At 37.9% G+C, this 144,179-nt stretch overlaps 2 protein-coding genes and 3 long non-coding RNA genes across 5 annotated transcripts; 2 read left to right on the top strand and 3 right to left on the bottom strand.

Moving 5' to 3' along the window:
• Positions 1-40,006: 40,006 nt before the first annotated feature.
• On the bottom strand, positions 40,007-54,101 carry LOC145800325 (uncharacterized). The gene is made up of 4 exons (XM_082889982.1): positions 54,081-54,101; positions 53,686-53,956; positions 49,642-49,839; positions 40,007-40,430 (listed from the first exon to the last, which is right to left on the bottom strand). Exons 1-4 carry the CDS (start codon positions 54,099-54,101, stop codon positions 40,237-40,239), a joined length of 684 nt encoding a protein of 227 aa, XP_082746108.1. The 3' UTR covers positions 40,007-40,236.
• A 529-nt stretch (positions 54,102-54,630) lies between these two features.
• LOC114296461 (uncharacterized) lies at positions 54,631-58,957 on the top strand. Its single transcript, XR_014341964.1, has 6 exons — positions 54,631-54,788; positions 54,913-55,000; positions 56,275-56,367; positions 56,995-57,070; positions 57,622-57,742; positions 58,714-58,957. It is a non-coding gene; the product is annotated as an uncharacterized LOC114296461 (long non-coding RNA).
• Positions 58,958-72,325: 13,368 nt separating this feature from the next.
• LOC145801610 (uncharacterized) lies at positions 72,326-86,729 on the bottom strand. The gene is made up of 3 exons (XR_014343236.1): positions 86,633-86,729; positions 74,273-74,338; positions 72,326-72,512 (listed from the first exon to the last, which is right to left on the bottom strand). It is a non-coding gene; the product is annotated as an uncharacterized LOC145801610 (long non-coding RNA).
• A 22,807-nt stretch (positions 86,730-109,536) lies between these two features.
• Positions 109,537-110,722, bottom strand: LOC145801609 (uncharacterized). The gene is made up of 3 exons (XR_014343235.1): positions 110,517-110,722; positions 110,103-110,169; positions 109,537-109,701 (listed from the first exon to the last, which is right to left on the bottom strand). It is a non-coding gene; the product is annotated as an uncharacterized LOC145801609 (long non-coding RNA).
• A 22,960-nt stretch (positions 110,723-133,682) lies between these two features.
• On the top strand, positions 133,683-134,986 carry LOC145800324 (uncharacterized). Its single transcript, XM_082889981.1, has 6 exons — positions 133,683-133,731; positions 133,827-133,955; positions 134,042-134,296; positions 134,385-134,581; positions 134,684-134,857; positions 134,941-134,986. Exons 2-6 carry the CDS (start codon positions 133,899-133,901, stop codon positions 134,984-134,986), a joined length of 729 nt encoding a protein of 242 aa, XP_082746107.1. The 5' UTR covers positions 133,683-133,731; positions 133,827-133,898.
• Positions 134,987-144,179: the final 9,193 nt, after the last annotated feature.

The following is a 144,179-nucleotide window of genomic DNA, read 5'->3' as shown; positions in this document are numbered from 1 at the left end:
AGGAGTTTTTTTAGGGGGAGTATTAATCATGTTTTGTGCAGGTGCACTTTGAAATTATATGTGTTTTATTTTGTGAGCATGTTCCAACAAGTTTTCATATAGGGGAGTATTTTGTGTTTTGTCATGAAATTGTCAAAAGGAGAGATTATTAGGATTTTCAATTCAAATTTCATGTATTGTTGTAGACACCCCATTTTTGACCGACCTTAAGACTCAGAGATCACCGATTGAGCGCTCGGTGATGTTGCATATCGTGCTCGTTCAGAAGTCTCAGAGTCGCGGCCGTAAGCCCTGCCTCCGGATTTCCGAACCCTCTTCTGTGCCTTATCTCGGTTTGCGAACCAGACTCGGTTTTCTCTGTTTCTTTTCCCGAGGGGAGGGAGAGGTCCCGTAGACCATCTCTCAGTGGCCATGGGCTACATTTTGTGGCCGCAGGCCATTTTGCCCATTTTGGAGTCCGGTTTTCGATTTTTCGGGACCGTTGGTCGTGTGCCTCGGTTCGGGACCGCTTAACCATCTCCATTTGCTCTGATTTTTGGAATACATCTTATTTTCTCCCTTTTGAGGGATACTGGGGTCTGAGAAACCCACTTCATGGCCGAACGCCACTTTCGGTGCTTAACAGCCCATTTTCGGGACCCCGAACTTCGTGTTTTGGCCCCCGAGCATTCGTTTTGCATTGGTTTTTGTTCATTTTTGGCAGGTACCTCTGTTTTATCACCGGGAAGGCCGTAGAAGGGTGGGAGGCCAGTAATTATCTTGGCAACCAATTATGTTCCATTTTCGCCCTCCGACACCCGTTTTTCGCACTTCCGGGCCAATGTTGAACACCTTGGAGCCATTTTTTTCAAACCCAAACCACATATTTGTGATGTACACACATGGGAGGACCCTAAAATTTTATGGACGGCCATTAATTTCATTTGAACCTTTTGAACCCCTCCTCAAAATGGCTTGTTCTCTCTCCTGTTTTAGAGTTTCCAAATTCGAACCACAGGGTTGTGAAGAGGAGACCTGGGAGGCCACCAATATGTGGTGGCCGGCCACTAAAGCCACTTGGCCTTTTTGACCCTTGGCCGGCCGGCTAGGGGGGTGGCCGGCCGGCCACATCCAAGTCCAATAATGGGCCGTCCATGTTCCTCTCTCTGCACACTTTACAGCTGTATAGCTGTTTCCCCCAGAAAATATCTCAATCCGGGGGATATTTGGTGGGGGAAAGCCTTGGTCCTTTTCCCCCACCCTTTCCTTCCATGCTCCCTCTCCTTTTGGTCCTTATAACCAGCTGCAAGCATCATATTTAGAGGTTGGAAAAATTGCTTCAAGCATAAGCATCCATATCTCCATCCATCTCTCTTATTTTCCTTGAAAAACTCCTAAGTTCCACCTCATTCCTTCATCACCACCAAACACCACCACCACCACTCCATTCCAGCAGCAAGGGGAGGAATTCCAGCAGCTTAGAATCATCAAAGTTGGTCCAAGAAGCAACAAAAGCATTGGTCTTCAAGGGTGAGTAGCATTTCCCCCTTTTTGGTTCATTTCTTGCACCATTTATAAGCCATACATGCTTATTGATTTGGGCTCCGACCAAAACTGAAAAGGTCATTTTTTTTGAGCTCATTTTCTTGTTTCATTAAGGGCTCAACCCAGTTTGAGCCCCCCATATTGCACTTGCTACAATATCCTCCTTGAATGCTATTTTCTTGCATGCTTTGGCAGCCTATCATGCTTCTGTTTTTGGTCTTTTCACAGGCCTATAAATAGTCTTATTTTGACCTTCTTAACATGTTTCATCAAGGGTCTTTGGCTGTTTGATGAATATTTTGTATACCTCATGTTATAGCCTCTTTTGAGCTTCATTTTGCATTGCATTTCTAGCATGTTTGTATACTGTTTTGGAGTTTTTATAGTTCTGTAAATATGCTTATTTTTGGTCCCTCTTCAATGTTGTAGAAGGGAATTTTTCAGTTTGGGCTTTTCATATACCACTTGCCTCTTTGGCCACCTTTTGGCCCTTTTTCTTGCATAAGAGCTTAGCCATATCTATGTTTGTTTTTAGGGTTTTTACAGTTCTGTAAAGTGGCTTATTTTTGGCTCCTCTTCAATGTTGTTGAAGGGCCCTAACCTATTTGGAGTTAGCAGCTGTGAGTTGCTTCATAATCTTATGTTTAGGGCCATTTTTGCATGCCATTGTTGCCCTATCTATGCTTGCTGTTTGGCCATGATTTGTACTGGTAAAATGCTTATTTTGGGGCTGCCTTGCTTCTATCTTTTCATTCCATGTACCAATTATGTATGCTTTGTATAGCTGTAGTTCATTCTATGTGCCTAATTTTGCATTTCGGGAGAGATTCCATGCATCGGGTGTGTTTTCGCCTCATTTCGGGGCTGTTTTTCCCCCACATTTCATTGCTGAAAATCCATTAACATGTTTGCATATCATTTTCCATGCATTTGCATTGCATATGCCATTGCCTCGGTTTGCGTGCCCGTGTGCACGCATTTCGAGGCACTTCATTTTCATCTATCGGCCTCTTATGTGAGTGTGGCTGAGGCTCTCTCATGTTAGTGTAAGTCCATGTTGCATTCTATATGCCATTTTAGCCATATTGCATTGCGTATGCCATTGCCTCGGTTTACGTGCCCGTGTGCACGCATTTCGAGGCACTTCATTTTCATCCATCGGCCTCTTATGTGAGTGTGGCTGAGGCTCTCTCATGTTGGTATAAGCCCATGTCATATTTCCATGTCATATTGCATTGCATATGCCATTGCCTCGGTTTGCGTGCTCGTGTGCACGTATTTCGAGGCGTCTCATTTTCATAGCATTGTGCATGCTAGGTTGTATCTTAGTTGCATTCATGCATGTCATGCATATTGCATCGTGTTCGGGATAGGAGTTAGCCTGGACACGGGAAACGAGGTGCATTTCGTACTCCGAGTGACGGAATGTGTCTCAATTCCCTAGTCACCGACACTCCGGATCAGCCATGATGGAGTTACGTTCTTGTTGTGTTTATACGTGCATTCATTCTATATTGAGTTGTGCAATTCGACTCCTCGGCCATCATGCCTCGGTATGCGTGATTGGTGGCACGAGGATCGAGGCATGCATATATTTGTGAAAATACATTGCTATGCCCCTTTCCTGCTCTCTGTTGCAGCAAAACAAAGAATCAGCAACTTTTCGGGACTTGGCACGCGTTTCAAGAAAAACTGCTAAACAGAGGCTAATTGGGGCATCCCGGTGGATTTCTGCGCAAGACAACCCGGACATGCATCATCCATCAGAAGCAAGGCAGTCCCTGGCTTGCATGCCAGTTTTATTTATTTTCTTAGTTGATTTGTTAATTAAATAGGAGTTTGTATATTATTTGGACTGTAATATTCATTTATTCGGGACTGTATATTTATTCGGACCCTCTGCGCGAGGGCACAACTGTAATAAGTGTGCGTGTGTGTGTTGTATGTCTTCCAACCCCACGTCTTTCTTCCCTTTTATTTACCTGCTTATGATGGTTAGATTAGGGCATACTTCAATTAGCATACAGTATGACAGCATGTTTGCATCATTCATCTGTATTGCATGCACCGGGCTCGGCGCACCATACTAACTGCATTGTATTTCAATTCTAAAGTTGAATACTTGTTAGCTGTAGCATTCCATATGCCATGTTTAGAATAGCCGAGCCTGCTATAGTTTGCATTTTTGCGTGTGTTGCATTAGGCATTTCTGTATACTTAGGAGTCATGCATGATTTCTAATACAGTTTTTGTTTTGGCTTAGAGTACTCGGTAAGATTTATGCTTTAGCATCCTTGCATGCGTGTGAGTGACTGCCATGAATAGCATGCTTACCATGAGGCTATATGCTTACGTGATATAACTGCCTGAATGCCTGTGGGTGAAGGTTGGGTTACTTAAATTGGAATAAATCATCAAATGTTTTAAGCCTACCTGCGGGTAGCAAACCATTTTCAAAAAGCGAACATGAAATGCTTTGTTCCAATTCTGGCGACCCAGTCTATACTTGTATGCTGTGCGCATCACATAGTAACCTAGGCTAATAACCGGAATAAGAACACACAATGTTTTCAAAAATAGATATCATGGTTAGTAGAGGCCGATCTTTGATCGGGCGAGCGGGGGTGCTCACGAAGTGACCTTCCCCAATCGTACCCAAGTTCCCGAGCCGAGGCAACTTTGGTGATGACGGACACGTGGCCTTTGGCACCGAGTCAGGGTTTTCTAAATTTCCCAAAATAAAATATTTAGGTGGCGACTCTGTATCTGGCAAAGCAGTCCATGTTTGGCACTTCTTTCAAAAATCTGTTTTCTCAAAACGATTTGCTGGATTTGGACTCTTTGGTTCAGATTTAGAACCGTGACAGAGCGAGTCCGAGCTGTAGCGAGGTCCCCCACGGGCTGGTTACAGTTTCTGGCGACTCTGCTGGGGAGTGAGAGAACTTGACTCGAACTCATGATATCTGTTTTTGACTACACTTGTGTGTTTCTTTGCATTGCATTTGCATTGGTGCGCCTAGGACACCGTGTTTGCCATCTGCTATTCCTGAACGGTTTGCCGGAGGCTTGTCTTGTCAAGGCATGACCATAAGGCTGACCGGTTGTGGGCTCTGCCAGTATGGGAACACAAACCCCGGTTTTACCGAGGTACCCTTTTTGACCATTCGGCCTAGTGCATATTCGGATCTATAGTGACCATTCCAAACTAGGACAGGTTGCTTACCCGTTTATAGGTTGTTTGAAACCGCTGCGTGCGTAGTGAAACCCTAGCTCCTGACAAAATAGGACAGGGAAACCCTACCCCAACATAGGGGTGTTTTGGCTCTCACTTGTCTGCTATGTGCTTTTAGAGTGCGTCTCTACAGGAATGCATGTATCAGTTTGCAAGTTTGGGCATCAGGCCTGCAGGCATTACTATCAGTATTTGGGAGTCAGCTTTACCTGTGGGTATCAGACTCAGATTTTTAGGGCAGAATTCAGTAGAGAGCACACTCATTCAACTATTCTCATATCTGTTCAGGGTGAAATCAGGCTGAGATGCTGTCTGTTTTCTCTTTTGCTAGGGTAGTCTGGGAACCATAGCTTCAGAAGGCTCCGATATCCCCCGAGGTTCATCGAACTTGTGCTGATAGACTTTGTCAGGTCAGAGATTCAGCTCAAGGGCAATCAGTGTTCCTCCGCCAGAGGCAGGGTAAAGAGGGCCAGTCGGGCACAAATCACCGGTTCAGAAGTTACCAGATCAGTGGCCCTTATCTACCCCACCAGTGAACAGTCAGGCTGAGGTCTCAGTTTCTACTGCAGGGATAGATACCAATCAGTCAGATGGAACAGCAGAACACGTCAGGGATGGAGGCCATGATGCGCCAGATGCAAGAAAGTATGAAACTCATGCAGCAGGATGCTGCCCGTCAGGAGGAATTTGCCAAACAGCAGGCTGCGATCATGGCTCAGCAGGCCGAGCTCATCATCAAGCTGCAACAGCAAAGCGGCGCGTCCGCTTCACAACAAGTCCCTCCCCCGGCAGGAGGTCCAGCACCTGGGGAGACGCCAAATGTCCAGGATTATACGGACGTTCCAAGCGGGCCGGCTCCGCCCCCAATTTTACCTCAACTATCCAAAACACCTACCAATCTACCGGATTCCCCCTCCGAGTTCGAGGTCGACCCCACAGCGTTGAAGTTGAGCAAGCTGGAAAAGTTGTTCAAGAAATCCCAGGGGGTAAAGTCCATCCCGGGCATTGAGGACGGGTACACCGACGCAGCTGTAACTCTGCCGGACAGGTTCAAGATGCCTCACATCGACCGTTTTGATGGGTCAGGAGATCCCATGGTCCACCTGAGTTTGTTTTCAGATGTTTTGCGCCCGATGGGCTTGATGAGATTACAGAAGATCTCCCTTTTTAGTAGGACCCTGTCGGGCATTGCAGTCACCTGGTACGCCAAATTGGAGGATTCAGTGAAACGAAGCTGGGAGGAGATGGCCGAGGCCTTCGTCGCACAATATTCATACAATACCCAAATCGAGATTACGACCCGTGATCTTGAGACGATGAGGCAGGAGCCGAAGGAGAGCTTCTCAGAATTTGTGACCCGCTGGAGGACCAAGGCCTCAATGATGACCCTTAGGCCCACTGACAAAGATCAAATTCGGATGATTGTGCGCAATCTCCAGCCCAAGCTCATGCAGAAAATGATCGTTCTCCCCTTCCCCACCTTTCCAGACTTGCATGAGATGGGAGTGCAGATCGAGGATGCTATGAAGCAGGGCCTCTTTGACCAGGAGAAGGAACAGCCCAGGAGGGCGTTTACCCGCAGTTCGAATGCGACCACCAGCGGTGACGCAGCTGCAACATCTTCCGAAGTGGGCATGGCCACCGCCACCGCACCAAAAACAACCACCCCATTCACCGGTGCATTCGGGAGTAGCTTGCAAGCGGCCAAATATCCACCCCAAGCCAAGAAGGTTTTCACCCCACTTTATACGCCTTTGTCAAAGGCTCTAGGGGTTTTGATCAAGAAAGGGCATCTGAAGCCCCTGGAGCCGCAGCCATTACCAAAGAACCTCCCTCTCTCGCACAACCCAGCCGACTATTGTGCCTTCCATCAGCGAGCCGGCCATGACACTGACATGTGCTTTCGTCCCCGCCACGAAATACAAGATCTGATCGACAACGGGGTCATCCCCGCACCAGGTCCTGCGAAGTCTTTCGGCACTTGATCAGGGAACTTGGGGGATAATGTGATGTGATCGAGGGATGAACCACCTGCGGGCGGCACTCAGTTTACTCCAGATGTGGTGTATGGCACGCATTATTTTGAGCATTTGTGAATGCTGTTTATTCTGCTTTTTGACTTGGGTATTGAGTCTGTCTTGTTGTATCGAGTCAGTCTTGTTGTGTAGGAGTCGGGTGATTCCGGGGGGTGTTACCTCGGGCATCACCATTTTGTTTTGTGCTTGTCTTTTCATTTTGTTTTGAGTCTGTTTCTGCCAGGGAACCAGTTGTGCCAACAGATTTGAATAAAACAGCAGTGATCTTCATGCTCTCGCATTTGCTTCTGCCTTGTGCCAGTTATGCCGGAAGTTTTGAATGAGACGGCAGTATTTGACTAAAGAACTCTGTCTTTTCTGTGCCTTGAAATCATTGTATTGACCTAAGTTTTTCAAAACTTTTTGAGCACTGCGGTGAAAACAAAGAGGGATGAATTCCTCGGGATTTGCAAAACTTTGATCAAATTGAGAGAAAGAGAGGCGTGCTAAGCCCTTAATGAATGAAATCATGCTTGTTAGCATGAGTACTGAGAAGGACCCTAGCTTGATCCAGACTGGTTTCACACTACCTTCAGCGCGAGCGATTTGTCACTTTCTTAAAAATTTTTCAAAAAAAAACAAAATGTTTTACGCGGCCATACGAAGACCTGTGTGGAATCACTCATGAGATTGTGCAGCCTAGGATCGCTCTCAGCCTCGAGACTCAACCCCCTCGCTTCCAAACCTTGAAATTGAATTCAGAAGGTTCAACGATCAACTACGATGTGAGGCCTGCGTGGCCAGATTCAAAGCAGCCCTCGAACAAGAGGCAAGAAAGTAAGACCAGGAAGATCAGATATCATCAAAAGAAGCTTGCAAAACTAGAACAGAAGTACCCTTTGAACTAAGGGCAAAGATGTCAGATGTGCTCAAAAAGCCGAAGATAAATTCTCTTGCAAAACAACAGCCACTCTCCTGGATACGGATGCCTTTGAGATCCTAAAACCATTTGGCATGGACAAAGCTAAACTTTTACCCTTGAGAGGCTCGCTGGGCCGAAAACCCGGAAGGGCGACCCAGGCAAAAGTTAGAGCAAGAGAAAAATACAAAGAAAAGAACAAAAAAAAAAGAAAAATGCAAAGAAAAGAACAAAAAAAAAAAGGAAAAGAAATGAAAAGAATTGAAAAGAAAGAAGAACAAAGCTCGCAAGGTCGAAAACCCGCAACGGGCGCCTAGTTAGAGCCTAAAAAGGAGAGGTTAATACCCGAGTGTACCTTAACCCCGAACTATGTGAGGCTTGATTCTCATATTTGGGATACGTAGGCAACTTCATTCTGAAGTCCAGCCGTAAAACACTTCCAAATCGACTATGTCCATGCGATGGTTCTGGTCATCTTTGTCTTCTCTGTATCTGAGAGTCTGGTTGTGTTCGTCACTCTGAGGACTGCCTACAATGCGCTGCGGTGCCATCCAAACAAGGGGCAACTCTCCGTTGCCATTCAATGCGCTGCGGTGCCATCCAAACAAGGGGCAACTCTCCGTTGCCATTCAATGCGCTGCGGTGCCATCCAAACAAGGGGCAACTCTCCGTTGCCATGCAGTGTCCTTCAGACAAGGGGCAATTTTTCATTGCTATGGATCCGAGGTTGTGCATCTCAAGAGTAGGTTCCGTGCTCGTTGAGCAGTGATCGTTTGCAAAAATAGTTTTTGAGAATTTTTACTAGGGTTGACTAAATCTTCTCGAAAAGTATCCCATTTTCAAAACTGGACCATTTCTTGGACCCAAAAGAGGAAAATTTTCAGTGCTCACAGCCTAACTTGCATGATTTTAAATCAGAAAATTGAACAAGCATGTTAATCTAACTCTCATTTTGGTCAAAATTTTTTAGGAGAAAACTAAAACAAAAAATGGTCGAAATGATGAACTAGGGGCACAGTTGAGTCAGGCTTCCTGTCTTTCCCATTGTCAACATACTTGCCAAGAAGGGCACTCTATCTGCCAGAAAAGGGCACAACAAAGGGCAGAAAGCTCTCACATCCTCCAAGCAACGAGGTATCAAGCAAAGTGCGAAGCACGAACTAGAATGGGGCAAGATATTCCACTCCATCATCTGGACAGATCTTACCACGTCCAAACTCCCCAACAAAGCATCATCAACTGATGTTAGCTGCAGATTTGCTACACACCCAGTTGTAGCGCAACCTTTCCATGGGAGGAATTCACTAGTTGTGAGTGGAAGAAAGAGAATCTAGCAGAATGCTAGGGACACGAGCCCACAATTTGCTGTTCATCCATCAACCACCCAGGGGAGGGATAAAAAATGAGAAATTAAAGAATAGAGAGACGTGCGCTGAGAGAAAAAGTGAGGAAAAGGGCTTTTTCAGCAAAAACAGAGCCTGAGGGCTGAGTGATGTGAGAATCACAAATGAGAAAGGGTGGGAAACACTACCCGGTGAAACAGGCTCCCTGTGCACGTCTGAGTGTCGTGTCTTTTTGTTTTATCTCGATTCTTGTTTTGAGTCGTTTCGAGTGTTACTCGATGTGTCTAGGTTGTGTGCCTTTTATTTCCTTGTTGAGTCGTTTTTGCTGTGTTCAGTCATAGGCTCAATACCCGGTCGAGAGCTCATTTATCAATTCCAAAATAAAATCGTTTTGTGCTCAGAGTGCTGTGCCATTCTTCATGATTGTGCAAAACAAGATTCGTTCTTTCGTGAAACCGCACGGTTCAACCCAGGTCACGTCAGAACAGTAGAACTAGGACCTATCTAAAGCTATATATGGTTCCGGACTGCAAAGCAAAAGCAAAAGAGGAAAATGTCGGGTATCTGAGTTTGTTTCAACTTCAGTAAGTTCCGAGACTACATTCTACGTGTACCTCTTCAAAGTCTTGCCAAAGCTCCGAAGTATGAGTGTGCCTCTACCTCAAGCTCAAGATCAAGTCTGCTTCAAGCCAAAATGGCAATCGAAGTGCTCCCTCAGAAAACCAACCCCTGCCAGATGCATCTTGGCTGTGTTTGCAATGAGTTCCTAGGAGACCAACTGCGACGGTGAGAACTAGAGTTCGGACGGCTATTGCCTAGAACGCAAAGGTTCGGAATTTCCGAGACTAAAGTCTGGTTTAAATACCCAGGGGTCTATCCTCAGCTTGAAATCTGTATGGCAGCCCCATAGATTGAGATAGCATGTGAATGCGCCTCGATTCTGGATACTGAATCAACCTAGTCTGTCACCCCGTTGGAGAATAGGGAAAGTTGTGAACATGGCCAGGAAGGAAAGGTAGTAACTGCGGTTTGGAAGTACAATCAAGAAAGTGGAAGGAGAACCCACTCTTTTCAGCTCAAAATGTTTCTGCGGAATTTTCAACTCATGTCTTCGATGTGTAGCTCATCGTCAGTCGGCATGCACGAGGTGTATCCTTTTTGGAATGTATGGTGACCCCTTCGAGAGGTAAATCGGAGGTTGCATTTGGAATTTGGTCTACTTAAGGCTTGCATGCCCTTATTCGGTATTTTTGTTTCAAACGGGTGTTGTCACGCGCGTTCCACTAGCATTGTTATGCTCATTACTTGCATTGTTATGTACACTTCACCTGCATCGTTATGCACCTTTTCATTTGCAATTGTCGTCTTTTCTCCTCTCGCATGCGATACGTTAGGGCATCTTTGGTTTCGAACATTCGGATGAGTTCCGGTGTTCATCCACCCCTTTTCTCTCTTGCATGTGATATGCTGAGAGATTTTCTCTTGCGTGTGATACGCTGAGAAATTTCCCCTTTCTCTCTTGCGTGTGATACGCTGAGAAATTTATCTTTTCTCTCTTGCATGTGATATGCTGAGAGGTTTTCTCTTGCGTGTGATACGCTGAGAAATTTATCTTTTCTCTCTTGCATGTGATATGCTGAGAGGTTTTCTCTTGCGTGTGATACGCTGAGAAATTTATCTCTTCTCTCTTGCATGTGATATGCTGAGAGGTTTTCTCTTGCGTGTGATACGCTGAGAAATTTCCCCTTTCTCTCTTGCGTGTGATATGCTGAGAAATTTATCTTTTCTCTCTTGCATGTGATATGCTGAGAGGTTTTCTCTTGCGTGTGATACGCTGAGAAATTTATCTTTTCTCTCTTGCATGTGATATGCTGATAGGTTTTCTCTTGCGTGTGATACGCTGAGAAATTTCCCCTTTCTCTCTTGCGTGTGATACGCTGAGAAATTTATCTTTTCTCTCTTGCATGTGATATGCTGAGAGGTTTTCTCTTGCGTGTGATACGCTGAGAAATTTATCTTTTCTCTCTTGCATGTGATATGCTGAGAGGTTTTCTCTTGCGTGTGATACGCTGAGAAATTTCCCTTTTCTCTCTTGCGTGTCGCTGAGAAATTTATCTTTTCTCTCTTGCATGTGATATGCTGAGAGGTTTTCTCTTGCGTGTGATACGCTGAGAAATTTCCCTTTTCTCTCTTGCATGTGATATGCTGAGAGGTTTTCTCTTGCATGTGATACGCTGAGAAATTTGCCTTTCCTCTTTTGCGTGTGATACGTTGAGAGGTTTACCTTCTTCCTCTCCTATGTGTGACACGCAGAGAGATGTTGTTTGTGAGACTCCGGGTAGTCTCAGTAGTCGCTTTTAGCCTTCTCCGCGTGAGACGCAGTGAGAATTGCATAATTTTCTTACATCCTTTCTGCATGAAATGTAGTTAGATTTGTATTCACTTGCTTAAAACTGTTGCATGGTATGCTTCATTACAGCTTTTTTTGTATGATCATAAGTTATGTTCAGCTTCTTACATTCACTTCGCATTCTGCCCCCTCGCCTGCGGGCATGCCTGCGGGCACATATCTGTTTATCTTGTACGTTTGTCTAAGTCTTCGGCCTTGTCAAAAATGGGTCGTCTCTGGGCTTTGACATTCACTCTCGTCACTTGTGACTTCCGAGTTCTGTCAAAGAGGGGCAACTGTAGACACCCCATTTTTGACCGACCTTAAGACTCAGACATCACCGATTGAGTGCTCGGTGACGTTGCATATTGTGCTCGTTCAGAAGTCTCAGAGTCGCGGCCGTAAGCCCTGCCTCCGGATTTCCGAACCCTCTTCTGTGCCTTGTCTCGGTTTGCGAACCAGACTCGGTTTTCTCTATTTCTTTTCCCGAGGGGAGGGAGAGGTCCTGTAGACCATCTCTCAGTGGCCGTGGGCTACATTTTGTGGCCGCAGGCCATTTTGCCCATTTCGGAGTCCGGTTTCCGATTTTTCGGGACCGTTGGCCGTGTGCCTCGGTTCGGGACCGCTTAACCATCTCCATTTGTTCTGATTTTTGGCATACATCTTATTTTCTCCCTTTTGAGGGATACTGGGGTCTGAGAAACCCACTTCGTGGCCAAACGCCACTTTCGGTGCTTAACAGCCCATTTTCGGGACCCCGAACTGCGTGTTTTGGCCCCCGAGCATTCGTTTTGCATTGGTTTTTGTTCTTTTTTGGCAAGTACCTCTGTTTTATCACCGGGAAGGCCGTAGAAGGGTGGGAGGCCAGTAATTATCTTGGCAACCAGTTATGTTCCATTTTCGCCCTCCGACACCCGTTTTTCGCACTTCCGAGCCAATGTTGAACACCTTGGAGCCATTTTCTTCAAACCCAAACCACATATTTGTGATGTACACACATGGGAGGACCCTAAAAGTTTATGGCCGGCCATTAATTCCATTTGAACCTTTTGAACCCCTCCTCAAAATGGCTTGTTCTCTCTCCTGTTTTAGAGTTTCCAAATTCGAACCACAGGGTTGTGAAGAGGAGACCTGGGAGGCCACCAATATGTGGTGGCCGGCCACTAAAGCCACTTGGCCTTTCTGACCCTTGGCCGGCCGGCTAGGGGGGGTCTCCGGCCGGCCACATCCAAGTCCAATAATGGGCCGACCATGTTCCTCTCTCTGCACACTTTACAGCTGTATAGCTGTTTCCCCCAGAAAATATCTCAATCCGGGGGATATTTGGTGGGGGAAAGCCTTGGTCCTTTTCCCCCACCCTTTCCTTCCATGCTCCCTCTCCTTTTGGTCCTTATAACCAGCTGCAAGCATCATATTTAGAGGTTGGAAAAATTGCTTCAAGCATAAGCATCCATATCTCCATCCATCTCTCTTATTTTCCTTGAAAAACTCCTAAGTTCCACCTCATTCCTTCATCACCACCAAGCACCACCACCACCACTCCATTCCAGCAGCAAGGGGAGGAATTCCAGCAGCTTAGAATCATCAAAGTTGGTCCAAGAAGCAACAAAAGCATTGGTCTTCAAGGGTGAGTAGCATTTCTCCCTTTTTGGTTCATTTCTTGCACCATTTATAAGCCATACATGCTTATTGATTTGGGCTCCGACCAAAACTGAAAAGGTCATTTTTTTTGAGCTCATTTTCTTGTTTCATTAAGGGCTCAACCCGGTTTGAGCCCCCCATATTGCACTTGCTTCAATATCCTCCTTGAATGCCATTTTCTTGCATGCTTTGGCAGCCTATCATGCTTCTGTTTTTGGTCTTTTTACAGGCCTATAAATAGTCTTATTTTGACCTTCTTAACATGTTTCATCAAGGGTCTTTGGCTGTTTGATGAATATTTTGTATACCTCATGTTATAGCCTCTTTTGAGCTTCATTTTGCATTGCATTTCTAGCATGTTTGTATACTGTTTTGGAGTTTTTACAGTTCTGTAAATATGCTTATTTTTGGTTCCTCTTCAATGTTGTAGAAGGGAATTTTTCAGTTTGGGCTTTTCATATACCACTTGCCTCTTTGGCCACCTTTTGGCCCTTTTTCTTGCATAAGAGCGTAGCCATATCTATGTTTGTTTTTAGGGTTTTTACAGTTCTGTAAAGTGGCTTATTTTTTGCCCCTCTTCAATTTTTTTGAAGGGCCCTAACCTATTTGGAGTTAGCAGCTGTGAGTTGCTTCATAATCTCATGTTTAGGGCCATTTTTGCATGCCATTGTTGCCCTATCTTTGCTTGCTGTTTGGCCATGATTTGTACTGGTAAAATGCTTATTTTGGGGCTGTCTTGCTTCTGTCTTTTCATTCCATGTACCAATTATGTATGCTTTGTATAGCTGTAGTTCATTCTATGTGCCTAATTTTGCATTTCGGGAGAGATTCCATGCATCGGGTGTGTTTTTGCCTCATTTCGGGGCTGTTTTCCCCCACATTTCATTGCTGAAAATCCATTAACATGTTTGCATATCATTTTCCATGCATTTGCATTGCATATGCCATTGCCTCGGTTTGCGTGCCCGTGTGCACGCATTTCGAGGCACTTCATTTTCATCTATCGGCCTCTTATGTGAGTGTGGATGAGGCTCTCTCATGTTAGTGTAAGTCCATGTTGCATTCTATATGCCATTTTAGCCATGTTGAATTGCATATGCCATTGCCTCGGTTTACGTGCCCGTGTGCACGCATTTCGAGGCACTTCATTTTCATCCATCGGCCTCTTATGTGAGTGTGGCTGAGGCTCTCTCATGTTGGTATAAGCCCATGTCATATTTCCATGTCATATTGCATTGCATATGCCATTGCCTCGGTTTGCGTGTCCGTGTGCACGTATTTCGAGGCGTCTCATTTTCATAGCATTGTGCATGCTAGGTTGTATCTTAGTTGCATTCATGCATGTCATGCATATTGCATCGTGTTCGGGATAGGAGTTAGCCCAGACACGGGAAACGAGGTGCATTTTGTACTCCGAGTGACGGAATGTGTCTCAATTCCCTAGTCACCGACACTCCGGATCATCCATGATGGAGTTAGGTTCTTGTTGTGTTTATACGTGCATTCATTCTATATTGAGTTGTGCAATTCGACTCCTCGGCCATCATGCCTCGGTATGCGTGATTGGTGGCACGAGGATCGAGGCATGCATATATTTGTGAAAATACATTGCTATGCCCCTTTCCTGCTCCCTGTTGCAGCAAAATGAAGAATCAGCAACTTTTCGGGACTTGGCACGCGTTTCAAGAATAACTGCTAAACAGAGGCTAATTGGGGCATCCTGGTGGATTTCTGCGCAAGACAACCCGGACATGCATCATCCATCAGAAGCAAGGCAGTCCTTGGCTTGCATGCCAGTTTTATTTATTTTCTTAGTTGATTTGTTAATTAAATAGGAATTTGTATATTATTTGGACTGTAATATTCTTTTATTCGGGACTGTATATTTATTCGGACCCTCTGCGCGAGGGCACAACTGTAATAAGTGTGCGTGTGTGTGTTGTATGTCTTCCAACCCCACGTCTTTCTTCCCTTTTATTTACCTGCTTATGATGGTTAGATTAGGGCATACTTCAATTAGCATACAGTATGACAGCATGTTTGCATCATTCATCTGTATTGCATGCACCGGGCTCGGCGCACCATACTAACTGCATTGTATTTCAATTCTAAAGTTGAATACTTGTTAGCTGTAGCATTCCATATGCCATGTTTAGAATAGCCGAGCCTGCTATAGTTTGCATTTTTGCGTGTGTTGCATTAGGCATTTCTGTATACTTAGGAGTCATGCATGATTTCTAATACAGTTTTTGTTTTGGCTTGGAGTACTCGGTAAGCTTTATGCTTTAGCATCCTTGCATGCGTGTGAGTGACTGCCATGAATAGCATGCTTACCATGAGGCTATATGCTTACGTGATATAACTGCCTGAATGCCTGTGGGTGAAGGTTGGGTTACTTAAATTGGAATAAATCATCAAATGTTTTAAGCCTACCTGCGGGTAGCAAACCATTTTCAAAAAGCGAACATGAAATGTTTTGTTCCAATTCAGGCGACCCAGTCTATACTTGTATGCTGTGCGCATCACATAGTAACCTAGGCTAATAACCGGAATAAGAACACACAATGTTTTCAAAAATAGATATCATGGTTAGTAGAGGCCGATCTTTGATCGGGCGAGCGGGGGTGCTCACGAAGTGACCTTCCCCAATCGTACCCAAGTTCCCGAGCCGAGGCAACTTTGGTGATGACGGACACGTGGCCTTTGGCACCGAGTCAGGGTTTTCTAAATTTCCCAAAATAAAATATTTAGGTGGCGACTCTGTATCTGGCAAAGCAGTCCATGTTTGGCACTTCTTTCAAAAATCTGTTTTCTCAAAACGATTTGCCGGATTTGGACTCTTTGGTTCAGATTTAGAACCGTGACAAATCGAGTCCGAGCTGTAGCGAGGTCCCCCGCAAGCTGGTTACAATTGTAATGCGAGTTGACAATCTCGTTCCAAAGACAAAATTATAATTTTCGGTTCAATCATTTTTATCTTTGTTCATTCGTTCTTGAATCAAACGATCATGTGCAAGAATCGATTAAGAAATTTGTGTCCAGATATTATCAAAATGGAAGATTGTTAGGATTTTTATCCTAAGAAATTAAAGAGCTGTGTTTTGGCTATACTTCTTTTAACAAAATTTATTTTTGATTATTGATTCAATTTTATTATTTTATTATCTTCTCTTTTTCCTAATTTTCTAAACAATCTTTGTGGGTGTTTGGGAAGTGGGTTTTTTCATAGGTTTTTTTAGTTGTAGGATATTATTGGAGAAATTTTTTTCTGTGTTTAGGAAGATAGTTGAGTTTTTTTGTGGTTGGATGTGATGTTTGTGAGAGAAAAAGTGAAATGATTATGGGGTTTGATGTGATATTCTGTTTGTATTTGTTTTTTTTTGGTGTTGTAAAACATTTGTCTTGTAGTGTAAAAAAAAAAAAAAACCCCAAAACCCAAGTTCCCAAAGAAGGCTTTATTGATGGAACAAAGATACAAAATCATTACATCAATAAAGCAAGAGGAAAGTTACAAGCATCGTAGCTAAACTAGGCGATCCCAACTAGATTGACACCACAAAGCTAGTATAGTCATACGCTAGCAAAATCCCAAGTTGATACGAAACCAACTAGAATGACAAAGAAGAAAACAAAGGTAACAACACCAATAACACCTCATGGTCAAAGATACCAAGACCCTGTTAGCACACATGGCCTATTGATATGGAATGATGGCCAATGTTCTTCACCAAACTCAAGCTCTAATCCGATCAAGATTGGTGACTATATCCTGCACTGAATACTGCATCCCTTTTATATTAGGTTTACTCTACAGTGCTACCCTCACTTTCACCAATTTAGATAATTCATTCCAATCAACTAGCTTTCCTTTAAACTAGCATTCCAAACAGACCACATAACTGCTGAGGGTATTACTTTCGACATTATGAGGACCACCTTTTTGAACTTGAAACCTATCCACCAATGCAGTAAATGCTCTATTGATCCTGGAAAAACCCATACGAAATCCCACCACTTCATCATATCAATCCAAACTTTCCAAACCAAAGGACAAAACAGTAAAACATGGTTGATTGACAACTCCTCTGCTTTGCAAAATAAGCATAATGAATATGCTTTCACATTCAACACACCAATCCTCTTCATAAAAGTTGTAGTTCTAAGTCTACCTCTCCAAGCTAACCACCCACAAAATTTTACCTTGGATGGTGCTATATTATTCCACAGTTCATCAGTTACTCTGACAATAGGACCTTTTGAAGGCTTCCACCAATTCCATGCTACTGTTACTGTGAAGGTACTTGATGGATTGGCCAACCATTTGCATGAATCCTCAAACTCCATAGTAAGTGTAGGTGCTTCCCTTAGTACTTCATGAAGACTTAGGACCTCCTTACCCTCCTCCCAAGCTAACAGAGCTCTTCTAAAGCATATTCCAATCATTTGAGGGGCTCCTCCTTTGATAGACCTGCAGAATAATACTTTTTTTCTCTTTTGATAAGCTATATAATTTGGGAAATTCCTCCTTCAGGCATAGATTGTTGATCCATTTATCCTCCCAGAACTGGATTCTTTCTGTGATGACCCCGCCATGTATAATGATTAGCACATAATTAATTAAGCAGATTGAATATTAATTGCCAATTATTCTAATTTAGTCTGGGAATTATGAGAATTATGGAGACTAATTCGTATATGATCCTATTGAGGATTTATTTAGGCTTAGAAATTGAAAGCCTAAATGGCTCAAAAGATTATAATTGATGAATTGAATTATTTTAATTTCGAGTATCGGACCATATGAGAGTTTAATTAAATATTCGATTCAGATTTATAAAATTGAGATTTGATTAATTGGGTCCGAATCGGAGTTAATTAAGTTATACGAATTAGGAATTAAGATTATTATGAATTAAACTTATTTGTGAGGTGTTCAATTGAATATGGAATTTAGATGGAGATTTTAGGTCTGATCTGAAATTGAAGGCCGTAATGATGTGAGAAATCAAAATTGAGGATAAAATAAGTTTAATTTAATATTTGAAGCCTTGTGGGAGTTTGATTAAAAAAATTTGATTCAGATTGATAAATTTAATATGATTAATTAGGCTTTAATGGAAGTCAAATTAGACTAATTAAATTATGTAGGATTTGTGATTAGGTATGATTAATTTAATTATGTGTTAATCAAGATTTATTTAGATTAAGTGTTGCCTAATCATGTTAATTTCAATCATAAATTGAATGGTCTAAAGTTTGGAGGGTGCATACGGGTGTGGGTGTGCAGAGAAGTCTAAGTGTGTGTGTGTGTGTATAAGTGTTGTGCTGGAGGCTTAAGGTTTGTGCACGTGTGCTTGTGCCATGTCAAGGAGTGAACATGTGTGTGTGATATTGAGGCAACAAATGATATATATGTATCAATATATGTGAGCTGGAAGCAGAGAGTAGGAACTTGTGGGAGCCAGAAAAAAATATATATCAGCTTATTGGGACTAACCCAAACAAGGCCCACAATGGGTCTAACCCAAACAAATATCAGCCTCCCCTCCCCCATCTATATAAAGAGGGGGGCATCCCAAAGAAGAGGTAGATGATCTCTCTGCCCCACACAGCACACAAACGCTTTATTTCCTTCATCTTCTTTCTTTAATTCTAGTGGCTAACTTTATCATCGGAGTGTCTCTGGCCGACAACCTTGGTTGGGTGGCATCGACTACGTTCATCTTTGCAGATATACAGGGGCAAGCTCATCTCTTCGTTGGATATCTCCAATCCATGTGAGAGGATTTTCTTGGTCTCACAATTGGCGCCGTCTATGGGAAATCATCTGAGAGATCAATGAAGAAGATGATAAATACACATTGTTTGCTTTTGCTCTCATCTACTGCAAGTTTATTTATATTTTAATGTGATTTGCATTAGTATAATTACAGCTTTGCTTTTCCTTATTTTTCCATGTCAAGCTTGCTTTCCATTTCAAGCACTCTATGTGCTATGGATTTTATAACCAGATACAGAGAAAGAAATTCAAGGGGCCATTTCGTTGTTTTCTCTCTCTCTCTCTCTCTCTCTCTCTCTCTCTCTCTCTCACAGTTGACTCATTTTTGTAGTCTTTGCATATAAAATTATTTATCAACCTGATCCATGTGGCAACCTTTTGTCTTAGATGCTCATTTTAGTTTGTCAAGAAATATTGCAGCAACCATTTCGGCAACTCGGTGTAGACGTCCCCCGAACGCCCCGTGGGGGTGCGAGTCCCCCCATTCCATTCGATATTGGGCTCACTACAGTTCAGGACTCTTAATTTGTCACGGTTCTAAGTCTGAACCAAAGAGTCCAAATCCGGCAAATCGTTTTGAGAAACAGATTTTTGAAAAGAAGTGCCAGACATGGACTGCTTTGCCAGATACAAAGTCGCCACCTAAATATTTTATTTTGGGAAATTTAGGAAACCTTGACTCGTTGCCTAAGGCCACGTGTCCGTCATCACCAAAGTTGCCTCGGCTCGGGAACTTGGGTACGATTGGGGAAGGTCACTTCGTGAGCACCCCCGCTCGCCCGATCAAAGATCGGCCTCTACTAACCATGATATCTATTTTTGAAAACATTATGCATTCTCATTCCGGTTATTAGCCTAGATTTACTATGTGATGCGCACAGCATACAAGTATAGACTGGGTCGCTTGAATTGGAACGAAACATTTCATGTTTGTTTTTTGAAAGATGGTTTGCTACTCGCAAGTAGGCTTAAAAATGAAGATTTTGCCACCCTCGGGCGGGCTTAGAAAAGATGGTTTTGCCACTATCTAGTGGGCTTAAAACTCACAATCAATGATTTGTTCCAATCCAAACAACCCAACCTTCACCCACAGGCATTCAAGCAGTTATATCACATAAGCATATAGCCTCATTGTAAGCATGCTATCATGGCAGTCACTCATACGCATGCAAGGATGCTAAAGCATAAAAACTTACTGAGTACTCCAAGCCAAAACAGAAGCTAATTAGAAATCCATGCATGATCCTAATTATACAGAAATGCCTAATGCAACACATGCAAGAATGCAACTATAGTAGGCTCGGCTATTCTAAACATGGCATATGAAATGCTATAACTAACATGTATTCAACTTGGAATTGAAAATAAAATGCAGTTAGTATGACGCGCCGAGCCTGGTGCATGCAAAACAGATGAATGAATGCAAACATGCTATCATACTGTATGCTAATTGAAACATGCCCTAATCTAACCATCATAAGCAGGTAAATAAAAGGGAGAAAGACGTGGGGTTGGAAGACATACATCACACTCACGCACACTTATTACAATTATGCCCTCGCACAGAGGGTCCGAAAGAATAATATACAGTTTCAAATAATTACAGTCCAAATAAATAATACAGTCCAAATATGTACAAAGATCCTAATTAATTACCAAATTAACTAAGAAAACGATAAACTGGCATGCAAGCCAGAGACTGCCTTGACTCCGCTCCGGATGATGAATGATGCATGCTCGGGTTGACTTGCGCGGAAATCCACAACGATGCCTCGATTAGCCTCTATTTGCAATTTATTCTTGGAATACGTGCCAAGCTTCGGAAGGCTGCTGATTCTTGATTTGCTGCAACAGAGAGCAAGAAAGGGGCATGGCAATGTATTTTTACACATATGTGCATGCCTCGATCCTCGTGTCACCAATCACGCATCTTGATGCATGATGGCCGAGGAGTCGAATTGTGCAACTCAATATAGAATGAATGCATATGAAAACACAACAAGACCTAACTCCATCATGGGCAATCCGGAGTGTCGGTGACAGGGAATTGAGACACGTTCAGTCACTCGGAGTACGGAACGTTCCTCGTTTCCCGTGCTCGGGCTAACCCCTATCCCAAGCACAATGCAATATGCATGACATGCATGAATGCAACTAATATACAACCTAGCATGCACAATGCTATGAAATGGCATACACGATGCACGAGGTAACATGGCATACAAATGCGCTAACATACAACCTAACATACGCAATGCTATGAAATGAAATGGCATACACAATGCATAATGGACTTACACCAACATGAGTGGACCTCAGCCACACTCACATAAGAGGCCATGAGATAAAAAATGAGACACTCGAAATGTGTGCACACATGTACGCAAACCGAGGACCGACCCTAAGGCACCAAATGCCACTCTAACAAGACATGGCAAGGCATGGAACATGGCATTCAAGCATGAAAATTTCAGTACCGAAATACGATGCAAAACAGCACCGAAACATGGCAATATGGTACCCGATGCACTGAATGAACCTGAAACACAAAACTAGGCATATGCATTGGCCTATAGCTATACAAAACATGCATTATTTGAACATGAAATGTGAAGACAGATTCAAGGCAGCCCCAAAAAAAGCATATTTACAGTTTTAAGCAAGGCCAAACAATGAACACAAATAGGACTAAACTAGCATGCAAAAATGGCCCTGCAAGAGAGGTAATGATGCAAGTGGCATCTTATGGCCCTAAATGGCTAAGAGCCCTTCAACAAAGTTGAAGAGGGGTGCAAAATAAAGCACTTTACATTTTACAACCGAGCCCAAAACAATGTACAAGCAAGCTTAAAATACTAAGCAAAATAAGGCCTAAAAAGAGGTTTAAACACAAAGTGTAAAAAGAGAGCCTCAAAAATAAAAAGACCCTTGATCAAACATGAAGAGGGGGTCAAAATAAGGCCATTTAAAGTTCGTACCAGAGCCCAAAAATATAAGCATAAGGGGCTAACAAATCATGCAAAAATAAGGCCAAAAGAGGGATATAAAGGCAAGTGGAAAATGGAACCCTCAAACAGTGATGATCCCTTCAACAATGTTGAAGAAGGGCTCAAAATAATCCACTTTAAAGTTTATGATAGAGCTCAAAACAGTTTACACATAGGCCAAAAATACTACACAAGAAATAGGCATACAAGGGAGGTAAAGAAGCAACTGCAAAAAGGAAGCCTCAAACAGTGAGAGGCCCTAAAACAAACATGAAAAAGAGCTCAAAAAAATGCTATTTTCAGTTAGGGTCGAAGCCCAAAAGTGTAAGCAAGAATGGTTAAGAAAGCATGCAAAAATAAACTCAAAAGAGGGGGAAAATGACTCACCCTTGTAAACCAATCTTTGACAATCTCTTGGCACAAGAAATGGTGCTCCTCAGCTCTGGAAAGCAGCTCCAACTGGCTGGAATGGATGTGGTGGTGTGGTGCTAGGTGGTGGTGTAGAAATGGTATAGGAACTTGAGAGATTTTGGTGCTTGGAAGAGGAGGAGAGGGAGGATCAATGCAAGAGGCTTGGGGAAATTTTTGGTAACCCTCAAGACAAAGCTGGAGTTGCTTTTATATAGACAAAAAGGGGAGAGAAAGAGGGGGGGAAAATGGGGGGGAAAGAATTCAAGTTTCCCCCCAAAATGCAGCCCCCCGGATACAAAATCTGGGGGGAAACAGAATGCACATCTGTAATGTACCTGGAGAGAGGGTCATGGCCGGCTGGTTATTGAGGTTGCAGGTGGCCGGCCGGCTCTCCCCATGGCCGGCCGGCCAAGGGTCAAAAGGGTCAAGAAGGATTACTGGCCGGCCACCCCCAAAAAGGTGGCCTCCCATATGTGCACAACACAACCCTGTGGTCAAAAATTGGAGAAAGTGAACCAGGAGAGAGAAAAGCCCACTTTTAGGAGGGGGTCAAAAGGGTCAAGCACAATTACTGGCCGGCCATGTGATATTGGTGGCCTCCCAGGTGTGTACAACACAAATATGTGGTTTGATGCAAGAAAAAGTGGCCTTAGGGTGGTCAACATTGGCTTTCAAGTGGGAAAAATGGGCGACGGAGGGCGATGGAGGAATAAAACTGGTTGTCAGAACAATTACTGGCCTCCCACCCTTCTACGTCCTTCCTAATAATGAAACAGAGGTCCCTGCCAAATATGAGCCCAAACCGATGCAAAATGAAGGTTCGGGGGCCGAAACGCGCGGCCCGAGGCCCTGAAAACTGACTGTTAGGCACCGGAAGTGGTGTTCGACTACGAAGTTGGTTTTTCGAGCCACAGTGTCCCTCAAAAGGGATCAAATAGGATGCATGCCAAAAACTAGAGCAAACGGAAGTGGTTAAGCGGTCCCAAACCGAGGCACACGGCCGTCAGCTCTGAAAAATCGAAAACCGGGCTCCAAACGGGCAAAGTGGCCTACGACCACGAAACGTAGCCTACGGCCACTGAGAGATAATCTACGAGACCTCTCCCTCCCTTCGGGAAGAGAAAACAAAGAAAACAGAGCCTGGTTCGCAAACCGAGGCAAAGCATGAAAGAGCCCGGAAGTCCGGAGGCAAGGCTCGCAGCCGAGACTCTGAAACCTCTGAACGAGAACGATATGGAACATCACCAAGCGCTCAGTCGGTGTCGGCAATAAACTTCGGCAACCAAAGAAGTCAGCGAGCCAATTGCCTACTTGCCAATTGGCAACGAAAGAAGCCAGCGAGCCAATTGCCGACTTGTCGATCAAGATGCCGATTAGTACTAAGTATAACCGCCAATCCGTATTAGAAGTATAATATTATTATCATGGAGTCTGTTCTACCAAACATTGCATCTTTAGCAATAGTGACATGCAAAAACCATAATTGCTTGTGGGGCCAAACAACATAATAGTAGCGCTGCATGTCCCTTCTCAACACCTAGCATCAATAAAGTGTTAGTCGGCTCCTTATTGAGTTGCCGATCAATTTCTTCACAACCATATCTCTTGAAAATAAATGAATAATACAAATAGTTTGCCGACCTAAAAATTAATCACTATATTTGTATGCATTTATATGTTTGTCACATACAAGTCTTTATGACTTGTTTGGCTTAAGAACTAGATATTATAGTGAGCCCCCGGCTGGGTCTCCACTTTTTTGTCTTGGTATATCTTGATTAGATTAAACTTTATTATTTGGCACCACAGTAAAGGACGACTTCAAGAGTTACATTGTTTTATCTAATTTCAGCTTGCTGTTTATCACAATTATTACTTGAATATGTTTTCCTCAACATCAACAGAAATTATTCTTAGAACTTGGGCAATTATTAATGTAGTATAATTTAAAAGATCTCCTAGCACTCGGGCATTTCTCTCATCTAACAGGTGCACTCGGCCAAGCCAAAAGTTACCAAGCATTACCACCCAAACTCTCAGCAAAGACAAAACAACAAGAACAAGCCAACCAAATGCTCCAGCAAGAACGAGCCAAAATAAATCGCCAACCATTGCCAGCCAAGTTCTTAGCAAATCCAAATTCGAAGGGGGACCGACACACCGTGAAGCTAAGAAAAATCGCCAACCAAAAGATTAACACAATCACCGACCCAAGTGTCGCTAACCAACTTCTCGGGAAAGTCGCATTATATATGAAACGGACACCGATGTTTTGACACTAGTTACTCGGCAAACCACTCAAGTCGATTTTCCATAGACACAGTTGGGTTCACTCACATGTTTTTCTGCAAAGGTTGTTCGGCAATCCACCAAGGCTGTACGGCAACCCAACATGGCTGATTTGGGAGCTTTACATTTATATCCGACGTTCAAGGCAACTCATAGCAAATTGCTCGACACAACTACAGAATTATTCGGCCGAACTATGATCCCGAGCTCCATTCTTTGGCAACGAAAAATAGCCTCGATTATGTGTTGCTGAGTGCATAGCCAACAACGTGGACCACCAAGCTCTTTTACCGCATACATTCCCCCATCTAGCACATTCTTCCACCGACTACATTTGTGCCGAGCACAAAGCTCAAGTGTGTTTACCATTATTAATTCGTCAACATTATTAGGCTTCGACAATTTATTTGGCAACACATTATATCGCAACATTGCTCAACTCTGCAATTCGGCTTTTCATTCCATATATTATCAACTCTGCTTCGGCGATATTATTTGGCTTCGGCAACTTTATTCAACGCGTATATTATATCCACTACATACACAATCTTGCTCGGCACTAATATCTCGGTATAATACTAGCATCTTGGCTTACCGAAATCCACATTTGAAAATACTAGCAAATTCATGTCAATTCAAGGAGTTCAAACCCACTAACCCGAGGAGCCAAGAACTAACCAAAGGTCGCTAGTAGTTGCGAAATGGGCCAAACTTTCAAAAAACTAAAATTTTCAAAATGGTCGAAATCAAGTTCTGACCATACCAGCGTGAAGTCCTCATTGAGACGAGTCCAACGCCACAAACCACATCAAAATCGGAGCTAAAATGAAGGCATACGGGGCCGATCAAAGTTTGCGTAGAAAGTGAACTGGTTCGCTAGAGAAGATGACCAGCTAACCAATAGAGGAATTATCCTGTGCTTCGCGGTTGAATTACACCTTTCTGATCTGAGCTCTCAATTCTATTTTGGCTACAACTACGCCATCATAGTCATTTCCAACTATTTGGACCCTTCTGAACACATCCATACATTTCAATTTTGCAAATTCTAAGTCGCATATCGAGCTCAATACATCGGCCAATCGGGAACATTAAATGCAAAATCAACGGTCACATTAAATGCAAAATAATCCTCTGTCTTCCCCGATCATTCATTTTGTTACCTTGGCCATTTATTGTCCACTGGGACATCTTAGTCAATTTTCTGCTTTCCAATTGGGCACATCAGTCGATCATCATCTCGGCACCTCTGATATGCATGCATACTCGGCCAACTTGGTACAAACATTACAAACGAAATTTACTTGAGTTACAAACTCCAGCTCCTTTTCACACCATTCCAAGAAAGCGCCAGGGGTAATACATTACACACTTGGCAGCTGGCCGTTAGCACTTGGCAGTCGGTAGTTTGCATTTGGCAGTCGACCGTTTGTATATTTTTGTGTGCCGCCATTTTACCAAAGCCAAATCTTCCGCGCAACATAGGGCAATGGGGCAAGTCCAATCTGCATTCCTTCCGACTAACACCTGTCATTCGAAAGCAATGGGGCAAGTCTACATTGGACTAAACGCAAATCGAGCAATGCTTATTGGCCCAAATTTTACTCAACAATTAAATACTTGGCCCAATATCAACTCGGCAATTCCTTACAAGTAGAGAAATATTATTGGTGATTAACACGTCTACCGCATTTGGTGCAGGCATCACTGGCAGGATACATTATTCAAAATCCTTGCAATATTGGCACTTGATCGCCACTTAAAATCAGCAGCAATCTCCGAGTATAGCGTAATCTTTGCACTTGGCACGGAGTGTCATCAGCAAAGGCCTACACCCATGCCCGGGCATTAGAATACCGCAGCCTACACCTACGCCTGGAGGTTAGAATACCGCGGCCTACACCTACACCCAGAGGTTAGAATACCGTGGCCTACACCCTCACCCGGGGGTTAGAATACCGCGGCCCACACCTACACCTGGAGGTTAGAATACCGCGGCCTACACCCTCACCCAGGGATTATAATACCGCAGGTGTACACCCTTACCCAGGGGTTACAATACCACAGGTCTACACCTTCACCCAGGGGTAATAATACCATGGTCCACTTTTTAGCTGATATATCTACTTTATTTAATCTACATTATTTGGTTTAGGAAATCATTTCTGTGCTCGGCACATAGAAATATCTCTATACGGAAGTCCATATCTTGAAGTGCTCTTCGCACTCGGCAATATACTACACCCTCGCCCAAGGGTCATAATACCGCAGCTTATGACCCTTGCCCGAGGGTAACAATACCGTGGCCCATCATTATGATCTGTTTGGAACTCATGTGATATAATTTCGTACTATGATCACCATCATTTATTTAATCTCTGTCCCTTATATACATATATTTGTACATGCATTCAAATATACATGCATGCATATAGTCATCCATTCATTTATCAAAAGACCTAACATTTATTTGAACAGGGTAACTCAGCAAGAAAAACTCTCATTCCTTCTACCGCAGACAATGAAAGTTTTGGGACAATTGTGGGAGCTAGGAAAAAATATATATCCGCTTATCACTATAAGAAATTGCACTTTTAGCGACTGCTTTTGGCGACGACGTCAATTTCTCATTGCCAAAAGTATATTTTAGGCGACACAGTAATCAATTGCGTTAGTAAAAGTATACCTTTACCGACGCAATTTGCTACCGTCGCTAAAAAAAAATAACATTCACTAAGCGCCAAAATTTCAAAACTTTTAGCTACGAGGCTTATGTTTTAGCAACACAATGAGCGTTGCTATTAGTGTGCTTACTTTTGGCAACGACAAGTTGGCGTGGGCAAAGAGTTAACGATTTAGTTACGATAACACTATTTGTCGGTAAAAGTTTTACTAGTGAAATGAAGTGATTTAGTGATTGTGTTTTTATTATAACTTTTCAAAGAGTTTTAAATATTCTAGTTACTGAATTGTAAAATTAAAGTGATCATTGAATTAGATCACAAAATGAACCCATTAAGCCCAAACACACTCTTAAGTTGAGATGACTAATTGGAGATAATTTAAACTTTTTCAAAGAATGTGGTTGGATTATCAATTTCAATATGCTGGGTTTTATTTTCAGAAACTAGTTTCAATTTTCTTTTTCTAAAAAACAAAAAACAATTGGGTGAAAAAATAAAAAATACTTATTATTTTTGTATAATTTTATCTTTTAGGTCATAAATACTTTTTAAAATTTTAAAAATATAGTTTTTATTTTTATTGCTCTCAAATTAATTTTAATTTTTTCCAAAAAAAAACCTAAAAATTGTGTTGAATTATTTTTCATATCCAACTCTACTGACTTTTTGCGTGAGATTCATCACCTTCCTTAGTTCTCCCTACCTTCGCGCAACTTATCTCCTCTCTCGTTCCATCACCACCACCGGTGAGCATGGCTTCTTGTCATCACCGACCTCTCCATAATAATTGGTATGTATATCCTCATATTTCTCTCTCCCGGTAAACCCTAACATTTATATTTTTTCCCCATTTTCCTTATATTTTCCCTAGACCCTTCATAAACACTGATCGGTCTCTTCGCTCTCCCTATCTCCCTCTCACATTAATATGACTGACATGAATCTTGAAGGTACTCTCTTCAATTTCTTCTTTTGCATTTTAGCCCCTGTTCTCCAATTAATTTTTGGCTTTATTTAAATTTTTTTTTTCGAATTTTTCTTTGTATCAATTTTTATTGATTGATGCAATCTGTTCCTTCTTTATTTTTCAAAATTCATGTTCAATTTGATGTGTTGTTAAATTACATATTTTTTTTGTTATGTTCAGCAGTTTTTTTCGTTGGATTTTGCGGGGGTTCTAGTCTAGGATCTGTAGCGATTGAGCTCTAAGAGTAAGTTGATTAATCACTTTTTTATAGCTTTGATTTTCTGCGTTTTTGTTTTTTTATTTTTATTTTTTTCTTCTTTCTCTATTGTAGTTGATTTTATTTTTTCCTTTTCTCATAGGCCTGTCTCTGAGAAAAGGAAATAAGAAAATTCAATGAGATTTCGTTTTGTAGTTTTCTAAAATAGCTTGCTTCAAAACCTAAATTAAAGCTCTATAAAATTCCCAACAGGAGACAGGTCTATGTAGTATGTAGTTAGGTATTAGAGTTGTTCAATCTATTGTCTTGGAACTAAGAAATAGTTATAAGTGACTGAATTGATTAGAGTTGTCATTTGAGAGCATCTAGTCTATTGATCTTTGGAAATCTTAGAGGTTTTTTGTAAAAGCAACAAGTTGAGAAGAGTCTTAAGTGCTAGTAATCTTTTTCAGCGAAGCGTTGCTAGTACATTAAGTTTTGTTTATATGTATTACCGGAGGCATTAAATATATGTTATTTGAGAACTAGACGTGCTTCTTTTTGGCTTTTTGGATTTGATGTTCCTGTCATGTATTAGATATTTTTCCTCTAATATATATGACTTAATCTAATTTATTACCCTTAATTATGTTACACAGGGAAAATGAAATGTGTCATCTGATTAATTTTTTCCTTAATTACATTCATGCAGGGAAAAGGAAAGTTAAGTAGATCCTCAATGACGTTTCCTCCTTCTGCCCTGAGAATGGATACCCTTAATGATTTACTTGCTGCAAGTGACCTTATTTCTCTTCACTTTGCTTTGACAAACGAAACAATTCAAATTATTAATCCAGATTGTTTGAAGCATATAAAGCCTGGTACTTTCCAGTGTTTCTTCCGTTTGGTACATTTATTTTATAAAGAAAAATACTGGGGTTCCTATAATTTGCAATTACAGGGGAGTGCCTTGATCTATGCAGGGGCATTTCTTGTGAATACAAGTAGCAACTAGCTATTGGATGATTGTGCAATAAAGCAGGTTTTGATTGATGGTACCCTTGCAGGCTGTGCTCTGGATGGTGCTGCAGGACCACAATGGATGGAAGCATGGGTATGATGAGTAGCCTTAGGGTATGAATTACAAGATGATAAAATGTTTGTTGAAAGTATGTATGCTATCTTCTAGGCAAGAATTTTTGACATGATTTATATGGTTTTTTTTTTTTTTTTTTTTGTGATTGCTTGGCAGATGTTGGTAAAATTAAACCCTTTTTCATTGTGCATTGTTATGGGTTAAAATAAGACATATTTATGAAGAGGGTCATGTTATTTGATCATGGCACATTTTTGGTTGTGTTTTTTTACAATGCTTCACACATGTTTGCATAAATTCCCCACTCAAACTACATATTATTTTTCTACTTCTGTTTATTTTGGTTAACTTCACTCACTATCTTCTTCGACTATTTTAGTACCAATAAAAAGGAAAAAGAGATGTGATTGTTTAGATTGTTAGTTATAATGTTTCCAATGGAGTTCCTTTTGAATTGACCATGTAATTTGGTTGTATTATTAATGCAGGAGCCCCTCAAAGTTTCTAGACTTCCCAAGGAAATTATTAAAGTTTCTTCTAGTTATCATCACTCCTATGCCATTACAGGTTCATATTTCTTGCTAGATACTTCACTTATCATGGTTTCATGGGGCCCAAGAATATTTACATGTTTTTCAATCTATATTCACAATTCAAGCTACTTTATAGAATATTATAGTTAATATCTAATCAGTGTTTTAAGCTTTTGTCCTTTTAATATTATTTTGAACTCCCTTTCTTTCCACAATGTAAAATGCTACATATGCAAATTAAATCTATTTTCTAGTTTCAGTTTTTGACTTCTCATTTATTCAAGTCTACTTTAACACTTAACAGCTACCCATCTTTGATTATTAAATTATTGTGCATATTTAATTAGTTAATGCTATTCATTTGTTGTTATGTGTAAAGTTTTGATTTTAATAAAATCAAAAGCATCATCTCACCCTAAGAAGCACAAACACTTCTAAGAAGGTGTTGTAGACGCGCCCGCGGAGGGGCCCCTCGCTACTACAGTTCGGACTCGATTTTGTGTCACGGTTCTTAATCTTGAACCAAAGAGTCCAAATCCGGCAAATCGTTTTGAGAAACAGATTTTTTGAAAAGAAGTGCCAAACATGGACTGCTTTGCCAGATACAGAGTCGCCACCTAAATATTTTTTAATGGGGAAATTTAGGAAACCCTAACTCGGTGCCGAAGGCCACATGTCCGTCATCACCGGAGTTGTCTCGGCTCGGGAGCTAGGGTACGATTGGGGAAGGTCAGCTAGGAGCACCCCCTCTCGCCCGATCCGAAGATCGGCCTCTACTAACCATGATATCCGTTTTTGAAAACATTATGTGTTCTTATTCCAATTATTAGCCTAGAATTACTATGTTATGCGCGCAGCAAACAAGTATAGACTGGATTGCCTAATTTGGAAACAAGCATTGCATATCCGTTTGTTTTGAAAAGCGCTTTGGAATTTGCTACTCTCAAGTAGGCTAAAACACGGATTTCAACGAGTTTTTCCAACTCAAACAATCCAACCTTCACCCACAAGCATTCAAACAATTTATCACATAAGCATTTAGCCGCATGGCAAGCATACTGTCATGGCAACACTCACACGCATGCGGGATGCTAAAACATAAATACTTACATCGTACTCCGTGCCAAAACAATAAACTAGTTAGCAAACATGCGTGTCCTAGTTCATGTTGAATTGGCTAATGCAGCACATACAGGATGCAATTAGATAGGCTCGGCTAACCTAAACATGGCATGTGAGATGCAACCAATTGATGCACGTATTCAATTTGGAATTGAAATACAAATGCAGTTAGCATGATGTACTGAGCCCGGTGCATGAAAAGCAAATGTATGAATGCACGCATGCATTGCATATGGTATGCTAATTTAAACGTGCCCTAATCTACCATCATAAGCAGGTGAAAGACGTGAGGTTGGAAGACATACACACACTCATGTACAATTATTACAGATTTGCCCTCACTCGGAGGGACCGAATAAATATTACAAATTAATTAACTACGCAAGCTAATTAAATATTACAAATTTCCTAATCAACTAAGCAAATTAATTAATCTAGGAAAAGCAATAAACCGCCTCGGGAGGAGAGCTCGATGCAATGCATGCTTGGTCCTTCTTGGAAACGCACCGCCATGCATAGGCTGCCTCTGTTTTCCTTCCTTTACTCCTCTGGAGGCTGCCAAAATCTCAGAACTGGTTCCTTGGACACTGAGGAGTGCCACCGGCTGAATGGAACTGTCACCGGCAGTGTGTTATGGCCATCGGCACAAAATGAAGCTGTCGGCAGAGAAGGGATTGCTGGTCGGCACTTGACACTGCCGGTCGGCAAAGTGTTCCTGCAGAATCTGCAATTGACAGCAACAGAGGGCAAGGCAAAGCATGGCAGCACAATTCAAGGCATATATGCACCAATCATGTCTCTTATCATGGTAATGACTCAAAGGGACATACTTCTTGGTTCTCGGACCACCAATCACGCATTTCCATGCATGATGGCCCAAGTGACCAAGTGGGCAACTTTCATGTCAAATGAAATGCAAACCAAACAAACAAATCAAGGCCCAATTCCTATCATCAAGTCAAGGAACAAGGCATGCATGCAAGATGCAATGCAACCTGGGCATGCAAGCTAAGGATGCAACATGGCATGGCAAGGCACTTATGCAAGCATACAAGCAAACATGAGGCAATACCAACCAATGAAAAGGTGGTCTAAAACATGATTTGGGCAGCTCTAGTTAGGCCTAAAACAAGGGCCAAAGTGACCAAAACAAGGGACCAAAACACATACACACATGCACATGTTAAAGGGCCAACACTTAGGCATAAATTGGACAACTCTCAAACGCATTTGAAAGAAGGTAATCATGGACATATAGCATGCAACATAAGCATAAAAAAAATCATGTTAAAACATGGTGCCAAACCAAGCAATAAATCAAGCCAAGCATGCAACAAATGGCCTAAGTGCTCAAAGCAAACCAATGGAGTATTGAACTATACTTAGCAAGACCAAACATGGTATGAAAGGAAGGACCAAAATCAGAGGTTTAGCATGTTAAAACAAAGCTAAGAACACAATGACATGACATCCTAAGGGCCTAAACATGGTGGCATGCATGAAGGCACGAACATGGAGCATGAGATGACAACCTTACAAGGCATTAAAGGGACATCAAATGCAAGCTTACAAGCATACTATAAGGTCTGAAATGACATGGTGGATGGTCCCAAATCACCAAATCAATGCAAAAATGTCATGCTATACATGCACACACTTAAGGCCAACAAGCCAAAATGCAAAGGGGCTATATGATGCATGCCAAATCCGACCCAAACAACCATGGACAGACCTAAAACATGGCAAAATATGCACAAAAGCTTCACAAGACTAAGCCTAAAACATGCTCTAACAAGGGCTAACAACCTAAGGCACATTGAGGCAATATCATGGCATTACATGGTAGGTATGCTAAGCATGCATGGTGTACCAAGACCAACAAAAAACAGAGGCATAATATGATATATTAAGCACAAAAAATAGTCAAGGCATGGTCAATACACACTCTAACATGGTGCTCCCTCAAGAGGCCAAAAATGGTCCATTTCAAGGACAACAAGGAGAGGGGGTGGCCCTCTCCTTTTAGAGAATTCAAGGCACCATCTTCACCACTGAAATCCCTCAAGATTTCAGTGGTGAAGAGGCCCAAACACCAAAGTCTCAAAACTAGCACAAAATAGCACAAAATGAGGCCTTTCAAGGCCTAAGAGGGGTCAAACACCCTCAAACCACAAAACACCCTTAATAAACAATCAAGAGGGCTAAAAAAAAGAACTTTTTTGTATTATACACCAAGCTCAAAAATGAATTTAAGACAGGTAAAAATACAATGCAAGATTTGGGTAAAAAATGGGTAAGATTCTCACCCTTGAAGACCTCTTCAACAATGATGCTCCAATGGCCCCCCTTGGCTTGAATCCAACACCAAACACCAAAATCAGCCCCTTAGAACCTCAGGAGCCAAAGGAAGGTGAAACACTATGTGTTTGTGTGCAATAGTAAGACACAAACACACTTTAACACACACAAGAGGGAAAAAAGAGAGAGATAATGTGTATCAAACCCTAACCCTAGAACTCAAACCATGAAAATGGCTGTCTAAGCTCTCTAAAATATCTCAAGTGTCTAACCTTGAAGCCAAGAGACAAAGCTCTCTCTTATAGAGCTTTTGTCTTGTAAAGCTTACAAGACAAGCTTCTATAGAGGGAGATCCCTCCATACACGTGTATGGAGGGGAGAAAAGAGCAAGACGGCTGTCTTAAAATATCTGCAAAAGCAGATACACAGTAGTCAGCCGGCCAAAAATGCCATTTTGGAAAAAAATAGTGCCGACCTGCAACAAAAGGTGCCGACCGGCAACAAATAGTGCCGATGGCAGCAAAAACCAGCCGGTGGCCTCTAGCCACTGCCGGTGGTGTGTGGGGATGCCTCACAAGGCATTCCCTGCCCCTCCAAGGCAAAACACAAGTGTTTGGTGTGAAACCAGACACTAAACGGTTGAGTTCGGAGATCCTGAGGCAAGGCGCGCGAGCCGAGACCTCCGGGAACTCCAAACAAATACAAACATGGATAATCACCGAGTGTTCAAACGGTGACGTCCAAGTCTTGAGGACGGTAAAAAATGGGGTGTCTACAGGTGTGTGTCCGTGTCATGTTTGAGATTGACACCCATCGGACAATTCTTTCCATTGCATATTCCTTTGCAGTTCCTTTTAATTGTCTACCTATGATGATAGGGAGCAATGGCGTAAATTATATGTCGTTCAAGAAATTGAAAGTTAAATCTTCCAAAATCCATTTTGCTTACAGACTTCATTCCTCTCTGTAATCTTTTCAGCTTTATTTCATTTGTCTAAAAACAAGTTGTTGCTTGTATGAAAAGGAAATGCCTGCAATGCTGCATGAGAGATGTTAATGTAGTCCTATATTTATTATTATTATTTTAGCATGGTGTTTTTAGTTTTCTTGTGAACTTTTATTTCTTAGCATATCTTTTGTTTAAGTTGATTAGTTGAGTTGATTTTTTATGTAACAAGTTCCTTCTTTAGTAGGAAAAACTTAAAGAGAAAAGCCTACTTTGGCTGAGGCACTTACTCAAACTCTTCAAGCAATGCACAAGTTTGGGTGTTTGAATCTTGCAGACATTGTTGAAGGCAGGTTTTGTCATCGTTTTAAATTTTGATTTATTGCGATAATTGTTGAATACCTTCATGATCTGTTCTGCCATTAATTTTTTGTTTTTATGATTTATTTGCTCTCCAGTTTTGTCTTTTTTGTTATTTTTGGTACGAACTCATTTGACTTTGATTATGACCTAAACTGAAGAAAGTTATAAACCATTGCAATATTAAATGTTTAGGTGCATTTGAAAGTACAATTTTTTATTTTAATTTATTTATTTTTTTTGCAAGATAAATTTTTATATTCATTGATAAGTATATGCAATTGCAATTGGCTACCTCTTGTAAATTTGCATATTTTTTTCTTTTTAATTTATAACTTACTTGCCCAAAAACAAAATGCTCTTCGTGTTGCTTTATTATTGGTTTTACCTGTATCATCTTGGTAATACTTATATGCTGCTTCATAATGGACAAGGTTACTTGATGCTTTTTGGTCATTTTGATGTTCAATGGTTTGGCTTTGAAGTTTGGTGGTGATTGGAACTTTTTTCGCCATGCTTGTCAGTGAAGTGGATCATCCTATAGTTTTCAATACTTTTTGTATACATTCCTCTTTGATGTTGCTGTTACTCTATCCATTAGTTTAGTACCTACTCCTATGCGTTGTGTAGGAGATTATACTATAATTTTTGGTTGGGTAGTTGTGGTAAGTAATGGTGATATGGCTGTAATACTTTTTGTTACTATAAAATTGTGTTGTTACTGCCAAAGAAGTTGGATTTACAACTAGTATTCTACTCAGGTACTAGTGCTATAACAAAGATCCCAGGGGAGTATTTTGTAGAAAATTATTGTCATATGTGTAGTATATATATGTTAGCGATTTTTGCATTTTTAGCGATACAATCAATTGTCGGTAAAATAAATCTTATAAAAAATATAAATGATTTTCAATTATTTTTGCTGATGCAAATTTGTTGTTGCCAAAAAGTAAAGCTTTCTCAACAAACAACTCATTGGGAAATGTGTTGCCAAAAGTTTACTTTTGCCGACTCATATTGTGTTATTAAAAATATATTTTTTACCGACTCAAATATGTGTCGGGAAAAGTGTTACACAATCATTATATTTGATCTACTTTTACCGACGCAAGGTAAATTGCTGACGATGGATGAAAGCTTTTTACCGACGACTATGTTTGTCGCTAAAGGCATTACTTTTACCAATGCAATGATAATTTCGTCGTCAAAAAGTTTTGCCGACTCACTTTTACCTACGGGTTGCCGACGTAGCTCTGTGTGTCGGCGAAACTTTTTGTCGACGAATTTTTCCTTTTAGCAACATATTTTGTTGCGTTGCAGAAAATGCAATTTCTTGTAGTGTATTGGGACTAACCCAAACTAGGCGTACAATGGGTCTAACCCAAACAAATATCAGCCCCTCCCCAAAATCTAAATAAAGAAGGGGGCATCCCAGAGAAGTGGTAGATGATCTCTCTACCCTACACAGCACACAAACACTTTATTTCATTCGTCTTCTTTCTCTAATTTCGGTGGCTAACTTTATTATCGGAGTGTCTCCGGCCGGCAACCAGGGGGAGAGAGAGAGAGAGAGAGAGAACTCACCTCATCTTTGTTGTTGGAAGAGAAGCTTGCTGGAAAGTGAGTATTCAAGGAAAACAATTAAGAAAGGAAAAGAAAAAGTGAAGAAAAGAAGGAGCTCAAGGCATTTCAATAACTAAAGCTTTTGGTAAGAAAGTTTAAGCTTAAATTTTTGTAGAACAATCATCTAGCAACAAAACGTAAGTAGTAATTGGGTTAAATCTCATAGAATTAGAAGGAAATTAAGGAAAATTGGATTAAGTTTGATAATTAAAAAATTGATAATGAAAGTTGTTATTTCGGTTAGAGTTTCTTGTCATCCTCCATAAATTTGAAACTCAACGTTACATGCATCATGAAATTTCAAGGTTTTGAGATTTTAATCCATTTTTTATGAGTTTGAATTTGGATTTGATATGAGAAAAATTAATAAAAATATAAATTAGAGCAATTCAAGATTTTAATTATGGTTTGAGCTTGATTGTGTAGAATTGGGTAGAATTTGATTAATGTTTCATACATGCAAATGATTTTCTAAGGAGTTTACAACTTTAATTTCATGTTTTGAAGGAAAATAGAAAGCGCTTGAAGCCAATTTTATGTAATTAAAAAGAAAATGAGGAATTGGAGCTATGCTCAAATTTATGGAAATTAATTTAGAAATTAATCACTTTGGGTTTGAATTTAGTTGTCTTAACATGAAATTGAGTTTCAATTGCACATGCATCATGAATTTTTAAGAGTTTTGGAAGATCAATTTATGTTTTAGAATTTATGGGTTTGAAATTAGGCTTGACATGAAGAAAATGAATTAAATTTAAATTTGGACAAATATGGAAATAAATTATAAGTTATATTTGAGAATCAAAAATAAGTTTGATTTTGATTTAATTTTATACATGCAAATAGTTTTGAAAATGGCCTTATAAATTTAATTTTAAGCTTCACGAAACAAAGAAAGAATCGAAGTATGCTTTTTAAATGTGAAATCCAAGGTTTAAATGTGAATTAAAATTATGGAATTTTGAAATATAAATAGAATTAACTTTAAATAAATGTAATTGGGATTGTTTTTGCATGATTTAAACGTGCTTCTCATATGCATTGCATTTCATGAACACCAAGAAAGTGTAGAACAAATGATAGAACCAAACGATTAAACAATGAATGGAAACCGATTAAGTAAACAATGAATCGATTGAATGAGTGGACTGTGTATCGAGTTGTTGTGCTTGAACTTGCTTGTTGTTTAAGTCGGACGCCGCACCATTAGTGCATTGTAGCACGTGTTTCGAGGAACCCACTATGAGTAACAATGTTGTAAAGCTATGTTCTGTTGTAATTATTTTCAAATGATTAATTATACTACTTGCCGAAATGATATTGTTTACTGAATGAATGTTTGTCCTATTTCATGAATTGTACTCGTGACATCCATAGTAAGTAACTATTACTATTACTGCTACTGCTAATGTTACTGTTACTATTACTATTACTATTACTGCTACTTTTATAGGGATCTCTATCAGTTCCAAATTTTGGAACTACCATTACTGTATTGATGGCCATCAACTGACTGTTCGGTCTATTAAGACCTATTGTACTGTTATGCTATTGGATGTACCACATGTGACTGCTATGATTTCTAAATGACTGATATGACATGAAATATGAGACATTAATTGAATAACTGATCTACATATGTAATTGACTATTTTAATTACTGAAAGGATATTCATTCTTAACTCCTTTACACATTTGTTATTCACTGGGCTTAATCTCACAATATTATATATATGTAGGTGGTCAAGCACCAGAGCAAAGTTAGCAGCGTCGACCTGAACCCGTTTTGTCAAGCCAACCTATTGTGCCTCACTACGAGGGCCTGAACCATTAATGTCAAGGCTTGTTTTTGGGTGCTCTCATATGAAGTCAAGTGAATGTTGTATAAATCGTTTTGGCTTTGGGATTTAATTCCCTAACATCTGTTTTATTTTTGTATATAAATGTCTTATGGACTTAAGTGTTTGTGCATATATCAGTATATGAAACTTGTGTTAATCATTTAAGCTTTCACAGTTCTTTGGACATTCTATTTTAATATTTACAGACTGCCGCTGGCCCCTTTATTATACAATTGTTATTACTGAGCCTTTGATAATCACAGATTACTGACCAGTTGTAATACTAAACCCTTAAGAACAGGTTTAGGTCGTGACACTTTCCCCATTACATGCAACTACTTTAAGATTTTATTTTATTTATTTATTTATTTTATTTATTTATTTATTTGAAACTGAGGTGTCCGGCTTCTACCGCTGGGCTGCGTCCACCGACTAATCCTCAGAGGGAGCAATCACAGCATTCCACCGCCGAGGCCCCCCGCTTAAATCCCAAGAGGTTCCAGAGGGGAATCGAACCCGTGACCGTGCGCCTAACCCGCACAGTCACGTGTGCGCCCTTACCACTGGGCCACCAAGGGGATGGGTAACTACTTTAAGATTTGATAGATAAAACTCAACCAGAACTGGTTTGTGTGCAGTACGCTGAAGTCCTAAGACCCTATTAATATATGACCTAAGGAAGTCTTGTCAATTCATTCAATAATCACAATTTTGTCATTACCCATGTTAGTACTTGTTGAATAATTGCTTGTGTAGACGCCTATGTTGATGGGTACAACTATTAACATTTCCTCACATCTCATTTTGGATGAAATTTTCCTTTTTTTTTTTTGGCACATCCATTTCACAATCAACCAGAGTGGATGGTTGATGTCAATACATTCTTATTTGCAATTAGTGACAAAACTGTGAATGGTGGATGGTTCACTTCCATTTCGATAAAGGTTTAATTACGAAAAAGAAAATAAGTTATCTAATAACTAGTATTTTATTACATGTTTCCTTGAATTGTAATTTTTTTTTTTTTTTTTTGGGTCTTTAGTAACTTTCTTATATCTTAGTCAAATTTTTAAAATTTTTATATGTACATAATCTAGATGCATCTTAAAATTAAAATATTTGTAAAGAAATCTAATCTTTTTATACTTCAAACAGATAAAAAAAATTTAAAAAAATAACACATTTATTTATTTATTGTACAAACAAATTCTTTCAACATTGTATTGCTCAATTAATATCAGTTGAAATTTTACATTCATTATTCAACATTGTGTGTTGTAGAAATATATTTTGCATGAACAAATTGTTTCAAAAATGTATTGCTCAATTAGTATCAGTTGAAATTTTACATACATTATGCAACATTGTGTGCTGTAGAAATATAGGGAAAAAAATCACTAAAGAAAAAATAAATAAATAAAAATTTTGGTGATGGGTCACCCAAAAATTATCAAAATTGAATTTTATATTTTTAGATAACAATTTAATTATAAAAAAAATTCACAGGTTATCTAACATATATTTAATCTCTTATTTGATCATAGGTGCCGTATTATTTGTGTTATAGAAATTCCTACATCTTGAGCTGGAGGAAAACTTTTTCCACATATATAATGAATTAGTGCCTAAGAAGAATGACAAGTGCGAAACGTGAGAAACTAAAATAAAATTCAAAATAAATTATAAGGATTATTGGTGTAATTCATTTAGTTTTTATTTTCTTGTAAAAAAGTTGACAAAATTCACACATGAAACAATAGTGTCGGTTCAAAATGCTAACAATGAACTGGAGGGGGACGCACAATATAACATAGTTGAAGTGTGGAATTTAAATTAATGGAATTAAAAATTACAAAAGCAAAATAAAATTTTGCTCAAACTAAAAGCTGAAATTACGCTTTTATTGAATACAAAGAGATGATACACAAAGCACTGTTAAAACAACAGGGCCCCAAGGACAAGGAAAAAGAAAACTCGGTTGGCAAGGAACCAACCGAAGGCATACCCCAAAAAGACTAATTTCCAATTGAACGTCTCAATTTCACTTGAACCGCTTTGAAATTTTACTAATAGCAGAGAACAAAATATTCTTTCCTTTGTTCGCCTTCTTTTGCTTTAGTGGAAGAAGCTCCTCAGGGACCTCGTAAATAAAATGGATCGATAGCTGAGAAGATGGTTGGCCAGCCTCCTTATTTGCTTTCAACTTCTTGAGATGAGAAAGGATTTCAGGTAGACCTGTGTATGTGTTATAATATCAGTTTATATTTTTTTTGATCAGCAAAAAGAAGCTTTATTGATGTAAAATTAGCACAAGGTACAAAAACAATACACTAATAAAGAGAAGAGGAGTGCAGGAGCATCACAATGAGCTGAATGATCCCAACTAGGTTGGCACCAAAAAACTCATTCTATCATTTGCTAGCACCCCCGAGTTGGTGAGAAACCAACTAGGAAGAAAGAAACCAAAAACAAAGAGAAAAAAGGGACACCAGCTGCAATCTCCACCATCTAACATTGCCTGCTGCTGCTAGCACCAGCTGTAAACTAATTCCCTTTGATCAACATGATAGGAATCTCCTAGCGATGTCTTCTCTCACAAACAACCAAACCACAGAGAGCGTAAGAGTCCAAAACAGCCCAAAGCAGAAGACAGCAGAATCACACAACATCAGCCCAAATACCAGATCTGGAAATGGAGAAGCAGGACAACGTAGCAGAGAAGCAGACCAGCAGCAGACCACTGGGCCATTCCTAATGCAAAATTACACTGGAGAAGCCACTGCCATTGAAGAAACCTTGATCCACATCTTGACAGCCCAAACACCAAACCAGGACAGGTTCATCTTGATCCACATCTGGTACTGTGACTAATAGTTAACATGACTATCATATGGTCTGGTCTATCTTTGTGTTGGTTAGCATTAGCAGTAGATGCACCCCCCACAATACATGTACCAGACTTTTCACCAAGCATACTTTTCGCCACCAGCAGCCTACAAAGGTTTGAAGCATATCTGAAGGCAATCCATAACAACATAACCCTGCTGCCTTAATATTCAAACAAATAGTCAACCTAGTCCCTAATTTGCACCAACTGATTCAGCATCTGATCTGATTCCATTTGAACAAATAATCATCAACTGAGAGAGGAAAGTCCTTTGAAGTAGCTTTAAGCCAAAGAACAGTTCTGGTTTTGATGAGATCATATAGACCAAAGGAATTGGGTTGAGACAAAGAAAAGACACACTCATTCCTATGTTTCCAGAGAGACCACAGAACCACTAAGGGTATTGCTTTCCAGATTTTCTTCTCGAGCCTCTTTAATTTTCCACCCATCCACCAGTAGAAAAGACCTTCTACTGAACCTTGAATGCACCAATTAAATCCCCAGTCCTGAATCACTGATGACCAGATACACCAGGAGAAAGGGCAGTGTAGCAAAATATGGACAGCAGTTTCAATTTCAGAGCTGCAAAATGGGCAGAGGGTGGATGCACTGCTGCTTAATATGCCTAATCTGTGCAGAAGCTCTGCTGTCTTTAATCTATTTTTCCAAGCTAGCCAACCAAAAAAGAGAACTTTGGGGGGAAGTGCATTATACCAGACAAATTTACAAATTTGTAGGAGAGGGCCATGCTGGGAGCTGCTGAAAGAGTAAAGAGCAGATACAGAGAAAGAACCATTGGCCCAAACAAGACAATCCGCCATGTCTAAACACAGAGGGGGAGAAGAGGATAAGACAATAACAAGTCGAATTTCTTCAAGTAATTCCCAATCATAAAGCTCTCTTCTGTACTGAAAATTCCAATTATCTGAGCTGGATTTTCTGTGGTAGAAATAATGAAGGGATCCTTCCTTTTCAGTAGTAAGGTTGTAAAGAAGAGGGAATTCAGATTTAAAACAGAGCCCTCCACACCATTTGTCATGCCAAAATAAGATTCTAGACCCATTCCCCACTTTAATTAGACAGTTAACCAAATAGAAGTTGAAGATATTCCTGCTAGAGGCCCCAATGGAAATGATATCAGTCCACAATCTAGAGTGTTTATAATGGGGTTCGAGAGGAGGATGCCAACAGTTTTCATTGATTTTATATTTGCTACAAATAGCCCTTCTCCATAGCGCATTGACTTGATTCCCAAACTTCCACCACCATTTGAGAAGTAAACAGGTATTCACATCTCGGATCCTTTTTATACCTAGACCCCCTTGATTGACAGGCTTTGTTATATCCACCCATTTCACTAGATGAACTTTCCTCTTTAGATCATTGCCACCCCACAAGAACACAGCTTGAATCTTCTCAATTTCTTTCGCAACTCCCTCAGGCATCTTAAATAGAGAGAGGTAGTACGTAGGGAGGCTGGATAGAACAGACTTTATCAAGGTTAGTCTACCTGCGAAAGATAGTAATTTCCTCTTCCACCCTGCAAGCTTGACTTTGATTTTGTGAAGAACAGGTTTCCACATTGATTTCCTACCTGGATTGGCTCCTAATGGTAGTCCCAAAAATTTCATTGGGAGTTTATGCACCTTACAATTAAGGAGATTTGCAAAAGACAGCAAAAGGTCATCCGACACACCAATCCCGCACACAACGCTTTTATGATAGTTGATTCTAAGGCCCGATAGAGTTTCAAAACATCTAAGAATTCGTTTGATGACTACCAACTGATCCCACTCTGCTTCACAAAAAAGAATTGAATCATCTGCAAATTGGAGATGGGATAAGAGAACCTCATTAGCCCCAAGCTTCACTCCTTTGAGAGTGCCAAGATTAAGTGCTCTGTTGAGAAGAATGTTGAGCCCTTCCGCTGCTATATTGAAGAGGAATGGTGAGAGTGGGTCACCCTGCCTAAGACCTTTTTGTGGTGAAAACTCCTTAGTTGGTGATCCATTTACAAGAATGGATAACCGAGGTGAAGAGACGCAAACTTTCATCCAAGAGATCCATTTAGACCCAAATCCAAAACTAGAAAGCATGGAAAATAAAAATTCCCAGTTAACCGAATCAAATGCTTTCTCAAAATCCAACTGTAAAATTAGCCCCGACTTCTTGGTCTTCTTCCAGCCATCAACCACTTTATTAGCAATGAATACTCCATCTAAGATATTTCGCCCTCCAAGAAAAGCAGTCTAAGTTTCACCAATAATAGAGGGCATTACTACCTTCAGTCTACCCGTTAGAACTTTAGCCAATATTTTGTATAGAGAGCCCACAAGACTAATAGGTCTATAGTCAGTTATACCATTAGGATTCTCCAGCTTGGGGATGAGAGTAATGAAGGAACTATTGATGCCATACGCAAGCTTGCTATGGGTGTGAAAATCTTTAAAGAATTGCATAATATCCTCCTTCATGATCTTCCAATATTTTTGATAACACAACAGGTTGAACCCATCAGGGCCTGGAGCTTTATTGTTATTGCATTCCATTATAGCCGCCTTAACCTCATTCTCCTTGAAATCTGAAACAAGATGCTGGGAAATAAGACCTGGCTCAATAGAATTGAACTCCCCCCTCCAAAACAGGCCTATTTACCCAAGATTCAGCAAAATGACCCTTGAAGTGGAGCAGTACCTCCAGCTTAATCCTGTTAGGATCCTCATAAGATACCCCATCAACTGAAATAGAGTTGAGAAGGTTTATACTCTGCCTAGTGCTAGCAGAGACATGGAAAAACCTCGTGTTTCTATCACCATTCAAAGTCCAATTTAATCTGGATTTTTGTAACCATAACCAATCCACCATTCTAAAAAGCTTCCACACTTCACATCTAATCACTCTTCTTCTTTCTTTTTCTGTGTCAAGTAATGGTCTAGCCTCAGCTACTATGTCAATTGCATGCAATTCTTCTTCAGATTCCTTAAGCTTTGTGTTGATATTACCAAACACCTCATTATTCCACTTTTTTAGCACTAGCTTTAGAAGTTTCAGTTTTTGTACAATTATGAACCCAGCCCAGCCCGAAATAGTGGTATTGTTCCAGAAATTAGCAAGGAGCTTAGAGAAAGAGGGGTGCAAGGTCCAAGCATTAATGAACCTGAAAGGCCTTGGGCCCCAATCTCTTTCATCCTCCATCAGTAACAATGGCCAGTGGTCTGAAACTGACCTGGGTAGCCCCCAAAGCTTCAATTTGAAATTAATCAACCATTCAGGACTGAGCAGCACTCTATCAATCCGGCTCCACTTCTCTGATTCCTGGGCATTGCACCAAGTATATTTCCTTCCCAAAAGAGGTAGATCATTGAACTCACATGTTCCAATAAACTCATTAAAATCATTCATTCCTTTATCTCTTCTAGAACATCCCACCCTCTCGCCTATATGACTGATTTCATTGAAGTCTCCTCCTAAGCACCAAGGTTTTGTGAAGGAAGCCTTGAGATTAGACAGGTTTTCCCACAGTTTGAACCTGTTGGTAGCATCATTTGGAGCGTAGACATTTACCAAAACACAATCAAAGGAGTTATATAGAAGACCTGAGAGCAAAATGTACCTCCTAGTGCAGCAACAATCAGCAAGTTGAAAAACATCTGGATCCCATATGCAAAGGAGTCCACCAGCAGTGCCTTCTGGATCCACAGACATATACTCCATTTTCTTGCTCCCCCAAAGCCCTCTAACCACAATATCTGAGACCACAGCTTTCTTTGTTTCTTGAAAGAAAGTAATATCAATAGCTATGTCTTTTAAAAGCTTCTTGATTCTACTTTTCTTCATAGACTTTCCTAACCCCCTAATATTCCAAGATAAGAGCTTCATGATGAAACAAATAAAACACTCAGAATCCCCCTTCCACAACAACTTATTGTTTTGTTTTCCCATCTTTGATAAGTCTCTCCTTATCTTTTAACTCTAATTCAATAATCTTGGCAAGTGCAACATTTTCTTGCCCATTAAAATTGATATCAAGAGTTTTCCCCAATTGGATAGTGGCTGTGGCTTCTCGGAGAAGGTAATCTTGGCTTGATTCAGCCTCAGACAAGTCTGATTGAGCAAGTGCAGCAGCTGCTGGTCTGTATATGATAGATTTGGAGCTAGATTTGTGAACTGCTTTGTGACCATAGAGTCTAGAAAACTTGGAATACCCTTCGAACTGTGCCTCTTTTTTTTTTTCCTTCTATTCTTCGCATTCCGCAGAGAAATAGAGCTGTTAGCAGAAGGCCTAAAATGATCGGTGTGAATGTGGCTCAAAATTTCCTTGCTATTTGGGCCAACAATAATTAAAGGCCCCGGAGAAACCTTATGAGAGGCCATGATCCCAATGTTACCAGGCCTTAAAACACAATGTTCATTGGGCTGATCAATGGGCCTAAGAGAAGAACCAGGAATTACGTTGTTACAAATCAATTGGGACAGATCCACCTCAAGATTAATGCCAATCTGGGAGCCCTCTTTAGATCCATTTAGACTATTGTTGAAACCAGATGTAGAAACTTGCTCTACACACCTCTGATTGTCATCATTGCGATTTGGCCTTAGCTCTGACTTCTCTTGTATCATTACCTCTACACCCGCTCCTTCCTCTCTGCAGCAGCTACCATCCCTCTGTGTCTCCTCAACTACTGTGCTTCCCTTTTCTCTGTTGTGACAAGCTGAAGGCTCATTCGCCAGTGCTCCCATATGGTCACATGCCAGCTCAGCTATAGGCTTGCCACATGGTGCTGCCACATCTTCATCTGCCATATTATCACATGCCAGCTCAGCTATAGGCTTACCACACTGTGCTGCCACCTCATCATCTTCGTTTTCCTCCCTGCTATTCTCCTCATAGATATTTTCTTCCTCTTTACTACTGTAGCTCTCAATGGAGCTGCAAACTTCACCATTATGCTTCAAGATATTGATGTCTGCAATATGATCTTCGCACACAAGGATGGGGTAGAGTTGACCCTTGCACTCTAAGAAGATAGTTTTGTTAATAGGCTCCATATATGGTGTAGCCAATCTGATTTTGGCATAAGAGAAAGACTTTTGATGAGTAGTGTCTCCATCCAAACTGAGGACAGTACCCCACAAATTTCCAATGTTGTTGAAAGTGTTTCGGTTCCAAAAATTTAGTGGCACACCATAACACCTCAACCACAGGCACCTCTCTGGTTCATAGTGAAAATCTGGCTTCCATACCCCTACCGACTGGCTATAGTCCTTGAACCATTCCTTGATGCTGCAGATTTTAGAGTTCAACTCCACTTAGGAATTGAAGGTTAAGATTACATCACGCCCGCCTCCCTTTCTGACTAGCACCTGATCCAGCCCTTTCTCCTTCAAAACTGTCCTAATGTCACGCAAGGAATATTCATTCTTGAGCCTGATTAATGCACTCTCATAAAGCCAACCATGCCCAACTTCATCAACTTTTATGGTCGTGCTTACAGTTCCAGCTACCACAGGAGTTTTTCCTTTTAGAACCTCTGCGTATGATTTTTGCCCTGCACCTGACGGATGGCCCCTGATGTTGCCTGTGCCTGAAAATCTACTCATGGGTTGCGATCTCCTTTTACTGTGTTCCGCCCGTGAACCCCTTTCATGAGTAGCTTTTTTAACTTCTAGCTCTCTATCATCTACCAACAGCCCATTAGCTTTTTGGATAGCAATGTCAGCTGCAACAGAGCAACCGAACCTCACAAACCCAAATCTTGAGTTTGTCGCTACCCTTCTTTTGAAAGGTATATAAGCATCCTTCACGATACCAAACTTAGTGAAGAGTTTGAACAGGGATCTGACATCCATTGATTGAGGTAGGTTGTCCACAAAAATCGAAAAGAGTCCAAAGCTTGACTCACTGCGTTTTGATCCACCTCCATTCCGATGCCTCACTACCGGAATCCAACCACCATTGCCCCTCCAACGGTCCATTTTTTGTTAGATATGTTGCATATAATATCAGTTTATATAGTCAATACTGAAAGCATTTATGTGACGGAATGGTGGTGATTCGTTCCTGGGTTTAATCTGCATGAGAAGTGCTGCAAAAAACATGAATTTCAAAAAAAAAAAAAAGAAAAGAAAAAAGCACACTAGTTCTGCAAAAAAAGAAAATACGCATAGAAAGCATTCATCCTGCACTTTTTTGGAAATTTTTGTTACTAATAAGTATATACCTGAAGCTTCGTTCAACAAGTACCAGTGAAATTAAAAGCAAATTAGAGGACAAATTACGTTGATAGTTCCTGTATTTTGATTTTTTATATTATTTTGATTCTTATAATTTCTAATTGGTTTGATTTTGACATTTAATTTATTATTTTGTCTCAATTTAATCTAATCGATTATAATTATTAATATTTTTTAATGAAAAATATGTACATAAGTGACATATGTCATGCTTTTAAAAGCAAAATTATAAACTTGTTCAAATCAATGAGTTGACTTCAATTAATTTAGTGATAATTTTTCATAAAAAACACTAACGGTATTATCAATTGGACCAAATTAACATAAAATCTAAAATTAATGATAAAAATTGAGCTAATGAAAAAATGTAGAAACTAAAGCGACACAAGTAACAAAATGTATGGGCTGTCGATGTAATTTGCCCAAAATTATATTTATAGCTTGTGTCATGTCAATTTGATCATTTTAGTTCTACTTGCAATCCATTCTATCATTAATTTTTTAACATTGCGCGAATTTAGTAAACTTAATAACTTGGTTTTAAAAACTAGATTGAACTCATTTTATTTGCTCTAAAGATCTTTCATCCAATTTGATCATTTTAGTTCTAATTGGAATCAATTCTATCATTAAATTTCGAATAATACTATACGCACCAATTGATATATTAATTAATGTATTAACGAATGATGTAGTATAATTTTAGAAGTTTTAGATTTTTAAAATTTATATAATGGGAGGGGTCATAATATTGAAATGATAATATCATAACATATATTAGTAATTAGTATATCAATTAGTGCGTGTAGCATCACCGTTAAATTTTTCACATTGTGTCAATTTAGAAAAAAATAATAACTCACTTTCAAAAATTAGATTGAACACAAGAGGCAAAATAATTTATTTACTCTCAAGATCTGTTATCCAATTTGAAATTATTTATTTAATTTTGAATTAAATAATTTTCAGTTGATTTTTGTTTAATTTTTTTAGAGAAATGGTATGGTCCATATGTACCCTACCAAAAAAATATGTAACTTTACTACAAAATTTTGTAACACTAACTACAAAATACATAATCTCACCACAAATTGGTGTAACAAAAAATATGGTAACTAAGCTACAGACTTTTTCAATATCAATCATAAAATTTTGGATATTTTATTCCTCACCAATTTGTATGGCAAGGATACGCATTTTATGGTCGATATTACGAAATTTTGTGAAAAAATTACATATATTTTGCAGTAGGGTGCATACATAGGATTTCCCAAATTTGTAGCGGATGTTATTAGTGTAGAAAATTAAAGAGTAAAATTAAGGGAAAATTACAATTAAGTTGACTTTTCATAAAATAATTATATATTCATAGAAAAGTTTAATATTTTAAGGGTTTATTGCTCCTTTTACCTCTAAATTATCGCCAAATTATCTATTTAGTTTTTGAACTATCGATTGAGTCTATTAAGTCTTTAAAGTCTATGAATTAAAGTATATTCAGTCCTTAAACTATCAATTGAATCTATTAAGTTCTTAAAATATTTAATTGAAACTATTTAGTTCCTAAAAGGATTACAAAATTAAAATATATACTTGTAAGTATTATAAATTAATAAAACAAAAAAATCTTAAAATTTTATTTTGTCTTTAAAACGTGTTTTTATTTCATTATGTGATTAAATTAGTATTAGAGTTTGATTTTTCAGTTTTGTGAATAAAATTATATGAATATTAGATATATTGAAGAAGTAGAATCAAATAATTTAAATAATTACATTTCACTACAAATAATAATAGAAAAATAATATATTAATTAAATTACAAAAAGAATTGACCAAAAAATTTAAAAACAATCAATTAGAAATTATAAACGAAATCCTAAAGGAAAGTACGCAGTCATTTTAGAGGATAAATAATAAAATCCTATAAATAATTACATTTACCTTTATAAAAGAAATTTACCATAAGAGCTAACGCCCACTTTTCAAAGACATAGTAAAATTTTTAGGTTTTTTTTTCTTTTTTTTGAAATAAAATTTTAACTAGATAGTGTCTTTAAGTAATTTATAACACTTATGGCTTATATTTTATTTTTGTAATCTTTTCATAAAGTAAATATGTTTGATTTAATTATTTTAGAGATTTAATAGATTCAATTAACAATTTAAGGATTGAATAGATTTTAATCTATATGTAGTTCAAAGATTTAATAGAATCAATCCATAATTTAAGAATCAAGTGGACAATAATAGTTGAGGGATATAAAGTGTAATAAATCCATATTTTAAAAAACCAAGGGAGAAAAAAAGTTGAAAAAAGCTTTACCCCAGTCAGAGTGGTCGATGGTCAAGTTTTCAGGTGCTAAGTTGAGTTCCACACATAACTCCGCAATTTCTCTGTAAATAATCATTTCGGAGTCATCTTCATCTTCAGGATCTGACACTGCGCTTCTTTGTTGGGAATTAACTCCGGGGCTCCAACTGTCCCATGGTGTGCTTAACGGTACTGCACAATCTGCAACACCTGCAGGACTTTGTTGGAAATTAACTCCGACGCTCCGACTGTCCCATGGTGGGCCTAAATAAATAACTTTGCGTTGATTTTTGTTTTAACTTTTTTTTAGAGAAATGGTATGGTTCATATGTACTTATTAAAACAATGTGTAATTTTATCACAAAATTTTTTAATACTAATTATAAAATGTAAAATTTCGTCATAAATTATTGTAATAAAAAATATTATAACTAAGCCATAAATATTTGCAAAATTAATCACAAAATTTTAGACATTTTATTATACACCAATTTGTAAGGTAAGATTACATATTTTGTGATTGATATTATGAAATTTTGTAAAAATAATTACATATTTTGGTGATAGGGTGCATACGTACGATTTTCCAATTTTGTAGCATATGTTATTACTGTGGAAAATTAAGGCGTAAAATTAAGGAAAAATTACAATTAAGTTGACTTTTCATAAAATAAATAATAATTATATATTCATAGAAAAGTTTGATTTTTTAAAGGTTTATTATACTTTCTACCTTGAAACTATCACTAAATTGAGTCTATTAATTTTTAAAGTATATGAATCAAAATCTACTTAATTCTTAAACTATCAATTGAATTTATTAAGTCCTTAAAATATTTAATTCAAGTATATTTAGTCCCTAAAAGGAATATAAAATTAAAATATATGTTTGTAAGTATTATATATTAGTAAAATCTTAAAATTTTATTTTATCTTTAAAACATGTTTTATCTTATTATGTAATTAAATTAGTATTAGAGTTTGATTTCTCAATTTTATCAATAAAATTATATGAATATTAGATATACTAAAGAAGTAGAGTTAGATAATTTACATAATAACATTTCGCCACAAATAATAATACAAAAATAATATATTAATTAAATTACAAAAAGAATTTAGCAAAAAATTTAAAAACGATCAATTAGAAATTATAAACAAAATTTGACAGATACTACTAGATAAAGGAAAACACGTCGCCACTTTAGAAGATAGATAATAAAATATTATAGATAATTACATTTACCTTTATAAAAGAAATTCACCAAAAGAGCTAACGCCCACTTTTCAAAGGCATAATAAAAATTTAAGATTTTTTTGAAATAAAATTTTAACCAGATTGTAATCCTTTCAGGGACTGAATAATTTTGATTTAAATACTTTAGAGACTTAATAGATTCAATCGATAATTTAGGGATTAAATGGACTTTAATCTATAACCTTTAGGGATTTAATAGACTCAATCAATAGTTTAAGGACTAAATAGACCATTTGACAATAATTGAGGGGTCTAAACTGTAATAAACCCATATTTTAATTATTAAAATTTATAAAATATACCACTGATTTGTAATATATTTTTAGAAATTTCACCTGAATTGAAATTTCTCCTAGAATTAATACAATTAGAATTACAAATTGTTAATTCATACAAGAGACAAATCACAGGACTACTAATATAATTTGTCCAATAATTAATAAAAAAAAATTAGAAATGGATGGGATGAAGAAATTACTACTTTAAAAAAAAAAAAATAGATTTCCCCCAATAGCCATCTCCAAAAATTTGTTTGCAGATCTAGTAATTGTTTGCTTCAATAATTCCAAAGTGGCTACAATATTTTTATTTGGGCGGTGATTGAGGGCCCGAAATGGAGAGCCCCGAATGGCTCGAAATTCCATTTCGGGTAAAAAGAAAGAAAAAAAAAAAGAAAAAAGAAAGAAAAAAAAAAACAGTTTCCAAAATTGGAAATTAGGGGTATTAGGGGCAACTTTTTTAGGGCTCTCAATCATTTTCCTTTTTATTTTTTTGGGTGGCCGTGTTAGAGAAAAACCAAAGGGAGAAAAAGGGCAAATTACATATACACCCCTCGAGGTTTGACTAAATTACAAATACCCCCCTGAGGTTTGAGAAATTACAAATTCCCCCCTGAATGCTATATTTGCATAAGAAATTAGGGGGTAATTTGTTATGAAATATAAACCTCAGGGGGTAAATTGTTATGAAAATACAAACCTCAGGGGGCGGGATGTAATTTCTGAAACCTCAGGGGGTATCTGTAATTTAATCAAACCTCGAGGGGTGTATATGTAATTTGCCCGGAGAAAAAAGCTTTACCAATGGTGGGCCTAACTGTTGGGAACAAAGGATTTGACACTGCGCTTCTTTGTTGGGAATCAACTCCGAGGCTCCAACTGTCCCATGGTGGGCCTAACTGTTGTTGATCATACGATGGAACAGCTGCAGGACTTCGTTGGAAATTAACTCCGAGGCTCCAACGACGAAAGAGGGCTCCCACGACGGCGACGATATTGAAACACATGATTATTATTTTGTCTGATTAAACTGATGGTTAGTTTTATTATTTATATCCCAGCATAAATCGGTACTACTATGTCAAACAAAAACAAATAAAAATAATTAGTATACCTCTTGTAAAAGAAAAAAGAAAAAAAATACTTGCAGATATTACTTTGCTTGAATATGGGTCTGCACAAAATGAAGGGTTTATTGCTCTTCTTACCTTTAAATTATCGCCAAATTATCTATTTAGTTCTTGAACGATCGATTGAGTCTATTAAGTCCTTAAAGTCTATGAATTAAAGTCTATTTAATCCTTAAACTATCAATTGAATCTATTAAGTTATTAAAATATTTAATTGAAACCTATTTAGTTCCTAAAAGGATTACAAAATTAAAATATATGCTTGTAAGTATTATAAATTAATAAAAGAACCTACCTAATTAAATTTGTATTGCAAAAAAATCTTAAAATTTTATTTTGTCTTTAAAATGTGTTTTTATTTCATTATGTGATTAAATTAGTATTAGAGTTTGATTTTTCAATTTTGTCAATAAAATTATATGAATATTAGATATATTGAAGAAGTAGAATCAGATAATTTAAATAATTACATTTCACTACAAATAATAATAGAAAAAAAATATTAATTAAATTACAAAAGGTATTGAGCAAAAAATTTAAAACACAATCAATTAGAAATTATAAAGGAAATCCTAAAGGCAAGTATGTAGCCATTTTAGAAGATAAATAATAAAATACTATAGATAATTACCTTGACCTTTATAAAAGAAATTTACCATAAGAGCTAACGCCCACTTTTCAAAGACATAGTAAATTTTTTAGGTTTTTTTTTTGAAATAAAATTTTAACTAGATAGTGTCTTTTAGTAATTTATAATACTTATGAGCTTATATTTTATTTTTGTAATCTTTTGATGAAGTAAATAAGTTTGATTTAAATATTTTTGAAACTTAATAGATTCAATCGACAATATAAGGATTAAATAGATTTTAATCTATATGTAGTTTAGAGATTTAATACAATCAATCGATAATTTAGGGACCAAATAGATAATAATAGTTGAGGGGTATAAAGTGTAATCAACCCATGTTTTAAATATTAAAATTTATTAAGTATACTACTGATTTGTAATCATTTTTAAAAATTTCAACTGAATTGAAATTTCTCATTAAATTAATACAATTAGAATTACAAATTGTTAATTCATACAAGGGACAAATTACAGGACTACCGATATAATTTGTCTAATAATTAATAAATTTTTTTAAAAATGAATGGGACGAAGAATTTACTATTTAAAAAAAAAAAAAAAAAAAAAATCGCTCAACAGCCATCTCCAAAAATTTGTTTGTAGATCTAGTAATTGTTTGTTTCAATTATTCTAAAGTGACTACAATATATATATATATATATATATATATATTTAAATATATATACATATATAATTTTTTTTGGTGGACGCCATGTAAGATAAAAAGCCAAGGGAGAAAAAAGTTGAAAACAGCTTTACCCCAGTCAGAGTGGTCGATGGTCAAGCTTTCAGGTGGTAAGTTGAGTTCCACAGATAACTCGGCAATTTCTCTGCAAATAATCGTTTCGGAGTTATCTTCATCTTCAAATCCGTGGAAAGGATTTGACACTGCGCTTGTTTGTTGGGAATTAACTCCGAGGCTCCAACTGTCCCATGGTGAGCCTAACTCTTCATGACACCTAGAATATGAAACACCTGCTGGACTTTGTTGGAAATTTAACTCCGAGGCTCCAACTGTCCCATGGTGGGCCTAAATAAATAATTTTGCGTTGATTTTTGTATAATTTTTTAGGGAAATGGTATGGTCCATATGTAGCCCAACTGTTGTTGATCACACAATGGAACAGCCGCAGGACTTTGTTGGAAATTAACACCGAAGGCTCCGACTGTCCCATGCTGGGCCTAAATAAATAATTTTGCGTTGATTTTTGTTTAATTTTTTTAGAGAAATGGTATGGTTCATATGTACCTATTAAAAAATATATAATTTTATCACAAAATTTCATAATACCAACTATAAAATGTATAATTTCGCCATAAATTGGTGTAACAAAACCTGTTGTAACTAAGCCACAAACATTTGCAATATTAACCACGAAATTTTAGACATTTTATTACACACTAATTTGTAAGGTAAAATTACGCATTTTGTCACTACAAGAAATTAGTCTTTTAGGGACTAATATTTAAGGACTAATTGAATTTGGTCACTAAAAATAATCTTTTAGGGACAAATTAAAATATATGATAACTTACTTATAAGATTATAAAAATGACTATTAATATTCTCACTTAATATTTACATAACTTATTGAGACTAATAAATTTGGTTGCTAATATATTATTAACCTTTTTAGAGACTAAATATTTTTGTCATTATCAATTAAAAGCATTTTGTGACCAAATATTTTTATCATTTTAACCATTAAAAAATCGGGACTCACTTCAGCCCTAACAGGATTTGCTAGCAATCAAAAAGTTGCAACTCTCTTTCTCTCTTCAACGAGTTTGCTCTCTCTCTAGTGCTCTAATACAGATTGGAAGCATCCATGGCAGATTTGCTCAATCTTCTTCAATTTTTGGTGCGTTTCTCTCTCTCTCTCTCTCCCCGCATATACACATATATATGATTTACAATATTGATCCGATCATCTCTTTTTCTTTCTCTTTATCATTTTCTACATCGTAATCATCAATCAATGGAAGATTTCATCATCGATTCATTGAAGAAGAATCTCAGTTGTTGATTTACTTCTCTTTCGAGTTCTCTCTCACCTGGTATCGAAAACCCTAGGTCAGTACTCTCTAAACTCTCTCCGTAATCGACCTGTTTATTGTGTTTTCAATTTCTTATTGTGTTTCAATCTGTGTTTTACAGAGACTGAACTTGTTTGTTATCTTAATGCTTGTTGGAATTGAACAATTGTTTACATAGATTGAACTTGTGTGTGTGTGTATATATGTATGTCTAATCTAATGCGTGTTGGAGATGATGAATTGGGGATGCATAAGAGAAAAAGGACACAAGAATATCATCTATTCTCTGATTATTTTTGCCATTTTTGTTATAAATCAATAATGAAATCTACGCCTTAAACAGAATTGCATTATAGTAGATTATTGTGCCAAACAAACTGATCATTTAAGAAATCAGAACCTTACCATCCCAAACAGGGGTCTGAAAATCCTTCAAAACCTTACCATCCCATTGATCCCCTTCCTTTGCCACAGTCCACACAATGACTCTCCCATCCTGTGAAAGCCTAATCCACTGCCATCCCAAACTAGAAAGCCTGCAGGAAGGAGATAATCCATATATTCATAACTACCCTAATCCACCGCCACCGTTCTATACTACTTTTTACCAGCCAGTAATCTAGAAAATCTTCCTGAAGAAATCTATTATGTCTAAGAGTTGAAAGCTTAGCCATTGAGGGGATTGGCAACCAAAGTGTGCTGGTCTTCAAGTTTTCTTGTCCCCAATTGCTTGCGATCCAACCCAAATAAAGTTCGATGAAATTTAGTTATATTGACTCCTGGAAAAAAAAAGAAAAAGAAGTCTTTCTGTTATTTTTTACAATTTCAGTAGGGAATTTTAAAATGTGATCACTTGTAAGTCCAAAAATATGTTGGATTATAGTTACTAATTATTAATACACACTTACAGAGGAATTAGTCCCGTACATGTGCCAATAATTGGAAATCACTCTTAGAAATTGATGAGCTATGTGAGGCTTCTTGCTTTGATGATCTTGTTGTGCTACAGCTTAAATAAATCAAAACTCTTGAATGACAGATTTGGATGAAGCTCCTTTGGCAGTCTTACAAATGAAAACTCATTTTACATTTCTTATTTTTTCTTTGAAAGGGAACAACATATAATAATATAATTTGTTTCCCAAATTTACTTCATTTCAATCTTCTCAGTTTAGCTGGCATCGTTTTTGCTCATTAATGATTCTCCAATTACACGCTCTTTTGTCTCTCTTGTTTTGTTATCTATTTTTCAAGATGAATTTATCTTATATCCTATTTTCATATCTCTATTTCCTTGTGCATTTTGTCCAGGTGTTGAGTGTGGATTTAGATCTTTGGTTATCGTCTATTGGCATCCAACGCCCGTCTCTCCAACATCATCGGACTCTTTCTATATACTATTGAGTGAGGATTCTATGCTTTTGTAGCTTTCTAGCACACTATATACTAGATAAATTTGGCCATTGGATTCATTTTGTCGAACTTTGATCTTTCATGCAATTTATGCTCCTCTAGAATTGAACTCGGTCAAGATTAATATCACAAAAATGGGATAGAAAATCAATAGACAGAAATTTCGGGATAGAGAATCCATGATTGTTCTTTTCTTTTGCCAGAGCCTTGTTACTTCAAACTGGTATTTTGGTGTCCTGTTGAGTTGGAAGTGGAACTCTGGATGGTTGTGGCTGAATCCATGACTATTTTGTTAAAAAAAATTTCTCTTATTTGTTTATTTATTTTTTAAAATCTTAGATGGTGGTCTACATAGTTCTGTTTGTGAATTGGATTCTCTATGCTTGTTCATGAGTACCAAATCCATTTGCTCTTTGCGGCTGATAGTGTACTCCAAAAGTTTTTAGTTGTATTGGAAGAGTCTTTAGCCAAGTTCTGTGTTTATGAATCATTTGAAGCTTTTATGGTTCAATAATTGTTATGATGTATGATCATTTGACCTGTACTGTGTGTTCAAGCTGAATTACCCATTTAGTATTTTATTTGATTGACGAGTTCAACTTCTTCCTCTTACGGCAGGGAGTTATCTAAAGATCGGGAATTCAGTAGAGAAGTGAGCAGCAGTGGCGATGTTTCTTTGTTGAAATCAAAATCAGTATGTTTTTTGTTGTCTAAATTTATTTATTTTTCATTATCTGTATGTACTGCAGCAGGTACTCTTGGTGGTGGGTTACGATCAACGATTTGGTAGAACACCAATTTGGCCGGAAAAGATAATGGGCACCCAGCCAGAGAAATGCTTAGAATTTCTCTTCTACAGGATTTTTTTCTTACAAAGAATCGAAATCTTGTTTTTGATGCTGCTGTTTGAATTAAACAACCAAAAAATAATTTTAATTAAATTTGAAGTCATATTTTCTTCTTTTTTTTAATTTATTTATTTTTATTTATTTTCTGCCTTGATGCATCATCTAATTGCAATATATATATATATATATATAAATATTGTAGGAAAATAAATGAAATTCTGAATCTTTTTAATATACTCCAATGTTGACTTATTTTCAAGTAATGTCACTTTTACATTCATTTTCTGAAACTATCAACAATGAAATGGGCTTTACATTTTTTTTATCATCTATTCAGCCTTTAATGTAATGTTATCCTTTTTCAAAACAATTTGACTAATTTTCTTGCGGATTTTAGGGATCTTCTGGATTTTAGGATGGCCATCAATCCTGGACCCCCCATCATGAGTAGAGAGGAATTTGAAACTCGGAAAGCTGATCTATGGAGGAAGCGTGCAACAGAATCTGTTACTGCAAAGGTACTATCAATAGGCATCATTCCTTATTATCTATTAATAAGGAATCTTTAGTAATTGCTGCAATTTCTTCATTACATTACATACAAGTTAGTAAGATTTTATATTTTCAATAGTACACTATTTTTTTGTGAAACATTTGGAGTAGAACTAGAATAAGACACATGCAACATACTAGAAAATTTGTAGTGGTGGTCGGACCCCAGTACTTCAGGGCTACTGGAAATTCAAGTTGAGCTACGTGCACTTAAAATTCGGCCCCCAAAATCAAGTTTGGGCCCAACTTTGACTCTGCTCAACTGGGCCTCGACGTTAGGGCGAAAAGTGTGAGCTGAAGAGGAAGGCTTTTAATTGACAGTCCAAGTATAATTTGACTCTGTTGAGTTTTCAGAAATTATTTCTGATTTTTTTTTCAAAAAATTACAAATTAATTTGACAAAAATGAAAACTAAAAAAATTAGTTTTGAATTTTCTAAATTTATTTCATACCAAAAAGAGAATATATAGTGTAATTAATCCTAATTTTTATTTATTGAATTGTAATTATATGAGGTTGCAATGGAAACTCATCTATCATCTATTTTTCTCTCCTCCTTCCTTGGTGGGCTCTGTTTATAGATTTTATTTATTGAATTGTAATTATATGAGGTTTTACTTCTGATTTACCATCATAGTGACTACCTTTTGCTCTAGATAGATTTGTCATAGTTATAAATTTAGTGTGTTTGTTATTTAGAACATTTGATTATGATAACGTGTTTGGATTATGATAACCTTATTATGTTGATTCTAGGTGACTCACTTTCTTGTTGTGTTGATTCTTATTATAGCTCACTAATACTTCAAATACACTGAGATAACGTGTTTTTTCATTATTTGTAATTTATTTGATTATGAATGACTTGATTATTTAATGAGGTTATGTTGTGTTGATTCTTATTATTTGATTCTTCTTTTTGAATTTTGGGTTGCAGGGATGTCCAAAGGGTGTCACACCTAAGTACAGCTTGAAGCCTTTTGTGCCAAGCCTATCTGATATAAAGCTTGATATTGATGTTGAGAAAATGTTTTTTTAGATATTTTCTTTGAAGAAACTATTGTATTGTTGCTATTCTTCATTTGAACTGGTACTACTTTGATTTGAATTTGGGAACTTTTAGTTTTAGTTTTAATTTTTGTCAAATTTACTTTCTATATACTCATTATGGTTTGGGAATAGAGTGGGTTTGATATGTGGATGTCAATTTTTTTTTAATATGATTGGATGATATTTAATTTTGTGCATTTTAGCTACGAGATTAAATGATTACAAAATTTAACTTTGATTTTTAGTGACGAAAATGTGTTGTAGAGAAAGTTATGTCTTTTAGCGACCAAATATCATAGTCGTTAAAAGTGTTATTATTTTATTTTTTGCGACCAAATTGGGACATTTTATGACGAAGTATTAGCGACCAAATGTTTAGTCTTGTAAAATCAAATATTTTGTGACAATATAAAATTGGTCACTAATTGTCATTTTTGGGGACATTTTCAAAAATTGGTCGCTAAAGACTTTTCTAGACGCACTTTTAGTGACTTTTTTAGTGACGAAATTAATTTTGTCACAAAAATCATTTAGAGACTAAAATAATAGTTTTAGGGACCAAAATAATTGGTCGCCAAAAGTCTAATATGTTGTAGTGTGTGATTGATATTATAAAATTTTGTAAAAAAATTAAATATTTTTGCGGTAGGGTGCATACATACAATTTTCCAATTTTGTAGCATATGTTATTAATGTGGAAAATGAAAGAGTAAAATTAAGGGAAAATTACAATTAAGTTGACTTTTCATAAAAAAATTATATATTCATAGAAAAGTTTGATATTTTAAGGGTTTATTACACTTTCTACCTTAAAATTATCGCTAAATTGAGTCTATTAAGGCCTTAAAGTATATGAATCAAAACTTATTTAGTCCTTAAACAATCAATTGAATTTATTAAGTCCTTAAAATATTTAATTCAAATATATTTAGTCCCTAAAAAGGTTATAAAATTAAAATATATTTTTGTAAGTATTATAAATTAGTAAAAGACCTTACCTAATTAAATTTTTATTACAAAAAAATCTTAAAATTTTATTTTATCTTTAAAACGTGTTTTATTTTATTATGTAATTAAATTAGTATTAGAGTTTGATTTCTCAATTTTATCAGTAAAATTATATGAATATTAGATATACTAAAGAAGTAGAGTTGGATAATTTAAATAATAACATTTCGCCACAAATAATAATGCAAAAATAATATATTAATTCAATTAGAAAAAGAATTTAGCGAAAAAATTAAAAACAATCAGTTAGAAATTATAAACAAAATCTGACAGATAATACTAGATAAAGGCAAGCACGTCGCCACTTTAGAAGATAGATAATAAAATACTATAGATAATTACACTTACCCTTATAAAAGAAATTCACCATAAGAGTTAACGCTCACTTTTCAAAAACATAATAAAAATTTAAGATTTTTTTGAAATAAAATTTTAACTAGATAGTGTCTTTTACTAATTTATAATACTTATAGGCTTATATTTTATTTTTGTAATCCTTTCAAGGACTGAATAAGTTTGATTTAAATACTTTAGAGACTTAATATATTTAATCGATAGTTTAGGGATTAAATGGACTTTAATTTATATACTTTAGAGATTTAATAGACTCAATCAATAGTTTAGGGACTAAATAGATAATTTGACAATAATTGAGGGGTCTAAAGTGTAATAAACCCATATTTTAATTATTAAAATTTATAAAATATACCACTGATTTGTAATATATTTTTAGAAATTTCAACTGAATTGAAATTTCTCCTGAAATTAATACAATTAGAATTACAAATTGTTAATTCATATAAGAGACAAATCACAAGACTATCAATATAATTTGTCCAATAATTAATAAAAAAAAAAATTAGAAATGGATGGGATGAAGAAATTACTACTCTTTTTTAAAAAAAAAAAAATAGATTTCCCTCAATAGCCATCTCCAAAAATTTGTTTGTAGATCTAGTAATTGTTTGCTTCAATAATTCCAAAGTGACTACAATATTTTTATTTTTTTGGGTGGACGCCATGTTAGAGAAAAACCAAAGGGAGAAAAAAGCTTTACCCCAGTCAGAGTTATCTTCATCTTCAGATCCGAGTAAAGGATTTGACACTGCGCTTGTTTGTTGGGAATTAACTCCGAGGCTCCCACTGTCCCATGGTGGGCCTAACTGTTGTTGATCATACGATGGAACAGCTGCAGGACTTCGTTGGAAATTAACTCCGAGGCTCCAACGACGAAAGAGGGCTCCCACGACGGCGATGATATTGAAACACATGATTTATTATTTTCTCTGATTAAACTGATGGTTAGTTTTATTATTTATATCCCAACATAAATTGGTACTACTATGTCAAACAAAAACAAATAAAAATAATTAGTATACCTCTTGTAAAAAAAAAAAAAAAAAAAAAATACTTGCAGAAATTACTTTGCTTGAATATGGGTCGGCACAAAATGCAAGCAAATCCAGCTCTTCAAAGGGGAAGACTAAAATAGCCTTAATATGCTCCAGACTCTAAATTCAAAACATTTCACTTTTGAAGATATAGATCAACAGAAAGAGGCTATTCACTTTCTTCTCTACTGTTAGAATTTACCATCACCTACCACCAATTTACCATCACCTACCACCACCTACTCCTCACATACTCCTCACCTACTACACTCACCCTCTCCTATATAATGAGCCACTCACCATTTGTAATAAAAATCAATACATATATCAATATATCAATCAATAATACATCATTTTTTAACATGGTATCAGAGCAAGGTTAAGAGTTTAGTATTTTTTTTTTTTCGCGTCACCGGCGGGCGGCAACCTCGCCTTGGCCGCCCGCCGGACCTCAACCTAGTCCGCTAAAAGTTTCTACACATACCTTGAAATTTCTTCGAGTCCACCGCCTTCACGCCCAACTCCTTCGAGTCGCTGTCCTTGACTCACCCAGTCAACCCATCACCACCAATTTTCTTCCTTGAAGCTTCCTCTGTTTTCGCCCCTAATATTTTTTTTTGTTGAGCACCGATTCGAGGTTCAGCAACTTCTAGAGTTGTCTCACTCTCTGTACTCTCTTTACTGATTTGCTAACTTCTTCGAGTTTATGTAGCATCAAATCCGTAGGCAGTATACTGCTGTGCTCAACTGAAGCATAACGTGGGGAACCCACGATCTTCCAACTTTTGGATGGTGATCTGAACACAGCTGGATCCTTAGCAGAAGGTCCAACGCGGACCATACTTTCCCCTTCACCAATTTGAGCAGCAGATCTCCGAGTTCTACCAACATCTTGTATGACCTTGGAAGCTTCAGTCACAATGATCTTCCTCAGAAGCCCAGGGTTATAAACCCCTTGCACCTGCAACTCATCTACAGGTGCAACTTTCCCATGTGCTATACTTTCAACTCTAACGGTGTGGATTCCATAAGTTGACTGCAAGCACCCTTGTTCAATGCTAACATCGATCACCTGCGACAGGAGTAATTACAATAGAAAAGCATGTACTCTCTTTCTCTCTTTCTCTCTCATAGTTGAGCAGAAGAAGAGAAATGGCGGATGACTTGGTGATGGCCTTGGAGGAACTTCGTCAACTTCAAAGCATTGCAAAGAGGCCCCGTGTTGTCTCTCTCATTTCCTCTGAAATTCGCAACTTGGAAAAGCTGTCAAAAGAGGCTGCCTCTACAGTGACCTCTCAAGCACAAACTCCAAGCCCAACACCAACTCCAATTCCTACAGCAAAAGTCCCAGAGCTGCCCCAGCACGTGTGGGATGCAAAGAACATGATGTGTGCTGCTGACCCACACCACCCCACTTTCTTTTTATTATTTTATTTCATCTTTCACTTCACGCTTTACACAACACTTCCTGAGCATCTCTCTCTAATTTTTCAAACCCATTTTCCTTTTCTTCTTTTATTTCTTTCTTCTTTCTCTTCATCCACCTATCCACCAACTTTTGTCCCCCTCTTTTCTTTTCTTTTATTTTATTTAAACACAATGCCTCTCACATCTTTTCATCCACCGCCCACATCCCTCACTTTCTTTAATATATATATTTTTTTATTATAATATATTTTTCCTATCCCTACTTTTATTTTATTTTATTTTATTTGTTTCTATCTTTTGTATAATAATGAAACATTGATAAAAAAAAAAAAAAAAAAAAACATTCACAACCGTCTCGGTTTTCATTCCACAAACTTATCATTTTTGTTATGCCGGGATCAACCCCGATCCCAATTTTACACAAAAAAAAAAAAAAAAAAAACAACAACAACAACACAACAAAAACAACAAATACAAACACACAACCACACCCACAGTGGGATTTTTCTTCTCTACTCCGTCGCCGGTCTTTTCTTCTTGCCTCCGTCCTGGGCGGCCCTTGACGGTGTTGCCTCCGTGTTTCCCACTCCACTGGGCACGATCACTCCACCTTGCTCCTCCACTGCAGCATATGGCGGGCCTCCAAATCGGAACATAACGGTGGCCTTCCGCTTCAGCTCCTTGTTTTTTGCCTTTAGCACACTTATCTCTGCTCGCGCATCCTTATACATGCGTTGGAGCAGAGCCAGCTGGGAGTTTAACTGTTGCACTTCATTTGTCCTGCTCTGCAGCCGGTGCGACAAGTTTGTGACCGCCGTCATGGTTTCCACACATGACTTCAGAGTATACTGATTGGCCTCAATATCAGTTTGCACCGCCATTTTTTGCTCCACCGACCGCATCGGAAAGTTCAAAGGAGCAAACCCAGAAGTGTTTGGTTGGGGTTCACTGGCCACCGCACCAGTTATTTCTCTTGTGGACTCGTTCAGTTCTGGAAAGAGCGTAAGCAGACCACGAGAAGAGGAGGCCATGTTCTGGGTAGCTGGACGGGAAGAAGAGGCCATGTTTTGGTTGCAGAGTGTTTACAGAGTGTTACCAGTGTATCTCTCTCAGCCCACGAAGAGTTTTTCAGAGGTTTCAGACTGGTTTGATTTCCACATGTTCTCTCAGCCACCGCCTTCATTTATATAGTACATGACGAAGAGGCCGACACGCGCACTGTCGATCACGTGCATCGCCGCGTGTCTGGCGCGCCTTTTGATGGCACGTCTTTTTATGGATTGGGCACGCCTTTTGATGGCACGCCTTTTGATGGATTGGGCACGCCTTTTGATGGCACGCCTTTTGAAAGATTGGGCACACCTTTTGAGGGTGCGACTTTTTAAAGGGTCCGACAAGACTCTGTAAACTGTCCCGACATTGATTCCGGTTAGCTCCTTCATGGGTCCGACAAGACTCTGTAAACTGTCCCGACATTGATTCCGGTTAGCTCTTTTATGGGTCCGACAAGACTCTGTAAACTGTCCCGACATTGATTCCGGTTAGTTTCTACAAGGGTCCAGCAAGACTCCGTAAACTGTCACCACAACTGTCACAACATTGTCTGCTACAACGGTCCGACATGACCCCATAAACTGTCTTCTCCAACGGTCCGACATGACCCCGTAAACTGTTCTGCTACAACGGTCCGACATGACCCCATAAACTGTCTTCTACATCGGTCTGACACCGCCATACAGTGTCCTCTACAACGTTATGCCACCCCCATACAGTGTCCTCTACAACGTTATGACACCCCCATACAGTGTCCTCTACAACGTTATGACACCACCATTCAGTGTCTTCACCAATGGTCTGACACGACCATACAGTGTCTCCTATCCTTTTTTATTTTTATGTATTTTCTTGTTTTGTTCCTCTCTTCAAACTCAAGTTGGTTAGTTTCTATCCTCCTTGAGTTTGCGGGGGGCTGTTAGAATTTACCATCACCTACCACCAATTTACCATCACCTACCACCACCTACTCCTCACCTACTCCTCACCTACTACACTCACCCTTTCCTATATAATGAGCCACTCACCATTTGTAATAAAAATCAATACATATATCAATATATCAATCAATAATACATCATTTTTTAACATCTACCTTTCTTTCTTTGTTTTTTTTTTTTTTTTTGGTTCTTCTTGCATGGGGAGAAAGATCTCGTAATATATAAGGGGAAAAAGATACTATTGCCAATTAGTAAAGGACAAAATTTCATCGAAATGATCATGTTTATTTTTATTTATATTTTAATTATTTTTTTAAATTTTTTATTGTCCTTAATAAAGATGTATCTAAAAAATAAAATAAATTGACTAAAAACATATTTTAAAAAATTTATATAAGAAATAAAAAAAAATATGTATGTATTTTTATTTGGATTTTCATTTGTTTTTTTTAATTTTTTTTTTTTTTTTCGATGTATCTAATCTTGATTACCTAAAAAGTAAAAGAATGACTAATATATATATAAATTCAATAAGGACAAACAAAAATATATCTAAAAATATTTTTTGAAAATTGTAACCAAACAAAAACCGTAAAAAGAGATGTCAAATGCTTTTTGGCTAATTAAAAAGAGACGACAAATGCTTCCTGGGTGATTTTTTTTAAGTATATGATAGGATAATGCTATGGTACATGTGAAAGTTATATTATTTGTGAGTTTGATTATCACAAATGCCATAACTTAATAATATAAGATTCAATTTTTTTTTAAAAAAATAATTATAATCAAATATCACATGAGATATAATTAAACAATTTTTGAATCATAATCAACATTACAATGTGTCATAACAAATAAGTCATAAAATTCGGAGTCAATGTACTTATTTTAATGTCACTCAATCATTAGGTTTACTTACATATACTTAAATCAGAACAAAGACAAAATTATAGTTGTTGAAAGATAGGAAAGGACTTCATTTTGGTGATAAGCAAAGAATAATTTTTCGTCCTTATGACTCACAATTTTTAATTGTTGATACTAAAATCACATTAAATCCCATACAAATTTTACTATTGCTATATCTATTAAACACGTGAAATCATTATAGTATTCTATTTCAACCTACCAACTTTGTTATCAATCACCTAGTTGTAAAGTTGACTTTTTAATCATAATTGTGTGCTCACCTTGGCACATGCCAATTTTTGTATCAGGAAAAAAAAAAATATCAATAAATTACTCGTAAACTTGACTTTTTAATCTTAATTGTGTACTCACCTTAGTACATGCCATCTTTTGTATCAAGAAAAAAAAATATATATATATATATATATATGATCCTTGTATACACTCCGTCTTCAGTCAACTCTTTTGGAGAATAGTATTAGCCAACTTTAAGGTAATGACAAAACTATGATTGTGAAGGTAATTATAATTTCACACACTTACCTTTAATACACACTACTGAATATCTTTTCACTATATATATAAAAAAATTAGAACACGTCACTTTATTTTAGTAATATCTTCATTTTCAATTTAAAAATCTTAATTTTTATGCCATTCACTCACCTCTACTTCGTCGCAGTTACCGTCACTCTCAACATTCCATTCCAACCACCGTTGCCACTCTCAACTTTATCATAGACCTCCATAGTGAATCTAGAAAGTGGGTGGTTCGCATCGAGGACTTGTGGAAGTATATGGTTCATGGGAGAAGATGGTAGCAAGCGGAGGGGAGAAGAGGCGATGGGAAGAGATATTGGAGGAAAGAGGTGACGTTAGCGATAAACGATGGTTGTGGTGTTTTAGAATTAGGATTTAGGTGGAAAACAATAAAGGTGTTATGATATTTTTGTTCAATGACAAAATTACATTAAGAAAAAAATTATTAAGTGTGGGAATTTAAAATAATATGTGTTTGGAAACAGAATTATCCTGATTGTTAGAAGAAAATAAAAATTTACACCCTCTGGACATTGTATTGTGGTTCTCCACAATTCCCACTTTGATTTTTGATAAATTACATCATTCATCTTCGTAAATTTAAAATATACTCCCTCCGTCCCAAAATATTAATCCCTCTTCAAAAATCAAGTACAAAAATAATATAAATTTTTTATTTTGCCCTTCTTTTAAATTAATAAACAAAATAAAAAGTACAATTATAACATTGGTATTCCCAAAAAATGTACTATCAAAAGGGTAATTTTGGAAAATCAACTTTTTTAAAGTACAATAATTGTACTACCAAAAAAAGTTAGATTTTCCAAAATGGACCATTATTTTGAGACAGAGGGAGTATATATTTTGGGCCTCAAAATTTTATTTTTATCAATTTTAACACCATTTTTATTTTTGTTTCGAAATAGTTACCCATCATTACTATCTTTGTAAATTTAGCAGGCAAAATATTTATTAAAATTTTAATAATTTTAACACCGTTTTTATTTTTGCTTCAAAATGATTAGCATTTCAAATGAAAAAAATGTTCAACTCACGTGAACAACCCCTTTTAAGGTAGATTATTAATATATCTTATTTTTGGGATTTATTACCCATTAAGTCCTATTGATTAATTTATCAAATGATGATAAATTTATTAGTCTCTCTTGCTTTTGTAAATAAATTTATCAATCAAGTCCTATAAGTAAACAAGTCTAATTAATAAAACTGATTGACAAGTACCCTAATATTTTACCAAAAGTGCCTATACTTTCAGTCAACTTTCACTTGGGGCCAATTCAGGTAGAGAGGGAAGTCTAACTTTAATGGTGTGTAAATGTATTCCATATCTTTATTATCAAGAGATAACTTTATTTGTTGAGGAAAAAATATATTGAAAAAAAAAAGCAACAGTAATATTAGAAATCTCAAACGAATTATTATATATTCGACGCTGTAACGCTCCAAAAATAATATAACAATTCAACAGTAAAGACTAATACAAAATGACATAAACAGAGTATTAGGCTTTCATTAATCAGAGTCAATTTACAAAAGGAGCACATGCATTACGCATTCATAAGCTCTACCTTGAATCTATAACATGTGGCACCAAACTAAATGATCAATGAAATAAATGCCCTACGGGTTTAGAACTTTCGAAAACGATACTTAGTTACAACAAAACGAGTTAGAGGCTCAATACAAATAAAGCCCTAGGCTTATGCAAAAGTAAATGCAAAAATAAACAAAAGTGAGCTCTCAGCTCTACAATCCTCCCAAGCTAGGTCCTTAGCGAAGACATGTCACCAGAACCTGAAAATGGTTTCCCAAGAATGGTGAGTCAAAGCCCAGTAGAGACAATGTATCACAATATATGAATCTTAATAAAGATATTAGTAATATACACGTGTTCAATGTCCAGTGACAAAATCATTTACAACTTTTTTTTTCAAACCATGTTATACCAAATTTACATTCCAACTCATTCTATCTCGTTTCATTAGATATGCCCAATTCATTTAATTAATCAAACAGAGGATACACCTCACAGGTCTCCAACTAACATAATTATCATACAAATACATTCACTTGCCATTTTATGAAAATTTCATCTGCGGGAATCAGCATCTATGTATATGCGTGGTTTTCGGGACTTTCACCCTGGACACACAAACCAACTTAATTTAATGAAGTCCATCCATTTTCTCCTCTCAAACATAGAGTACATCCCCTTTCTCCTCTCACATATCATACATATACAATGTATACATATCATAATAATATTTAATGATGATGACAATCAAGAAATTAGTTTCAATTTGCCTAATCCTTATGCAATTGCTACAACAATCATGATGATCCTCCACCGATTGCCCAAAACAGATATTTCTAAACAGATATACAATCTTTACAACCGATAAATTATCCAAAATTTCCATAAGTATGAGATAATGCATATCTAATTCCACTATTTACATAAACACCCCATCCAATTTCATATTCTCAATACCAATTTCATTATTTACACAAAATAATTATTCAAGACATTTTAGGGCAAAAATACCCTCTTCTTTTCAAAACTGACCCCAACCACCAAATCATCTATTTTATAACAACACAAGTTCATATTCATTCTCATGACCATTCCCAACACATTCTTTTAAAAACCCTTTTTTTGAATTTAAACCCCAAGCCCTAGGTTTGTTCAAAATCACCTCAAGTTTCAATATTTCTTACACATCAATCAATAACGTAAGTTTTAACTTATAGAAGAGCGTAGAAAGTCCCTACCTCAAGCTTAGATGACCAAAGCAACAATGGAAGAACTTCAAGGACGCCGAAACTAACTTCTATTCAGATCAAAACGAATCTCTTGAGACGCTCTACCTTTTTAACAAATAGAGTAGGGTGTAAAAACCACTAAATCTAGGTGAAAAAGTAGAAAGAGAGTGAGTTTTAGAGGGAGGAGCTCTAGATTTAGGGTTTTGGTGGAAAAAGATATGAAAAAGTGATGTGAAAATGTGCTGTTGCAAACTGATATACGCACAGTCCGCTCCAGCGCAAGAGTTGACGCTTAAGCGTCAAACACAATAAGTTGTTCCACTTGAGCGCAAGAAATAACCGCTTGAGCAGAATACACACATCTAGTAGTTTTGCAGACAGAAGAACATCGCACGAGCGCAAGAATGGCCGCTCGAGCGTAAAATACACTCTCCTAGTAGTTTTGCAGACCTGCAAAAGTACCGAGAGTTTGCAAAGCCCGCTCGAGCACAAGAAATGCCGCTCGAGCGGAAGAGCAAAATTTTGAGCAACAAGAGTTGGGAAAACAAATAACCAACCTGTTTCAAACACAGCCACAACAATCCCAAGGGCATCACTACTACAAAAATAGTTAAAGATCACACTTTGAGAAAAAAAAATATCTCACTTTTATTGGAAGTGTGATACAAAAAATTAGATTGATATTTTTATCACACTTAATTTGATTGAGTGTGATGATATTTATTTTTTATGTGACTTTACAATTAAGTGTGATTATATATATATTTTTTAATCACACCTTCTAATTAAAGTGTGATTATATATACACTACTACTTTTTAATCACACTTTTTAAATAAATGTGATTATAAATATATTTTTTAATCACACATTCTAATTAAAGTGTGATTGTTTATATATTTTTTAATCACACGTTCTAATTAAAGTGTGATTATATATACACTACTACTTTTTAATCACACTTTTTAAATAAGTGTGATTATAAATATATTTTTTAATCACACATTCTAATTAAAGTGTGATTATATATTAGAAAGTGTGATTATATATACACTACTACTTTTTAATCACACTTTTTAAATAAGTGTAATTATAAATATATTTTTTAATCACACATTGTAATCAAAGTGTGATTATTTATATATTTTTTAATCACGCCTTCTAATTAAAGTGTGATTATATATACATTACTACTTTTTAGTCACACTTTTTAAATGAGTGTGATTATATATATTTTTTAATCACACTTTCTAATTAAAGTGTGATTATTTATATATTTTTTAATCACATCTTATAATTAAAGTGTGATTATATATATATTACTACTTTTTAATCACACTCCCTAAATAGGTGTGATTGTATAAAATATTCCAATTTGATTTTTATATAAAATATACAATTCCCAAATTTGCGCCTCTATTCTACACCCATGAATGACAGAGGACGACTCTTTCCATCCCGAACAAGGTTGAATTTCACAAACACACAGGTCTCTTCTCCTCACTACAACAAAACTGGGTTTTCACGGATTCACATTAACGACATACAGTAAATGCAAGCTGTGATAAATAAAAATATCTCACTTTTAATGGAAGTGTGATTAAAAAAAAAGGGCAAATTACACTAACGGTCCCTATAGTTTGGGACTCGTGTCACTTTAGTCATTGACTTTTCAATTTAGGCACATTTGACCCTGAATTTTGAATCTTGTTTCAAATAAGGACAATTGAAGATACCATTGTTTAATTTCAAGGGCAAAATCATCAATTTAATAAAATATAAACTAATTTGACAAAAATAAATGTCAAAAAAATATTTTTAATTTTTTTTTTAAATTTTTTTTATCCACCAATGATAAAATTATGTAAAATTGATAAAAATTAATAAAAATTACATGATTAATTTTTAAAAATTAATTTTACATGATCATTATCCAAACATACAAAAAAAATTAATTTGATAAAAAAAATAAATAAATGTCTAAAAGATTTATCAATTTTACATAATTTTATTTTTAGTTCGTAGAAATAATTTTTAAAAATTCAAAAAAATTTGTTTGACATTTATTTTTCTCAAATTAGTTTATATTTTATCAAATTGATGATTTTACCCTTGAAAAATCTAATGATATTTTCAATTGTCCTTATTTGGAACAAAATTCAAAATTCAAGGTCAAATGTGTCACAATTGAAAAGTTAGAAACCAAAGTAACACAAGCCCCAAACTATAGGGACTATTAGTGTAATTCACTCTAAAAAAAATTAGATTGATATTTTAATCACACTTGATTTGATTGAATGTGATAATATTTATTTTTTATGTCACTTTTCAATTAAGTGTGATTATATATATATTTTTTTTAATCACACCTTTTAATTAACATGTGATTATATTTATTTTTATATCACTTTTTAATTAAACGTCATTAAATATAATATTTATTTTTAATCATACTTTTTAAATAAGTGTGATTATATACATATATATATATATATATATTTTAATCACACTTTTTAAATCAGTGTGATTATATATGTATTTTAATCACACTCCCTAAATAGGTGTGATCGTATCGATTTCATTTTATTTTAATCACACTTTTTAAATAAGTGTGATTATATATGTATTTTAATCATAGGTGTGATTGAATAAAATATTTCTGTTTCATTTTTATATAAAATCTGATTCCAAGTTGGCGCCTATTCTGTACCATCATTGAGAGCAAATGACTCTTGACTTTCCCAACATCAGAATCTCTTCTCCTTGCTGAAACAAAGCCGTTCATTTGCTTCATCTCAGCTCTGAACCACCATTGCCTTTACCAACAAGATTGAATCTCTTCTCCTTGCTGAAACAAAGCCGTTCATTTTCTTCATCATAGCTCCGAACCACCATTGAAGTTACTCACTCAAACCACCATTGAAGTTTGTCTTTTCAAACACTACTACAAATATAGATAAAGATCACACTTTTTTGGTGTGATGTATGTTTTTTAATCACACCTTTTAAGTTTTATTAAAGTGTGGTCCTTAGGAGTGTGATTAAAAATGGTCATTTTTAATCACACTTTTTAAGTGTCATTAAAAAATGTTTTCATCACATCTTTTAAGTGTGATTAATAATATTTAGATCACACCTTTTAAGTATGATTAAAAACATTTAGATCACACCTTTTAAGTGTGGTTAAAAACATTTAGATCACACCTTTTAAGTGTGGTTAAAAACATTTAGATCACACCTTTTAAGTGTGATTAAAAACTTTAGATCACACTTTTTAAGTGTGATTAAAAAATTTAGATCACACCTTTTAAATGTGATTAATAACTAATAAAACATGTGATAAAAAAAAATTTGACATATTTAAAGAATAATCAATATTATTTTTGCACGCGCATTTGAATAATATAATACACACTATATACTATATTTTGAATCACAACCATATATTGAATGAAATAATATCATATATTTCATAAATGAAAGTTAAATGTTTAAAAGTATATACAAAGAAATTAATAAAAAAAAAAATTAACTGTGATTACATACATTAAAAAATAAAAAATAAAAAACTTGAAAAAAGTAAGTTCTTGAATTCTTTGACCATATTTTGCATCTCTCCAAGAAATTGCTGACCTGAAAAATAAAAAAACAAATTAATTTAAAAACCGCCAGAAGCATATGAATAAACTTACTAATTAATTTATAAACTTACATTTAGATCACACCAAAAATAATGTAATTTATCCAGTTGTTAAACTGCCTCCAATCATTTCCCCACAGCCACCAAAAATGACATAATTATTTTGATTCTCCACACAAATATCAGTAAAACAGCACCACAAAAGAAGACAATATGCAACAATGCAGAAAGGATCACATAAATGATAAAATGGAGTATTATATGGACAATCAAATCATATGATATCAACATATAACTCACTAAAAACTATAAAACAAATAAGGATCAATAAAGCTTATTGGTCTTAAAAGCAGAAACCACATAGCCTGAATAATTACAAATTGGTATGGGAGCAATCCAAGTAGAGGAAATAATAAGAGCCCAGCACACTAAATTAAAAAGAAACAACTTGCATACAACCCCCTTATCTAAACCTTCAGCTCCCTAATTTAATAACTTGAGATGAAGCACATCTTTATAAGAATAGGATCAGCCACAGATAGATACTTTAAAGATTGTAACTGTCAAAAATACGAGAATTATATGATTTTCAACCATGACAAAATACTCTATTGAAATAGCAAATTCTCCACAATTAAAGTCTGTCCATGTAAGTGACAAACAATAACAGGTCCTCACTATCCAGCACTTCTCTCTGTGCATGTCAATGAAATCCATCACATACAACATATAAAAGCAATTCGCAAAAATTGAAGTAGGAGACTTGTAATTATCAATTCATTCAATTAGTATATCTTAACTCTTATATGAACCCAATTTTCTGTTGGACCATGACATTATTTGCTGAAATCATATTTTTTTAGGCAGAAAAAGTAGCTCATATGGATCTCATCAACGATATCATATCTTAGATTTTGCACCATGCACCTCAAATACAACTTAGGCCCATTTGTGAAACCAACTTTGGAAGTATACCAATGTCAAGAATTAACAATTATCTTGCTATGTTTTAATAGTCTTAGACCATGCAACCTTGCCCTTCAGTGGGGGCAGGATGGTTAAAATAGTATCCAAATTCACATGTTTTGAGCTCCTATGCTGCCTTGACAAATTCACACTGCAGCTATGATGTGGTCAAATAGCTATACCTCTGGATGATTTGTTATGACATCAATTGGTCCAACAGTTTAAAGTATAGAAATACTGAAGCTCAAATTCCAACAAAATTATAGTTTGCTTTTGAATTTGAGCCCTATCAAATTCTCGTCAGATCAATACAGCCAGTGCCTAGCCTTAACACTGAACAGATTTTAGGTAGGCATGCCAAACCAGCCATTTAAATAACTTATCTCAAAAGAAGAAAAATAGACATTTAAAGACTTTAATATATATATATATATATATATATCTAGAACTTATTATTTGTGTTAATTTTTAGTTCAATGAGTTAAGGAGGCAACCTGAATCAAAACCTATTATGTTCAAAAGTGAGTAGAAGATTACTTGAATGCAGCCCACCCAAAAAAAAAAGGTCAAACTACATGCTTACTTCAGGCAGTTTTGCAGGTATAAAATAGTATTGCCAGCTAAACATAAATTCAATCCCACAATAGACACTGCTACTGCCATTTACATAAATCTAGTACATCACAAAAGTGACCAAAATGGCAATTGGGCTTCAGTGTTCAAGACCTACACAAAATGCATTTACACCCAAAAGGTTGAAATAATGAACTAGCATAAATGACCTTACCTTTTCGTCAGCAGAGTACTTAGTGCATTTGAAATAAAACCTGAATATTTGGATCCCCAAGTATGTCTGCAAATAGTTTTAACATTTCAGTCAGTTCATTGAACAATAGTAATACATATATCATAATCAAAGTCTGAAAAGGATGTATTTTACCGATCATAAAAACAAGGATAAATAGAGTGAAGATAACAATATTATAACCATAACAAGGGTATCCATCTTTCAAACAGCATAATGTTGAAATTTCATCCAATGTCACCTCATGCTGTTACATAGAATATGTTCGGTCAGGACATCATTTCATCAGGTTAATCCCTATGTGAAAGTAGAAAAGATAAGGTAGATGGTAAAAATCTGGCATCTAGAACAGTAGTAGATTTGTAGTGACAGTACTGGGGGTACATTGAATCCACATAAAAATATGGTTGCTCTACATAGAAAGTGTCTCTAGATTTATGATCAATAGTTGCCTTCTTACACAACTTGTGTTGATCCTCTAACCTCAATTGGAGACATCTACCATTTGTCACTAGTTAGGAAATAATAGGTGACCCACAGAAACAGGGGCAGAACAATAACTTCTAATAAAAGACAAAACAGAGGGAGATCCTGAATTTTTGTGCAAAAAAACTTATAAGGGATGAACTATGACAATGTTTAACTCAAGGAAATTGAAAAGGAAAAAAACACTAGATTATTGATTTCATTAGCAAAAGAGAGGCTTGAGTAATTGAGCGAGTCATCACTACACATGTCCCAAACTTACTGTAAATGTATGTTGTTGTTTGGCAGCACCATAGCTTTCCTTAACAACTCTCCCAGCAATAGTTCTCTTTCCAAACCTGTTTGGATATAAACCTGTTCGGAATTAGCTCCTTCATTTACCGAGCAAATATGATTTACAAACTACGATGGAAATCAAGAGATTCATATACAAAAGGAAAACAAGAGCTGAAACCAGTGAGTTACTTCTTGTATACTTTCTGTGTAAACAAAACAACATCTCCTTTGCAGACATCACCTGTAACGCCCTCAAAATAAACCCTTAATAGCCATAACATTAACATGCATTTATAAAAGAAAACGAATCATTTGAGTTAGTCATCAGAGTATTCTTATTGACAGACATTACTTGTAACATCCTGCAACATCAAAATAAATGCCCTAAGGGCTTACATCTTTCCAAGCTAACACTTGGACACAAAAAGGATGAGTACTAACTCATTTACAAGTTAAGCCCTAGGCTTGAATGTTTACATGAAATCCCAAAAATAACAAAATAAAACATATAACTAAAGACAAGTCTTCAAAATCCCAAACATCAAATCCTTCCAGGCTAAGTCCGTGGAGGTAGCTTATCACCTGAACCTGAAAATGATGTTCCCATAAAGGGTGAGCCACAGCCCAGTAGAAAAATACTAAACCAAATATAAGCATTGAATAAAGCTATAGCATTCAATAGATGGTTAATCAAGATAATCAATTTTATTATTAAACAGTCTCATGACACTAATGTCTAAGACACATTTCACTTTCCATTATTATCAACATGGCTCAGAACCTGGCCAAACTTACAACAGTGAATTATATATCATAATCACATTACTTCCAATATCAACAAAACAAATGAGACTCATGCTCATATCAAAACACTTCATACTTCCCATTTGATACACATTTTAGTGCTGTATCAATAATCATGTAAAAACACTTCAATATAATAAGCACACATAAAAATGGTGCTAATGGAGTCCATCCCCTATCTCCTCCCAAACAAAAATCCGGTTTAGAGGTCCATCCCCTATCTTCCCCTAAACCGTGGAGTACATCCCCTATCTCCTCCCACACAATATGCAAATGCAATGCTCAACCAATACACGTATTTTCAGTATTAATTCAATAGTCAAATTAATGACTTAACCAATGTGATTAGTTTCAGTTATTCCTAATCCACATGCAATGTCTACAACAATCACGACTATCCTCCACCGATAGCCCAAAACAGTTATTTCTAGACTGGAAATAAATATATCAACAATTTAATAGGTGAGTGATTTAAATCATCCAACTACACCATTTAATCTATGAATTCATCAATTTCATGAATTTAACCAAATTCCCCAATTCCCTTAAATTAATTTTACAAATTAATTAATTAATACAACTAGGGTTTTTCCCAAAATTATCTAAGTGACCTCAACATCTTAAAATACCAAAACTTAGAACAAAGCTTATAGAATAGAGTAGGAAATCCCTACCTTGAAGATCACAACTAAAATAGAGAAGATGGAGATGATGACCCAAAATCCAAAGTGCTCCAAATCCTCTCTTTTTCAGATTAAAAGAAAGATCTCGTGAAGCTCTACCTTTCTTCCAAAGGAACTAGGGTAGAAGACCACAAGGAATAGATCAAATCTTAGAGAGAAGGTGAGAGTAGAGAGAGAAACTCTCAAATGGCGGTTTTTAAAGGTTAAGAAAGAAAAGGTAGGTCAAAAAGTGATCCAAAAAGTGAAATCACGGACTGATATAATCGACTCTACGCTCGAGCGTAGAAATCCCCGCTCGAGCGTAAGACACAGAATCATGCTCGAGCGTGAAGAAAGCCGCTCGAGCGTCGATTGCACCCTTCCAGAAGTTTTGCAGGCGCTGGCACCCGCTCGAGCGTCAAACTCCCCGCTCGAGCGGAGGAGCAAAAACAAGGGATCACGCTCGAGCGTAAAAACTACCGTTCGAGCTGAAGAACTGCAGAGCAAAATACTGGGAGATGAAAAATCACGCTCGAGCGTCAAAATTCCTGCTCGAGTGGAGAAGCAACAACGAAGGGACCGCTCGAGCGTTAAAACTTACGCTCGAGCGTGAAGACCAAAATCTGGGCATCACCTATTGGCATCTAAAATCAACCAACCTGTAACAGACCCGCCCAACACAACCTATAATTCAAATACTAAGAGATTAAAGGACAACAACAACCAATAAGTAATGACAGGATCCACGGAACCTAAGTCCGGATACAATAATTTAAAGAGAAAAGACCGAGGTCGCTATAACCTCCCCTCCTTAAAAGAATTTCGTCCCCGAAATTAAGCACAAAGTTTCGAAAACAAGTTTTTCTCAAATTCCAACAATATGATAACTCACTAATAAACAACTTGACCCAACACCGGCCATTCCATCTCTTAACAAAGAGGCATGCCACAATATGCAAAACAATCATATATTGCAACCTGCATTAACACTATGCAATTTTCTTTCAATTTCAACAATTTTCAATATATTCAATATATACAATGTTCCATTAAACTTCCATTTCGAGGCAAGTTCCAAAATATTTCCATTAACCAAAACATTCTAAATGTTGTACAGCTTAAGACATATATAAAAAGCTTTAAAGTTCGACAATATTACAAATCAATAAACATGTCCGGATATTTCTCGCGGACTTCCAACTCACGTTCCCATGTGGCTTCCTCCACCCCGTGATGTTTCCACAAAACTTTCACCAAAGGAATGGTCTTGCCTCGCAAGACTTGATCCCGCTTATCCAAGACCCTAACCGGTCTCTCTTCATACGAGACATCCTCATCAACTACTAAATCGGTCCAATCCAATACATGTGATGGATCCGGCTCATACTTCCGAAGCATACTCACATGAAACACGTCATGTACTCCGGACAACTGCGGCGGCAAAGCTAAACGATAAGCAGTCTCGCCAATCCTCTCAAGGATCTCAAAAGGACCAATGAATCGAGGGGACAACTTCCCGCTCTTCCCAAACCTCATCAATCCCCGTCTTGGTGATATCTTCAAAAAGACGTGATCACTCACCTCAAACACCAAAGGTCTTCTCCTACGGTCGGCGTAAGATTTCTGACGACTCTGGGCTGTAACAAGCCTCTTACGGATAAGCTCAACCTTCTCCGTTGTTTCCCTCACTAACTCCGGACCCAACAGAGGTGCATCACCCACCTCGGCCCAACAAACAGGAGACCTACACGGTCGGCCGTATAAGGCCTCAAACGGTGCCATACCGATACTAGATTGGAAGCTGTTGTTGTAGGCAAACTCCACTAATGGCAAGTGCCTCTCCCATGACCCGCTAAAGTCAAGAACACAACCCCGAAGCATATCTTCAAGGATCTGAATAGTACGCTCGGACTGCCCATCAGTCTGAGGATGATAAGCTGTGCTAAAGGTCAACTTAGTACCTAAGGCGCTCTGCAAGCTCTGCCATAATCTGGCAGTAAAACGAGGATCTCTATCCGAGACGATCGTCACTGGAACCCCGTGCAATCTCACTATGTCCCGAATATACAAGTCGGCAAGATGATCTACCGTATCTCTCACGCGCATAGGAATAAAATGCGCCGACTTAGTTAACCGGTCTACAACCACCCAAATAGCATCACTACCCCGCTGAGTCCTCGGAAGACCCACAACGAAGTCCATAGTGACGTGTTCCCACTTCCACTCAGCAATAGGCAAGGGTTGCAACAAACCCGCTGGCCTCTGATGTTCAGCCTTCACTTGCTGACAAGTAAGGCACTTAGATACGAAAGCTGCCACATCCCTCTTCATACCCCGCCACCAGAACTGGCGACCCAAATCCCGATACATCTTAGTGCCTCCCGGATGCACCGCAAGGCGTGAATGATGAAAATCTCGGAGTACCTCTTCTCGACAAGACTCCGGCACAAACGGACGGTCTCGGTATCTCACACTCAGATCGGGATACACCGTCAAACCCTTCTCAACCTTCCCACCGGAAATCTTCTCACGGAGAGATTCTACCTCAAGGTCACTTCTCTGAGCCTCTAACACTCGAGTCACAAGTGTAGGCTGTGCAACAATAGAAAACAAGGCCGCAGCCTCAACGGACTCGCCCAGAAGTAAAGCAAACTCTCCAAGTGCACTCAACATCTTCCATTCTCGGATGGCTATACTAGCTATGACACCAACAGGTTTTCTGCTAAGGGCATCGGCCACCACATTGGCCTTTCCCGGATGATAATGCAATTCAAAATCATAATCCTCTATGAACTCCATCCACCTCCTCTGCCTCAAGTTCAAGTCTTTCTGTGTAAACAAATATTTCAGACTCTTATGATCCGAGAATACCTCAAATCTCTCACCATAAAGATAATGCCTCCAAACCTTCAAGGCAAATATCACAGCTGCTAACTCTAGATCATGCGTAGGGTAATTCTGCTCGTGAATTTTCAACTGACGTGAACCATAGGCAACTACTTTCCCTTCTTGCATTAATACACAACCCAGACCCTCTCGTGAGGCGTCACAATAGACTGCATAACCCAACCCTCTCTCTGGAATAATCAATACTGGAGCGGTAGTCTGTCTAACTTTCAACTCCTGAAACGACTTTTCACAAGTCTCACTCCATACAAATTTAACTCCCTTCCGAGTCAGTCTAGTCAACGGTGATGCTAACCTGGAGAAGTCTTTCACAAACCGACGGTAATACCCAGCTAACCCCAGGAAACTGCGGATCTCAAACACACTCTTAGGCTGTGCCCAATCTTGCACTGCCTCTACCTTGGATGTATCAACAGACACTCCTTCACCGGATACCACATGGCCTAAGAATTTGACTTCTCTCAGCCAGAACTCACACTTCCCAAACTTGGCATACAGCCTATGGGCTCTAAGTAACTCAAGCACCACCCTCAAGTGTGCCTCGTGCTCCTCCTCAGAAGGCGAATAGATAAGGATGTCGTCCACAAAAACGACTACAAACTGATCCAAGAATTCCCGGAAGATCCGGTTCATCAAGTCCATAAAGACTGCCGGTGCATTGGTGAGCCCGAATGGCATTACCAAAAACTCATAATGGCCATACCGCGTACGGAATGCCGTCTTCGGAATATCCTCTTCCCTGACCCTCAACTGGTGGTAACCCGATCTCAAGTCTATCTTTGAGAAACAACGGGAACCCTTCAACTGGTCAAACAGGTCATCGATACGAGGCATAGGGTACTTATTCTTAACCGTAGCCCGATTCAATTTCCGATAATCTATGCAAAGTCTCAAAGCACCACCTTTCTTTTTAACAAAGAGGGCCGGTGCTCCCCACGGCGAAACACTAGGGCGTATAAAACCCTTGTCTAGTAACTCCTGGAGTTGGATCTTCAACTCAACTAACTCGGCTGGGGCAAAACGATAAGGTGCCATGGAAATCGGTGCCGTGTCGGGCACTAGGTCAATAGAGAACTCAATCTCCCGATGCGGTGGCAAACCTACAAGATCTTCGGGAAAGACATCCGAGTACTCACAAACCACCATTGGCAACACAATCTGAGTCTCATTATCCTCACTAATCAAAAGGTTAGCAAGTAGCCCACTAAGCTCACTCCTTCCTCGTCGAACATACCCCGGTGGCAACACATCACCAACCCGGTCCCCCAGAAAATGAAAATACTCTCCGCTCACGGTACAACAAGTGACCCTCTGGCGGTAGCAATCAATAACTGCCCGGTATGACGATAACCAGTCCATACCCAAAATAACATCGAAACCTCTCATAGGCATAACTACAAAAGAAAATGGGATTCTATGGTAATCAACCTCTATATCACAACCCCTAACACCGTGTTTCAAAATCAATTCACCCCCAAGAGGCGACACTACACAAATAGGAGATGCCAACTGTGCTAACTCCAACTCCAAAACAGATGCAAATGCAGCAGACACAAAGGAATGAGATGCACCCGTATCAATCAAAACATTAGCAACCGAGTTGCAAAACAAGAAAGTACCTCTCACAACAGATGGAGCCGGTACAAGATCCTGCGCGGTAACAGCATACACGCGCCCAGATGACCTCTGATCAACCTGCTCACCCCTAGGAGCATAAGATTGCTGCACCGACTGAGACGATGAAGCCCCCTGATTAGCCCTCGAGGCCTGGCCCGACTGAGCTGGCTGCTGACCCTGAATCTGCCTCAAACCAGATGCACCAGGTGTGCCACCCAACTGGGGGCAATACCTCTTCATATGCCCTGGCTGACCACACTGATAACACGAGAGTGGCTGACCTCTACCCTGACTCTGGCTCTGAGATCGAGCCGAAGAAGATGCTGCTCTCTGAACTCCTCCCCTCTGAGGACAAACTGGAGACTTGTGGCCCAACTGGCCACACTTGAAACAGGTAATGTCTCCCTGACTGCCTTTCCCCGAACTAGCACTCGGTACAGGAAAAGTCGATCTCGAAAAGCTACCATGAGACTGCTGGGGATTAAAACCCTTCTGTCTCCTACCATCACTCTGACTATCCTGACTCCTCTTGGAGCCCTTCTGCCCTTCCTCCTCCTCTTGCATCATGATCTCCATATGGGCTGCAGCATCAACCATACGCCCATAATCCCGAATCATAGTTCCCCCAACTCTCAGCTTCAGGCCACGCCTCAACTTCTTCTCAAACTCAATACAGCGGCGTTCCTCAGACGCCACTAACTCAGGTGCAAACCTGGACAAGCTAGTAAATGCAGCCTCAAACTCGGCCACAGAAGAACTCGACTGCTTAAGCTGACAAAACTGGTCTCGCAGCTTCTCCCTAACTGCCGGAGATAAAAACTTCTCCTGGAAAGCATTCACAAAAGCCTCCCACGTACCTCCTATACGCCCCTTAGTAAACTTCCACCACTGACCCGCATCCCCCTTCAACTGGAAAGATGCCAAGGTCACTTTCAACCCCTCGTCTTCGATGCCCAGCATCTCAAACGTCTTCGTTGTCTGTTCGAGCCATTCATCTGCCTTAAGCGGCTCTTTAGGATCACCCACAAATTCATCCGGATTAGACCGGAAGAACTCCCTCTTCAGAAAGGAAGGTCCTGCATCCGCAATAACAGCTTGAGCTTGATTCTCAGCTCTGAGAATGCCTACTGACTCCCTGAATGCCCCCGCTATCTCTCGAGCTAAAGGGCCCAAAGCCTGCTGGCCTACTGGCTCGGCCACATTGGCCTGGCCAATTCCCTCCTGAACTATCGGAATCTCCTCTGGCACAGGCACCTCCTGCCTACCCGGCCTACCACGCCTACCGCGTCCTCGTCCTCGTCCTGACATCCTAATAAAGGAAACAAAGACATTAGCACATTAATAAATGTGCCAAAGCTAAACACTCGCGTCCTAATACAATGGACAACAATAATTCATTCCACGTAAGCACATAATCACATAAGCACCTACGAATTTCATTCCCGGATAATGATAGTCCCAATGCGTTACTATAGTTCCGGTTGGAAGCAGCAGTGATCAAGTGCCTTTCCAACAAGACTACTAGAACTCAAGGGTCCAATCAACATCCTAGAAACTACATTCCATACCCACATAATCACATAAACATGTTATCACATAAGCATATAACGTTACACTAAGTCTCTATCAAACGAGACGAACCCATTGTGATACTAATCACTTCCCACGTACCCAAAGTATTCAAACCCGGTACGCTCTGATACCAAGTTGTAACGCCCTCAAAATAAACCCTTAATAGCCATAACATTAACATGCATTTATAAAAGAAAACGAATCATTTGAGTTAGTCATCAGAGTATTCTTATTGACAGACATTACTTGTAACATCCTGCAACATCAAAATAAATGCCCTAAGGGCTTACATCTTTCCAAGCTAACACTTGGACACAAAAAGGATGAGTACTAACTCATTTACAAGTTAAGCCCTAGGCTTGAATGTTTACATGAAATCCCAAAAATAACAAAATAAAACATATAACTAAAGACAAGTCTTCAAAATCCCAAACATCAAATCCTTCCAGGCTAAGTCCGTGGAGGTAGCTTATCACCTGAACCTGAAAATGATGTTCCCATAAAGGGTGAGCCACAGCCCAGTAGAAAAATACTAAACCAAATATAAGCATTGAATAAAGCTATAGCATTCAATAGATGGTTAATCAAGATAATCAATTTTATTATTAAACAGTCTCATGACACTAATGTCTAAGACACATTTCACTTTCCATTATTATCAACATGGCTCAGAACCTGGCCAAACTTACAACAGTGAATTATATATCATAATCACATTACTTCCAATATCAACAAAACAAATGAGACTCATGCTCATATCAAAACACTTCATACTTCCCATTTGATACACATTTTAGTGCTGTATCAATAATCATGTAAAAACACTTCAATATAATAAGCACACATAAAAATGGTGCTAATGGAGTCCATCCCCTATCTCCTCCCAAACAAAAATCCGGTTTAGAGGTCCATCCCCTATCTTCCCCTAAACCGTGGAGTACATCCCCTATCTCCTCCCACACAATATGCAAATGCAATGCTCAACCAATACACGTATTTTCAGTATTAATTCAATAGTCAAATTAATGACTTAACCAATGTGATTAGTTTCAGTTATTCCTAATCCACATGCAATGTCTACAACAATCACGACTATCCTCCACCGATAGCCCAAAACAGTTATTTCTAGACTGGAAATAAATATATCAACAATTTAATAGGTGAGTGATTTAAATCATCCAACTACACCATTTAATCTATGAATTCATCAATTTCATGAATTTAACCAAATTCCCCAATTCCCTTAAATTAATTTTACAAATTAATTAATTAATACAACTAGGGTTTTTCCCAAAATTATCTAAGTGACCTCAACATCTTAAAATACCAAAACTTAGAACAAAGCTTATAGAATAGAGTAGGAAATCCCTACCTTGAAGATCACAACTAAAATAGAGAAGATGGAGATGATGACCCAAAATCCAAAGTGCTCCAAATCCTCTCTTTTTCAGATTAAAAGAAAGATCTCGTGAAGCTCTACCTTTCTTCCAAAGGAACTAGGGTAGAAGACCACAAGGAATAGATCAAATCTTAGAGAGAAGGTGAGAGTAGAGAGAGAAACTCTCAAATGGCGGTTTTTAAAGGTTAAGAAAGAAAAGGTAGGTCAAAAAGTGATCCAAAAAGTGAAATCACGGACTGATATAATCGACTCTACGCTCGAGCGTAGAAATCCCCGCTCGAGCGTAAGACACAGAATCATGCTCGAGCGTGAAGAAAGCCGCTCGAGCGTCGATTGCACCCTTCCAGAAGTTTTGCAGGCGCTGGCACCCGCTCGAGCGTCAAACTCCCCGCTCGAGCGGAGGAGCAAAAACAAGGGATCACGCTCGAGCGTAAAAACTACCGTTCGAGCTGAAGAACTGCAGAGCAAAATACTGGGAGATGAAAAATCACGCTCGAGCGTCAAAATTCCTGCTCAAGTGGAGAAGCAACAACGAAGGGACCGCTCGAGCGTTAAAACTTACGCTCGAGCGTGAAGACCAAAATCTGGGCATCACCTATTGGCATCTAAAATCAACCAACCTGTAACAGACCCGCCCAACACAACCTATAATTCAAATACTAAGAGATTAAAGGACAACAACAACCAATAAGTAATGACAGGATCCACGGAACCTAAGTCCGGATACAATAATTTAAAGAGAAAAGACCGAGGTCGCTATATCACCTGAAAAGAGAATCAAAGAAGCTTTAAATTTTCAAAACCACCTTGAAGTGAACAAAAATAGTGCACTCAAAAGAAATGTACGTAAATAAACCTTTACCAGTACAATTGATGGCAAAGGATGATCTAGGATAGAGTGTTTCAGCATTTCCATCTTTTATCCTGAGGGTTAAAAATCATACAATAAGGATACTCTTATGCAAAAATAGTATAAAGCTACAAAAGATATTATCCATCTTCCACATACACAAAAAAAAAAAGAAGCAATGTTCAATGTGGCAATATTGCAATTTTGATACTAAAAATCTTGGATCAGATGATGTTATAGGTTCACACATTAGCTTGTCACTGTTGATTCCAATTGGATATACAGCATTTGACATGACTACAACTATAAATGGATATAAGAGGTTGGTAACTTTCTTAAACTGTTGTGCTTTAACCAATATATACTAACCAACATGACAAAAATGAAAAGATAAAACAAGATAGACTTACCCAAAAGGCAATCTACAAGTTCATGGGATGCCTCCTCCTCTAAATTGTCCATTGAAACTTTGTTTCTTAAGCAACTCCATGATGCTTGATGTCATCCCCAAATGCTCCTTACTCGACTCATTCATCTTCGTTATCCATTTCTCGAGGTCACATTCAGGCAGTGGGTGGCTTTTAGCATACTCCTCTCCCTTACCACTTTTAAGATTCGGGTATTTTTTTCATAGTCTGTAGGTATAAGCTCCATCTACATTTTGTGGCCACCGCTTTGTTAACATCCGTTGATTCACCTTGCATGTCAAATATTGATCCTTACAACACCAAACTAAAAAAACTAGAGCTACCCAAGAGAAACAAAAGCAAATAGACAAACTAAACTAAATAAATTACAAAGAGAATCATCCTAAAATAAACCACACAAAGGAATGTTCATTTGCACAAACAAGGGCTATCAACATCCAATAGACTAGCCAAAAACATCACAAAATACACTTGCACAACCCTTAACAGAGAAAAAGCAAGCAAAACTAGAGAAGAAACTCAAGAAAAGCCCTTTCACAAACCGCACTAGCAGTAACCACCCAACATCAGCCACTCAGCATCAGCTCATGATCCAGCAAAGGCTAACACCAATACCCAGAGCAGCCCTTAAAGATGGCATGCAGAAAACCTAAGCAGCACCAACACAGGAGCAGCAAACAACATAATAGAAGCAGCATAGAAACTAGCAAACAAAGGAGAAGCCTCCAACTTGTTAAAGCACCACATATACAGCATAGGGCGGCTATTCCTATATATTACAAAGGTCCAAATACATCATATTTTGTACAATATTTACATAAACTTAACCTTTATTTAAAACTTTTTATTCACATTTTTTCGACAAAAATTCTAATCCAACAATAGATGGGGCCAAAAGAAATGCCTCAAATGTACCACTCATATCATATTTGCCCGCCAAAAAGTATCACAAGAAAAGACATTCCCAACAAGTCCATTATTAATTTTTCACTTACTCGTCACAAGGGACAAAATGAGGTTGACCCTCCAATAATGTAAAAGTGCTTTTGAACCCGCACAAAAACAACTACAGTGACAGAATATATATACACCTAGGGATGATATTTTATCAATGTATATGTGGGTGTGCTTTTTTTCCCTCTTTGTTTCCAGATAAGATAAAACCAAAGCAAAAATATAGGTCTATTGTCACTCAACCCTCAACAAAAACCAAAGCAATAAATAAAGAAAAACCCATCAACCCACAAGAAGATAAAAGGAAAACACTCTAGAGAATTTAGAGCTAAGTTCACTCAATCCTCAACAAAAAGCTCATTAATATAAATAACTTTAATGTCTTACCGACACTAGAATGGGAGGCTGCCTCCTTCTGTGCCTCTACATTGACATCAAGAGGCTGTGAGTGTTGGGCCATTATGGCAACTAAACAGCATAAATTGATATATAAGACATAAAATATAATGCATAATATTTACTTGAAAAGACAATGCAAAATATAACATAAGAAGGTAATGCATAAAAAACATATGTCCATATGGAAAACACAAAAGAAAAACTACATATCATAAAACCATGAATACTCGTTAACTCATCAATTTTTTTTTTTTTGTTTTTTTTTTTTGACAATTACACAAAAAAAAAAAAAAACTCTAAGTTTGAGCCACTAACAAAAAAAAAATATTATATTTTTTATTTTGTCAATTTATAACTAGACCAGAAAAGCAGAAATACTATCCCATAAGTTATATCCAACCAAGTTCTAATCACCCTTACAAATCTACAGCCTACATTATCAATACTCTCAATTATTCCGTTGAACTGTGAGACATTTGGCAAAATAGTGATGGAAGGTGCCTTCATAAACATCTATAGATTTGATCAAATTGTAATTGATTTGATCAAATTGTACTCAATATTTGCTTAATTAAGTACATGATTTTGATTTTGTGAGATAGTATATTATCATAACTAATTAATATATCATCAATGAAGTGACAATAACATGATTTCAAAGTCGAATCAGTGTCTCCTATGATTCCATTTTCTAGTACTGATCTAAGAAAACATAGAAATTCACTCCAGTTGCTATGCAAAACAGAAAACAATATTATCAAGTTAAGCAAAGTCCTAAATATTCAATCTTCTAATTGCGTCAAATATTAGACAAAAAATCATTTTACACTAGCAAAAAATTATTTCAAGCACTTCATTCCATTGAATTTGAGCATGATCAAAGGGAAATCGACTTCACCAAATATTTTATCCCTTGTCAACACTTGAAACTGAAATTTTAAACTAATAGAATGACTCATTTATCATACATATTTTTGGGTTATTTGTTCTTTACTAGAGAAATTATACTCACATTGACATTGTTAAATTTTTAGATTGTTGTATCTTGTTTTTAATGTATCTTGTTTGTCTTATAACTTAATTGATCAAAGTACCTATTCAACTACAAAAAATAAAAATAAAAATCACAAATCATCACAAACACAACTTTTTTTCATCTCATAAAGTAGCCAAAAAGTCAAAAAAACCAACTAAAATAACTAAGTTTTCAAACGAGAATGTTGTATCAATGAATCTGATTTCATCATTGATGCATGAGGTATGTGATTGGAATCTATGTCCAACAAATTTATTAATCCGTTGTCTCATGAAAATTGGATTGATAGGTAAATATATATCATTTTCAGCTAAATAATTTAAGAACAATTCATTCTAGAACTAACAGTTTATTATATTGTAGTTCTCTTTGACTCGTCCATCTAAACAAATATGCCATAAATGTAATGGTTATTATCTTATATTTAAACAAATAAAATGATAAATAAAATGAATAGAGCTATTGGAGAGCAGTTCTAACTTATGGCTATGCCAGAGCAATATCTAATAGTTTAATGCTCTCAATGTTCAAATTTCATTAATAAATGCAAAAAAGAACAAAGCAAATAGCTACACAATAATAAGATAATTCCCTTTCTTTTGAACCACAAAAAATAGAGCATTCCTAACCCTTTATATATTTGTTTTTTTATATGGTACATGATATGATATTATATCATATGATGATTCATATAAATAGTAAAATTAATAACATATAACATTGCTAGCATAGTTCAATGACAAAAAAAAAAAAAAAAAAAAAAAAAAACAAAACAAAAAAAAAAACAAAACCATCATCATCGTGTCTAGTTTTTTGCCATACATTTTACATAGTATACATGGCCATTCTCTTGATGTTAATCACTGAATTTCTGCTGATCAACTAATACAGAGGAAAACTAAAATTACCCAATCTCATAAACTACCTAAATTCTTACATAGCTATAAACTGGAAAAATTGAAAGGGGTAAAAAATAGATGTTTGAATTGTGCCGTTGTTTTCATTCTTGCAATATGGAATCGTGTTTGGACTTTTCACAGTTTTAAATAAAAAGCCAAATCTCTGTTCGATCTGAGGAAACAATGCACAAATCACCAGAATCGAAACCTTAGTTTATAAATCTCATGGCTAACTACATATATTAACTATAGGGAAAAAAAAAACGCCCCCCAAAAAAAACCCAAAAATACGTAAAACTTGAAAATTCAGATGATAAATCAAAGATTTTAAATCGCTCAATAAAGAAGACAATCAAAATTTATTTACCATATCAACAATAAAGCCAGATTAGAAGCTAAAAAAATTGTGAAGATTAAAATCCATAAAAATTCTAAAACAACTCAACGAAATTGAAGCAATATAAGCTTAAATTAAAGAAACAAGAACCTACCCACCCCACGCCCACACCAAACCATCAATTATAACATGACTGAAATATTTATTTAATAAACCATGATTAAAAATAAGATTACATCTTCAAATCTTGATGAAAAAATCTAGAAATCCCCTAGATGTTGATTTGTGATTATGTATCAATTTTAAGCAGAATGTAACAATCCCAATCAAACAATCAAACAATCAAGACAAAGAGACACAACAATTTTAACGTGAAAAAAACCACAATTGGACACCTCCAACTGTGATAAAAAAACCACGGGCAACAGCCACAAGACAATCCACTAAGAAGAATTACAGGAATTACACAGGTATACTCTCAATTACCTAGCGAATCCACAACGCCTAATTGAACCAACCTTTATGTGCCTCTTCCAACCCCATCTTCACCACGGAATTGTCTTTCTGATGAGCCACTCTGGATTCCACCACAGCTTCAGGCTCGAATTCTTCAGAATACACAACTGAAGAACAACACTCTCTTTTGTAGAACAAAACACAACCTTTGATGTACTCTCTTTAGAACATGAGTTGAATACTCTATAAAAACATCAAAGAAAACTCCCAAAGTATCCCCAGATATAAACCCTAGAAACCAAAAAGAAGATATGGAGTAGTTATCCTAAAAATCTGACCCAATACGCGAATTTATAGAATCTGTCCCGCGATCTCCGCTCGAGCGCCCAACAGCCTGCTCGAGCGGGCTTCAGCAAAAATGCGCGAAATATCACAGAGGTCCGCTCGAGCGCCAGAAAGCCCGCTCGAGCGCAAAATCACACATCTCAGTATTTTTTTCAGACGACTGCAGAGATGCTGAGAGCTTCCAATCCCCGCTCGAGCGTCCCTTTCCCCGCTCGAGCAGACAGGCCAAAACTGGAAAAACTAGAAAAAAATAATATGATCGAACAGGCAACTTTGAATGCATTTTTGCATTTTGCTTCGGGGGCGCTGCCCCTCGACCCCGCCGTGGCGCTGCCCCGGACCCGCCAAGGGGCGCTGCCCCCTGGACCCCCGCGAGCTGACCGGGCAACTCGATCCCCGTCATAATCAGCGAAGTGGCAATCTTGAAAGCTTTATCATCACAAACTTCTCTGAAATGCTTGATTCGGGTTGGATTCGCATCTAACAACTCGTAGCCTCACTGAAATAAAAATGCGAATAAAATTACAACTTTAAGGAGTTTTGTCAAACGGGATTGCCAAGAAATAAAACCTAACACTTGATTTCATACCAATCAACAAAAGTTCACCTTCTAAACTAATCACATCCAAACTACACCAAAAAAATTAGCATAGTAAACAATGAAATTCAAGTAGAAATATCATCAATCAATTTGACTTTCACAACTTTCAATAATTAAAACCCAAAATAAATAAATAAATAAATAAAAACGAACTCAGCTCAATGATGCATATTTTGAACTCACGGCGGTTTTGACGAGTTCGTCGAAGTACAATTTGGCATGGACGGCAGAGACACGAGGAGAGATGAATCGACAGGAAGATGCAGGCCCTTGATTGAAGGATTGCTAACCGATCCACTGATTCACCAAGCTCGTACACGCCATGGCTAATTCAAAAACTACGGATCGATCGAGCTCTCTCTCTCTCTCTAAGAGTAAAGGAATTTGGAGAGAGAGGAAAACTGTTAGACAAAAGGAGGAAGAAATGAATAGCCCATTTGTTTTTCATTGCCGCTCAATTATCCCTCCAAAATAGATAAATTATTTCCCCAAAAGATCTCAAAAGACTAAAAAGTTATTGCCCACAAAAATATTTTTCTCACTAAATGATATTAAAATATTAAAAATAATTGGTGACAAAAATATATTCTTCGCTAATAATTATAAAATATTAAAAATAATTGGTGACGAAAATATATTCTTCGCTAATAATTTCATAATTAATGACAAATTTTTTTCACCAAAAGTCTCAAATTTTGGTGCCACCCAAAAAAAAACTAGCGGGAAAACCTTCGGTGACGAAACTTACTTTTCCTCACCTAAAAAGAAGTATTTGTTGACAAAAATAAATTTCGTCACCTATTATTTTTATTTTTTTATTATACGTGACAAAATTTATAATTCATCACGAATTATTCTTATTTAGTGACAAAATTTATTTTCTTTACTACTTTTCGTCACCATAAGTTACTTTTGTTGTAGTGAATCTTTTTTTTTGGGGGGTCACAAATAAATTTAAACAATAAAATAATACCGTTTAACTCTCTCTCTCTTTTTTTTTTTTTGTGACGCGGGTTGCTGTCGTTAAAATATTTATTTTTTGTTAAAATAAATTTTTTTTGTAGTTAATGAAAAAAATTTCATTTTTTTTAGTTACTAAGATTTAAAATTTATTTGTTTCATTTTTATTTTAATTAAAAAAAAATATTATTATTATTTTTTATTTGGTAGAAGTAGGGGTAATATTTTAATGAAAAATATTTTCCACTAAAATAAAAGTTTATTTTCTGTGGTCAATGAAAAATATTTTTCTACGGCCTATTTTTTTTGGTTAGTAAAAATCATGAACTATTTTTTTGTGGTAGAGGAAAGGGAGTGACATTAGCGGTGGAGGTGGTGGATAAGAGATGATGGTGGTGGTGGTGGTGATGGCAAAAAATATTAGTGGTGAAGTTGTGGTAGTGGTAGTGTAGATGGAGTAGCAGGGGTGAAGGAGAGGTAATGGTGGTAGTAGTGGCAGTAGTGGTAGTGGTGGTAGTGGAGTGGTGGTGATGGTAGTAGTAATGGTAGTCGTAGAGGTGAAGTGGCGACAGTGGAAGTAGTGGTGGTGGTGGAATGACGTTTGCAGTAGTGGTGAAAGTGGTAGAGGAGATGGGTGGTGAGAGAGAGAGAGATGAGTGAGAGACGGATAGAAGAGATAAAGAGAGAGAATAGAGCGGGAATGGAAAACAAAAACAGGCGGGAATAAAAAAAATTTTTTTTCTTAGAAATGAAATTTAAATAACAAAATAATGTCGTTTAACTTTCTTTTTTTTTTTTTTTTTTTTTTTTTTTTTTTTTTTTGCGACGGGAGTTGCCGTCGTCAAAAAAAAAAAATTTTTTTGTTAAAATATATATTTTTTGTAATTAATGATATTTTTTTTTTTTTTTGTAGAGGATAGAGAGTGGCAGTAGTGGTGAAGGTGGTGGATAAGAGATGATGGTGGTGGTGGTGGTAGCGGCGAAGGAGATTAATGGTGAAGTTGTGGTAGTGGTAGAGTAGATGAAGTGGCAAGGGTGAATGAGAGGTAATGGTAGTAGTAATGGCAGTAGTGGTGAAGGTGGTGGATAAGAGATGATGGTGGTGGTGGTGGTGGTGGTGGTGGCGAAGGAGATTAGTGGTGAAGTTGTGGTAGTGGTAGAGTATATGAAGTGGCAAGGGTGAATGAGAGGTAATCGTAATAATAGTGGCAGTAGTGGTAGTGGTGGCAATGGTAGTAGCAATGGTAGTCGTAGAGGTGAAGTGGCGACAGTGGTAGTAATGGTGGTAGTGGAATGACGTTTGCAGTAGTGGTGAAGGTGGTAAAGGAGATGGGTGGTGAGAGAGAGAAAAATGAGTGAGAGACAGATAGAGGAGAGAGAAAGAGAGAGACAAAGACAGAGTGATGAGCGAGAGAGAGACAAAGTGGTCGCTAAAAGTGCATTTTCTTGTAGTGGATAGATAAATCGAGAGGGAGCTCAGTAAATAGAGAAGACAGAAGGGAGAGAGTGAGCAACGCGAACATAGTGGGAGAGAAAGAGAGAGAGACAGGGAAAAGAGAAAGAGGGACAAAAAGATACAGAGTGAGAGACAAAAAAGATAGAGAGAGAAGAGAGATGAACGAGAGAGAGAGAGATAGAGAGAAGAGAGATGAGCGAGAGAGACATAGAGAGAAGAGAGATGAACGAGAGAGAGAGAGAAGAGAGATGAGCGAGAGAGACAGAGAAAGATGAGAGAGATAGAGAGAAGAGAGATGAGCGAAAGAGACAGAGAGAGAAAAGAGATGAGAGAAGAGATAGATGAGTGAAAGACACACACAGAGAGAGAGAGAGAGAGAGAGAGAGACAGATAGACAGAAAGAAAGGAGTGATGAGTAAGAGAGAGAAAGAGAAAGAGAAGAGAAAGAGGAAGATGAAAAAATGGGTGAAAAGATAGAGACAAAGAGAGAGAGAGAGAGAGAGAGAGAGAAAAAAAGAGCGAAAAGAGATAAACGAGAGAGAGACAGAGAGATGAGCGAGAGAGATAAAGAGAAGAGAGATAGAGAAGAGAGACAGAGAGAGATGAGAGAGACAGATAGAGAGAAAGAAAGAAAGTGAGAGACAGACAGACAGAGAAGAGTGATGAGTGAGAGAGAGAGAGAGAGAGAGAGAGAGAGAAGAGAGACAGTATAGCGACCCCGGTCTTTTCCCATTTAATTATTGTATCCGGACTGTTCCGTAGATTCTGTCATTGTATAATGGTTGTTGTTGTTATTCCTTATTTTCTCATTTGGAATTATAGGATGTGTTGGGCAGGTTTGTTTCAGGTTGGTTGGGTTTAGAAACCAAGAGTTGCTGTCCAGGTTTTTGGTTCTTCGCTCGAGCGAGGAGTTGTTCGCTCGAGCGAGAGGTAGTGTTTGATTTGGACCTGTAGCTGTGCATTCTTGGCTCGAGCGAGCTTTTCTTCGCTCGAGCGAGTTAGTTCATCCTTCACTCGAGCTATAGTTCCTTCGCTCGAGCGTGTGTCTAGGTTCAGACCTGAGGGTTTGAGTTCTTCGCTCGACCGAGCTTTCTTTCGCTCGAGCGAGCATTTGAGTTGTTGGCTCGAGCAAGGCTTCCTTGGCTCGAGCGTAGTTTCTCTGTGTCTGGTCGCTCGAGCGACCAAGTCTTCGCTCGAGCGAGCCTGTCCAGTTTATATACACAGCAGTGGGATTTGATCAGTCTTTTTCATTTTCTTTTGATTCCAAACCCTAGGTCCGACTTCTCTATCTCCCTACCCACCTTTTTTCTTAGATTTGATCCACTTAGGGTGTGTTTCTACCCTAGATCCTTCATTAAAAAGATAGAGTGAGGCAAGGGCTACCATTTAATCTGAACATTTGGCGATTTGGAGCACTTTGGTATTCGGGCACTCATCTCTTTCTTCACCTTTTGGGTTGCTTTCTTTGAGGTAGGGATTTCCTACTCCATTTTATAGGTTATGTTCTAAGTTTTGGTATTTTAATATGTTGGGGATGCTTTGGTAAATTTTGGGAAAAACCTTAGTTGAATTTTTGAATTGATTTGTATAAGTAATTCTTGGAATTGGGAAAAGATGGTTAAATTCATGGAATTGGGGAATTCATTGATTAAATTGCATAATTGGATAATTTGAATCATTTGTCTATTGAATTGTGGACATAGTTATTTTCAGTTTAGAAATAACTGTTTTGGGCTATCGGTGGAGGATAGTCATGTTTGTTGTAGACATTGCATGTGGATTAGGAATAACTGGAACTAATCACATTGGTTTAGTCATTAATTTTGACTGTGGCATTGATACAGAAAATACGTGTATTGATTGAGCATTGCATTTGCATACATTGTTTGTGTGTGGGAGGAGATAGGGGATGTACTCCACGGTTTAGGGGAAGATAGGGGATGGACCTCTAAACCGGATTTTGTTTGGGAGGAGATAGGGGATGGACTCCATTAGCATCACTTTTATGTGTGCTTATTTATATAGAAGTGTTTTATTGATACAGCACTAAAATGTGTATCAATCTGGAAGTATGAAGTGTTTGATTTGAGCTTGAGTCTCATTTGTTTGTTGATATTGGAAGGATGTGAATATGATATATGTGATTCACTGTTGTAAGTTTGGCCAGGTTCTGAGCCATGTTGATAAAATTGGAAAGTAAAACGTATCTTAGACAATAGTGTCATGAGACTGTAAAATAAAGTAATTGATTATCTTGGTTAACCAGCTGTTGAATGCTATTGGTTTATTCATTGCTTATATGTGGTTTAGTATATTTCTACTGGGCTGTGGCTCACCCTTTATGGGAACATCATTTTCAGGTTCAGGTGATAAACTACCTCCAAGGAATTAGCTTGGGAGGGTTTGGCTTATGGATTGAAGAAGATTACTTTTAGTTAACTGTCTTAAATTATTAGTACATGTAAACATTCAAGCCTAGGGCTTTTCTTGTATTGAGTTAGAACTCATATTTTTGTATCCAAGTGTTGGCTTGGAAAGATGTAAGCCTGTAGGGCATTTTATTCAATGACACATGTAATGCTTTATTTTGTAATACTCTGATGAATGAATTAATAGATTGTCTTCTTTAAATAATGAATGTCAATGATATATATAATGGGTTAATTTTGAGGGCGTTACAACTTGGTATCAGAGCGTACCGGGTTTGAATACTTTGGGTACGTGGGAAGTGATTAGTATCACATTGGGTTCGTCTCGTTTGATAGAGACTTAGTGTAATGTTATATGTATATGTGATTATGTGGGTATGGAATGTAGTTTCTAGGATGTTGATTGGACCCTTGAGTTTCTTGTAGTCTTGTTGGAAAGGCACTTGATCACTGCTGCTTCCAACCGGAACTATAGTAACGCATTGGGACTATCATTATCCGGGAATGAAATTCGTAGGTGCTTATGTGATTATGTGCTTACGTGGAATGAATTATTGTTGTCCATTGAATTAGGACGCGTGTGTTTAGCTTCGGCACATTTATTAATGTGCTAATGTCTTCGTTTCCTTTATTAGGATGTCAGGACGAGGACGAGGACGCGGTAGGCGTGGTAGGCCGGGTAGGCAGGAGGTGCCTGTGCCAGAGGAGATTCCGGCAGTTCAAGAGGGAATTGGCCAGGCCAATGTGGCCGAGCCAGTAGGCCAGCAGGCTATGGGCGCTCTAGCCCGAGAGATAGCAGGGGCATTCAGGGAGTCAGTAGGCATTCTTAGAGCTGAGAATCAAGCTCAGGCTGGTATTGCGGATGCAGGACCTTCCTTTCTGAAGAGGGATTTCTTCCGGTCTAATCCGGATGAATTTGTGGGTGATCCTAAAGAGCCACTTAAGGCAGATGAATGGCTCGAACAGACAACGAAGACGTTTGAGATGCTTGGCATCGAAGACGAGGGGTTGAAAGTGACCTTGGCATCTTTCCAGTTGAAGGGGGATGCGGGTCAGTGGTGGAAGTTTACTAAGGGGCGTATAGGAGGTACGTGGGAGGCTTTTGTGAATGCATTCCAGGAGAAGTTTTTATCTCCGGCAGTCAAGGAGAAGCTACGAGACCAGTTTTGTCAGCTTAAGCAGGCGAGTTCTTCAGTGGCCGAATTTGAGGCTGCATTTACTAGTTTGTCCAGGTTTGCACCTGAGTTGGTGGCGTCTGAGGAACGCCGTTGTATTGAGTTTGAGAAGAAGTTGAGGCGTGGCCTCAAGCTGAGAGTTGGGGGAACTATGATTCGGGATTATGGGCGTATGGTTGATGCTGCAGCCCATATGGAGATCATGATGCAGGAGGAGGAGGAAGGGCAGAAGGGCTCCAAGAGGAGTCAGGATAGTCAGAGTCATGGTAGGAGACAGAAGGGTTTTAATCCCCAGCAGTCTCAGGGTAGCTTTTCTAGATCGACTTTTCCTGTACCGAGTGCTAGTTCGGGGAAAGGCAGTCAGGGAGACATTACCTGTTTCAAGTGTGGCCAGCAGGGCCACAAGTCTCCAGTTTGTCCTCAAAGGGGAGGAGTTCAGAGAGCAGCATCTTCTTCGACTCGATCTCAGAGCCAGAGTCAGGGTAGAGGTCAGCCACTCTCGTGTTATCAGTGTGGTCAGCTAGGGCACATGAAGAGGTATTGCCCACAGTTGGGTGGCACACCTGGTGCATCTGGTTTGAGGCCGATTCAGGGTCAGCAGCCAACTCAGTCGGGTCAGGCCTCAAAGGCCAATCAGGGGGCTTCATCGTCTCAGTCGGTGCAGCAATCTTATGCTCCTAGGGTTGAGCAGGTTGATCAGAGGTCGTCTGGGCGCGTGTACGCTGTTACCGCGCAGGATCTTGTACCGACTCCATCAGTTGTGAGAGGTACCTTCTTGTTTTGCAACTCGGTTGCTAATGTTTTGATTGATACGGGTGCATCTCATTCCTTTGTGTCTGCTGCATTTGCATCTGTTTTGGAGTTGGAGTTAGCACAGTTAGCATCTCCTATATGTGTAGTATCACCTCTTGGGGGTGAATTGATTTTGAAACAAGGCGTTAGGGGTTGTGATATAGAGGTTGATTATCATAGAATCCCATTTTCCTTTGTAGTTATGCCTATGAGGGGTTTCGATGTTATTTTGGGTATGGACTGGTTATCGTCATACCGGGCAGTTATTGATTGCTACCGCCAGAGGGTCACTTGTTGTACTGTGAGCGGAGAGTATTTTCATTTTCTGGGGGACCGGGTTGGTGATGTGCTGCCACCGGGGTATGTTCCGCGAGGACGGAGTGAGCTTAGTGGTCTACTTGCTAACCTTTCGATTAATGAGGATGTTGAGACTCAGATTGAGTTGCCAAGGGTGGTTTGTGAGTACTCGGACGTCTTTCCCGAGGATCTTGTTGGTTTGCCACCGCATCGAGAGACTGAGTTCTCTATTGACCTGGTGCCCGGCACGGTGCCGATTTCTATGGCACCTTATCGTTTTGCCCCAGCCGAGTTAGTTGAGTTGAAAATCCAACTCCAGGAGTTACTAGACAAGGGTTTTATACGCCCTAGTGTTTCGCCGTGGGGAGCACCGGCCCTCTTTGTTAAAAAGAAAGATGGTGCTTTGAGACTTTGTATAGATTATCGGAAATTGAATCGGGCTACGGTTAAGAATAAGTATCCTATGCCTCGTATAGATGATCTGTTTGACCAGTTGAAGGGTTCCCGTTGTTTCTCTAAGATAGACTTGAGATCGGGTTACCACCAGTTGAGGGTCAGGGAAGAGGATATTCCGAAGACGGCATTCCGTACGCGGTATGGCCATTATGAGTTTTTGGTGATGCCATTCGGGCTCACCAATGCACCGGCAGTTTTTATGGATTTGATGAACCGGATCTTCCGGGAATTCTTGGATCGGTTTGTAGTCGTTTTTGTGGACGACATCCTTATCTATTCGCCTTCTGAGGAGGAGCACGAGGCACACTTGAGGGTGGTGCTTGAGTTACTTAGAGCCCATAGGCTGTATGCCAAGTTTGGGAAGTGCGAGTTCTGGCTGAGGGAAGTCAAATTCTTAGGCCATGTGGTATCCGGTGAAGGAGTGTCTGTTGATACATCCAAGGTAGAGGCAGTGCAGGATTGGGCACAGCCTAAGAGTGTATTTGAGATCCGCAGTTTTCTGGGATTAGCTGGGTATTACCGTCGGTTTGTGAAAGATTTCTCCAGGTTAGCATCACCGTTGACTAGATTGACTCGGAAGGGAGTCAAATTTGTATGGAGTGAGACTTGTGAAAAGTCTTTTCAGGAGTTGAAAGTCAGACTGACTACCGCTCCAGTATTGATTATTCCAGAGAGAGGGTTGGGTTATGCAGTCTATTGTGACGCCTCACGAGAGGGTCTGGGTTGTGTGTTAATGCAAGAAGGGAAAGTAGTTGCCTATGGCTCTCGTCAGTTGAAAATTCACGAGCAGAATTACCCTACACATGATCTAGAGTTAGCAGCTGTGATATTTGCCTTGAAGATTTGGAGGCATTATCTTTATGGTGAAAAATTTGAGGTGTTCTCGGATCATAAGAGTTTGAAGTATTTATTTACACAGAAAGACTTAAACTTGAGGCAGAGGAGGTGGATGGAGTTCATAGATGATTATGACTTTGAGTTGCATTATCATCCGGGAAAGGCCAATGTGGTGGCCGATGCCCTTAGCAGGAAACCTGTTGGTGACATAGCTAGCATAGCCATCCGAGAGTGGGAGATGTTGGGTGCACTTGGAGAGTTTGATTTACTTATGGGCGAATCCGTTGAGGCTGCGGCCTTGTTTTCTGTTTTTGCACAGCCTTCACTTGTGACTCGAGTGTTAGAGGCTCAGAGAGGTGACTTTGAGGTAGAATCTCTCCGTGAGAAGATTTCCGGTGGGAAGGTTGAGAAGGGTTTGATGGTATTTTCTGACCTGAGTGTGAGATACCGTGACCGTCTGTTTGTGCCGGAGTCTTGCCGAGAGGAGGTACTCCGAGAGTTTCATCATTCACGCCTTGCGGTGCATCCGGGAGGCACTAAGATGTATCGGGATTTGAGTCGCCAGTTTTGGTGGCGGGGTATGAAGAGAGATGTAGCAGCTTTCGTGTCTAAGGGCCTTACTTGCCAGCAAGTGAAGGCCGAGCATCAGAGGCCAGCGGGTTTATTGCAACCCTTGCCTATTGCTGAGTGGAAGTGGGAACACGTCACTATGGACTTCGTTGTGGGTCTTCCGAGGACTCAGCGGGGTAGTGATGCTGTTTGGGTGGTTGTAGATCGGTTGACTAAGTCGGCGCACTTTATTTCTATGCGTGTGAGAGATTCGGTAGATCATCTTGCCGACTTGTATATTCGGGACATAGTGAGATTGCACGGGGTCCCAGTGACGATCGTCTCAGATAGAGATCCTCGTTTTACTGCCAGGTTGTGGTAGAGTTTGCAGAGTGCCTTAGGCACTAAGTTGACCTTTAGCACGGCTTATCATCCTCAGACTGATGGACAGTCCGAGCGTACTATTCAGATACTTGAGGATATGCTTCGGGGTTGTGTTCTTGACTTTAGTGGGTCGTGGGAGAGGCACTTACCGTTGGTGGAGTTTGCCTACAACAACAGTTTTCAGTCTAGTATCGGTATGGCACCATTTGAGGCCTTGTATGGCCGACCGTGTAGATCTCCTGTGTGTTGGGCCGAGGTGGGTGATGCACCTCTGTTGGGTCCAGAGTTGGTGAGGGAAACGACGGAGAAAGTTGAGCTTATCCGTAAGAGGCTTGTTACAGCGCAGAGTCGTCAGAAATCGTACGCCGACCGTAGGAGGAGACCTTTGGTGTTTGAGGTGGGTGATCATGTCTTTCTGAAGATATCACCTAGACGGGGTTTGATGAGGTTTGGGAAGAGTGGGAAGTTGTCCCCTCGATTCATTGGTCCGTTTGAGATCCTTGAGAGGATTGGCGAGGCTGCTTATCGTTTAGCTTTGCCGCCGCAGTTGTCCGGAGTACATGACGTGTTTCATGTGAGTATGCTTCGGAAGTATGAGCCGGATCCATCACATGTGTTGGATTGGACCGATTTAGTAGTTGATAAGGATGTTTCATATGAGGAGAGACCGATTCGAGTCTTGGATAGGCGGGATCAAGTTTTGCGAGGCAAGACCATCCCTTTGGTCAAAGTTTTGTGGAAACACCACGGAATGGAGGAAGCCACTTGGGAACGTGAATTGGAAGTCCGCGAGAAATATCCGGACATGTTTGTTGATTTGTAATCTTATAATTAGATTCTGTTATATTGTTGAACTTAAGAGCTTTATATATGTCTTAAGTTGTAAAACATTGAGTATGTTTTGGTAAATGGGTGTATCTTGAAACTTGTTTCATTATAGAAAGATTAGTGTAACATTGTATATGTTGATTACATTGTTGGATGTGGTATATATGTCATGCAGTTGAATATGATATGGAAATTGTTAACATTGAAAGGAATAATGCATAATAGTGGTGCAGGTTGAAATATATGTTGTTTTATATATATTGTGGGATGCCTCTTGATGAAGAGATAAAGTGACCAGTATAGGGTCAAGTTGTTTATTATTGTTATATACTATCTTTGGGTTTTAAAAAAAAAAAAAAACCCTGTTTTCAAATTTGTGCCTAATTTCGAGGACGAAATTCTTTGAAGGGGGGGAGGTTATAGCGACCCCGGTCTTTTCCCATTTAATTATTGTATCCGGACTGTTCCGTAGATTCTGTCATTGTATAATGGTTGTTGTTGTTATTCCTTATTTTCTCATTTGGAATTATAGGATGTGTTGGGCAGGTTTGTTTCAGGTTGGTTGGGTTTAGAAACCAAGAGTTGCTGTCCAGGTTTTTGGTTCTTCGCTCGAGCGAGGAGTTGTTCGCTCGAGCGAGAGGTAGTGTTTGATTTGGACCTGTAGCTGTGCATTCTTGGCTCGAGCGAGCTTTTCTTCGCTCGAGCGAGTTAGTTCATCCTTCGCTCGAGCTATAGTTCCTTCGCTCGAGCGTGTGTCTAGGTTCAGACCTGAGGGTTTGAGTTCTTCGCTCGACCGAGCTTTCTTTCGCTCGAGCGAGCATTTGAGTTGTTGGCTCGAGCAAGGCTTCCTTGGCTCGAGCGTAGTTTCTCTGTGTCTGGTCGCTCGAGCGACCAAGTCTTCGCTCGAGCGAGCCTGTCCAGTTTATATACACAGCAGTGGGATTTGATCAGTCTTTTTCATTTTCTTTTGATTCCAAACCCTAGGTCCGACTTCTCTATCTCCCTACCCACCTTTTTTCTTAGATTTGATCCACTTAGGGTGTGTTTCTACCCTAGATCCTTCATTAAAAAGATAGAGTGAGGCAAGGGCTACCATTTAATCTGAACATTTGGCGATTTGGAGCACTTTGGTATTCGGGCACTCATCTCTTTCTTCACCTTTTGGGTTGCTTTCTTTGAGGTAGGGATTTCCTACTCCATTTTATAGGTTATGTTCTAAGTTTTGGTATTTTAATATGTTGGGGATGCTTTGGTAAATTTTGGGAAAAACCTTAGTTGAATTTTTGAATTGATTTGTATAAGTAATTCTTGGAATTGGGAAAAGATGGTTAAATTCATGGAATTGGGGAATTCATTGATTAAATGGCATAATTGGATAATTTGAATCATTTGTCTATTGAATTGTGGACATAGTTATTTTCAGTTTAGAAATAACTGTTTTGGGCTATCGGTGGAGGATAGTCATGTTTGTTGTAGACATTGCATGTGGATTAGGAATAACTGGAACTAATCACATTGGTTTAGTCATTAATTTTGACTGTGGCATTGATACAGAAAATACGTGTATTGATTGAGCATTGCATTTGCATACATTGTTTGTGTGTGGGAGGAGATAGGGGATGTACTCCACGGTTTAGGGGAAGATAGGGGATGGACCTCTAAACCGGATTTTGTTTGGGAGGAGATAGGGGATGGACTCCATTAGCATCACTTTTATGTGTGCTTATTTATATAGAAGTGTTTTATTGATACATCACTAAAATGTGTATCAATCTGGAAGTATGAAGTGTTTGATTTGAGCTTGAGTCTCATTTGTTTGTTGATATTGGAAGGATGTGAATATGATATATGTGATTCACTGTTGTAAGTTTGGCCAGGTTCTGAGCCATGTTGATAAAATTGGAAAGGAAAACGTATCTTAGACAATAGTGTCATGAGACTGTAAAATAAAGTAATTGATTATCTTGGTTAACCAGCTGTTGAATGCTATTGGTTTATTCATTGCTTATATGTGGTTTAGTATATTTCTACTGGGCTGTGGCTCACCCTTTATGGGAACATCATTTTCAGGTTCAGGTGATAAACTACCTCCAAGGAATTAGCTTGGGAGGGTTTGGCTTATGGATTGAAGAAGATTACTTTTAGTTAACTGTCTTAAATTATTAGTACATGTAAACATTCAAGCCTAGGGCTTTTCTTGTATTGAGTTAGAACTCATATTTTTGTATCCAAGTGTTGGCTTGGAAAGATGTAAGCCTGTAGGGCATTTTATTCAATGATACATGTAATGCTTTATTTTGTAATACTCTGATGAATGAATTAATAGATTGTCTTCTTTAAATAATGAATGTCAATGATATATATAATGGGTTAATTTTGAGGGCGTTACAGACAGAGACAGAGAAATAGAAAGATGAAAAAATGGGTGAAAAAGTTCCCTGTCTAAAGCCTCATTTTCTAGTAGTGAGTCATCTCTATCATTCATGGGTAGAATAGAGGCGCGGATTTGGGAATTGTATATTTTATAAAAAAATCAAATTGAAATATTTTATACAATCACACCTATTTAGGGAGTGTGATTAAAAAGTAGTAATGTATATATAATCACACTTTAATTAAAATGTGTGATTAAAAATATATATATATATATATATATATATATAATCACACTTATTTAAAAAGTGTGAGTAAAAAGTAGTAGTGTATATATAATCACACTTTAATTAGAAGGTGTGATTAAAAAATATATAAATAATCGCACTTTAATTAGAATGTGTGGTTAAAAAATATCTATATAATCACACCTATTTAAAAAGTGTGATTAAAAAGTAGTAGTGTATATATAATCACACTTTAATTAGAAGGTGTGATTAAAAAATATATAAATAATCACACTTTAATTAGAATGTGTGGTTAAAAAATATCTATATAATCACACCTATTTAAAAAGTGTGATTGAAAAGTAGTAGTGTATATATAATCACACTTTAATTAGAAGGTGTGATTAAAAAATATATAAATAATCACACTTTAATTAAAATGTGTGGTTAAAAAATATCTATATAATCACACCTATTTAAAAAGTGTGATTAAAAAGTAGTAGTATATATATAATCACACTTTAATTAGAAGGTGTGATTAAAAAATATATAAATAATCACACTTTAATTAGAATTTGTGATTAAAAAATATATATATAATCACACTTGTTTAAAAAGTGTGATTAAAAAGTAGTAGTGTATATATATAATCACACTTTAATTAGAAGGTATAACGACCCCGGTCTTTTCCCATTTGATTATTGTATCTGGACTGTTCCGTAGATTCTGTCATTGTATAATGGTTGTTGTTGTTGTTCCTTATTTTCTCTTTTGGAATTATAGGATGTGTTGGGCAGGTTTGTTCAGGTTGGTTGGGTTTAGAAACCTAGTGTTGCTGTCCAGAATTTTGGTTATTCGCTCGAGCGAGAAGTTTGTCGCTCGAGCGAGATGTTGTTTTGGTTCTTCGCTCGAGCCGGGGTTTGGTAGCTCGAGCGAGAGTTTGCATCTGGGTTGGACCTGTAGCTTTGCATTCTTGGCTCAAGCGAGCTTTTCTTCGCTCGAGCGAGTTAGTTTGTTCTTCGCTCGAGCAATAGTTCCTTCGCTCGAGCGTGAGTCTGGTTTCAGACCTGAGGGTTTGAGTTCTTCGCTCGATCGAGCTTTCTTTCGCTCGAGCGAGCTTTTGGGTTGTTGGCTCGAGCAAGGCTTCCTTGGCTCGAGCGTAGATTCTCTGTGTCTGGTCGCTCGAGCGACCAAGTCTTCGCTCGAGCGAGCCTGTCCAGTTTAAATACACAGCAGCGGGATTTGATCAGTCTTTTTCATATTCTTTTGATTCCAAACCCCAGGTTCGACCTCTCTCTCTCCCTACTCACCTTCTCTCTTAGGTTTGATCTGTTTAGAGAGTGTTTCAACCCTAGTTGCTTTATTAAAAAGATAGAGGGAGTCAAGAGCTTTCATTTAATCTGAACATTTGGCAAATTGGAGCATTTTGGTCTTTGGGCACTCATCTCTGTCTTTACCATTTGGGTTGTTTTCTCTGAGGTAGGGATTTCCTACTCCAATTTATAGGTTACGTTCTAAGTTTTGGTATTTTAATATGTTGGGAATACTTTGGTAAATTTTGGGAAAAACCCTAGTTGAATTATTGAATTGATTTGTATAAGTAATTCATGGAATTGGGAAAAGATGGTTAAATTCATGGAATTGGGGAATTTATTGATTAAATGGCATAATTTGATAATTTGTATCATTTGTCTATTGAATTGTGGACATAGTTATTTTCAGTTTAGAAATAACTGTTTTGGACTATCGGTGGAGGATAGTTGTGATTGTTGTAGACATTGCATGTGGATTAGGATTAACTGAAACTAATCACATTGGTTAAGTCATAAATTTTGACTATTGCATTGATAGAGAATATGTGTAATGATTGAGCATTGCATTTGCATACATTGTTTTGTGTGTGGGAGGAGATAGGGGATGTACTCCACGGTTTAGGGGAAGATAGGGGATGGACCTCTAAACCGGATTTTTGTTTGGGAGGAGATAGGGTATGGACTCCACTAGCATCACTTTTATGTGTGCTTATTTATATAGAAGTGTTTTATTGATACAGCACTAAAATGTGTATCAATCTGGAAGTATGAAGTGTTTTGATTTATTTGAGCTTGAGTCTCATTTGTTTGTTGATATTGGAAGGATGTGAATATGATATATGTAATTCACTGTTGTAAGTTTGGCCAGGTTCTGAGCCATGTTGATAAAACTGGGAAGTAAAACGTATCTTAGACAATAGTGTCATGAGACTGTAAAATGAAGTAATTGATTATCCTGGTTAACCATCTGTTGAATGCTATTGCTTTATTCGTTACTTATATGTGGTTTAGTATATTTCTACTGGGCTGTGGCTCACCCTTTATGGGAACATCATTTTCAGGTTCAGGGGATAAGCTACCTCCAAGGACTTAGCTTGGAAGGACTTGGATTCTGAAGACTATTTTTCTGTTGTTTGCTTTTATTTGTTAGTACATGTAAAAACTCAAGCCTAGGGCTTTTCTTGTATTGAGTTAGAACTCGTATTTTTGTATCCAAGTGTTGGCTTGGAAAGATGTAAGCCTGTAGGGCATTTTATTCGATTATTTAGTAATACTCTGATGAGTGAATTAATAAAATGTCTTCTTAAAATAATGCATGTCGATGTTATATAATGGGTTAATTTTGAGGGCGTTACAGAAGGTGTGATTAAATATATATATATATATATAATCACACTTAATTGAAAAGTGACATAAAAAATAAATATTATCACACTCAATCAAATTAAGTGTGATTAAAATATCAATCTAATTTTTTTTATCACACTTCCAATAAAAGTGAGATCTTTAACTATTTTTGTAGTAGTGAAATAAAAAATCTCTTAAAATTCCTGGTGAGTCCTGTGGTTTTTATGCCCCTTTTGTGTGTATTTCTGTTGGTACAGTAGAATCACAAATTTTGTAGAGTTTTCTTCTGTTTGTTTATTTATCCTCTTGTGGTATTGGATATGGATATGTATTTGATAAGTTTAACAGATGGTGGAGGAGTCTACATGATTGGGTTTTCTTACTGATTTTTGCAGAGTTGATTTTAACAGAGTAGTCTAAAATACATATATAATTTTGCAAAGTTTTCTTACTGATTTTTTCTTTTTCTTTTTGGTAACTGATAAGCTTCTCTTTCTCTTTGCTCTCTTATTTACTCTCCAGATTTGTTTCTCTTTGCTCTTTTATTTACTTATATATATATGCATTTTATTTTGGTTGACATGGATATGGATTTAGATTTATAGATGTGCCTTGGATTTTGGATTTGCTATCAAGCTGTTGCTTATTTGGTAGGTTATGCCTTATTTTGAAAGTTCTTGGAATTAGTTGTTTAAAGTCTCCCCCTAGTAACGTGCTATAATTATTCAGTTTTAAAAGCTCTCTCTCATGTCACTTACACTTAGATGTGCACTTCAAACAACAATTTTAACATCTGCACTAAAGATGCTCTTAGTCTAAGGACCTACTAATACAAAGAGAATTAATGAAAGTCAGAATTACTCAACAGGCACGAAAATATTGTTACATTATGTAAGCATCACTACAAGAAGTTGGGTCTTGAATGACGAAATTTTTTTGTCTCCAAAGAGCTAATTTCGTCACAATAGATATTTGTGACGAAATATTTTCCTCACCGGTTTCGTCATTGAATGTTTGTCACTAAAAACCACCGTGACGAAAAATAATTTCGTCACCAATGAAATTACTTCAGTGACGAAATTTTTTGTCACCAATAAAACAACATTTTATCGCCAAAAATTCTCATTTTCGTCACCAAATAGTCATTCAATACCATATTTATAACTTTAGTTGACGAATAAATTTGTCACACATGTTGATCATTGATGAGTAAATAATTTCATCACAGTAAGATGTAAAGTTGACGAAATTTTTCGTCTCCAAAAATCAGACATGGGTGACGAAATATATTTCGTAGCAAATATATATATACGCAACGAAATTTTTAGTAACCAAACATCAAAATCGATGAAAACTTTCATATATAAGTTGCAATAAATTTTATCACAAAATGTTTATTAGCGACGAATAATCACTTTGTCATAATAACAAGTACAAATGACGAAACAAATTCGTCACTAAACTTGTTCCATATTTTATATTTCAATTTAAATTAATATTTCACAAATATCCCTGTTCATATCCCAATATCCTTTTAATTGTACTAAGAAATCCACTAGCTATTATACACCACTTCACAAAAAAAATCACTAAACAATTTATATTATAAATCAAAATATATCCGTCAAACAACTTTAATAATAATCCATTAAGTATAACAAAAAAACCATCAAAGCAAATCCCAAAATAAACTAACGTGGAGTCCACAAAAAAAATTAACACTCAATCTTAGTTTGCAACTAACTAAGTATCAGTTCAGGAAAAAAAAAATTCAACACTTGATCTTGATTTGCAAGTATGCTTCTAAACGTCATCAAAAACCAATCTGCGAAGAAAATAAACAAGAAAAATATTCACATATAATCAATTACATTGTACAGACCTCTCTATCCATGTCAATACGAATTGTGTACACAATGAGTCTAGCTTAACAACCAGAAGTTCCTTTGTACATGGCAAGCTCTATTAATCACATCACTAACTTAAAGCAACTCCAACACCGCATAGCAAAAATACACAAAAAAGTAAACACATAGTTTTGTCTCTTCTTTGGTTAGTGTGTATTTTAACAAGGGTCATGCTAAGTAAAAAGTAAATAATGAATCTATTTTCATTAAATACATTGAAACTTGTTAAATCTTAGTTAATAATTAGTGAAACTGTTGTGTCTTACCTCGCTTACACTCTGTTTTACTAGAAAGATAAGAAGTTGTGTATTGTTGCTAAGCCTGTATTGGTTGTCCTAGTTTTATTCAAAAAATTGATTAACACTTTTTCTTTACCTGATTTAATCTCCGTTCCCCCCCCCCCCAACAGGAGAATGAAGTGGGTGTTGGTGTAGAAATGTGTACTTTCATTCCTTGAATGCTCCTTCGAAATAAAATATAGCTCTTATGACTTTGAAATTTAAAGAAAGTGGGGAAGTTCCAATGCTATGTGTGGAGTTATTGATTAATAGCCAAATTTGATATTTTCTATGACCAAAGTGCAAAGATGACTTATAATTGCAGCACTTGTGACTAGTGGCATGTTCTTATATTTTCCAAGGATAAAAGGACCTAATAGATGCAGGTTTAGGTAATGAGAAAAGACATAGAATAATATGTGTTACTTTAAACTATGTCCTAAATAGAACGGACTTGCTGCGTTATGGGATTCATCTTAGTGCCACAAATAATTAGGACATCGTTTCATTTCATTGAGTTATACTATTATTGTCTATTGAGACAACTGACTTGTTATCTCATCTTAGTGCCACAAATAATTAGGACAGCGTTTCATTGCATTGAGTTGTACTATTATTGTCTATTGAGACAACTGACTTGTTATCTCAGTGTTCTCCTCACAGCTCACGGTCTGTTATGCCCCACATTTCTACCTATAAGTATAGGAAAAGTAAATATTCTTGTTGTCTAAAGTCGCTTTTTGTAGCGCTCAGTGTTTAGTGTGTACATTATTGATTTTTTTGCAACACTATTCACATACTGTCCCAGGTAAAGACCGGGAGAACCAGATACCCTATTGAACCTATTTTCATTAAATACATTTTGAAACTTGTTAAATCTTAGTTAATAATTAGGGAAACTACTGTGCTTTAACTAGTATATACTAACCAACATGAGAAAAATAAACACATAAAACAAGCGAAACTTAGCAAAACGGCGATCTACGAGTCATGGGATACCATCTCCTCTAAATTGTCCTTCGAAGGGATCCCCCTGCATAGGGCAACCCAAAAAAAAAAAAAAAAAAACACCGATGACTAGTGACAATTTCAATTGGTATGCTATGCAAGTAGTTTGGAGCACAGATCATCTAAATTAACTAGTAACTCCATCTGTCGTCCTGTTAATTGAGGAAAAGTAGAGAACAAAAAAGCACATATAATCTAAGTCATGTTGTTTTTCCTTCATCTGTCAAACAAGCCTGAGGTTTAAAATTATGCCCACGAAAGGAAAAACAAAGGATTATAATTTATAAACTTTCCTTACTTTTTCCTTCAAAAGCTTCCCCCTAGAACATTTTTCTCTCCAACCAAACAGAGCATGTGGCAATGGAAGATAAATTGGGTATTTACTGAATCTTACTTTAATTACGTTCTATGCTCTTCTTTTTCTTTTTTTCTTTTTTTTTTTTTGGGGGATGGGGGAAAGGTGAGTATGTGGCAATGGAAGATAAATTGTGTCTTTACTGAATATTACTTTAATCAAGTTCTATCCTCTTCCCTTTTTGTTCTTTTTTTTTTTGGAGGGGGGGGGGGGAAGGTGAGTAAAAGATATTTTTGTTGTCCAAATATTAACAACAAATCCATGAAGTGCAGTCTGAAAGCTTTCAACCATTAAATTTAATGTTATTGTTTGGAACTCACTAATATATATAGAGCAGAAAATGTTATTCCTGCAGATGCAGATGTAACCAGCATGTAACCGATTGTGTACAGAGGTTTGTTCAAAAGGATACCTAAAAGGAAAAGAAAAAGTCAAATATCAGTATCTTGGTGATTTGAAGCCTATAAATTTGTGGATTTAAATCCAGATTTTAATTTCTTGGCATCCCTATCAAACGAACAGGAGCACCCAAGGTCAATTTCAGCCAAGTAGAAAAAAAAAAAAAAAAAAAAAAACAAAATTCTAACGTTGGCAGTGCAAAAAATCCCATTTAACATTATCATTATTTCCCTTAATTTTTTTACTTTTCCTTCTAATACCTTGTCTTCTTAAAAAGTAAAAATAATAAGGAGAAAAAAGATAGTCATCATTAAACATATGGCCATTTATCATTAAAAAGTAAAGAACATATGGCCATTCATCATTAAAAACTAGAGAACAAGAGAACAATCAATCGGTGTAAAGATGTCTTACCTATAATTGTCCAAGAATGTGGCCATACTGAAGTCCAATTATGCACGTCACAGCAGCTGTCAAGGAACTTCAAATACAGGGTGTCAACAGTACACATTACAACTCCTTGAAGGTTTAATAAACTATGAAGTATAGTCACTTATGCATATCTAAACTCAAACTATTAAACAAATGTGCCGGAATCATATAAGTTATATATCTAAATATGCTTTCATGACTAACCCAATTTAAGGAACCATTTAATCAATAGTCAAATATAAATGACATCATCTTACCAGTTCAAAATACCAATATCGCAAGTGTATTGCATTTTCATGTAATAACAATGAAGGCAGCGATGATAAGACGATAGCTAATAGAACAAAGGTTTTGAAGCATCATCATGAAGGAAAAAGAAAGGATTAGTTTGGTCACCTTAATATACCTTCAAGATCAAAAGGAGTATGACACCATGACGGTGAATTATCTGAAATTTGGCCAATGCTGGAAATATTGCATTCCTGTGAAGGGGATACCATATAGGAATCAACTGACTGCAGAATGTAAACCAGAATTTTACAAAATTTTACCTTCAGAATATAGTTACCTTCAAGTTTCTACAAACAGGTTTTGTATATAGATGATTAAGACCAAGAACACAACGATCTATCATTGCAGCAGCATTACAGGCAGGTCCATGATCTCCTCTTGTGGAACATGTCACCTAATATGACAAACTCCACAAGTTTTTGTAATATGGATGATTATCTTCTGTGTAATTTCTCACATATTAGCAAGTATTCTGCTATTATATATGTCCCAATATCAAATAAAAGAAAGAAATCAGTTGATGCTTAATGCAGTAATATTTGAGAATCACTATAATCACTAAGAATGGCATAGACATCCTCCTGTCTTAAGTTGACTTGAACACTACAAAACATGGTTTCCATAATAAATCACATGCTCTGAAAAAGCATGAAGATTGGAATATTCAAATTCAACAGCACTGACTGGAGATGAAAGTAAGCTCACACATTCATTCCACTTCAAAGTCAACAAACTCACCATCCAACCAAGTCACAGTAAACACGCACACACACACACACACACACACACACACACACACAACCACACACAAAAAAAAATAAAAAATTAAGTGTCTCCCTACCAACATCCCTAAAATTTCCAAGAGAGTGTCAACTTGACAAATCGGCTGTTGGCAGGAAAGTTAAGGAGTATAGAGCATAATCTTATAGTGTAAACAAAGCTTCCATTTGTGGGAGGCATAGAAATTGATCTTAGTAACTCAAATTTCCAATCTGGAACATACAGGCCATATGACAACCCCAAGTATACTACCAACAATGCACATGCAATGCACCTACAAAACAACATTTCACATTGGCACCAACTATTGAAGGGCACAAATTGAAAGGGGTAGAAGACAAAAAACGAATTTTTTTTTCTATTTAATTGAATTAACCATTCATTTAAACATAAAATGTTTCAAACTTCGTTTCAAAAACTTCATGAACATCAGTTCATCCTGTGAAGAATTAATAGTGGAACAAATGGAAAGTCAGCAATCAACATTGAGTGGGTGGATCATACCCATGTATAAAAATTTGATCTGCTGAATTTCAATAATTATTTGAAAGTTTCAATACCAGAATCACATAGTTGTATTTATTTATTTATTATTTTTAATTTAAAAATAGATAGATAGCTGTTTATGGGGCATAACAAAATCACTGTTGAATGAACTAATCTTTGGCTCCTCGTTGCACCAAAACTCCAGATCAACACCACCCACCAATTATAGTTAGGCATGTTTGTCCCCAACAAATCAAAAGTGTCAATAGTCTACATTCACCCATAATTAAAATAAGCAAAAAAGATATATATATATATATATATAAACTAATCAATCTTACACAATTAATTCAAGGGTCATGCTAATGCCTATTTATTGCAAACAACAAAAAAACAACAGGCTTGAAGCAAAAAAGAGGTTGGAATGGCATATTTTCAAGGTTAGCATATTCCTTTACTTACAATATTGCAAACAACAACCTGTAAACAACTTCAACTTGAAACAAAAAAGAGGCTGGAATGGCAGAGTGAACCTCAATTAAATTATGAAATAGGAGACCGAAAATGTAACGCCCTCAAAATAACAACATTAAACCCATCTGATAAGACAAGCATTTACATATAAACTAACCACATTCCTTTATTCATTAGAGTTCCATTACATAAGTATTACATGTTAACATCATAACAAAATGCCCTACGGGCTTACAGCTTTCCAAGTTAACACTTGGTTACAACAAAAGAGTACTAACTCGTTTACACATAAAGCCCTTGGCTTGAAGTTACATGTAATACATCAAAAGTAAAACAACAAAACATGTCCGCCTCTAGCATCCCAAGCTATGTCCTTGGAGGTGGCATGCTTCCTGCACCTGAAAATGATATTCCCATATAGGGTGAGCCACAACCCAGTAGAAATACACTAAACCAACCATGAACAATGACTAAAATATTAGCAATTGATAGATGGTCAACACTGATACAATCACATAAATCATATATTTATGTCATACGACTTACAAGTCCCAATTACTTTTCATTTCCCCTTTTTCAACAGATAGGCATATAAGCACTATCCACATGCTCGACAGATATGTATAACAACAATATCCACATTCTCAGATAAGCAAATAAGCTATATCCACATTCTACAACAGATATGTATATCAACAATATCCACAGATAAGCATACAAGCTGTATCCACACTTCACAAAGATAAGCATATGAGCTCTATCTTCACTTCTCTAGACAAGCATATGAGCTGTGTCTACGGAGTTCATCCCCTATCTCCTCCCAATACCTATCCGGTTTAGAGGTACATCCCCTATCTTCCCCTAAACCGCGGAGTACATCCCCTATCTCCTCCTCTACACATAACGTATATAAACACATTGGTTCTATATACAATCACACAATACACACAATTAATGTATTCTATCAACCGTCAAGTTCCATGACACATTCCATTGATTAGTTTCCGTTTACCTAATCATCACGCATTGTCTACAACAATCTCGACTATCCTCCACCGATAGCCCAAAGCAATTATTTCTAAAACAGAAAATAAATGCACAAATGGATATTCAATCAACATTTCATTTCCTCATTTCTCACCAATTAATTATCCCAATTAATTATACAATGTAATTAGGCCATTTTCCATAATTACCATTTCAACCCTTAGGTCCCATTTTCATCAATGATTCAACAATCATTCCATTTTTCTATGCCAAACATGCATCTAGGTTTATTATGAATAAAACCCCAACTTTTGTAAAATTACACAAAAGTCCCAAACTTTCACAAAATTACCAAACCAAGCCCAACATCTCAAAATACCAAAATTTAAAGACAAAACCCATAGAGAGGAGTAGGTTATCCCTACCTCAAATTCGGAGTCCCAAAGGAGAAGACGACAAAACCCAACGTGCTCCAAAACCCGAGATTTTCAGATTAAAATGAAGCCCTCGACGATCAACAACTTTTTTGTAAAGGCCAAAGGTGAGTAAATCACTCCTACTAGATCAAAACCTAGAGAGAAGGTAGAGTCTAGAGTGAGAGGCTCAACAATGGTGATTTTGGAAAAGTAAGAGAGAGAAGAGAAAGTGAAAAAGTGATTTGAAAAGTCACAATTTCGGGACTTTAACCCAGGTCTCCGCTCGAGCGTAAAACACCCCGCTCGAGCGGCCACTCACAGACTTCCGCTCGAGCGGCCAACCTCCCGCTCGAGCGCAGAATGCACTCTCCCAGAACTTTTGCAGAACCAGGCCTCCGCTCGAGCTCCCAACCCTACGCTCGAGCGGCACTCAGACAACCCCGCTCGAGCGGCCAACCTCCCGCTCGAGCGTACAACGCTGCACAGGAAAATACTGAATGGGTGTAATCTCCGCTCGAGCGCCAACACCTCCGCTCGAGCGTACAGGCCAAAAATCTGGGCAACTAGTTTTAGTTTCTAAACTCAACCAACCTGAAACAAATCCGCCCAACACATCCTATAACTCAAATACGAAGTAAAAGGATGTAAACAAAATAATAAACAACTACCAACATCCACGGACACATGTCCGAATCACGGTATAACAAGGGTAAACCCGGGATCGCTATAACCTCCCCCCCTTAAAGAATTTCGCCCCCGAAATTAAGTACAAGTTTTCAAAACAAGTTTTCCTTCATTTTAGACAATGTTACAATTTAACATTCAACAATTCGACCCATTACCGGTCATCCCATCCCTTTAACAAGAGACATATCACAATATGTAAACAACATATGTATTTTCAACATGCATTAACATTATGCACTATCTTTCCAATTTCAACAATATATTCAACACATATAGTGTCACATTCAACTTCCATATGAGGCAAGTTCCAAACATACTTCCAATAATCAAAACATTTTCAATGTTTCACAACTTAAGACATATATAAAAGCTCTTAAGTTCAACAAAATGCAAAATGTAAATACAAGATTACATATCAACAAACAAGTCCGGATATTTCTCTCGAACTTCCAACTCACGTTCCCAAGTGGCTTCCTCCACTCCGTGATGTTTCCACAAGACTTTCACCAAAGGAATGGTCTTGCCACGCAGGACCTGATCCCGCCTATCCAAGACCCGAACCGGTCTCTCCTCATACGAGGCATCCTCATCTACCTCTAAATCGCTTCAATCCAGCACATGTGATGGATCTGGCTCATACTTCCGAAGCATACTCACATGAAACACGTCATGCACTCCGGACAACTGCGGTGGTAAGGCTAATCGATAAGCAACCTCACCAATCCTCTCAAGGATCTCAAAAGGACCAATAAACCGAGGGGATAACTTCCCACTCTTCCCAAACCTCATCAGGCCTCGTCTAGGTGATATCTTCAGAAAGACATGATCACCTACCTCAAACGCCAAAGACCTCCTCCTACGGTCGGCATAACTCTTTTGTCGACTCTGGGCTGTAACAAGCCTCCTACGGATAAGCTCAACTTTCTTCGTCGTCTCCCTAACCAACTCCGGACCCAACAAAGGTGCATCACCCACCTCGGCCCAACAAACTGGAGACCTACACGGTCGGCCACACAAGGCCTCAAACGGTGCCATACCGATGCTAGACTGAAAACTATTGTTGTAGGCAAACTCTACCAATGGCAAGTGCCTCTCCCACGTCCCACTGAAATCTAGGACACAACCCCGAAGCATATCCTCGAGGATCTGAATAGTACGCTCGGACTGCCCGTCAGTCTGAGGATGATAAGCCGTACTAAAGGTCAACTTAGTGCCCAAGGCACTCTGCAAACTCTGCCACAACCTAGCAGTAAAACGAGGATCTCTATCTGAGACGATCGTCACTGGGACCCCATGCAATCTCACTACGTCCCAAATATACAGGTCGGCAAGATGATCTACCGAATCTCTCACGCGCATAGGAATAAAGTGCGCCAACTTAGTCAACCGATCTACAACCACCCAAATAGCATCACTACCCCGCTGAGTCCTCGGAAGACCCACAACGAAGTCCATAGTGACATGCTCCCACTTCCACTCGGCAATAGGCAAGGGTTGCAACAAACCCGCTGGCCTCTGATGCTCGGCCTTCACTTGCTGGCAAGTAAGGCACTTCGATACGAAAACAGCCACATCTCTTTTCATACCCCTCCACCAAAACTGGCGACCCAAATCCTGATACATCTTAGTACCTCCCGGATGCACCGCAAGGCGCGAATGGTGAAACTCTCGGAGTACTTCCTCTCGGCAAGACTCCGGTACAAACAAACGGTCTCGGTATCTCACACTCAGGTCGGGATATACCGTCAAACCCTTCTCAACTTTCCCACTGGAGATCTTCTCTCGGAGGGATTCTACCTCAAGGTCACCTCTCTGTGCCTCTAACACTCGAATCACAAGTGTAGGCTGCGCAACAACAGAAAACAAGGCCGCAGCCTCGACAGATTCGCCCAGTAGCAAATCAAACTCGCCAAGTGCTCCCAACATCTCCCATTCCCGGATGGCTATACAAGCTACATCACTAATGGTTTTCCTACTAAGGGCATCGGCCACAACATTGGCCTTTCCCGGATGATAATGCAACTCAAAATCATAATCCTCGATAAACTCCATCCATCTCCTCTGCCTCAAATTCAAGTCTCTCTGTGTAAACAGATACTTCAAACTCTTATGATCCGAGAATACCTCGAACCTCTCACCATAAAGGTAGTGCCTCCAGATTTTCAAGGCAAAGATCACAGCTGCTAACTCTAGGTCGTGTGTGGGGTAATTCTTCTCGTGTATTTTCAACTGACGTGAGCCATAAGCTACCACTTTTCCCTCTTGCATCAACACACAACCCAAACCCTCTCGTGAAGCATCACAATAAACCGCATAACCCAACCCTCTCTCCGGAATAATCAACACCGGAGCGGTGGTCAATCTAATTTTCAACTCTTGGAACGACTTTTCACAAGTCTCACTCCACACAAACTTGACTCCCTTCTGAGTCAGTCTAGTCAACGGTGACGCTAACCTGGAGAAATCTTTCACAAACCGACGGTAATACCCAGCCAATCCCAGAAAACTGCGGATCTCAAACACACTCTTAGGCTGTGCCCAATCTTGCACTGCCTCAACCTTGGATGTATCAACAGACACCCCTTCCCCGGATACCACGTGGCCTAAGAATTTGACTTCCCTCAGCCAGAACTCACACTTCCCAAACTTGGCATACAACCTATGGACTCTAAGTAACTCAAGCACCACTCTCAAGTGTGCCTCGTGCTCCTCCTCAGAAGGCGAATAGATAAGAATGTCGTCCACGAAGACGACCACAAATCGGTCTAAGAACTTCCAGAAAATCCGGTTCATCAAGTCCATAAAGACTGCCGGTGCATTGGTAAGCCCAAATGGCATCACCAGAAACTCATAATGGACATACCGCGTACGGAATGCCGTTTTCGGAATATCCACAACCCTGACCCTCAACTGGTGGTAACCCGATCTCAAGTCTATTTTAGAGAAACAACGGGAACCCTTCAACTGGTCAAACAAATCATCTATACGGGGCATAGGATACTTATTCTTAACCGTAGCCCGATTCAACTTCCGGTAGTCTATACACAATCTCAAGGCACCATCTTTCTTTTTAACAAAGAGTGCCGGTGCTCCCCACGGTGAAACACTAGGGCGAACAAAGCCCTTATCGAGCAATTCCTGGAGCTGAACTTTCAACTCAACCAACTCTGCTGAAGCAAAACGGTAAGGTGCCATAGAAATCGGCGCCGTACCAGGCACTAAATCAATAGAGAACTCTATCTCTCGGTGAGGTGGCAAACTAACAAGATCTTCGGGAAAGACATCCGAATACTCACAAACCACCCTTGGCAAAACAACCTGGGTCTCACCACTCTCACCACTCTCGAAGCTGGCAAGTAGACTACTAAGCTCACTTCGCCCTCGCGAATCATACCCCGGTGGCAAAACACTACCAACCCGGTCTCCCAAGAAATGGAACCACTCCCCGCTCAAGGTACATAACGTGACCCTCTGGTGGTAGCAATCAATAACAGCCCGGTATGACGATAACCAGTCCATACCCAAAATAACATCAAAACCCTTCATGGGCATGACAACAAACGGAAAAGGAAGCCTATAATCGGCGACCTCTATATCACATCCTCTAACACCCTGTTTCAGGATCAACTCACCACCCAAAGGCGATACCACACAAATAGGAGATGCTAACTGTGCTAACTCCAATTCCAAAACAGATGCAAATGCAGCAGATACAAAAGAATGAGATGCACCCGTGTCTATCAACACATTGGCAACTGAGTTGCAAAACAGAAAAGTACCTCTCACTACTGATGGAGCTGGTACTAAATCCTGCGCGGTAACAGCATACACGCGCCCCGTAGGCCCCTGGTCTACCTGCTCACCTCTCGGAGCAAAAGACTGCTGCACAGACTGGGATGACGAAACTCCCGGATTGGCCCTCGAGGCCTGCACAGACTGAGCTGGCTGAAAACCCTGCGTCTGCCTAGAACCAGACGCTCCCGAAGTGGCACTCAACTGTGGGCAAAACCTCTTCATGTGCCCAGGTTGTCCACACTGATAACAAGTCAAGAGCTGCCCCCTGCCCAAACTCTGACTCTGCAGTCTAGCTGAAGAAGAAGCAGCTTTCTGACCCCCACCCTTCTGCGGGCAAACAGATACCTTGTGACCCAGCTGGCCACACTTGTAACAGGTGAAATCCCCCTGACCACCTCTCCCGGAGCCTGCACTCGGCACTGGGAAGGTCGATCTAGCAACACCACCCTGCGACTGCTGAGGGTTATACCCCTTCTGTCTCCTGCCATCACTCTGACTATCCTGGGTCCTCTTGGAGCCTCTCTGACCCTCATCCTCCTCCTGCATCATAAGCTCCATATGAGCTGCAGCGTCCACTAGGTGTCTATACTCTCGAATATAAGACCCACCAATTCTCAACTTGAGGCCCCGCCTCAACTTCCGCTCAAACTCATAGCAACGGCGTTCCTCAGACGCCACCAGTTCAGGTGCAAACCTAGACAGACTGGTAAAAGTAGCCTCAAACTCGGCCACTGACAAGCCCTGCTGATTAAGCCGGCTAAACTTATCCCTCAGCTTCTCCCTAGCTGCTGCTGATAAAAACCTCTCCTCAAAAGCATTCACAAACGCCTCCCAACTACCACCAACACGAGCTTTCTCGTACTTCCACCATTGACCCGCATCTCCCTTCAGTTGGAAGGATGCCAAGGTCACTTTCAGTGCTCCGTCCTCGATGCCAAGCATCTCAAACGTCTTCGTTGTCTGTTCGAGCCATTCATCTGCCTTAAGCGGCTCTTTAGGATCCCCGATAAACTCGTCCGGATTACACCGGAAGAACTCCCTCTTCAAGAAGGAAGGCCCTGTCTCAGCTGCCTGATTCCCAGCTCTAAGAATACCCAAAGCTCCTGCTATCTCTCTGGCCAAGGCACCCATAGCCTGCTGACCTACTGGCTCGGCCACATTGGCCTGCCCAACTCCCTCCTGCACTGCCGGAATCTCACCCGGTAACGGCGCTTCCTGCCTCGCAGGTCTACCACGCCTAGCACCTCTTCCTCGTCCTGACATCCTAATAAAGGCAACACAGAACATTAGCACATTCATAAATGTGCCGAAACTAAACACTCACGTCCTAATACATGGACCACTGTAATTCACTCCACATAAGCACATAAACACATAAGCACTTACGAATTTCATTTCCGGATAATGATAGTCCCGAGACGTTACTAGAGTTCCGGTTAGAAACAGCATTGATCAAGTGCCTTTCCAACAAGACTCCCAGAAACTCAAGGATCCAATCAACATCCTAGAAATTAAATCCCATACCCACATAGTCACATAAGCATGTTAGCATTTAAGCACATAGCATATGATACTACATCTAAGTCTCTATCAAGTGAGACAAACCCATTGTGATACTAATCACTTCCCACGTACCCAAAGTATTCGAACCCGGTACGCTCTGATACCAAGTTGTAACGCCCTCAAAATAACAACATTAAACCCATCTGATAAGACAAGCATTTACATATAAACTAACCACATTCCTTTATTCATTAGAGTTCCATTACATAAGTATTACATGTTAACATCATAACAAAATGCCCTACGGGCTTACAGCTTTCCAAGTTAACACTTGGTTACAACAAAAGAGTACTAACTCGTTTACACATAAAGCCCTTGGCTTGAAGTTACATGTAATACATCAAAAGTAAAACAACAAAACATGTTCGCCTCTAGCATCCCAAGCTATGTCCTTGGAGGTGGCATGCTTCCTGCACCTGAAAATGATATTCCCATATAGGGTGAGCCACAGCCCAGTAGAAATACACTAAACCAACCATGAACAATGACTAAAATATTAGCAATTGATAGATGGTCAACACTGATACAATCACATAAATCATATATTTATGTCATACGACTTACAAGTCCCAATTACTTTTCATTTCCCCTTTTTCAACAGATAGGCATATAAGCACTATCCACATGCTCGACAGATATGTATAACAACAATATCCACATTCTCAGATAAGCAAATAAGCTATATCCACATTCTACAACAGATATGTATATCAACAATATCCACAGATAAGCATACAAGCTGTATCCACACTTCACAAAGATAAGCATATGAGCTCTATCTTCACTTCTCTAGACAAGCATATGAGCTGTGTCTACGGAGTTCATCCCCTATCTCCTCCCAATACCTATCCGGTTTAGAGGTACATCCCCTATCTTCCCCTAAACCGCGGAGTACATCCCCTATCTCCTCCTCTACACATAACGTATATAAACACATTGGTTCTATATACAATCACACAATACACACAATTAATGTATTCTATCAACCGTCAAGTTCCATGACACATTCCATTGATTAGTTTCCGTTTACCTAATCATCATGCATTGTCTACAACAATCTCGACTATCCTCCACCGATAGCCCAAAGCAATTATTTCTAAAACAGAAAATAAATGCACAAATGGATATTCAATCAACATTTCATTTCCTCATTTCTCACCAATTAATTATCCCAATTAATTATACAATGTAATTAGGCCATTTTCCATAATTACCATTTCAACCCTTAGGTCCCATTTTCATCAATGATTCAACAATCATTCCATTTTTCTATGCCAAACATGCATCTAGGTTTATTACGAATAAAACCCCAACTTTTGTAAAATTACACAAAAGTCCCAAACTTTCACAAAATTACCAAACCAAGCCCAACATCTCAAAATACCAAAATTTAAAGACAAAACCCATAGAGAGGAGTAGGTTATCCCTACCTCAAATTCGGAGTCCCAAAGGAGAAGACGACAAAACCCAACGTGCTCCAAAACCCGAGATTTTCAGATTAAAATGAAGCCCTCGACGATCAACAACTTTTTTGTAAAGGCCAAAGGTGAGTAAATCACTCCTACTAGATCAAAACCTAGAGAGAAGGTAGAGTCTAGAGTGAGAGGCTCAACAATGGTGATTTTGGAAAAGTAAGAGAGAGAAGAGAAAGTGAAAAAGTGATTTGAAAAGTCACAATTTCGGGACTTTAACCCAGGTCTCCGCTCGAGCGTAAAACACCCCGCTCGAGCGGCCACTCACAGACTTCCGCTCTAGCGGCCAACCTCCCGCTCGAGCGCAGAATGCACTCGCCTAGAACTTTTGCAGAACCAGGCCTCTGCTCGAGCTCCCAACCCTACGCTCGAGCGGCACTCAGACAACCCCGCTCGAGCGGCCAACCTCCCGCTCGAGCGTACAACGCTGCACAAGAAAATACTGAATGGGTGTAATCTCCGCTCGAGCGCCAACACCACCGCTCGAGCATACAGGCCAAAAATCTGGGCAACTAGTTTTGGTTTCTAAACTCAACCAACCTGAAACAAATCCGCCCAACACATCCTATAACTCAAATACGAAGTAAAAGGATGTAAACAAAATAATAAACAACTACCAACATCCACGGACACATGTCCGAATCACGGTATAACAAGGGTAAACCCGGGATCGCTATAGAAAAAGTAGGAGCTAAGCAAACACAACCAAAACAGATGTAGCACAAAAGCTGTGTAACTATGGAAAGCCCTTCAGTCAAACATAAACTGAATATAAATCAAGTGAAAGAGGCAGCAGGCTTGAAGTTAAAGAAACCATGGTTTTGAAAATAAATGAATTGCAATCCACATTGAAATCATAGGGATCAACCAATAATAACTTTTTGAATCTATTAATCTACATAAGCACCATTCTCATCTCAGCACAATAATCTATTCCAGTCAATAAATGTATTTCTTCTGGGAGCAATTTTAGTTGGAAAAGTCAACCACATTCTTTTTCTTTCTTTTATTTTCTTTCCCCTCTTTCTTTTCCAAATACAAAAAAAAGGGGCATTGTCGAAGGCCCATCTCAGTTGCAGGTCTGTAAGTAACTAATATGACATTATAATATTTAAACTTAGTTCATCTAGATTACAAGATGGAACAGCTGTGGAGTTATTGGTATGACGGTATATAAATGCATATATGCACATATATATATAGAGAGAGAGAGTATACATGTCAAGAGACAATTTTTTTGGGGACTACCCATCCCTGACCCATTCCCCGATGGAGAATTAAATTAGATCACCTACTGACCTGATGGATAGAAAAATTGGGGAAACCCACATATTTTGGGTAGGGTCTCCATGGATAACCATTGGGTATGGTTTTTATTGCCATCCCTAGTGCATTGCATTCAAGTTGTCTATACTCCATACGACATAAAGCATCCTAAAACAAGAGAACTATATAAATCTACTTTCAAAATAAAAAGAGATCTAACCAACATTATTGCTGAAATCTTTCTACAAATCATCAATAAAACCATGCATTTCAATACACCCTTTTGATAAAAACAATAAATCTCCTCAATTGACATTACAAAATTTTAGCAATCATGATAAATTATCACATACCCACATCACAAGAGTACCCAAAAAAGAAAAATATTCAATACCCACAAAGCAATTTCACAAAATACTAATAAATCACAAACACCCAATAGTGGATAACATCAGATATTGCATACAAAATGTGAAAACCAAAGAATAACTCAACAAAAGAACAAATCGAGATATTAATGACCCAAAATCAACTAAAACAATATGATCAAATCAAAGTCTAATGCGTTCTTACCAAATACATTAATCGACCATAAAGTGGAATTGACTAACGAGAGTAAGAAGATAGATTTGAATATGGGTTTAGAGCTTCGCCTACTCTTCTTCTTTTTTGGTCTCAAATATGAGATTAAATACTGAATTTTTAATCAGATTGGATGCCTCGAGGGTTGCAGATTGCTTTTCTCGGAGAGAGAGGGTTTATGAGTTCAAAAAAAGGGGAAGACAGAGAGATAGAAGGATCCATAGCTTGAGGAAGAGGTCAGATGGAGGGAGTTGCAGACAACGCTGAAGGAGAAGATCGATTTCGTGCTGAAGGAGCAGGTCAATTTCGCGGGAGAGACAGTTTGGAGAGCCTTCAATCACTCTCCAATTGAAGCCAGTAGAGAAGGCAAGATATAAAATAGGAAGCCCTTTAGCCCATTGGAGTGACAATATTAGGGTAATATTAGCTATCAATATGCCTCTTCCTTTGGAGTTGCCCTAACCTGTGTTTTGTTTTGATAAAGAGAGAGACAGATGAGTGCAAAACTAATAAACACAAAAATAAAAAAGGGTGAAAAATTGTAGTCTATTTTTTTTCATTACCGCCCAATATGGAAAAATTTTCTCTTTAAAATTAGTGACAAAATAATTTTCTCATTAAAAGGTCTTAAATTATTAAAATTTATCAATAACAAAAATATATTCCTCATCAAATGGTTTTAAAATATTTAAAATCAAGTTTCTAAAAAAATATATATATTTAAATTATTGGCGACGAAAATATATTCCTCATAAATTAGTTTATAATTGGTGACAAATTTTTTTCTCACCAAAAGTGTCAAAATTTTGGCGCCATCCAAAAAAATTAGTAGGAAAAGTTTCGGTGACGAAACTTAATTTTTTTCTCACCTAAAAGGAAGTATCTATTGACGAAAATAAATTTTGTCACCTATTATTTTTATTTTTTTGTTATACGTGACAAAATTTATAATTCTTCATGGATTATTCTTATTTAGTGATGAAATTTGTTTTCTTCACTAATTTATTTACCAAATCAACAACAAAGCTAGATTATAAGCTAAAAAATTGTGAAGATTGAAAACCCATAAATTTTTTGAAACAACTCAATTAAATTGATGCAATACAAGAAAAAAAATAGAGAAAAAAGAACCCGAGTTTGATGCAGAGAGTGGAGTCCTGTGTATACAAGAAGGGCCAACGGTAGTGTAGGCGTTGAAGGTGGAGTCGTGAGGGCAAAGATCGATGGTAGAGAGGTAACGTGCGTGTGTTTTCAAAGAGAGAGAGAGAGAGAGAGAGAGAGAGAGAGAGAGAGAGAGATGATAAACAAAAAATCGGTTAAAAAATTAATACCCTATTTTTTTTTCATTGCCACTCAATACATCAAAATTTTCCCACCAAAATTGGTGACAACATTATTTCCTCACCAAATGATCTCAAAAATATTAAAAATTATTGGTGACGAAAATATATTCCTCACAAATAATTTTATAATTAGTGACAAATGTTTTTCACACCAAAAGTCTAAAATTTTTGGTGCCACCCACAAAAATTAGCGGGAAACTTTTTGGTGACGAAACTTAATTTTTTCTCACTTAAAGGGAAGTATTTATTGACGAAAATAAATTCCGTCACCTATTATTTTTATTTTTTTAATATATGTGACAAAATTTATACATTCCTCACAAATTATTCTTATTTAGTGACGAAATTTATTTTCATCACTAATTTTCGTCACCATAGGTTACTTTTGTTGTAGTGCATATTGGCTAAGTTCTAGATGTATTCCAAACTTGCACTATCATTAGGCAACAAAATCAAAATGCCACAGGAAAAAAAAACAGGGGTATAAACTATCATACAATAATTTGCTGACAATAACCAGATATAATTTTATGTTCTTATGATAATAGATAATACATGAAAGGTAAGCTTTTTGGGCAATTCCTGTCTTTGTTTCAGCTCGTTTCTGCATAATCTACTATAGCTCCTATATAAAACAGTGGATTGGGGAGAGGCAGGCTTTATGGATCTTTTAGCTAATTAAAATCTGCCGTTCTGTTGAGTGCCTAAATTCACTAGTCATATTTTTTTTTTTTTGGTTTTAAATTTATGGAAGTTTGAAGGGGACTTTTGAAGGTTTTGATTCCAATCTTTAAGCAGGGAGCTAGACTAAAATTTACAATTTTAGTTTTGTAAAATTTCAATAAAACCTCACCAACTGATGTGGCTATAAATTGTAATTTTCTTAAAAGCTAGTAAGGGAACTATGAGGTACAATGGTAAGTAAACCCCCTTGCTTCTTGTCCTAAAATCAAGCAACACACTTGTACTTCTCCTTTTCTTATGGCAACTGGCTTGACAAAACAGCCTGAGAAGATATTCTATCCTTCTCTTGTAGTTACATTTTCAACTCCTTCATTCCTCTCTATCTTCCATCCTTGTATCAAAAAAAGGATTGATCTTATTAATGCCTTAATGTTCTGTTCGAATGGGTCCATCACTAGTAGCTTGTTTTATTCATCTTGCTAAATCCCTACCCAGAATATTATAATTTTTGATCTAACAGAAAATTGGTATACAGTTATTGAACAATACAGTACTTATATATTATTCGGATCAAAACATGGTTATAAAAGGAGCATTAGAAGAGCATTATGAAGTTGGTGAAACTTAACGAAACCCAACCAATTTAAATAGAGAAAACAAGCTGACCTTGACAAGATTTAAAGGAACAACAATAAAACACTCTAATCAATTTGATTTTTTTATTGAATTGAATCTAGTTCTTAGCTCTTTTTATTTTATTTTATATTATATATATTTATTTCCCCCCTCTTGTTTCTGTTAATCTATGTGAATATTCGATGCCATTTGTTTCAATGGAAAGTACATCCTTCACTCTCTGTATAGCTGTGCTTATTTCATGTATATTCAGTATCATCCTTCTAACTATTCAACATATCTTTATCAAAGATTTGAAAGGGCTTTGAAAGAGAGCATTTCTTCAAATGTAAGAATCCAAAAATTTCAACATTTTGCACTATAGTTTTGCCTTACTAGCAGATTCAACTTTAAAATAATAATAATAATAATAATAATAATAATAATAATAATAATAATAATAATAATTGGACTGTCAATAAGTTATTGGCATTTTTACTTGTAGTTCATAGTTAATGTTGCCCCCATTATTTGATATACTAGTTTGTCCTGTTGCTCATGCATATTTTGCCCAATAATGATGATCAAGATCAACCCCAAAGAACATAGATTTCCATGTTTGCATGTATATTCATTCATTATGGTTTTTTTGAAGAAATCAATTGAAGTATTGTAATATACTCCACAAATCCATTTAGGAGTTTTCTTAATCTTTAAAGGCAAATGGCAACTGTAACGCCCTAAAAATTAACCCATTATATATATCATTGACATTCATTATTTAAAGAAGATAATCTATTAATTCATTCATCAGAGTATTACAAAATAAAGCATAACATGTATCATCGAATAAAATGCCCTACAGGCTTACATCTTTCCAAGCCAACACTTGGATACCAAAAATATGAGTTCTAACTCAATACAATAAAAGCCCTAGGCTTGAATGTTTACATGTACTTATAATTTAAGACAGTCAACTAAAAGTAGTCTTCGGAATCCAAGTCCTTCCAAGCTAAGTCCTTGGAGGTAGCTTATCCCCTGAACCTGAAAATGATGTTCCCATAAAGGGTGAGCCACAGCCCAGTAGAAATATACTAAACCACATATAAGCAATGAATAAAGCATTGGCATTCAACAGATGGTTAACCAAGATAGTCCATTACTTCATTTTACAGTCTTATAACACTATTGTCTAAAACTCATTTTACCTTCCAATTTTATCAACATGGCTCAGAACCTGGCCAAACTTACAACAGTGAATTACATATATCATATTCACATTCTTCCATTATCAACAAACAAATGAGACTCAAGCTCAAATCAAAACACTTCATACTTCCAGATTGATACACATTTTAGTGCTGTATCAATAAAACACTTCTATAAATAAGCACACATAAAAGTGTTGCTAATGGAGTCCATCCCCTATCTCCTCCCAAACAAAAATCCGATTTAGAGGTCCATCCCCTATCTTCCCCTAAACCGTGGAGTACATCCCCTATCTCCTCCCACACACAAACAATGTATGCAAATGCAATGCTCAATCAATACACGTATTTTCTGTATCAATGCCACAGTCAAAATTAATGACTTAACCAATGTGATTAGTTTCAGTTATTCCTAATTCACATGCAATATCTACAACAATCACGACTATCCTCCACCGATAGCCCAAAACAGTTATTTCTAAACTGAAAATAACCATGTCAACAATTCAATAGACAAATGATACAAATTATCCAATTATGCCAATTAATCAATGAGTTTCCCAATTCCATGAATTTAACCATCTTTTCCCAATTTCATGAATTACTTATACAAATCAATTCAATAATTCAACTAGGGTTTTTTCCCAAAATTTATCAAAGTATTCCCAACACATTAAAATACCAAAACTTAGAACGTAACCTATAAAATGGAGTAGGAAATCCCTACCTCGAAGAGAGTAACCCGAATGGAGAAGATGGAGATGAATGCCCAAATACAAAAGTGCTCCAAATTGTCAAAAGTTCAGATTAAATGGAAGCCCTCGACTCCCTCTATCTTTTTAATAAAGCAACTAGGGTTGAAACACTCTCTAAACAGATCAAACCTAAGAGAGAAGGTGAGTAGGGAGAGAGAGAGGTCGAACCTGGGGTTTTGAATCAAATGAATATGAAAAAGACTGATCAAATCCCGCTGTTGTGTATTTAAACTGGACAGGCTCGCTCGAGCGAAGACTTGGTCGCTCGAGCGACCAGACACAGAGAAACTACGCTCGAGCCAAGGAAGCCTTGCTCGAGCCAACAACTCAAAAGCTCGCTCGAGCGAAAGAAAGCTCGTTCGAGCGAAGAACTCAAACCCTCAGGTCTGAACCCAGACACACGCTCGAGCGAAAGAACTATAGCTCGAGCGAAGGATGAACTAACTCGCTCGAGCGAAGAAAAGCTCGCTCGAGCCAAGAATGCACAGCTACAGGTCCAAATCAAATACTACCTCTCGCTCGAGCGAACAACTCCTCGCTCGAGCGAAGAACCAAAAACCTGGACAGCAACTCTTGGTTTCTAAACCCAACCAACCTGAAACAAACCTGCCCAACACATCCTATAATTCCAAATGAGACAATAAGGAATAACAACAACAACCTTTATACAATGACAGAATCTACGGAACAGTCCGGATACAATAATGAAATGGGAAAAGACCGGGGTCGCTATAGCAACTGCCTTTTCTTTTTATCATTTATCTTCATTTCCTACTTTTGAATGATGCTGTATTTTTATGTGAAGCAATTTTTTATCAACAACAATGCCTTATACTCCCTTCCATTCCCTCCCATACCTTTCCTATGTCATTTTGCACTGCCTTTGGATTGGTTTTGGTTTTTATTCCTTGGAGAACACAGAAGAATTTGCCCAAAGGTCAAAGGTTCAAAACTTGGTATAGAAAGGAATAAAAAATAAAATAAAATAAAGTAAGAGGTATTCTAAAATACCTCAATTTAATTTTTTTTTTAAAAAATTATCAAAAAAATAAAATAACACAGAAGAATTTGTTCCAGGATTGTTGGCATTGTAAGGGGTTGTTAGATGTTGCTGTCAGTTTCTTATTTTCTGTTTCTGCTTTTGAGTCTAACCTTTCATGTTCAGAAATTAGAAGGAAACTGATTTAACACCAATTCCAGTCTGGAAAACAAATTGAGGATCCCAGGTTGGTGTCTTGTATAGGGATATATTATAGGTAGACTAGATCTTTCCAGAACAAGTTCAATGAATATTGCTTTACCTTGTTTCTTTATGAAGTCCTCGAGAATACGACCTAGGAACCAACACTTCTCTTTTTCTTTTTCTTCTACTTCTTCCCCTTTTTTTTTTTTTTTTTTTTTTTTTTTAGGGTGTCTTCTGTTTTTGAGAAGAATTGTAGAACAAATCTACTAGCGCTTTAACTCTTTTCCACTTTTCCACTTTTAAGCTGTATTAACTCCATGTAAGATTTGATCAAAGGTTTGGAACTCTTTTTTCTTTCTACTAGTTGTGGGTTTTGGAACAATATGTTTGAGATGGAATTTGTTATATCCATTTTTGAGGCTTGAGATAGAATATGAATTTTGGAACCTCTCTACACTATCCTTAGCTTCTAGTTTTGTGAAAGCAAAAGTTGAAAGTATAAATACTTTCAAATATTTTGGCCCAAGGGTTTTACCATTTAATAGCTTCTATACATTCATAAACTCTGGTTCATGTCTGATGGGCTAATTAGGCAACCTATGCAGATGTTGGAACTTGGAGCTAGTTTGTGGGGTCTATTAAATATAATTTAAAAAGTATCCACTTGGCCAGTTATTAAAGGTCTACAATGTCTCATAGTGTTTCTCTTCTCCAGTTCCCTTGACCTGTTACTAAAGGTCTACAATGTCCCATAGCCTAATACATTGTGCATTGTAAAAACTCAACCACAATTCTATCAGAAATGATAACCCCCAAGTAGGGAAAAAAAATCCTTTTGCTCTCCACGTTATGAGCATTTTTTTTATTGGTTAGAATGAGAATCAGGTAGAGATATTAAGCAAAGTAACTCACTTATAATTGGACTATAACATGGTCCTGACAATGTGGTTCTGTTAGCTCCCCGTGTGCACATATAGCGGATTAATGAAGTGCTTTTAACAACGAAATCATTCGTTAATAAACTGAACAGTAATACCTTGTGGGGTTTGCAGGGAAGATCCCACCATTTCTTTCCCCTCCCATCTATTAGACCGCCTCCTTGCAGTGATATTTCATTAATTCTATAGAAGATAAGCCATTGGTGCTTACTGTTACTATCTGGCCACAAATCAAGTCCATCTAGTGGCATAAGAGTGCCATCAACCTATAAAAGAATGTAAGTACCAAAAGACATTAGTCTTTTTTACCATTGGAGTCTTGAAGAAAGTTTCAAGAGGAATAGAATGACAACATTAATTACCTGGAACACAAAACCACTTTGACAAGGACCAGTGAAAATTGTGGATTGAATCATGAAGGAATAACTGTAGGGAACAAGGAGGACCCCTGACTCAAATAAACAGGCCATGTCCCACGCTATTTTGAATGCCTCTGTGTCATCTGTTATTCCATCCCCCACAACACCAAATCTTCGTACATCAATAATACCAGTACTTGAATTGTAAGAAATCCCGCCAGTAGTTGCTGTTGTTGTCCAGAACCAAGCACACTGATGTTGTTGCTGTCCAGAACCAAGCACACTGATGCTGCTACTCTCCAGAACCAAGCACACTACTGTTGCTGCTCTCCAGAACAATGATGCAGCTGCTAACCCAGACACCTTCTAACCTCAGCAGTTACACCCAGTAAACAAACCACACCAGCCGCAGCACCCTTCACCTCAGCAGCTACAGCACCTGATTCAAATTGATCACAAAATCATGAACTGAACAGCATCACTAGTGGCACCATATTCCAAAATTTTCTCTCCTTCATCTTGAGCTTCACCCTATCCCACCATTGTTTAGACTTTATGGAATTATTATTTTTTCTTTTTTTGACTTTGCAATTATTCATAGATTAGATAAATTATTTGTTATAAGATCTTGTATTTTATTTATTTATATATTTGTTGCAAGTTTGCTTGAGGCATTTAATGTTCTATCAAAGAAATTGTGCCTTCTCAATGACATTCCTTTGATGTTATCAATTGTGTAGCCTCTAGTTTATTATTGTATATTCTAATTTCTTTGTTGGTATAGATATTCAAAAATACATTTAAAATGGGTTCATGAAAATCTTAAAGGGTTATGTTCGTAATCGTAATTGTCCTGAAGGTTGCATTGCTGAAAATTACATTGTAGAAGAAGCTGTTAGGTTTTGTGCAGAGTACTTATCTGGAGTGGATGCAATCGGGATTCCTTCTAATAGGAACATGACAGATGATGATGATAGAGAAATTGGAAGGCCTTTATCAAGTGGTTATGTTGTTACTGTTGATCATAATGAATGGGAGCAAGCACATCGTTATGTGTTAGACAATACAAGTGACATTCAACCATACATTGAGTAAGAATATTTCATGTACATTTTTGTATAATTGTATTCTCACAAGTTAGAGATTTATCTCAAAATATATTGCTTTATTGATGATTTGATAGGGAGCATATGGCTTGGTTGAAGCTAAAATATCATCGTCAATCACAAAGTCAAAAATGGCTACAAATTGAGCATAATAAAACATTTATGTATTGGCTTCGTGAAAAGGTATTGGGTATTCAACATTTATCTTTTTCCAATAGCAAATATTATTAAGAAAAAGTTACCTAACTATTCAACCATATACAGGTCTCAAAGGAATTAAGTGGCCAAAATAATATCTCAAATAACCTGAAGTAGATAGCACAAGGACCTCGATTGGATGTTATAAAATTCCCTGGCTATGTCATCAATGGTTGCCGTTATCACACAAAAGATCGGGATAACTCACGAGTTAGCCCAAACAGTGGAGTTAGTTTAGTGGCAACAACAATGCATGTGACAGGTTACAAGGATAAGAACCCAGTGTTTACTGATATGAGTTACTATGGAGTTATTATTGAGATATGGCAACTTGAATACAATATGTTCAAGATTCTGGTATTTAAGTGTGATTGGGTTGACAACACAAAGTGAATTAGAGTGGATGAGTTGGGTTTCACATTAGTTGAGTTAGGGAGGATAGGCCATAAAGACGATCCCTTCATTTTGGCTTCCCAAGATAAGCAAGTTTTTTATGTACAAGATCAACTTGATCCGAGATGGTCAGTTGTGCTAGAACCTCCTCAAAAACAATATTCTTGTGACAAGGATGATGAGTTCAATGATTTTTATATAGAGCATCATGGCTTTACAAAAGTTTTTCTAGAAGTTGAATCATTAGATGTGGTTGATGATTCTATGTCATCTTACATGAGAGGAGATTGTGAGGGAACTTGGCTCGATAATCCATGATGAAAAAAAAATGTCTTTGTAAGAATGTATGTCTAAGTATTGTATTTTCATGTTAAAATGTTTGACTTATATTCATTTTCTTCATGTCTTTATATTTAATTGTCTAACTATTTGACATTTTTTTCTTAAATTTTTATTTTATTTTATTCACAGGATGGATACTTCTCATGTCCTGCCTACTGATGGAAAGGATGCATGGTTACCAGCAACAAAACCAACATCTAATAAAAGAAAAGGCAGTGGTTCGACAACATTACCGGATGTCATAAAGGATAGGAGTTCTGGTGTACGAAAAGCCATTGACTATAACGAGAATGGTCAATTAGTTGGAAACAATTCAATCAAATGTTCAAGCTATCATGGGGTGTTGGCTCGCACAATGATTCCGATATGTTATAAAGACTGGTTTGAGGTGCCAGCTGAACTGAAAGAAAAATTATGGAGTTGTGTGGAGGTAAGTAAGACACTTAAACATGTATTTAAGTGCAATCAAAATTAGAATTTTATAACGTTATATTTTTTGACTACTTAGTTAACTTACAAAGTGGATGAAAGAAGTAAGACAAACGTGTTATCTTCAATTTGTTCAAAATGGAGGACATTCAAGAAAGAACTTACCAAGTACATACGTGAAAACAAGTCCAATCCTGAGATCATATCAAACCCACCAGCAATTTATGGATTCATTGAACAAAGACATTGGGACTCATTTCTTGTAAGGCGACTATCAGAAGAGTTTGAGGTAAAAATAATCAAACTTTAGTTATTTAAAATGTCAGTATTAAATGCTAGACCCATCAAACTTCGTATAGTTCTGTAATAACAGTGACATGCCCCTTGTAATCTTGTAAGTTTTATGTTTTATTTTATGACTTATTCACCTAAAAAAAATATTAAATGCTATACAATTGGATTAATTTTGTGTGTAACATTTTCAAAGATTTTGAGCCAGGTTCAGAAATGGAGACGAAGTCAAAATAAGTATAACCATAGAATTAGTCAAAAGGGCTATGCTCGCTTTCAAGAAGACTATGTAAGTGGTTATAAATTTTATTATTTAATAACAATTTTGATATCATTATTTTGAAAAATTGATTTATGTTTAATTGATAGAAACGTATGACCGGATCTACCGAAGATTTGGACAGAAGCGTTCTATGGAAAAAGTCTCATCAAAATAAAAATGGAGAATATGATGACAAGACAATTATGGAACAAGCTGCGATAATTGTAAGATATTTGTGTGTACTGATTGCATTTATTTTATATTATCTTTACTGTTCATCTTTCTTATATAGTAATGTAATATTGTAGGATGAGTTGACCAAATAAAAAAGTGATGGGAGTTTAAAGGTTGAAGGATGCAATGACATTCTTACTATGGCATTGGGTACTCCTGAATCTTCTAGTCAAGTAAAGGGTGTAGGAAATTCTGTCACACCTAGCACCTACTTTCACTTGCCTAGACGTGGGAATCAGTCACATTGGGAGAAGAAGTGTAATGATCTTGAGGCAGTGGTGGTACAATTACAAGCTAGGCTTAGTGTAGTGGAACAACAAATACCATATACACCAGAATCTGAACATGTTAGTTCAAACATCTTGAGAAGTGGTTATGAAGGAAATTTTCAGCCATATTTTCTCTTAACAGAAAACAGAATGAGAACTAAGGATGACATTCCACCCAAGCTCTTACCCAAAAGATTATAAAGGTGTGTAGCATTTAGAACACCTAAAGTTATTATATTTTCTAATACTGTTAGTAATTTTATTAGTGATTTTGTTGTTATCTGTGTGTTTGTTATAGAGCAAATGTTCAAACACATTGAAAAGTGGTGGTAGAGGCAATTTTCAGCATGATTCTTTATTAGCAGAAAATATGGTGAGAACTAAGGACGACATTCCACCTCAAGATCCTAAACAAAATAAGAGAAAGGTGTGTAGTTTTTATCTATTGATGTTATAATTTCTAATATCGTTAGTGATATTATTAGAAGTTACATTTTTAACTTTGTGTTATAGGGCAAACCATGTAAACTCACGATAGGTTCCATTGAAAATATTGTTGCTCATGGTACGGTGTATGAGAGAATTGAACACAATGAAGCCATTCATACGGTGCCATTAGGAGAATCCAATGTACATGTGTCTATTGAAGTTGTTATTCAAAAAGATGCCCCTCTTCCTATACCTATCCCAGATGAGATGCTTATTGTTGGAGAAGCAGTGGGATTTTTTGTTGCTTGGCCCAAAAATCTTGTATTGGTCGGTGATAAGGTAAAATATTCAAACTTAGAAACTTTATTACAATTTCTTAAAGTTAAAGTTGACTTATATTTGTTTATTTTGAAAATTTTAAACTTAGGGAGCTTCAATTAATGTTGAATGTGAAAAATATCAAGAGTCCATTCAATCTTTTGTTTCATTAGTTGAGCATATCAAGTATGATGAAGCCATAGACATTCCACTAGAGAAAGACATATTTGGGGGAGTAGATCAATATCTAACTTCAAAGAGTAGACATGGAGTACATATGTCATGTAAAAGAATTATCTGTTACATGTATCATGTTGTACATAAGGTAAGGAAAATTTGCTACATCAATAGTTATTTCTGCAGATTTTATGAATTACAAATTTAATTAAAATTTGTTTATTTTATTAGTCATCTCCATCAAGTGTTGAAGGCTTCCAATTGGAGGAAACAATTTGTATTTGTTAACCCTTGTGTTGTTAGTGGAAAAACTATGGCTGGGGAAAAATCAAAATCAGTGTTGCTTGCAAGAAGATTAGAGGAGGCTATGCTAGAACAATTGATCTTAATTCCTTATAATATTGGGTAATTATCTAAAACTATTTATTTCATGTGTTCAAATGATAATAAACTTATTAAGCTTATACTTGTGACTTGTTCAATTATAGGTACCATTGGATATTGTTAGTCATTGATCTTGACATTGATGATTGAGTACTTACTTGATCCGATTAATTCTAAAATAAACACAAGCTTTGAAATTGTAATAAACAAGTAAGTTTGGCTAGTTCGTACAGTTTTAAGTAATTTGAGTTACTCTAAAAATATTTTGACATTTGGAATTTCTTTTGTAAAGTGCTTTGAAAATTTATGAAACTACCCAAAGGAGGAGGAGGACCAGTCCAGTTTGGAAAGTAGTTCAGGTAATCAATATCATTTTCTCTAATTTTATCATACTTATATTTATGCTAATGATTGTTCAGCTTGATCATAACACTTTATATATAGTTTCTAATAATAATGAAAATGTTTTTATGTAGTCCCCGCAACAACCTACAAACGTGGAATGTGGGTTTTATGTAATGCGGTATATGAAAGACCTCATTAGAGATCAAAGCATCCTAAGAAAAGAAAATGTGAGATAAATTCTAAACTTTTATTACTATTATATTCATGATACTTGTACATCTTCTTCATTATCTAATTGTTTGTAAATAACCTCTTACAGTTCAATGGAAAAAAGACTTACACGGAAACCAAACTTGATGAAGTGCGAGTTGAATGGATTAATTCCATACTAAAGAATATAAGTTGAAATCCAATGTAAGTATGATATAACTTTCGTTCTTTAAATTACTAATCAACAATTTCTTTAGTTGGTAAAGAATATATAATCACTTCAAGATTTCATTTTAGATTTGTTGATTCTATGTGTATTTCGTTTTATGACTCTAAAATATCTGCTCATACATTGAAGATTTTCATTTTGGATTTATTGATTCTATGTATATGTCATATTTATATATGGTAATCCAAACAGTTTACATTAGTAACAATCAAAGTTGTTATTCCTTTTCTATTGATGCAGGAGATGAAGAGTCAGTGTGATGAGAAAATGTTTGATTTTGTCTTTTGTAAGTCTCTACAAAAATATTAAGTTTATTCATATGCTTCTAGCGGTTTCTGAATTAATTTGTGTTTTTATTTTTCAGGTCAAAAATTTCTTGGAGAAATGCAAAATATGGTCAAAGAATTCAACAACTTAGTTTTTTCAAGTTTTTATTTTTATTTTTTAATATATGTAAGCACAGTTAAAATTTTTTTAGTAATTCCTTTGTATATACTTTTTGAACATTTAATTTTCATTTATGAAATATATGACGTTATTCCATTCAATATATGGTTGTGATTCAAAATATAGTATATAGTGTGTATGAAATTCTTCAAATGCATATAACATGTGATCTTATCTGATTATTAATCATGTGTTTTATTAAATATTAATCACACTTAAAATTTGTGATCTAAATGTTTATTATCACAAGTTTTATTAGTTATTAATCACACTTAAAATATGTGATCTAAATGTTATTAATCACACTTAAAAGATGTGATCTAAATATTTTTAATCACACTCCCAAAGATCACACTTGAATAAAACTAAAAAGGTGTGATTAAATAACATACATCACACAAAAAAAGTGTGATCTTTATCTGTTTTTGTAGTAGTGCATGTTTAAGGGAAAAGACGAGAAGCAAGACATATTCAATAGTACGAAACCAAAAAACCCGTATCTAGATTACAACAAGGGTCAAGTCAAAACTAGAATCGCTATAACCTTCCCCCTTTTAGGAATTTCATCCCTGAAATTTCTAATCAAGTTGCACAGTTATGTTTAAACCAAACACAATAATGATAGATAACCAATTCCAATGCCATGACCCACTCCTCGGTCATCCATTTTCATCAACTTGATACACAAGTCCCAATATTAAAGTAAAATCCACATTTTTCAAAACACTTGTAATGTTTACATTAAATTCGTGTTTCCAAAACATGCACAACATATTCAATGTTCTCATATATCCATAACATATACAATGTTTTCATATTTTGTTAACATAACAAAATTCCATTACATGCTTAAACATCAACAAATAAGTCCAGATATTTCTCACAGACTTCCAACTCGCATTCCCAAGTTGCTTTCTCAATCCCGTGATGTTTCCATAATACTTTCACCAAGGGAATCTGTGATAACCCTGTTCCGTACTATGCTAATTGGTCCTTATAGCGACCCCGGTCTTTTCTCTTTAAATTATTGTATCCAGACTTAGGTTCCGTGGATCCTGTCATTACTTATTGGTTGTTGTTGTCCTTTAATCTCTTTGTATTTGAAGTATAGGTTGTGTTGGGCGGGTCTGTTACAGGTTGGTTGATTTTAGATGCCAATAGGTAATGCCCAGATTTTGGCCTTCACGCTCGAGCGGAAGTTTTAACGCTCGATCGGTCCCTTCGTTGTTGCTTCTCCGCTCGAGCGGGAATTTTGACGCTCGAGCGTGATTTTACATCTCCCTGTTTTTTTGCTCTGCAGTTCTTCCGCTCGAGCGGTAGTTTTTACGCTCGAGCGTGATCCCTTGTTTTTGCTCCTCCGCTCGAGCGGGGAGTTTGACGCTCGAGCGGGTGCCAGCGCCTGCAAAACTTCTGGAAGGGTGCAATCGACGCTCGAGCGGCTTTCTTCACGCTCGAGCATGATTCTGTGTCTTACGCTCGAGCGGGGCTTTCTACGCTCGAGCGTAGATTCGAGTATATCAGTCCGTGATTTCACTTTTTGGATCACTTTTTGACCTACTTTTCCTTCATAACTTTTTAAAAAAAACCGCCCCTGGAGTGTTTTTGTCTCTCTCTCTCCCTCTACACACCTTCTCTCTTACGATTGATCTACTTAGAGTGAGTTTCTACCTTAGATCCTTTATTAAAAAGTTAGAGTGAGTTGAGGGCTTCGTTTTAATCTGAGAAACTTGGGATTTGGAGCACGTTGGTCTTTGGTCTTCATCTCCATCTTCTCCATACGGGTTATTTTCTTCAAGGTAGGGATCTTCCTACTCCATTTTATATGCTTTGTTCTAAGTTTGGTATTTTGATAGGTTGGGGACACTTTGAAAATTTTGGGAAAAAAACCCTAGTTGAATTGCTAAATTGATTTGAGTAATTAATTTAAGGAAATTGGGGAATATGGTTAAATCCATGAAATTGGGGAATTTATTGATTAAATGGTGTAGTTGGATAATATAAATCACTCGCCTATTGAATTGTTGGTATATTTATTTTTTTTGAGTCTGTTTTGGGCTATCGGTGGAGGATAGTCGTGCTTGTTGTAGACGTTGCATGCGGATTAGGGAAAATTGAAACTAATCAATTTGTTAAGTCATAAATTTAGACTATTGAATTAATACAGAAATTACATGTATTGATTGAGCATTGCATATGCATATTGTTTGGGAGGAGATAGGGGATGTACTCCACGGTTTAGGGGAAGATAGGGGATGGACCTCTAAACCGGATTTTTGTTTGGGAGGAGATAGGGGATGGACTCCATTAGCACCATTTTTATGTGTGCTTATTATATTGAAGTGTTTTTACATGATTATTGATACAGCACTAAAATGTGTATCAAATGGGAAGTATGAAGTGTTTTGATAGGAGCATGAGTCTCATTTGTTTTGTTGATATTGGAAGTAATGTGAATATGATATATAATTCACTGTTGTAAGTTTGGCCAGGTTCTGAGCCATGTTGATAATAATGGAAAGTGAAATGTGTCTTAGACATTAGTGTCATGAGACTGTTTAATGATAAAATTGATTATCTTGGTTAACCATCTATTGAATGCTATAGCTTTATTCAATGCTTATATTTGGTTTAGTATTTTTCTACTGGGCTGTGGCTCACCCTTTATGGGAACATCATTTTCAGGTTCAGGTGATAAGCTACCTCCACGGACTTAGTCTGGAAGGATTTGATGTTTGGGATTTTGAAGACTTGTCTTTAGTTATTTGTTTTATTTTGTTATTTTTGAGATTTCATGTAAACATTCAAGCCTAGAGCTTAACTTGTAAATGAGTTAGTACTCATCCTTGTTGTGTCCAAGTGTTAGCTTGGAAAGATGTAAGCCCTTAGGGCATTTATTTTGATGTTGCAGGATGTTACATGTGATGTCTTTCAATAAGAATACTCTGATGAATAACTCAAATGATTCGTTTTCTTTTATAAATCCATGTTAATGTTATGGTTATTATGGGTTTATTTTGAGGGCGTTACAACTTGGTATCAGAGCGTACCGGGTTCGAATACTTTGGGTACGTGGGAAGTGATTAGTATCACAATGGGTTCGTCTCGCTTGATAGAGACTTAGATGTACTGTTATGTGCTTATATGATAGCATGTTTATGTGATTATGTGGGTATGGAACGTAGTTTCTAGGATGTTAATTGGACCCTTGAGTTTCTAGTAGTCTTGTTGGAAAGGCACTTGATCAATGCTGTTTCCAACCGGAACTATGGTAACGCTTCGGGACTATTATTATCCAGGAATGAAATTCGTAGGTGCTTATGTGATTATGTGCTTACGTGGAATGAATTATTTTTGTCCAATGCATTAGGACGCGAGTGTTTAGTTTCGGCACATTTATTAATGTGCTAACGTCTTTGTTTGTTTCCTTTATTAGGATGTCAGGACGAGGACGAGGACGAGGACGCGGTAGGCGTGGTAGGCCGGGTAGGCAGGAGGTACCGGTGCCAGAGGAGATTCCGGCAGTTCATGAGGGAATTGGCCAGGCCAATGTGGCCGAGCCAGTAGGCCAGCAGGCTATGGGCGCTTTAGCCCGAGAGATAGCAGGGGCATTCAGGGAGTCAGTAGGCATTCTTAGGGCTGAGAATCAAGCCCAGGTTGTTGTTGCGGATGCAGGACCTTCCTTTCTGAAGAGGGAGTTCTTCCGGTCTAATCCGGATGAATTTGTGGGTGATCCTAAAGAGCCGCTTAAGGCAGATGAATGGCTCGAACAGACAACGAAGACGTTTGAGATGCTTGGCATCGAAGACGAGGGGTTGAAGGTGACCTTGGCATCATTCCAGTTGAAGGGGGATGCGGGTCAGTGGTGGAAGTTCACTAAGGGGCGTATAGGAGGTACATGGGAGGCTTTTGTGAATGCTTTCCAGGAGAAGTTCTTAACTCCAGCAGTTAGGGAGAAGCTGAGAGACCAGTTCTGCCAGCTTAAGCAGTCGAGTTCTTCAGTGGCCGAGTTTGAGGCTGCATTTACTAGTTTGTCCAGGTTTGCACCTGAATTGGTGGCGTCTGAGGAACGCCGTTGTATTGAGTTTGAGAGGAAGTTGAGGCGTGGCCTCAAGCTGAGAGTTGGGGGAACTATGATTCGGGATTATGGGCGTTTGGTTGATGCTACAGCCCACATGGAAATCATGATGCAGGAGGAGGAGGAAGGACAGAAGGGCTCCAAGAGGAGTCAGGATGGTCAGAGTGATGGTAGGAGACAGAAGGGTTTTAATCCCCAACAGTCTCAGAGTAGCTTTTCTAGATCGACTTTTCCTGTGCCGAGTGCTAGTTCGGGGAAAGGCAGTCAAGGAGACATTACCTGCTTCAAGTGTGGCCAGCTGGGCCACAAGTCTCCAGTTTGTCCTCAGAGGGGAGGAGTGCAGAGAGCAGCATCATCTTCGGCTCGATCTCAGAGCCAGAGTCAGGGTAGAGGCCAGCCACTCTCGTGTTATCAGTGCGGTCAGCCAGGGCATATGAAGAGGTATTGCCCGCAGTTGGGTGGCACACCTGGTGCATCTGGTTTGAGGCAGATTCAGGGTCAACAGCCAGCTCAGTCGGGTCAGGCCTCGAGGGCCAATCAGGGGACTTCATCGTCTCAGTCGGTGCAGCAATCTTATGCTCCTAGGGGTGAGCAGGTTGATCAGAGGTCATCTGGGCGCGTGTATGCTGTTACCGCACAGGATCTTGTACCGGCTCCATCTGTTGTGAGAGGTACTTTCTTGTTTTGCAACTCGGTTGCTAATGTTTTGATTGATACAAGTGCATCTCATTCCTTTGTGTCTGCTGCATTTGCATCTGTTTTGGAGTTGGAGTTAGCACAGTTAGCATCTCCTATTTGTGTAGTGTCGCCTCTTGGGGGTGAATTGATTTTGAAACACGGTGTTAGGGGTTGTGATATAGAGGTTGATTACCATAGAATCCCATTTTCCTTTGTAGTTATGCCTATGAGAGGTTTCGATGTTATTTTGGGTATGGACTGGTTATCGTCATACCGGGCAGTTATTGATTGCTACCGCCAGAGAGTCACTTGTTGTACCGTGAATGGTGAGTGTTTTCATTTTCTGGGGGACCGTGTTGGTAGTGTTTTGCCACCGGGGTATGTTCCGCGAGGACGGAGTGAGCTTAGTGGTCTACTTGCTAACCTTTCGATTAGTGAGGACGGTGAGACTCAGATTGTGTTGCCAAGGGTGGTGTGTGAGTACTCGGACGTTTTTCCTGAGGATCTTGTTGGTTTGCCACCGCATCGAGAGATTGAATTCTCTATTGACTTAGTGCCCGGCACGGCACCGATTTCTATGGCACCTTATCGTTTTGCCCCAGCTGAGTTAGTTGAGTTGACGATCCAACTCCAGGAGTTGCTAGATAAAGGCTTTATACGTCCTAGTGTTTCGCCTTGGGGAGCACCGGCCCTCTTTGTTAAAAAGAAAGGTGGTGCTTTGAGACTTTGTATAGATTACCGGAAATTGAATCGGGCTACGGTTAAGAATAAGTACCCTATGCCCCGTATAGATGATCTGTTCGATCAGTTGAAAGGTTCCCGTTGTTTCTCGAAGATAGACTTGAGATCAGGTTATCATCAGTTGAGAGTCAGGGAGGAGGATATTCCAAAGACGGCATTCCGTACGCGGTATGGCCACTATGAGTTTTTGGTGATGCCATTTGGGCTCACCAATGCACCGGCAGTATTTATGGATTTGATGAACCGAATATTCCGGGAATTTCTAGATCGTTTTGTAGTCGTCTTCGTGGACGACATCCTTATCTATTCACCTTCAGAGGAAGAGCACGAGGAACACTTGAGGGTGGTGCTTGATTTACTTAGAGCCCATCAGCTTTATGCTAAGTTTGGGAAGTGTGAGTTCTGGCTAGAGGAGGTGAAGTTCTTAGGCCATGTAATTTCTAGGGAAGGGGTGTCTGTTGATACATCCAAGACAGAGGCAGTGCAAGATTGGGTACAGCCTAAGAGTGTGTTTGAGATCCGCAGTTTTCTGGGATTAGCTGGGTATTATCGCCGGTTTGTAAGAGATTTCTCCAGATTAGCTTCGCCTTTGACTAGATTGACTCGGAAGGGAGTCAAATTTGTTTGGAGTGAGACTTGTGAAAAGTCGTTCCAGGAGTTGAAAGTTAGACTGACCACTGCTCCAGTATTGATTATTCCGGAGAGAGGGTTGGGTTATGCAGTCTATTGTGACGCCTCACGAGAGGGTCTTGGTTGTGTGTTGATGCAAGAGGGGAAAGTGGTTGCCTATGGCTCACGTCAGTTAAAAGTTCACGAGAAGAATTACCCTACGCATGATTTAGAGTTAGCAGCTGTGATATTTGCCTTGAAGATTTGGAGACATTATCTTTACGGTGAGAGGTTCGAGGTATTCTCGGATCATAAGAGTCTGAAATATCTGTTCACACAGAAAGACTTGAACTTGAGGCAGAGGAGGTGGATGGAATTTATTGAGGATTATGACTTTGAATTGCATTATCATCCGGGAAAGGCCAATGTGGTGGCCGACGCCCTTAGCAGGAAACCTGTTGGTGACATAGCTAGTATAGCCATCCGAGAGTGGGACATGTTAGGTGCACTTGGAGAGTTTGATTTGCTTCTGGGCGAATCCATTGAGGCTGCGGCCTTGTTTTCTGTTGTTGCGCAGCCTACACTTGTGACTCGAGTGTTAGAGGCTCAGAGGGGCGACCTTGAGGTAGAATCCCTCCGTGAGAAGATTTCTGGTGGGAAGGTTGAGAAAGGTTTGACGGTGTATTCCGACCTGAGTGTGAGATACCGAGACCGTCTGTTTGTGCCGGAGTCTCATCGAGAGGAGGTACTCCGAGAGTTTCATCATTCACGCCTTGCGGTGCATCCGGGAGGTACTAAGATGTATCGGGATTTGGGTCGCCAGTTTTGGTGGCGGGGTATGAAGAGAGATGTGGCAGCTTTCGTGTCTAAGTGCCTTACTTGTCAGCAAATGAAGGCCGAACATCAAAGGCCAGCGGGTTTGTTGCAACCCTTGCCTATTGCCGAGTGGAAGTGGGAGCATGTCACTATGGACTTCGTTGTAGGTCTTCCGAGGACTCAGCGGGGCAGTGATGCTATTTGGGTGGTTGTAGACCGGTTGACTAAGTCGGCGCACTTCATTCCTATGCGCGTTAGAGATTCAGTAGATCATCTTGCCGACTTGTATATTCGGGACATAGTGAGGTTGCACGGGATTCCAGTGACGATCGTCTCCGATAGGGACCCTCGTTTTACTGCCAGATTATGGCAGAGCTTGCAGAGCGCCTTAGGTACTAAGTTGACTTTTAGCACAGCATATCATCCTCAGACTGATGGGCAGTCCGAGCGTACTATTCAGATCCTTGAAGATATGCTTCGGGGTTGTGTTCTTGACTTTAGCGGGTCATGGGAGAGGCACTTGCCATTAGTGGAGTTTGCCTACAACAACAGCTTCCAGTCTAGTATCGGTATGGCACCGTTTGAGGCCTTATACGGCCGACCGTGTAGGTCTCCTGTTTGTTGGGCCGAGGTGGGTGATACACCTCTGTTGGGTCCGGAGTTAGTGAGGGAAACGACGGAGAAGGTTGAGCTTATCCGTAAGAGGCTTGTTACAGCCCAGAGTCGTCAGAAATCTTATGCCGACCGTAGGAGGAGACCTTTGGTGTTTGAGGTGAGTGATCATGTCTTTTTGAAGATATCACCAAGACGGGGATTGATGAGGTTTGGGAAGAGCGGGAAGTTGTCCCCTCGATTCATTGGTCCTTTTGAGATCCTTGAGAGGATTGGCGAGACTGCTTATCGTTTAGCTTTGCCGCCGCAGTTGTCCGGAGTACATGACGTGTTTCATGTGAGTATGCTTCGGAAGTATGAGCCGGATCCATCACATGTATTGGATTGGACCGATTTAGTAGTTGATAAGGATGTCTCGTATGAGGAGAGACCGATTAGGGTCTTGGATAAGCGGGATCAAGTCTTGCGAGGCAAGACCATTCCTTTGGTGAAAGTTTTGTGGAAACATCACGGGGTGGAGGAAGCCACATGGGAACGTGAGTTGGAAGTCCGCGAGAAATATCCGGACATGTTTATTGATT

The sequence above is a fragment of the Camellia sinensis genome, chromosome 10, assembly GCF_055761805.1.
Source record: "Camellia sinensis isolate YWXY chromosome 10, ASM5576180v1, whole genome shotgun sequence".
Lineage (NCBI taxonomy): Eukaryota > Viridiplantae > Streptophyta > Magnoliopsida > Ericales > Theaceae > Camellia > Camellia sinensis.
The sequence above is the reverse complement of the archived record's forward strand: the minus strand, read 5'-3'. Positions and strand labels throughout refer to the sequence as shown.

Coding starts and splice junctions, on each gene's coding strand:
- LOC145800325 (XM_082889982.1), bottom strand. CDS start 54,101: ATGGGACAGTCGGAGCCTTCG. Junction 53,957..54,080: donor TGGGACAGTCGGAGCCTTCG/GTGTTAATTTCC, acceptor TTATTTATTTAG/GCCCACCATGGGACAGTTGG. Junction 49,840..53,685: donor CATCGACCACTCTGACTGGG/GTAAAGCTGTTT, acceptor AAAGTCCTGCAG/GTGTTGCAGATTGTGCAGTA.
- LOC145800324 (XM_082889981.1), top strand. CDS start 133,899: ATGGTGAGAACTAAGGACGACATTCCACCTCAAGATCCTAAACAAAAT. Junction 134,297..134,384: donor TTGTATTGGTCGGTGATAAG/GTAAAATATTCA, acceptor TTTTAAACTTAG/GGAGCTTCAATTAATGTTGA. Junction 134,858..134,940: donor TTAATTCCTTATAATATTGG/GTAATTATCTAA, acceptor GTTCAATTATAG/GTACCATTGGATATTGTTAG.